Below are 144179 nucleotides of genomic sequence, written 5' to 3' on the forward strand. Positions count from 1 at the left end.
TTGGTTCAGTGTTTGAAATAACCATGTACTATCCATATACTGTAAAGCACAAATTCTTCATTTCTATCATAAATAATATCTATTTATTAAAATTTTAGCAGACGTCTTTTAAATAGAAAATAGTGTCTTGCGATCATGAAGAATAGGTTTTGAATAGCAAGGTTTCATTTGACTTACAATTTTCTTTAGAAACACAAAAGAAAAAGGTATTTGTATATAGTTTTGTATATTCACTTCGTTGTGTGTAGAGCTTTTAAAAATACGTTGAATCCTTATTCTAATCTAATCTTCTTCTAATGTAATTACTTTTCGTACTTCTAATGTTGTAGTAATTATTCTGTAAGAGCTTCGACATTATTTCTAAATGGACATCGAAAAACATCATAGTTTTTTGAGAGCAGGCCGCCATGTTATTTTTCTGAGTCATTAACAAATTGGTACTCTGGAATTACGAGCAATTATTTTTCATTGTACGGACTAGTATGAATTTCAAATCAAATCTCTATAAACGACTATTATATTTTGTGCACTAAGAATAACATATCGCACTTATTTTCTAGAATCAAATTGTAATCAGTTTTACTTATATGTATGTATGTTCAATGTGAACTTGCACATTGAATAAAATATCACAGTTACTTTTCATGGTAATATATTATTACTAAATTTAGATAATATACACTTTACGTATGTTCACTTTGAACTGGCATCTTGAATAACATATCAGTTACTTTTCGTGATAATTTATTATTAGATCGTTTAAATTTTGAAAGGTTTAAATTTTTGAGTACCTTCTTTTGAACATGGCCTGACCTTTTCACTTTTATGATTTTTTTAGGATATCAGTTACTTTTTAAAGTACAGATATATAGAGCAGTTTTCTAGTAATTCAAGTATCACAAATATATGTATTTTCGATTCTTATCACATAACTTTGTATAAGTAACAATTTATGCAATACAGTTCAAAATAATTGAAATATATGGTATATATGTACATATATAAAATATATAATTATATTATAGTATACATATATATTTTATTTAATCATATATGTAAATGTTGGCATTTATTTGTTGGGCTCGACTTATTTAGTTATCCGTCGTCCGTCTTGTTATTGCGGGCATGTATTATTATAAGGCATTGTCTCGGTATTTATATTCTTTTGTATTGTATGTCTTCCGTACATGTTTATCCGTTCGTCGTCTGAGATTTTTGTCGAATTCGTGTCCTCGCGTGATTGGCGCGATTCGAAGCGTCGGTTATTTTGACGACGGTATATAAGACGACCGCTCGGTCGAGAGACGGGCTCATTATTGATTCTTCTCCGCGTAATAAACAGTTTTCAACGCATCAAGAGTATTTTATTTCAAATATATATCACTCGCCCAACAGTTTATCAGAAGTGGGATTCGAAGTTCGCGTGTCAATTACTTGAAAAAAAAGGAGAAGAGTGCATAATGAGTATGCCGGATAATAATTTCACGGTGGTGGAATTGAGATCGGCTTTACGGGCGAAAGGGCTGCCGTCGGGAGGAGCGAGAGCGGAGTTGATCCGGAGGCTTGAGAAGATCGGCGATCCGGGCGTGTGGGCCGAATTGAACAAGCAGCCAGAGGGGCGGCGTTCAGCGGGTGCCTCGCGTCCGGAAATGGAGAGTGAGATGGGAGAGACCCTGGCGGAGGACGACCTTCTGGAGGAGTTTGCTGCGGAGGAGACCGCGTTGGAGAGGACTGCGGCGAGACGGGATGCGGCGGTGCGAGGGCACGAGGGCGCCTCGTCCGCTCTCCTCGGAAATTTAGAACGCGCCGAGTTGAATCTTTTGCGGAGGGAGAGAGATTTGTGGGAGAGAGAAAAATCATTTTTTCAAAGGGAGAGAGAGCTGTTTCGCGGCTCTTCGGTGGCATCAGCGGGATCGTCCGGTGGTGAAAGTTTTAGGGGTGTCAAGGAGTTGTTGCCGGAATTCGACGGAAGTGAGAATACGTTTTGGAGGTGGAGGAGTCAGCTCGGACTTCTCAGGGACACCTATCGTCTTGACGAAGGCGCTACCAGGATCCTGATCGGCTCTCGTTTGAAGGGACGGGCATTGACCTGGTTCTACTCCAAAACCGAACACCTTGCATTGGGAATGGAGGAGCTGCTGGAAGAGATGGCGCGAATGTTCGACCTGCGTCCGGCGAGGATCACGCTCCGGAGAAAATTTGAGGCTCGCATGTGGAGGGGCGACGAGCCATTTAGCAATTATTATCACGAAAAGGTGATTCTTGCTAATCGTGTCCCGGTGGCTGAGGACGAGCTTCTTGATCATGTGATTGAGGGCATTACAAACGTGCAATTGCGGAACCAGGCGCGTCTGATGAGGTTCCGGTCGGGAGCGGAATTGCTGGAGACCTTCGAGAGCATCGTGTTCGAGCGCAGAGACAGGATGATGGGGCCGCCCGGAGGAGCGAGACCCGCTGTCGGCGAGGGATTAGGAGCGGCGTTGGGCCCGGGACGGGCGGAGAGCCGGGGAGGCAGGGTGAGGCCAGATGCGGATGGTGGAGCCGGACGGCCGGGGTTGGAGCGGACGCGGTGTTTCCGCTGCGGTGAGGTAGGCCATATCGCGGCACGTTGCGGGCGGTCGCCGACGGGTCGCGCGTGTTATGTTTGCGGGGCGTCGGGGCACTTGGCGGCGGGGTGCCCTGGGCGTGGACGGCCGGCGGTGGCGGGTCCGACGGCGGGATCGACGGAGATCGTGTTGGCGGACGCGGTTCGGCCCGCCGCGTTTCCTGGACCGTACATTGTAAGTGTGGATATTTTAGCGGCAGATGAGGGCGCAGATTTTAATTATACCGACGGCGCGGTGGTTGATTCGGGATCACCGATCAGCCTAATAAGAAGTAGTTACGTCCCAGAAAAATTGTGTTCACTGGTCGATCAGAGCGCAAGTCAATTTCGCGGTATTAACGGTTCTTTACTCCGCGTAAATAGTATTTTTTATAGTATTGTAAAAGTCTGTGGCGTCCAAATCAAAATAAAGTTTTACACAGTACCGGACGACGCAATGGCGTATAATGTTCTTCTCGGAAGAGATTTTTTGATGTGTCCGTCGATACGAGTTACGCTCGGAGAAACAGTAGAAATCGTAGCGATTGAGGAGCCGAGTATTTTTGGAGAAATTATGATAATTGAGAGTGGTGACGATTCGGTCAATATGTGTGGCAAACTCCGACTCGACGAAGATATTGGCGAAAAGAGCGTTAGAGAGATCGGCGAGGCGCACGAGGCATGTTACCTCGGTTGCTTGTGGGCGGAGAGCGGCGCGCCCGATTTTGAGATGACCATCGCGTTGAAGCACGAACAACCGATAGCGTCGCGCCCGCGGAGGTTGTCAGTCGCTGACAAGGAGGCTTTGCGCGGTATTTTAGACAGGCGCGTGAGTGATGGAACCATACGACACAGCGATTCCCCGTATGCGAGTCCCATCGTGCTCGTTAGGAAAAAAGATGGAAGTATTCGTTTGTGTACCGATTATCGCGAACTAAACAAAATCACGGTGCGAGATAATTTCCCCACGGAATTGATCGACGATAATATTGATCGCTTGAGAAGCAAAAAATATTTCTCGATTTTGGGTTTAAAGGATGGATTCCATCACGTCAGGATGCATCCCGCGTCGATAAAATATACGTCATTTGTGACGCCGCTGGGGCAGTTTGAATGGCTACGTATGCCGTTCGGACTGACGAACGCGCCGCGTGTGTTTCAGCGTTTTATACATATGGTGTTTGTGTCATTAATTAGAGCCAATAAAATATTATTATATCTAGACGACGAAGAAATTAGTAAAATTCGTGACGAACTCGAAAAAAGCGAAATAAAATATTATGAATTGCGCGACGGATTGGTCTATCGGAAGGACAAAAATGGGAAAGTTTATTGGTTCCCGCGGAGGCGGGACAAAGTCAGAGAATACGGTCGGAATAAACAAAAATTGATACCAAAATTTAAAGGACCGTGCGTGATAAAGAAAACGCTCGATTATGACCGATATATTGTATGCGATATCGACGGTTTCCGGGTGACACAACGGCCATATAGCGGTGTAGTTGCGCCCGATCAGATGCGACCATATGTAAAATTATAATTGTGTTTACGAATATGCGTTTGACCGATATGCGATATTTGATTATGTTAGGCCGGGACGGCCTAATGTCAGAATGGCCGAACTGTTGGCATTTATTTGTTGGGCTCGACTTATTTAGTTATCCGTCGTCCGTCTTGTTATTGCGGGCATGTATTATTATAAGGCATTGTCTCGGTATTTATATTCTTTTGTATTGTATGTCTTCCGTACATGTTTATCCGTTCGTCGTCTGAGATTTTTGTCGAATTCGTGTCCTCGCGTGATTGGCGCGATTCGAAGCGTCGGTTATTTTGACGACGGTATATAAGACGACCGCTCGGTCGAGAGACGGGCTCATTATTGATTCTTCTCCGCGTAATAAACAGTTTTCAACGCATCAAGAGTATTTTATTTCAAATATATATCACTTGCCCAACATAAATGTTTGTATAATTGTAATAACTTTTAACGATACATTGCACATTTATTTCAATTGCAACCGAATGAATTTATATTCTTGTATGAATATTGAAAATAAAGAATGGGCCCCTCCATCGCCCATTCTCGTGAGAACGCAACCATATATTTTTCTTCGTCTCTCCGATTTTAACACGACATACATATTTCTGTCTGATAATTTTTTTCTGGATAATACTTTTTGAAATGTCATGAAGCCTAGGTCAAATTAGAAACTTATTGCACTCGTTTTAACGCAGCGCTTACAGCAGCTTTTATAAAGCGTTCATAAACAGTTCACTCAAATCTCTCCATGGTTTGAACAGAAGAAGCAGCGAGTAAAAGTATTTTTCGGGCTCAGTTTTTATATTAAATCGATAATGGTTAATTAAATAACCCTTTTTTCGTTTTTTTTAAAATAAACCCGATGCCAGTTTGTAACACTTGACTTCGTCATTATTTGGCATCTGTTTCGTAATTTCCCAGAATCTGGCAAAATCGTACAAATTCAATGATTCTAATTCCTGAGGTCTATTTGGATAGTAATCATCGATGAGTGACGAACAGTAAATATTCGTAAAATTTTCATCGAGAACTTTAATTTCATTAAATGTTTTAACTTTTCTATTTCTCACCTCATTAACATCGATCCATTTGACCATGGTATCATTATCCATACCGTACAAGGGATTCCCTAATAGTGTATCCGCAGCTTCTAAAGCACCGCATTCTCTGTTATTTAATGAACGCATTGCAAAATTCCACAGTTTCGATGCCAAGGACTTATTCGAATCTATCACTTCAAAGTCTGTATTGCATTTTTCCGACTTTGTCGTGTATTTTGTTAAATATGAGTTTAAAAACTCTGATTTTTCTCCAATAAATTGTATATCCATATTTCCCTCCCAGGCTAATTTGATAGCCGGATTATAATCGTTTATAAACCTTTCCGACTCCTTGCGAGGAAGATCGTACAATCTGCTCTTACTGCGTAAATTTTTTCTACCGACTATCGAAGTGATAACGTCTCTTAAAACGAAATTCTCAGTAACTGGCCGAGGAAAATCGAACCGACACTTTCTGTATATATTAGTTTCCGTTTTTTTCGTACGCATGCAATACGAGTTATGTTTATGATTCTGATCACTTATTACCGTATCGTACAACGTTGGCGAAACATTTTCATCTGGAATTTCACACGTTACGTATTTTCGAATAAACGTAGCAACTTCTTCATCCGGCGATTTTCCTATTACTGGAGCATCTTTTATCCAAATCATACAATGCATGTGCTGAATACCTCTACTTTGATATTTCAGTCGCCAGAAGTAATGAATAACCTTTCTTATTGGATTATTGGACGAACAAATAAAATCAATCATGGCTTTGAATTTTATGCACATGAATCTAGAAGTACTTACAGGATCGTATGCGACTAGTTCGCTGATGCCTAACTTTTCTTTATCGGGATTCATATCTCGTAAATATTCACCCAAATCGGACCATTTCCATTCACTAGGACTCAAAGTCAAAAACCACGTCGCTGGACCGTAATGCAAAGTCATGCATTTTACATTATTGGACGGTTGTCGCCAAAATTGATCCGTATTTCTCAATTTTGCGAAAATACTCATTAAATTCGATTCTAACTCGTAACCTTTCAATTCGTTCAAGTATCTACCAGCAGTGTATCTCTCTCGTGAGTTAGTAACCATCATCGTACGAGGTGTGTTCAAAAAGTATCGCGAATTTTGAATTTCCGCGGGTTACGTATAATCGATTTTCGATTTTTTTGTGGCGTTATATTGGTACTCATGTTTCTCATTTATGCCGACAAGTACGGCCATTTTGAATGTTCAGTTAATTTTTGACAGCTGCTTTGCTTGCACGTGTTTTGGCTCGTCTTCGATTTTTGCCTATTCCAAAAAATGGATCAAAGAATCTGTATCAAATTTTGTGTGAAAAACAAAATTAAGTGCGCGGACGCATTCCGAATGTTGACTGTGGCATATGGTGAAGCTACCTTGGACCGAAGCAACGTTTATCGGTGGTACAAAATGTTTTCCGAGGGCCGAGAAGATGTGAACGACGAAGAGCGTGCCGGATGCCCGAGCACGTCAACAACAGACGAAAACATTGATGAAGTGAAGAAAATAGTATTGGTCAATCGTCGAATCACCGTTAGAGAAGTTGCTGAGGACCTAAACATATCGATTGGCTCGTGCCATTCGATTTTTACCAATGATTTGGGCATGACACGGGTCGCCGCGAAATTCGAAATGCTCACACATCGTTGCTTGTGCGCGAATTTTTGGCCAAAAACAACACACTAATAATGCCGCAGCCACCGTATTCCCCAGATCTGGCCCCCTGTGACTTTTTCTTGTTCCCGAAACTGAAGAGGCCCATGAAAGGACGACGCTACGCTACGATTGAGGAGATAAAGACGACATCGAAGGAGGAGCTGAACAAGATCACAAAAAATGATTTTTTGAAGTGCTTCGAGGATTGGAAAAAACGTTGGCACAAGTGTACGAGGTGTGTTCAAAAAGTATCGCGAATTTTGTGTTTTTTTAAAAATTATTTATTTATTCATGAATATCTATTTTGTCCCCTTCAAAGTAATCCCCACCAGATATTATACACTTCTCTTAATGCTATAAAAACTTTAATAGTTAATAGATTATAGATATAATATAAAACTATAGATTATGAATATAAATGATTATATTCAACTAACCATAAAGATATTGGAATTTTATATTTTTTATTTGCTGTGTGAGCAGGGATAATTGGAACTTCTATAAGAATAATTATTCGATTAGAATTAGGATTTCCAAACCCTTTAATTAATAATGATCAAATTTATAATTCTATAGTTACTAGACACGCTTTTATTATAATTTTTTTTATAGTTATACCATTTATAATTGGTGGATTTGGAAATTTTTTAGTACTTTTAATGTTGGGATCGCTAGATATAGCTTATCTCTGAATAAATAATATAAGATTTTGACTATTACCACCTTCAATTTCTTTACTTTTATTAAGAAATTTTATTAATGATGGAGTAGGGACAGGTTGAACTGCATACCCCCCATTAGCATCTAATATTTTTCATAATGGACCATCAGTTGATTTAGCCATTTTTTCATTATATATTGCTGGAATATCTTCAATTTTAGGTGCAATCAACTTTATTTCAACAAGTTTAAATATACATCATAAAAATTTTTCAATTGATAAAATTCCACTCCTTGTTTGATTAATTTTTATTACAGCTATCCTTCTTCTTTTATCTTTACCTGTTTTAGCTGGAGCAATTACTATATTATTAACAGATCGAAATCTTAATACTTCTTTTTTTGATCCTTCTGGAGGTGGAGATCCTATTCTTTATCAACATTTATTTTGATTTTTTGATCATCCAGAAGTTTATATTTTAATTTTACCAGGATTTGGTTTAATTTCTCATATTATTATAAACGAAAGAGAGAAAAAAGAAACTTTTGGATCTTTAGGAATAATTTATGCTTTAATAGCTATCGGATTTTTAGGATTTGTTGTCTGAGCTCATCATATATTTACCATTGGATTAGATGTTGATACACGAGCTTATTTTACTTCAGCTACTATAATTATTGCTATTCCCACTGGAATTAAAATTTTTAGTTGAATTACTACACTTCATGGAACTAAAATCAATAATAATTCTTCTCTTTGATGGGCTATAGGATTTATTTTTTTATTTACAATAGGAGGTTTAACTGGAGTAATATTATCTAATTCATCTATTGATATTATTCTTCATGACACATATTATGTTGTAGCTCATTTTCATTACGTCTTATCTATAGGAGCTGTTTTTGCAATTATTGCTAGATTTATCCATTGATTTCCCCTAATAACTGGATTTTCCTTAAACAATTATTATTTAAATATTCAATTTATCTGTATATTTATTGGTGTAAACTTAACATTCTTTCCTCAACATTTTTTAGGATTAAGAGGAACACGTCGACGATATTCAGATTATCCAGATAATTTTTTATCCTGAAATATTATATCTTCTATTGGATCATTAATTTCAATTATTAGATTAATTTTTTAAATTTATTTAATTTGAGAATCTATCATCTAAACGATTAATTTTAAATATATTTTTTTTAAATTCATTATTAGAATGATTAAGACCCTACCCACCAATTAATCACAGTTATAATGAAATCCCTACAATTTAAAATTTTAATTAACTATTAAGTTTAAATCTATAAATTATTTTAATATGGCAGATTTTTAGTGCATTGGATTTAAATCCCAAATAAAGAGATTTATTTTCTTTTATTAAAAATTAATACTTGAACTTTATCACTTTAAAATTCAAATTCTCCAATCTATGATATAATTTTTTTTCATAATTTTAACTTTCATCACTTTAATAATTTTTTTCATTATATTTTCAATAATTAATAATAAATTTATTATTCGTTTCCTCCTTCAAGGTCATTTAATTGAATTAATTTGGACAATTACTTCAATAATTATTTTAATTTTTATCGCCATTCCTTCCATTACAATTCTTTATCTTACAGATGAAATATTTAATAATAAATTAACAATTAAATCTTTAGGGCATCAATGGTATTGAAGATATGAATATTCTGATTTTTTAAATTTTTAAATATTGAATTTGATTCCTTTATAATTCCTTCAAATCAATTAAAATTAAATGAATTATGCGCCGCGTGTAACAAACAGCTGATCGCTTCGAGCGCCCACGTAATCGCCCGCGTCGGATAATGTGTTGCGCCGCTCTTGATTACCGCCCGTACTCGTGCTGTAATTCGCTAACTATTTCTTTTTATATTTCGAAAACTAAGCTTCGGATAAAATTTTGGCAAAGAAAAAATCGTCTTAGAATCGAGTCAGGAATACGACATTTTAAGGACAAACGGTTGTTTTGAATCACCCTGTATATATATATATATATATATATATATATAATATATACACATACCTATTGATTTATTTAGCAATCTGTCTATCTATTGAACTATCTATCATCTATCGATCAACCTATCTATCTATCTATCGATCTATCTGTCTCTTCTCTCTTTTCTACATTGCATTCTTTTATATATGCACACGGATATAATAATTTTTTAAAAATATTGTACATTACAAAAGTAAAAATAATTAAATTTATAATCTAAAAATATATAAAAATCTTTTATGAATATAATGATTACAAAGTTTTAGTAGATAATTTTTTGTAATAAATAAATGATTTATATGATTTATTCTTATCTAACTACTGCTCTGTTTTGATAATAATAGCATTATTATGTATTCAATCTCTAAAATACTTTTATATAAATCATTTATTACAAATAATTATTTACTTTATAATCAATTATAATTATTATAGATAGGCCTGTTTATACACATACACACACATATATATATTATGAATTGTTAAATAAACCGCAAAACATTATTGATACTATAATTATTTGGTGAATAACATTATTGATAATAATAATAGAAATAATAGAAAATGGTGTTGTGATTGTGATTGAAACAAACATTCTTTCTAAACAGAGTTCGATTATAGTATAAGTTTCTTGATTTAAAATGTGCTATATTTAAATCATTTAATTATTTTTTTCGTTCAAGTACATTTAACAGCAAAAACTGCATATACGTAGGTATGTATTTGACTCTACTGCCATTACTTGAAACAAATACATTATTCGATATTAACAAATTGGAACTCTGGAATTATTGCGATAAATATTATATTGCGATATAAAATTACGAGTAATTTTTTTTCATTGTACAGACTAGGTTTAAATTTTTGAGGACCTTCTTTTGAACATGGCTTGACCTTTTCATTTTTATGATTTTTTGGAGATAGGGTGAGAGAGGACGAATGAGGGTAAGAGAAGACGAGATAGGCGAAAGAGGGTGAGAAAGGACGTACGAGGGTGAAAGAGGTGAGAGAGAGTGAGAGAGGACGAAAGAGGGTGAGATAGGACGAAAGAGGGTGAAAGAGAAGAAAAGAGGGTGAGAGGACGAAGGAGAGTGAAAGAGGACGAAAGAGGATGAAAGAGAATGAAATAGGGTAAAAAAAATGAAAGAGAGTGAGAGAAGACAAAGGAGAGTGAAAAAGGACGAAAGAGGGTAAAAGAGGTCGAAAAAGGGTGAGAGAGGACAAAAGAGGGTGAAAGAGGACGAAAGAGGGTGAAAGAGGGCGAAAGAGGGTGTAAGAGGACGAAAGAGGGTGAGAGGGAATGAAAGAGGGTGAAAGAGGGTGAGAGGGAATGAAAGAGGGTGAGAGAGGACGAAAGAGAGTGAAAGAGGACGAAAAAGGGTGAAAGAGGGCGAAAGAGGGTGAAAGAGGACGAAAGAGGGCGAAAGAGGGTAAAAGAGGACGAAAGAGGGTGAAAAAGGGTTAGAGGGCAAAAGAGGGTGAGAGAGAGCGAAAGAGGGTGAGAGAGGACGAAAGAGGATGAAAGAGGTCGAAAGAGGGTGAAAGAGGACGAAAAAGGGTGAAAGAGGACGAAAGAGGGTGAAAGAGGACGAAAGAGGACAACAGAGGGTGAGAGAGAGTGAGAGAGAATGAAAGAGGGTGAGAGAGGATGAAAAAGGGTGAAAGAGGACAAAAGAGGGTGAAAGAGGACGACAGAGGACGAAAGAGGGTGAAAGAGGCGAAAGATGGTGAAAAAGGACGAAAGAGGGTTGAAAGAGGACGAAAGAGGGTGAAAGAGGGTGAAAGAGGACAACAGAGGGTGAGAGAGAACGAAAAAACTGAAAAAATAGAACGAAAGAGGGTGAATTAGGGCGAAAGAGGGGTGGGAGTGGGGGTGGGGGTGGGGGCGGAGGGCAGGATGTGGGAGGAAAAGGGGTGGGTGGAAGTTGAGGGAGGTGTGAGTAAAAGGTGAGAAGAGATTTATATATATATTATATATATATATATAATCCTGATGACGTCAGCGGACGCGGACAGAGAAGACGACGTTACTTCATTTTTCATGAAAAACGTCACTTTTTGACCGCTTGTATCTCCAGAACGGCTTGACCGATTTTATTCTTTCTTGGCTCAAATTACTCGTGGCAATGCCGCCTTTCAGGTTATATTAGGTGCAATTCAAAATTTTTTATATTTTAGTAGTTCTACACCCCCAAAAATGGACTTTGATGGTGCAGGATAAGGAGACTTGTAGTGTTTTTTAAGGTCTTTTAGGGTTTGAATTAAGGTCTTTTAGGGTTTGAACATGGCCGGAGACACTACCGCGTCTCCTAATTCGATTCAATACTGTCCCATTCGGGACATTTATCTAAATATGTGTTTTTTTTAATAATGTTATATTTTTTGGTGTCTTTATTTACCAAGCCCATCCACACACAATTCTCTTTATAATTAAAGGAATTATCTGAATTTTCAGATAAATCCGAAATTACATGGGGTTTTTTATCATCATTATCCGAACTTTCCGATAAATTCGACATTGCATTGGCTTTTTCATTATTATTATCAAGATTTTTCAGAAAAATTATCGGATTTTTCAGAAAAATCTGATATTACACAGGCTTTTTTATCCGAAATTTCTGTAGTAGATTCATTTTCATAAATCGATGTCGAGTGTAAAAATGATGCGTCGTTTATGGAATTAGACAATGCGGATTTCTGTGAATTTGGTTTGGCAGAAATTTTAGATTCTTGTTCTTCAGCGAAATCCAAACGCAATCTGCCGTCGAGATATTGTAAATGATTGATAACTAATTTATCTACTCTCATTGGAATACAACCCTTGAACAATCTATTTTTATATTCAGCAAAAGTTGACTCCACTGAAGAAGATGTTGCTATTTCCGTTCCCGCTTTAAAATAAGGACGCATAATGCCAGTCCATAACGGCAAAATTTTTATCAAATCTTTAATTTTTTCAGCAGCTTTCGGATTATAAAAAGCATTAACGATGTTTCCATCGCATGATTTTTGTGCTAAAGTATTGGCTTTTGAATAAATTTCATTGGTCCATGTTTGCCACGATAAAATTTCCTCGTTATCGAAGTCATCTGATATCGATGACGTTTCATGTTCTAGGTCATCAGATTCCTCGATGTATATACCTTTAATACATTCATTTATAGATTGCAAGCAGGCCTGGACTGGAACAGACGTATCATTTATGTAACCTATTTCTTCGCTTAGGGCTACAACGAGTAATGATGTTAAGAAAGAAGATAATTCTTCCATCGATTGCATTTTGTACGCTTGAGATATGCATCTTAAATAAAATTGACGTACTTTGCGTGGCTGATGTCGCAAACATTCCCATTTGGATATAATTTTAACTACATGGCTAACGTCTAGTCTTAAATAAGAAGCAGGTAAAAATGTTTCTTTATTTTTTACCGATATATCGTAGCAACATTGCAGATAATGCTTTAGGTCAGCGCAATCTGCAAATGCGCGAGCTAAAGCGACTAACATTGCTCGACTATAATCTGTGACTGTTACAGATGGTACCGTAGCACCGGCTCTCCGAATCTCAATTAAAAAGTACGTCAAAATTGCTGCTGCATCTTGTTTCGTAGATATCATCTGAAATACTGGAATACCCCGTTGATTTTTTGGAACGATCTTACATTGGTATAAGAAAAGATGGGGAGATTTTGTTCCATCAGGTAAAATTAATGCTTTTGCTAAACTACCTGTAGCATCCATAGTAAAATAAGCAGTTCTGCTTCTATTAATTAATTTATACATCATCATTTGTTCTTTAGACCAATACATGACGTAGAAAGGGTCTAAGCCTATTGAATGTATCGAACCAGGAACTTTAGTATATTTAAAAATTTGTAAATTTTGAATGGCGTCATGATTATTGTCGATGCCTAAACGATTATCTATTTCGTTCTGTTTAGCTTTACGCAAAACTCGCGGCGAATATAAAATTGGCGGATTTTTATCGCCAAATTCCATAATTCGATTTGCTTTCTCAATGCGCCAAATAGTTGCTTGTTTTTTCGCGTCCACTAAATGACTGGCAATCTTTCGACGAAGAGATCCTTTTAAATGTCTTTCTTTAATATGAATAATTTCATTGTTAAAACCAAATAAATTGCAGTCGAATATAGCATCCTGCCCATCATTTGGCTTTCTGTACATTTTTCCGCGTAATATTGCCTTGCACTCTTTACACACAGCATTAAATCGAACGAAAGATTTAGCATTGAGGCTTGAAAAAACAGTAGCATTTTTGAAAGTAAAGGCGCAAGGAATTTTTGTCTGTTCCCATATTTTCACGGCAAATATATTTGACCATTCTCCGGGTTTGAGTTTTAAATAACGACGATTATTATATTGTTTTGCAACAGGCTTTATATCGTTCCAATTTTTTTCTGAGATAATTAATCGAAAATTTTTATTATCTTGTTTCGAATGTTCAAACGAACTTACATTCGCAGATTCATCAATAATTTTTTCAGAAGATTTCTCGATTACTTTGTTCAAATTAAATGCTTCCAATACAATAGAATATATACCGCGTCTATTTGTGTTTAAAATAGTATATACGTGCTTAGGACTTATATAAGAGTTCAAACTTTCCATCTTCTCGCTTATTTTTAAATATATAGGGTTTGAAGGTGGAAAACATTTTCCATTTAGATCTATACATCTAAATTCCGAGGTTTTTAATATATCTATTAGTATATTCTGATCGTACATTATTGAAAATATTCGATGGAATCTCTCAATAAAGAAAATCTGAAACACTGCTGCTTCTCCGGGTTTCGATATGCTCTTTTTATATCGCTTTTTAATATGCTGCTGTATCGCGACAAGTGAATCTCTCGTCTGGAGCTCGTACAGAGGAGTGGAGTAGCTGACCATCCTCACCACAGTAATATAAGTAAGCTCCAGACGAGAGATTTTGAAAGGTTTAAATTTTTGAGTACCTTTTTTTGAACATGGCCTGACCTTTTCATTTTTATGATTTTTTTAGGATAATATTATTAGCATACCTATAATGAAAAATGGAAGTTTATGCCAACCGGTAAAATTGGATGGAGAAACTATAATGCTTCGAAATACATGTGCTTTCGATGCTCTTCTTCATATTACAATACACGTGATAGGTATGCATGTGCAATATAAGGAAACATTGCAAAAATTAGACGATCGCTTTTTACAATTAGCATTAAAAATTGCATCTACAGGTAAAATCTGTAAAAACGAATATGCAGAAAGAGCATCTTTTCTCATTGAAACGACATTATTTCCATCATCGAAATATACCAGACGTTTCAATTCTTTAGACGCAATGTGTAATGCTGCTCACTTAGCTGAATACACTTTTGTCTCTCTACCAAGTTTGACAAGAAATAAAATTTGCAAAATATGCAATTATTCCAACGAGAGAAAATTTACAGCTATGAGCATAAATGTTGACATAATATTACAAAAAGGTCTTCAAGATATTCAAGATGCTCTTAAATGACACATTAATGTTGAAACAAACATGTATCAAATGCAACAATGTATGTGATATTAATGAAAATTATGGATCACAAATTCTGATCGATACAAGTATTTTAACAGATAGCAATTATTCCAAAAATGTTAAAATTAATTTAAATATATACAATTTACACAATATTGCCAAAACTATTAATATAGCGAATAATAAATACACACTTAGAGGCGTTATCAATTATTTGGGCAATCACTATGTTGCTTTGTTATTTACAGGAGCGTCTTGGTACGAATACGACGACTTGAAATCTAAGTGTATTGAAGTATCACCCACCAAATATACAGTTACGCCGCATGTATTACTATATGCACAATAAAATAAAAATATTAAAACCTATATTATATTAAATATTATAACCTATTATATAAAACGTAATACAATATTATAAATATACAAATATATAACCGATTTAATATTTTAAAAATTTGTTATAATACAAGAAAACATGTAAAAAAAATTTAACACAAAAAAATTCAAAAAAAAAAAAAAATACAAAAAGACAAAAACAAAAAAAAAGAGGAACCACAATCTCGTCACGTCCACGCCGTGGTTCTGGGTTACGCTAAGAACGAGATAAAAACTCCTTAACAATACGCGTTCATTATGATAAATAATTTTGAAAATCCATAAATATTAATGATAAAAAGTCTTATACAATATTTACATTTATACGTTTGACGTCTTAGGCAATTTAAATTGTGGTGTGTGTGTGTGTGTGTGGTGTGTTAGTTTCTCATAAATATTTTGATAACTTTTTCACATAGAACATTCTAAAAATTAAAAATATGCAGATTGTCGTAAAATATTAATTCAAATCGATAAAACTATCGAAATATGATCAGTTAGTTAATATACCCGAAAATGCATTTCTCGGCCGAAAATAATTAATTAAAATAATTTTTATGTGTCTGAATTATCAGACCTCCTCGGAATTGCATTATACATGCCCATGACTATACCAGAACTGCTATAGAAAAAACAGAACTCTCGAAAACCGACTGGCGTCTCACCATCAGAGTCGAAAATAGGCGTTTTTCGGGTAAAATAATTAATTAAAATAATTTGTAAGAGTTTCAATTATCAGAACTCTTTGGAAACTCATTGTACATGACAAATACTATAGGAGAACTGTTTTAGAAAAAACAGAACTCTCGAAAATCGACTGGCGTCTCACCTTTAGAGTCGAAAATAGGCGTTTTTCGGGTAAAATAATTAATTAAAATAATTTGTAAGAGTTTCAATTATCAGAACTCTTTGGAAACTCATTGTACATGACAAATACTATAGGAGAACTGTTTTAGAGAAAACAGAACTCTCGAAAATCGACTGGCGTCTCACCTTTAGAGTGGAAAATAGGCGTTTTTTGGGTAAAATAATTAATTAAAATAATTTGTAAGAGTTTTAATTATCAGAACTCTTTGGAAATTCATCGTAAATACCCAGAACTATACGAGAACTACTTTATAATAAGCAGAACTGTTAAAAATTGACTGGCGTCTCCCTTCGACATCTATAGATACAGGTATCCGATTATTTTAATTTTGGTTTAATTAATATTTTCTGCTTTTAGAAGGTAGAACTCTTCTTAGAACTCATGTAGAACTATAGATCTTTTCATTTCTGATCATTTCTGATACGGAAAATGTCGTAGGACAAAGTGAGACGCTGCGTGAAGTTGGCGTCTCACTTTGCACTAAGCAATTTTTTGGCTTTAACGAGCAGAACTATGTGTTTTACCTATCAGGAACTCTAAAACTATTAAAAAGGAAGTCAAAACTCTCAAAATATAATGAGTTTCCGCAAAATGATACGCCAACTTTACACACACGAAGAGATAACAGTTAGATTGCACGTACGACGGCGATAACATCTCGTGCGACGGGATGCTCGTGTTGAATAAAGACACGAAGAACACAATCAGGCTAGCAGCAACATCATTCGCTAATATCAAATCAACTACGAAAAAGAGACTCACCTCGTCAAACGTTGCGTTTTTACAATCTTTGGGATTTGCGGTGCGCGCCATCTGAACAATGACTGAGATTCTCAACATCGAGGAAGAGCCAGTCTTTGACGATCGCATCGTCAAGATTGAGACTCACACATACAACCCGTTTGCCAACACAACATTTGGACACAGCGACGAGATAAGAATACCCATACAACAACAGGATTTATATACGTTGCCGTATGAGTTTCCTCTACATCGAGGGAGAACTGTGGATAAATCATCCAGTTGAGGGATCCAATGTGGCGCTGAGAAATAATTGCGTCGCATTCATGTTTGACGAAATTCCCTATGAGATCGATGGTGTGGAGATTGATCGCAACAGAAATGTGGGAATAACAAGTCTGCTGAAAAACTATGTAACAATATAATCCGATAGAAGCGTGATTATGCGAAATGCAGGCTGGGATAGCCCGACTACTGTGAATGAATACTTTAATTTTTGTGTGCCGCTGCACATGTTGCTGGGATTTTGCGAGGATTACAGACGCGTGGTTATTAATGCGAATCATGAGTTGATCTTAATACGAGCGCGCAACGACAATAATTGTCTGTATGGAGATTCTGCACTGGAGCCTGTGATCAACATATTCAAAATACAATGGCGAATGCCACACGTGTTGTTGAGCGAGATTAAGAAGCTGTCGATACTGTGCGCTCTGGAAAGCGGACGTTACATCAGCATGGGTTTCCGCTCGTTGGATCTATACGAATTTCCACTATTGCAGCGTACGACCAAGCATTCGTGGGCCATTAAGACCGCGACTCAACTGGAGAAGCCGCGATATGTAATTTTTGCTCTGCAGACAGGGCGGAAAAATATCATGTCTGAGGATACGAATCGATTCGACAACTGTAAATTAACCAACGTGAAACTCTATCTGAACTCGGAATGTTATCCGTACGACGATATAAATCTGGATTTCGATAGAAACAGATGGTCGATTCTGTATGACACGTATGCACGTTTCTGCAAAAATTATTACGGATACGAGTATCTCGAGCCGAGTCTCACCGTCTCGTTATTTTTACGTCACGGTCCGTTTGTGATTATCGATTGTTCTTGACAAAACAAATCGGTCAAGAGCGCAACGGTGGATGTAAGATTAGAGTTTGAGTGTAAGGAGAATATACTTAATAATACTACAGCATATAATCTCATCATGCACGATTGCGTGATCCAGTACAACCCGTTAACCAACGTTGTGCGCAAAATCACCTTAAAATGTTTACACAAATACGTGTGTGAGAAAGAGAGGGAGGAGTCTGAAGAGTATCGTAATACCTCTCGACTGACTCACATCGAAGAGATCATGTCTGCACCAACGTTTGTCGACCTGCAAGGATTTATCCTAAATAAACGATTTATTGTGAAGGAAGCGGCAATCCTGAGAAGAGAATATATCCTGTCACACTATTTCTTCGCATGCCGTGTGCCATGGAGCGTGCTTATAAAGTCGAAAAGGCGTCAGCATCATCATGGCTTACAATGGGAGGATGAAAATGTTCCATACAGCATGGCTCAGCGCTTGATTACGGCAGCTATTGTTGGCATAAATGAACAAGAAGACGATGAAGAAGAGTCCTCTCTCGTGTATGTAAAAGGACTCGAAAAGCGAAAATGGCTGGCCGAAATAATGGACGAGGAACGTGTGAGCAGCGGTTTCACCATTGAGACCTTGGATGCCATATATGAAGATGTACCTGCATTAAATAAGTTAGATCCTACATATACTCTACGGTATAATAAACATGTAAAAAATTGCGCGTTACAAAATGTATTTAAATTATTTAATTGGTGGTCGGCCAATCGCGACGATCATCCGTTTTTTGAATAAACATATTGTTTACATACTATTCTCTTTGTTATTTCTCTCCCTCCCTCACCAGATATATATACAGGGTGGACCATTTAAGTTGATAATGTGAACTATCTCAAAAACGAAGCGTTGGAGAAAGAAATGTTTTAAATAAAAGTAAATTGACTTTAAGGGGGAAAGCGAATTGCATGATTTATGTTTTATTTGGAGGATATTTTCAAGGTCATTTAAAGGTCAATCTAATTTTTTAAAATGGAAATTTATATTTTTTATTTTTTATTCTTATTCCTCGTAAAAATATAAGCAACTTTTGTAGGAACCATTTTTCAATGTAGCATTGTAAGTTTCACAAATATTTGAAAAGTGAAAATTGATAAAAAAAAGTAATACCGTACTGTACTGTACAATTTTATAAGCATCCGCTGTACATTTTATTATTATTAGTCGAAACAAAAAGACATTAACATAATTCAATTAAATTATAAATGTTCAAAGTAATGCCCTTCTACCTCAATGCACTTTACAATTATTTGTAGAAAAGATTGATGTGTGCGTAAAAGTGCGTTTCTTTCAATATTTGCACAAGCATTTCGTATGCGCTCTTGCATGTTTTCTAGAGTTGTTAGTTCATCGATGTAAACTTTATCTTTGAGATAACCTCATAAGAAATAGTCTAGGGGTGTAAGATCAGAAGATCGAGCTGGCCAATGTACTGAACCTCCGCGTCTTATCCAACGACCAATGTTATTCTGATTTAAAGCATTTCTAGCAATACGTGCATAATGAGCAGGGTATCCGTCGTGCTGGTACCACATGGTCTGCCTTTCTTCTAATGGTACATCTTCCAACAGTAACGGCAACTCCTCAGTTACAAAGATTGTGTACATTTCTCCTGTTAATGTGCCATCGATAAAAAAAGGCCCAATTACTTTTTCTCCCAAAATTTTACACCACACATTAACAGACCAAGATCTCCGATGCTCCACTTCTCTTAACCAATGTAGATTTTCAACAGCCCAATAGTGCATGTTATGCCGATTTACTTCACCATGATTGGTAAAAGTACATTTGTCACTAAATAATACGGATAAAAAAAAGTTATTATTATTCCGCATTATATCTTGTGCCCATTTACAAAATGTTATTCTATTCACAAAATCGTCACCATGTAGTTCTTGATGCAACGACACATGGTATGGATGGAATTTGTGCCGTTTTAATATTCTAAGAATACTGCTTTTAGAAATTCCTGAATTGGTAACTAATTTTCGGGAACTTATATGGGGATCGTAATTTACTGCAGCTAACACTGCAGTTTCCTTATTTTCGCCGATAGCGGCTCCTTTTTTTTGGCTAAACACTTCCTTCTTCTGAAAACTGCTTTATAACACGATAAAATGATATTTGTGATAGAGTTCTTCTATCAGGAAACAAGATTCGGCATACAGGAGAATAGACTGTTGCACATTTCTCCTAGATTCTCCATAAATAAGAACCATTTTAACTTTTTCCTCCACAGATAAACACTCCATTGCTGAGTCTAAATAATGACAATAATTACTAACAATCGAATTATTGAAATTACCAAGAATTATAAATAATAAATAAAACAATACTCTTCTATTCGACACTCTGGCATATAATTTTTATTAAATTGCTATATTTCGACCTCAATTTTACGTCCTTTTCAAGCAGATCTAAAATAACAATAAAGAAATATAACAGCATAAGTTCATCTAAAATACAATCAAGTACGCAGAAAAAAGAAATAATACTCACATTATGTAGTAAGTAATAACACGATTGGTCAACAGTGGAATAAATTATTAATAAATAAACACATAGACGCAAACAAATTTTGTTCAAAAGTTAATAATAAATAAATTAAAAATGAGCTATTGCCGATGTCAGGAAATGTGTTAGATCGTACGTCCGAACGGAATGGCAACACTAATAACTAATAACAATGATAAGCCCGATGTACACAAAATAAGTCATACCTTAGAAGAAACTTATACGCTGTGTTTAAATATTGTATAAAAGACGTGGAGAATAAAACTCTTTATAATAATTACTAACACTACCAGCAATCTAATTAAATTATGTTAATGTTTTTTGTTTTGACTAATAATAATAAAATGTACAGCGGATGCTTATAAAATTGTACTGTACAGTACGGTATTACTTTCTTTTATCAATTTCCACTTTTCAAATATCTGTGAAACTTACAGTATGTGCTAAATTAAAAAATAGTTCCTACAAAAGTTGCTTATATTTTTACGAAGAATAAGAATAAAAAATAAAAAATATAAATTTCTATTTTAAAAAATTAGATTGACCTTTAAATGACTTTGAAAATATCCTCCAAATAAAACATAAATCATGTAATTTGCTTTCCCCCTTAAAGTCAATTTACTTTTATTTAAAACATTTCTTTCTCCAACGCTTCGTTTTTGAGATATTTCACATTATCAACTTAAATGGTCCACCCTGTATATATATATATATATTTCTAAAAATTCCTTTTATCCCTTCTCCTAATTTTTATTTATCCCCATTACTTTTAAATATTTCTCTTTGTTCCTCCCTCCAGATATATATTTCTAGGAATTCGATTTACCCCTTCTCCTAATATTTAATTTATCCCCACTACTTTAAAAAAAATTTTTCTTTGTTCCCCTCTCACGAGATCGTATATTTCTAAGAATTATTTTACCCCTTCTCCTAATATTTTAAAAATGAGCGTTACTTGATTATTAGTACTTTTATACGATGTCTTTCGTCGACTGTTCTGACTGGTGGTTCACTTTTTAATACCCTCGAGAAAAATGTTCTGCATCAAAAGAAGCAGCAGCATGAATTACTACATGCCGAGACGTAATGAAACGTGCGAGAAAAAATGCGACGAGTAAGTATAACTTTTTTTTTATTTTGTATTTATACTTTTATCTTTTTATATTTTTTATATTTTATATTTTTATATATTTTTTTTTACGAGTTATAATTTTTATCTAATTTTTACAGCGTTTCGCTGAAGTCTCACGCAGTTTGTATATCGGCACGACGATACGCATTGACAGCCACAGAATTTAAATTCCACGAAATCGGCATCAGAGTGGATCCGCCGAGTTACGTGGAAATCGCCATAGGAGATCATCGGGGAAACAGCTAATACTATCTCTCGAAACGTGGAAAGGACTCTACAAGCAATGTCACGCTATTCAAAATTACCTGAACAATGACCCCCCCCCCCCGCCCTCCCAACAACGATGTGTATAATTTCATAAGTGTCGGGCCGCTAACAGTGCGATTTCACAAGATAAACGACACCAAACTCATAAGTCTCGAATCAGCGGACGTGCGCATGATGATGATCGAATCGACGTTACGTCGTATGTTCGAGCTCGATTCATGCATCGAAATAATGTTAGTAGGTATACTAGGGGAGTTCTAGACCAGGGGCAATGAGGGGGGGTGAGGGGCGGGGGGGAATCGGCGGCGAGGGGGGTGACGTCACGCGGGGGGGGAGGGGGTCTTATCAGTAGATAAGCTTATCTTTTGTTTATAAACATATCAGATAACCTGATAAGGGGATCATGTTACCTGATAAGGGGATCATGTTACCTGATATATTTATAAACAAGATAAGATAAGGGGATCATGTTACCTGATATGTTCATAAACAAGATAAGATAAGATAAGCGGCGTCTTTGTAAGGTATCAAAGATAAGATAAGCGGCGTCTTTGTAAGGTATCAAAATTTTCATAAACAAGATAAGATAAGCTTGAGTGGTATCTAAGTTTTCATAAATTTTCTCCGAAAATCCAAGATAAGATAAAAATTCTGCGAATGGCTGCCGCATTTTGGATCCCGAGCGCCGACAATCGGATATCTATTACTAAGGGGGTTGCGTTTCTTCATCTAAATTTGATAAGATAAAAATTCTGCGAATGGCTGCCGCCGTTTCAGGCTTGGATCGAGCGCCGACAATTGGATATCTAAGTTTTCTCCGAAGATAAGATAATTCTGCGAATTACTAAGAACAAAAGGTTTGCCGACAATCAAGCGGGTTGATCCGTACAGGTTGCGACATGTTTGCGCGACGTGTCGATCCGACGGGGTGAAATGAAACGGCGGCCTTATCTATGTATTTCTAAGAATTATCAGCGATATCTAAATTTTCTCCGAAGATAAGATATCGCACAAATATTTCTCGCAAATTAACAATTGCATCATCATCCCCACGAACAAAGGGATGATCGGGATATATAATGAGGACCGATGCAGCTGCCGGGCCATAGTACCACTGGCGAGCGCACGCTCTCTTCATTCGAGGTGCAAGAAAAAAAAGTTTAGTGTGCAAAGAAGTTTTTTTTTGTAGTAAGTGTGAAAAAGTGAATTTTTTACAAAAATGGAGAACGTTGAGCGCGACCTGTTGGAGCGTTCCCGCCAAGTTGCTAACTTGGGCGAATATTTCGGATGGCTGCAAGAGTGCGAAGAATTTATCGAAGAGCTGGAAGAACGCAGCCGTGCCAAGCGTCCGCGTCTCTCGATTGGACATAGACAATCTCTGGTGGCGAGAATAGCGCGACTCGAGGGTGCAAAGGTGCGCTTGCAGAGACGGTATGTCGGTGAATCCATGCCTAGTGGCGGCGGATTCAGTGGCGGCGGCAATAACGCGCAAAGACTCGTTTGGCGCGAAATCGATACGGCGTTCGATAGCCGTATACTTACCGGTGCGATAATTAACGCAGACTACATCGAACCGCGTCAGTTTTTGGAAAATGCCGCAGACATTGTAGTCGAGAACGTGGAGAATGTGCTGCAGAGACACATCAGTGTAAAAGTGAACACTGTTTTCAACGGTGAATTTGTGTCCGGTGACAAGCGCGCCAATAAAAGTATTAACACGAGAAACTTTGAACTCTTTCGCACGTCCGATGTACGCGAGTGGTACGAGCGCCGCGTAATCGAGCCCACGCTAGCATCGCTAGAAGAGTTCCAGGAACGCGATAGCGGCTGGGCATTGTCGCGGATAATAGATTTGACAGTGAATGTAAATAAGTATAATCCTATGCGCGCGGGATGTCGTATCAAATTACCGCAAAAAATTGTAACAAAGAGAGCGGTTGTTAATGTGCGATCAGCGGACAATGCGTGTTTCGCATGGTCGGTGGTGGCCGCTCTGTACCCCGCTGATATACATGTGGATCGAGAATCCTCCTATCCGCATTACACCACAGTGCTGAATCTCCAAAACATTGAGTTTCCAGTGACTGTGAATCAAATTAAAAAATTCGAACTTGCAAACGACATCTCCGTAAACGTGTACATCATCGAGAATGAGAACATCGTCCCGTTGCGTCTTTCGGAAAAAAAGAAGGACAGGCACGTCAATCTGCTGTACGTGGAGGACGAACACGGAGTGGGGCATTTCACATGCATTAAAAATCTGTCTCGCCTCGTCAGCTCACAACTGAGCAAAAAACATGGTCAAAAATTTATATGCGATCGGTAAGTATATACTTATTAAACTTAAATTATATTTTAATTAAATTTTCATTAAGTTTTTTATTTTTTACAGATGCCTACATTATTTCGGAGCGGTGGATAAATTGCAGGCGCATATGGAAGATTGCGGGAAACTGAACGACTGCGCTATTCGGTTGCCGAGCGAGAATGACAAGTGGCTCAGCTTCGACAACTACACGAGGAAGGAGCGGCTGCCGTTTGTAGTGTACGCCGACCTCGAGTGTGTTTTGGCAAAGACCGAAGATGCCAAAAATTATCAACACCATCAAGTGTTCAGCATCGCGTACTATGTACAATGTTCGTACGACAGTTCGTTGTCCGCGTACAATTCCCGCCGTAGTGTCGATTGCGTCGCATGGTTCGCCGAACAGCTTAAAAATTTAGCAATCCGCGTAAAAAATATTTTAACGACCAATGTCCCCATGGTAAATTTAACGCCTGACGAGTGGTTAAAATTTCGCACCGCGACGCATTGTCACATTTGTGAAAAACCGTTTGACGAAGACGATACACGCGTCCGCGATCATTGCCACCTCACCGGGCGGTACAGGGGTCCTGCGCATTCAAATTGTAACTTAAATTACAAAGAATCATGTTGTATCCCTCTAGTCGTTCACAATATGTCCGGCTACGACGCACATTTTATTATCGAGGACATAGCCACAGCGTTCGAAGGGGAAATCGAATTACTGCCGATAACAAAGGAAAAATACATTTCATTCTCGAAGACTGTTAGATTGACACAAGATAATAATTCGAAAAATTATATTAAATTACGCTTTATCGATTCGTACAAGTTTCTCAGCGCTAGTCTCGACAAATTAGCGTCATTTTTGGATAAAGAAAAACTAAAAATTTTACATTCGGAATATCAAAATTTAACTAGTGAAAAATTCAATTTATTGACCCGGAAGGGCGTCTTTCCATACGAATACATAGACTGCGTGCACAGATTACAAGACACACGTTTACCGCCGCGCGACTCATTTTACAGTTCCTTAACCGGCGACACAGTATCCGAGAGTGATTACGCGCACGCCGAGACCATCTGGAGCCGATTCTCCCTTCGAACGCTAGGCGAATATAGCGATTTATATTTAAAAATTGATGTCTTGTTATTGGCCGATATATTTGAGAATTTTTGCGATAGTTGTATAAAAAGTTACGGACTCGATCCCGCGTATTATTATACTCTGCCCGGATATACATGGGACGCCATGTTAAAACATACGAATATAAAATTTGAATTATTAACAGACATTGACATGGTAATGTTTGTCGAACGGGGTATACGCGGCGGCCTTAGTCAATGTTCAGGCCGATACGCACAGGCTAATAACAAGTACATGCAATCGTACGACCCATCAAAACCCTCATCGTACCTCATGTATTTCGATGTAAATAATTTGTACGGATGGGCAATGTGTCAACCATTGCCGTATGCCGATTTTCGGTGGGTCGACGATATATCGAATTTTGACGTATCATCTATCGCGTTCGATTCGCCTATAGGCTATGTTCTCGAAGTAGATTTAGAGTATCCGCGGCATCTTCATGACGCGCACATTGACCTACCGTTTTGCCCGACGCGCGATAAGCCGCCCGGCAAGCGGGAGTATAAACTCCTCGCAACGCTTTGCGATAAGAAGCGCTACGTGATACACTATCGTAATCTACAGCAGTGCACGCGCCACGGGCTACGCATAACAAAAATATACCGCATACTACAATTCACGCAGTCAGCGTGGCTGCAAAAATACATCAAACTCAACACGCAGTTTAGAACACATGCGAAAAACGATTTTGAAAAAAATTTATATAAACTGATGAATAATGCGGTATTCGGCAAGACGATGGAAAATGTTGATGTAAAATTATTAACAAAATGGGACGGACGGTACGGTGCGGAGGCAATGATCGCGAAACCAAATTTTCATAGTACGAGCATATTTTCGGAAAAATTAGTTGCCATAGAATTACGCAAACTCGAAGTTAAAATCTACAAACCAATCTACGTCGGCATGTGCATACTCGACATATCAAAAGTATGCCTTTATGAATTTCATCACGAATACATGTCACCACTCTATCGTGACAATTGTAGAGTAATGTACACCGACACGGACAGTTTAATTTATCAAATCAAATGTCAGGATGTCTAAGAAAATTTGAAACGCGATATCGCTCGATTCGATACCAGCGACTACGCCGCGAATAATGCGTACGGTATACCGCTCGCGAATAAAAAGGTGCCGGGTCTGATGAAAGATGAGAATAACGGCGCGATAATGACCGAATTCGTCGGGCTTAGAGCAAAAATGTATGCTTTGCGGGTGGATGGTAAAAAGGACACTAAAAAGGCAAAAGGTGTCAAAAGTAACGTCGTAGCGCGTAGTATAACATTCGACGATTATACGCGTTGTCTTAATGACGAAATTGAAATGACGCGTCAGTAGTCATGCATAAGATCGAAATTACATAAAGTGTATACCATCAGCGAGACAAAAATTGCTCTAAGTCCCTACGACGACAAACGGTATGTCGTACCTGAGTCGACCGACACCTTGCCGTGGGAACATTATAGAATACCGTTGTAAATTATATTTATTATATTTATTATATTTATTATATTTATTATATTTATTATATTTATTATATTTATATTGTAAGGATGTATTAATGAGAAGTATATATATTTTATATATTTTTTGTTATATATTTTATATATATATGGTATACAATATATAGTATGTTATACAATGATTGAATAAAATACATTAAATAACATTGTTTTTATGTATCCAAGAGTTGTGCGAACTGTCGAATCCCAGCCATTTCACGTAAACCTCGTCACCCCTCCTGCGCAGTATTTTCTCCACGAGGTACACATCCGGACAATTTGCGCGATGCAGCTCGTGCTCGTAAAACGCTCTAGCGATAGATGTCTTGCGATAATCCTCGAGTAGATATGTTACGGGATTAGTATGCTGCACTTTAACGATCTTAAACACCTCGGTTGTCCAAGTTGGCGTGTAACCCTTCTCGAAAAGTTGTTTGTACTTGCTGACGCGTACCTGATCACCTACTTTGAACTTTGCCGGGCCCGCGATTTTTACACGATTGTACACGGTAGCCAAGAGTCTTTCGGCAATCGCGGGGGTAACGTCGGCGGGTCGCATACCAATCGTTCGATGCTTGCGTCCGTTGTAATCTGATACGAAGCGTGGCAGTATGTCGAACCACTTGTAAGTGCCATTCAGCGTAAACATCTTCCATATGTCGTTCTTTAGCGTGCGATTGAATCGCTCGACGACCGACGCCTTTAATACCGAATATGTCGAATAGTGATTAATGTCATGTTTTCGCATAAGTCGTTGCACATCGGCGTTGTAAAATTCCTTCCCGTTATCGGTTTGCATGTTTTTCGGACATCTCTTGCTGTCTCGAATTATCTCAGCGATTGCGTCAGCTGTCTCGCTTCCTCCTTTACTCTTGAGTGGTACAGCCCACGCATACTTGCTCAACACATCGATGACGGTGAGTATGTAGTGGTAACCTCTGTTGAAACGGGAGTACGGACGCATCTCGACAATGTCGGCTTGCCACAGATCATCGTATCCTCGCACTATGACATGCCTTCGAGGGAAATTTTTTTTCGCTGACGCGTGCAACTCGTTTACCAACTGCCTTCTCTCCAAACTATGTTGCTCGTTGTTATTTTCACTATTTATTCTCGTTCGTTCACGTTCGTTCACGTTGTTTCAGGGTTCTTTCACGTTGTTTCAAGGTTCTTTCGGGGTTCGTTCACGTTCGTGCCACGTTGTTTCGGGGTTCGTGCCACGTTGTTTCGGGGTTCGTTCACGTTGTTTTGAGGTTCGTTCACGTTGTTTCGGGGTTCTTTCACGTTGTTTCGGGGTTCTTTCACGTTGTTTCGGGGTTCGTTTACGTTGTTTCGGGGTTCGTTCACGTTGTTTCGAGGTTGTTTCGGGGTTTGTTCACGTTGTTTCGGGGTTCTTTCGGGGTTCGTTCACGTTCGTGCCACGTTGTTTCGGGGTTCTTTCGGGTTAGGTAGTCGTTATAGCGTAGTTCACTCCCGTCCTTGACCCATTCGAAAATCGTCTTTGACTCGTTTGCAGCCTTTTTCACAGTCGTTTCTGATCCGTTCGCAGCCGCTTTTGAATCGATCGTAACCGTCCCTGACCTGTTCGCAACCCTTACTGAGTTGGTAATAGCCTTGTATGTAACCTTTAAGGACTTGTTCGTAGCCTCGTTCGCAACCCTGTTTGACATGATCGTAACCTCGATCGTAGCGGTCGCGTTCACCACCGTTTCCAGGTCGTTCACTGCTGCTTCCGGGTCGTTCACAGCTGCTGCTTCCGGGTCGGTCACTGATACCACTCATTGTTGTTTGGTAGCACGTCGATCGTAACCACTCGAGAATCCCTTCTTCTAGACGTTTGTTTGATAGACGTTTCTGAGCCAACCGCTCATTAGATGTCTGAGGTAGTGTTTGGCGCACGCAAAAGTTCTTTTATCGCAGTCTCCAACGCTCATCCTTCTCTAACGCAGCCAGCTTCTCATCTAACTCTTTCTGTTGGACCATCAATGTTTTAAAGCACTCTTCCAGGTACAATTTGTTGACGGCATCGGTATCCGCCTTAGGTTGCGCTACACGGAGAATCTTGCGCGATCTTGCGTCATAATCTGTAGCGACGCGACATAGAGCGTTTTTACGCACACATCTTCTCATCAATGTGTGCCAATGATCGCCGGTTGTATCAATTCTCCTCTCGAATAATCCAAATTTATTGATAGACATTTTTTTGCAATGCTTTGTAGAGTGTCACGCGATGGACTGAATAGATTGTCGGAACCCTTGTTTAATTTATAATAATGCCCGCTTCCCGCAGTTCCTCGATGATCGACAGGATCTCGTTGTCATGCGCGTTGTTGCCAGCTTGGCGCAAAGCGTCGAGCAATCGTAGGCGATCCACTAGCTCGTTAGGGTCGTCCCAGTGCACGTAATCAATCTTATTGTCGGTTAGCGTCATAGCGCGAGGCATTCCCATGCCAGATTTTGGGCTCTCCACCCGCGTCAACGGTGCGATTATATATTTGTACTTGTCCCCCTTGCTACCCTTCACACGACCTTGCGCATCAAAATTGCGTTTATGCACGTTTGTCGCCAATAATATGGGCTTGTATTTTTGCAAATCGTCCTCCTGGTAATCGGGTCTTTTCTTGAAGATCAACTCGTACAATCCGGGCGTTCCAATGTACCGCGTGTCGCCTATGATTATATTGTCATTTTTGTCAATCGCGAATCGCTTGCTGCCGAGCCGCATTTCATTCTCGCCGAAGTAGACTCCGTATACATTATCAATTTCTTTCTTCTGATCAGCACCGAGGAGAGCGTCCATGTACTTTTGTCCTAATGGCCCCCAATCTTTTCGCATCATTTGTCGACCTTCCGACGATCTTAACCAGTGTTGAAGGGATATTTCGGGCGGGTTATGCGTGGTTTCGAAAACATTTTCGTCTACGAGTGCTTTGGGTATCACAGGTAGTACGCTTATCGGTGTAGATGTTGTCGCCAGTGAAGCGTCCAATGGCTTCGAAATATCATATTTTCTCTTTTTCAATTCCTCCTCTTTATATCGCTTGATAGTTTTATGTTTTCTCTTTTTCGGTGTCTCCCCCTCATACCGTGTCTCGATCTTCACACCGTCATCGTCGTCGTCGTCGGTGTTAGGCTCGTTTTTTACCAAAATTGTCGACAATCTTTTGTAGCGGCTCGATAATAAGTTTAAAGTGAGTCTTGACGGCGATATCATCATCGATCTTTCCGGTCTTCAGAGCGCGGTGTTTCTTGCGGATCGATTCGGCTGTCTTCGCAATCTCCATGGCAACCTTTTTACGCTCGCGAATATTATCAGCCATCCTAAACTCTAGAGAGTGCTGTCGACGACTAATGGCTCCGCGGTATCGCGAACTCGTTAAATCCTTTTCTGTATCGCCCGTTCGTAAGCGAGCTGTCCTTGTCTATCACTAGAAATCCATACTTTTGTTGCCAACATGTACGACATAACTCCCCGAACTCCTCATACGACATGTCGGTATTCACGTGATCGTTGTACACGTGCTTCAAATTGGTGGCGTCCTGTTTAAATAGGATTAGCAGGTTTGCGTTGTCGCGTATAAGATGTTTCGGTATTCTCGCGTATGTCTGACAGAGATAGAAGCAGTCGATGTTCGAGTGGCGCCCTATTGAGAAGTACTCTCTTATCGTATCTTGCTTGTCGCATGCCACGTCATCAAAGACAAAAATTGAATTTGGACATGCCTCGCTCGGTAGAATGACGTCACTGTTATTGGAGAATGTAAAGTAGCCGATTTCGTCAATCGGCGTCAATAAATCTTCCAAATAGCGATATTTCGGCTGTTGCAGCGATTTAGAGTACACGTACACGTTCTCGAAACGCACACCGTGCGGACTTTCCAGCAGGCTTATCAACACGTTGGTTTTACCGCAATTCGAGGGGCCGCAAACGATCGCGCGTATAGTTGTCGGTAGCATCGTACCGTGTTTGCGCACACCTTCGTTCACGCTGCAGCGTACTCTGTCGTCGTAATTCATCACTCGTATCGTCAGAGGTTGTCGCACGAATTGCATTTTCTCACTCCCGATTTGACCTCCAACGTCCGCCTATTTATAGCTGCGCGAACTCGCGCTTTGCTCAGTAATGTCTAGAGATTGCAACGGATGTCAACGAAAATAGGCACAGGTGTATTAAATCGTGCGATAAACGCACTTCCGGTCGAGCTTCATATTCCCGGCTATCAATTTTGCGGCCCGGGAACTCGTTTGGAAAAGCGATTGGCTAGAGGTGATCAAGGTGTCAACCCATTGGACGCGGCGTGCCGTGAACACGATATAGCGTACTCTCGGAGCAGCGAACTCACCGAGAGACACGCGGCGGGTAAGGTACTCGCCGAGAAAGCGAAAACTCGCATCGTCGCGAAAAACTCGAGTCTCGGTGAGAGAGCCGCGGCCGCAGTTGTCTGGGCAGCGATGAAAGCCAAGACGAAGCTCGGCATGGGCTTGAAGAAGAGGACGAAGAAGAGGAGGAGGGTACTTTCGGCAGCGAAACGAGGCGGATTTTTGCCGATTTTACCAATGCTGGGCGCGCTCGGATCCCTGGTCGGCGGAGCGGCTGGCGTAGCAAAAGCGGTAAACGACAATAAAGCCGCGCAACGTCAGTTGCAAGAGATACTACGCCACAATCGCGCCATGGAAGGCCGCGGACTGTATCTCGCCCCTTACAAATATGGACGAGGAGCGAGGAAAAAAAAAACGTCAAAAAAACGTTAAAAATGCCGCAAGGTGTAACTACAAATGTGCAATTGCTACAACTTGCAAAACGTATGCACATTCCATATTTTAAAGGTGTATTTATGCGCAATAATTTACCGATAAATGGCGCACGAGAAAATGAGAGCGGTATCGTCAATCTGGACAGCACAGACGGTCCTGGCACTCATTGGGTGGCGTATGCAAAAAGGGGAAATCGCGCAATCTATTTCGACAGTTTTGGCAATCTTCGACCACCCGAGGAATTGGTGCGATATTTAAACGTGCCGAAATTGAAATACAATTACACCTCTTATCAAACGTATGATCAGAGTATCTGTGGACAATTGTGCTTGCAGTTTCTCCGAGAAATTGAATTTTAGTTCAACTTGCAGCGAATTTAAAGACTGACATTGCGTTATTTAACTCAGTTTTGTCAACATGTCGCTAACACTAACATTCACTGGGAAGAGTAGCGTCCTCGCGGCGACCTACTTTCCGCCCATAGATTTGAGCGACGCGGACTACGAGCTCGGTCTGACTGATTTTGAAACTTATCACACTATATCGAATGTGAATTCCTCGAATAATAAATTTTACTACGGCACAGACGATGCGGAAATTACGATTCCCGAGGGATCGTACGAGCTGCAAGCGATACATGAATTTTTGAAACGCGCACTTTCCCGAAAACATAATGCTGTTAGTGATAAAGGTGTCGACGATGAAGATTACCCAATCGTGCTCCGCGCTAATTACAATACGATGAGAAGCGAGATCAAGTGTGCCTACAGAATAAACTTTAGCATGCCCAACAACATTGGATCACTGCTGGGATTCTCGAATCGTTTACTGCAACCGCGAAAATGGCACAAATCATGGCGATTAATATTATCAACGTGAACATTATCCGCATAGAGTGTAACGTGACCGCGGGTGCATACAGCAACGATAAACTCGTTCACACGATACACGAATTTTCACCGAGGGTACCACCAGGATATAAGATATCGGAAACGCCGGCGCAGATCATTTACCTGCCGGTCTTCGTACGAAGCATTACTGATTTAGTGTTACGCGTTACTGATCAGGAGGGACGATTGCTCGATTTTCGAGGTGAAGAGATAACAATTAGATTGCACGTACGACGGCGGGCCACCCTCGTGCGACGGGATGCTCGTGTTGAATAAAGACACGAAGAACACAATCAGACCAGCAGCAACATCATTCGCTAATATCAAATCAACCGCGAAGAAGAGACTCACCTCGTCAAACGTTGCGTTTTTACAATTTTTGGGATTTGCGGTGCGCGCCATCTGATCAATGACTGAGATTCTCAACATCGAGGAAGAGCCAGTCTTTGACGATCGCATCGTCAAGATTGAGACTCACACATACAACCCGTTTGCCAACACAACATTTGGATACAGCGACGAGATAAGAATACCCATACAACAACAGGATTTATATACGTTGCCGTATGAGAGTTTCCTCTACATCGAGGTTGAACTGCGGATAACTCATCCAATTGAGGGATCCAATGTGATGCTGGGAAATAATTGCGTCGCATTCATGTTTGAAGAAATTCGCTACGAGCTCGATGGTGTGGAGATTGATCGCAACAGAAATGTGGGAATAACAAGTCTGCTGAAAAACTATGCAACAATGTCATCCGATAGAAGCGTGATTATGCGAAATGCAGGCTGGGATAGCCCGACTACTGTGAATGGATACTTTAATTTTTGCGTACCGCTGCACATGTTGCTGGGATTTTGCGAGGATTACAAACGCGTGGTTATTAATGCGCGTCATGAGTTGATTCTAATACGAGCGCGCAACGACAATAATTGTCTGTATGGAAATTCTGCACTGGAGCCTGTGATCAACATATTCAAGATACAATGGCGAATGCCACACGTGTTGTTGAGCGAGATTAAGAAGCTGTCGATGCTGCGCGCTCTGGAAAGCGGACGTTACCTCAGCATGGGTTTCCGCTCGTGGGATCTATACGAATTTCCGCTATTGCAGCGTACGACCAAGCATTCGTGGGCCATTAAGACCGCGACTCAACTGGAGAAGCCGCGATATGTAATTTTTGCTCTGCAGACAGGGCGTAAAAATGTCATGTCCGAGGATACGAGTCGATTCGACAACTGTAAATTAACCAACGTGAAACTCTATCTGAACTCGGAATGTTATCCGTACGACGACATGAATCTGGATTTCGATAGAAACAGATGGTCGATTCTGTATGACACGTATGCGCGTTTCTGCAAAAATTATTACGGATACGAGTATCTCGAGCCGAGCCTCACCATCACACGGTTTTTACAAAACGGGCCGTTTGTGATTATCGATTGTTCTCGACAAAACGAATCGGTCAAGAGCGCAACGGTGGATGTGAGATTGAAATTTGAGTGTAAGGAGAATATACCTAATAATACCACTGCGTACTGCCTCATCATGCACGATCGCGTGATCCAGTACAACCCGTTGACCAACGTTGTGCGCAAAATCACCTAAAAATGTTTACACAACTACGCGCGTGAGAGAGGGGAGGAGGAGGAGGATACATAATCATGATGATGCGAGATGTCTGATGTTAGTGAAGTAATACCTCTCGACTGACTCACATCGAAGAGATCATGTCCGCACCAACGTTTGTTGACCTGCAAGGATTTATCCTAAACAAGCGATTTATCGTGAAGGAAGCGGCAATCCTGAGAAGAGGATATATCATGTCGCACTATTTTTTCGCATGCCCTGTGCCGTGGAGCGTGCTTATAAAGTCGGAAAGGCGCCAGGCCTCATGGATAACTCAGCATCATCACAGCTTGCAATGGGAGGATGGAAATGTTCCATACTGCATGGCTCAGCGCTTGATCACGGCAGCTATCAATGGCATAAATGAACAAGACGAGGAGGAAGAGTCCTCTCTCGTGTATGTAAAAGGACTCGAAAAGCGAGAGTGGCTTGCCGAAATAGTGGACGATGTGTGCAGCGGTTTCATGATTGAGACCTTGGATGCCATATATGAAGATGTGCCTGCATTAAATAAATTAGATCCCACATATACTTTACGATGTAATAAACATGTAAAAAATTGCGCGTTACAAAATGTATTTAAATTATTCAATTGGTGGTCGGCTAATCGCGACAATCATCCGTTTTTTGAATAAACATATTATTTACATACTATTCTCTTTGTTATTTTTCCTAACCAGATATTTCCAAGAATTCCTTTTACCCCCACTACTTTTAAAAATTTCTCACGCAATCGTATTTCTAAGAATTTCTTTTACCTCCACTACTTTTAATAATTTGTCTTTCCCTCCAGATATATTTCTAAGAATCCCCCTCTCCTAATATTTTAAATATTTCTACTTTGTTCTTTCCCTCCAGATATATTTCTAAGAATCCCCCTCTCCTAATATTTTAAAAATGACCGTTACTCGATTATTAGTACCTTATTATACAATCAGTCTTTCGTCGACCGTTCTAACTGACGGTTCACTTTTTAATACCCTCGGTTCAAAGAAGCAGCAGCAGCATGAATTACTACATGCCGAGACATGAAGAAACGTGCGAGAAGAAATGCGATGAGTAAGTATAACTTTTTTGTATCTTTTATATATTTTATATTTTTTTAATTTTCTTTTATCTATAAATTAATACAATTGTCGCTCGTATATTGAAAACAAAGTGATAAATATAAGGCCAACTTATCGAGCTGAATATTCGAGATGTTCAGTCAACTACCATTTATTACATGTATAAATTATAAAACTACAGTCATTATATTAAAACTAACGCAAATTACAATCATTCTATAAACGTTTCGACCGCACGCGGTCTTCTTCAGTATAATTATTGAAATATAAATTCTTACAATTCACATAATATCGAAATTTAATTATAGTTATTCAGAATCAAGAGTTTTTGAGTAATTAACGCGTGTTTCAATCCGTCCTGTCCAACAATGTTCGCCTCGATATGATCCCTGATTTTGTTCAGATCTCGGATAGTTTCATCGTTAATATGCGAGAAATTAACCCGTTCCGTAGGCGCTGCGATTTATAAAAAAATTACCGATCAACGCATGTCCAAATTATAATATGTATCCCCTACAATTGGTAGTATGCTTACCTATCATCGTTCTTCTTGATAATTTTGCTACTTATTAACAGTTATTAAGGCGTCAATTTAACACAAAACGGACTGATTACTATTTTAATTTTAATTTTATTCATAGAGTTTTTGGAAGAATAACCGCAGATTATTTTAAACAATGGATTAATGCGAATTACTTGTTAATAAGAGCGAGAGCAAAATTTGGACTTTTAAGGAAATGTAAAAATGGGAATTTTCCTACACATTTAGAAGGTTTGGCAGCCATTAAATTAACGTTTTTCATCACCAGATCGATCAGAAGACTAGACGGTGGATGTGAGATGGGAATTTGGTTGTAAGGGAAAAAACATGCCTAAAACACACCCACTGCGGACTCTCATTATACACGATCGTGTGACCCGTACAACCCGTTGAACAACGCTTGTGCGCCAAAATCACCTAAAATGTTTACACAAATAAGGGGCCGTTTTTTGAAAGAGGGGGAGGAGGAGATACTATCAAGATGATGTGAGGATGTTTGATGTTGGAAGTAAACCTCTCGACTGACTCGCCCATAGAGAGATCAGGTCCGCACAACGTGTCGGGACCTGCAAGGATTTATACTAAACAAACGATTTATCGTAAAGGAGCGGAATCCTGAGAGAGGATATATCCTGTCGCACTATTTCTTCGCATGCCCTGTGCCATGGAGCGTGCTTATAAAAAGTCGGAAAGGCGTCAGGCCTCGTGGCTAACTCAACATCATCACAGCTTACAATGGGAGGATGGAAATGTTCCATACGGCATGGCTCAGCGCTTGATTACGGCAGCTATCGTTGGCATAAATGAGCAAGAAGACGATGAAGAGTACTCTCTTGTGTATGTAAAAGGACTCGAAAAGCGAGAATGGCTGGCCGAAATAATGGACGATGCGAGCAGCGGTTTCACCATTGAGACCTTGGATGCCATATATGAAGATGTACCTGCATTAAATAAGTTAAATCCCACATATACTCTACGATGTAATAAACATGTAAAAAATTGTGCGTTACAAAATGTATTTAAATTATTCAATTGGTGGTCGGCCGCAAAATCCAGGCTTGGATCCGACGATCATCCGTTTTTTTGAATAAACATATCGTTTACATACTATTTTCTTTGTTATTTCTCTCCCTCACCAGATATATATTTCTAAGAAATCCTTTCTCCTAATATTTTTAAATTAAATATTTCTCTTTGTTCCCCTCCAGATATATAATTCTAAGAATTCCTTTCTCCTAATATTTAATTTTTTATCCCCACTACTTTTAAATATTTCTCTTTATTCCCCCTCCAGATATATATTTCTAGGAATCCCCTTCTCCTAATATTTTAAAAATGAGTGTTACTCGATTATTAGTACTTTTGTACGATCAGTCTCTCGTCGACTGTTCTGACTGGTGGTTCACTTTTTAATACCCTCGAGAAAAATATTCTGCACCAAAAAAGCAGCAGCATGAATTACTACATGCCGAGACGCGATGAAACGTGCGAGAAGAAATGCGACGAGTAAGTATAACTTTTTCTATTTTATATATTTTATATTTTTTCTATTTTTATATTTTTTTATGAGTTATAATTTCTTTTTTTCCTAATTTAGTTTTAATTTTTTTTTTCCTAATTTTTTTACAGCGTTTCGCTGGAGTCTCGTGCGGTTCGTATACTTGGAAGACGATACGCATTCGACCACGGAATTCAAATTCCTCGAAATCGGCATCAGAGTGGATCCGCCGAGTTACGTGGAGATCGCCATAGGAGATCATCGGGGAAAACAGCTAATACTATCTCTCGAAACGTGGAAAGGACTCTACGAGCAACGTCACACTATTCAAAATTATTTGAACAATGACTCTCTCAACAACGATGTGTATAACTTCATAAGTGTCGGGCCGCTAACAGTACGTTTTCACAAGATAAACGACACCAAGCTCATAAGTCTCGAATCGGCGGACGTGCGCATGATGATGGTCGAATCGACGTTACGTCGTATGTTCGATCTCGATTCATGCATCGAAATAATGTTCGATCGATTGACGAGGCTCATCGCAACGGTTGATATCAAACATACGCAATTCTCCAATATTGCATCCACTGTAACGAATGCGAGAGAATTGCCGAATGCGATACGCGCTAGCAACGCCTTCGACATGCACCAACTTGTCGATTGCGAGCTGGTGGCTTTATTTAGTTTTTAATATGTAATAAAACTTTATATATAATTATGTATTAAATATAAGACAAATAAATACTTATATGTATATCATGGTGTACTTTATTTGCGCGCCACCCGTTACATACTTTGCGAGAGAGCAACCACTAGAAAAGAAAGAGACAGCGCGCGAGAGAGAAATCGGATGTGGCGGCGAGAGAGAGAGATTCGGCGGCTCGCGGCGAGAGAGAGACGGCGAATTAAGACGCGAGAGAGAGAAAGAAGACGGGCTGCAGCGAGAGACGTACGCGAGAGAGAGAAAGAAGACGGGCTGCAGCGAGAGACGTACGCGAGAGAGAGAGAAAGAAGACGGGCTGCAGCGAGAGACGTACGCGAGAGAGAGAGAAAGAAGACGGGCTGCAGCGAGAGACGTACGCGAGAGAGAGAAAAAGAGACATACGAGTTTTGAGAGAGAGACGTCGAAATAAGATGCGAAGAAATGTGAAGGAGAGAGAGAGAGAAAAAGAGAGAGTTTTTAAAATAATTTTTAATAATTTCTTTATATATTTACTTATAATTTCAAAGGGAACAAGAGGTAAGGAAGACATTTTAATCTAAAATAAATACACTCATTTGATAATAATATTTTTTTTAATCTATAAAATATGTGTACATTTACATTTGTGTGTGTGTGTGTGTAAAATTAAAAATGAAAAAATATAAAAATAAAAAATTAAAAAATAGAAAAATAGAAAATAGAAAAATATAAAATATAAAATATATAAAAATAAGGATATAAATGAAAAATAAAAAAATAAAATAGTTTACATTATGGACGATTGGGGTGGCGACGGTGACGGCGGCGGTGATTGCGGCGGTGATTGCGGCGGTGACGGCGGCGGTGACGGCGACGGCGTGGCGGCGGTGTAGGCTGAGGCCTAACATCATACGGGTCTGGTAGAGTGAAAAGCTGCACCAGACCCCAATCAGCTTCGATATGCGTCCCAATCCAACATCTCTGGAACCATTATTGGAACGTATGGTTCATCTGTAAACATAACAATTATTAATTTAAAAATATAACAATTATTAATTTAAATATATAATACAATATTATAAATTTTATTCTTACCGTCCCAATTTTCATACACAGGTACAGGTTCCGGCTCGAACAGCCACACCAGACCCCAATCATAGAAATCGCCGTCATCGTCTCTTATATATGGGTCCCAATCCCAATCACACATATCTGGAACCATTATTGAAATGTAAACATAACATTATTCATTTAAAAAATATAATACAATATTATAAATTTTATTCTTACCGTCCCATTCGTCATCCCCTATCCATTCTTCAAAGTCGTCATCTGAATGATTTTCCCATTCTGCATCCCTTAATATATCATAAACGAGGTCCTTAATCACCCAACAACAAATAATACAGAGGGCAAACTACAAAAAAATATTATTATTAATATATTTTTTTCTCCACTATTAATTAATATTTTTGCACTTAAAAAGCACTACCATTTTCGTTGTAATGTCCCGACACTTCGTTGAGGACCGTTCGAAACTTTATGATTGCAGAGACAGCCCTGCTCTCCACAGGCTGTACCCCACTTAAAAAATCTTCACAAAGAACTATATCTATTTCAAAAAACATTCCAAGTGTCGAATGTTTACATCTCACGTTCGAGAGAGCCGGCGGGTCGCATCCATGCGAGGGACACGTGGAGAGGCGCGCGCTCTTCCGTGCATATGCGAGAGAGAAAACGAGCCGCAGCGGCGACAGCGCGAGAGAGAGACAGTGAGAGAAGATGCAAAAGAGAGAGAGATATCGCGTGAGAGAAAAAGAGACATACGAGTTTTGAGAGAGAGACGTCGAAATAAGACGCGAGAGAAATGTGAAGGAGAGAGAGAGAAAAAGAGAGAGCTTTTAAAATAAATTTTAATAATTTCTTTATATTTACTTATAATTTAAAAGGGAACAAGAGGTAAGGAGGACATTTTAATCTAAAATAAATACACTCATTTGATAATAATATTTTTTTTAATCTATAAAATATGTGTAAATTTACAAAATTTGTGTGTGTGTGTGTGTGTGTGTGTGTGTGTAATTATTTATAATATAAAATTTATAAAATTATAAAAAGATACAAATATAAAAAAGATATATGAAATCAAAATTATGTAAAATAAACATATAAATAATATATAAAATTATATAAAATTATATAAAATATATATATAAAAAAAAGCCGTCGGAGGCGAGAGAAATTCGGCTCGGGCCTGCGGCAAGAGAGAGCCGGCGGCTCGAGGTAGCGGCGAGAGAGAGCCAGCGGGCCTGCTGCGACTGCGAGAGAGGGGGTCGCGTTAACCATCGCTGTCAGACTGTGTCTCGGCATCTGCACATAGAAATATAATAAATTATTATACTATTTTATAGATTTTTTGGTATTTTAATATATATATATACTTACAGCCTTGACAGATTGGGCACAAGTTGGCCAGGAAGAGTACGAACACTCTTTCTAAACAATCGATGCAATAAAGATGCGGTACATCCCTGTACCGCATTGTCACGTGCCTGTGCGTTAATGTAGTTGCTGCGAATCTTTCCCTGTTTCTCATGAAACAGGGAATGCAGATTTTCACTGACCCTCCTGGTGAGACGTATGCTGTTATAACGCATACCCATGTTTCTTCGTCGAGGGATGCAACTGCTCGTACATCTAACGTACGCGAGTGGCACGACTCCCGAACAGCGTTTTCGCTTTCGTACCCATCGTCATGCAAATCTTCTTCCTCCTCTTCTTCTTCTGCTTCTTCTTGCTCAACAATGGGTATGACATCACCCTCCATTTCTTCTATATCATCTAAGATGATATTCACCTCCCTGTCGTACACAGGGTCGTACATCTCGGCGTCGCTCTCGCTGTCGCTGTCGGAGATCGTGATGACCTCCATCTCGTCATCAGAAACGTTGATCGCAATGTCTTTCCATTTTTTTTTCAACACGCGTTTGCACAATTATGATACAAGTCAATGAATTTTTTCCGCACTTCCGTAAATAAGTATAGCCACTAGACTTTTTTCACGGACTGGTCAGGGTGCTGTCAAATCCTAGACTGGATGATTTTTGAGAGCGCATAGGTCCTCAATATATATATTTCGTTCAGCCCTTTGTGCTTCACATGCGATCGAACTTATCTCAGAAAGAAAGATGATTGGTCGTAAAAGAGCAGCCGCTGCAGCAGTTGATTATTGTTTTGTTTATACCTCGTGAAAATATGTCTTGACACATTTACTACAATCCTCTCTTTCACGCGTGATAAAACTTATCTCATAAACACTGCTATACTCTTCGCATATATTGTACACCTATTTTATCACAGAAAAGATAAATAGGCTGCCGACAAGAAATCTGGCGATGATGACGATGACGACGATGGCGGTGGTGACGGTTCTCTCCTATCTGACTCCTCTATTTCTTGGTCCGAATCATAATCAGATGATTGTGTTTTGCATGATACCGATGGTGAAGGCATATCCATGTCGGCAAAATAAAGGTTGTCCACAGTAAAATATTCTGCGCAATTTTTGTAGCGACGCTGATAACATGCGACTCGCTTGTGTCGTTTAGACGATCTGGTGCATTTGGATAACCCACCAATCACTCTTAAAATGTCTTCGTGAATTTCCAGGAAATAGGCAACATCACTTGTATGCGGTTTTTGCACACCAAGTTCGCGATTTCTTACGAATTGCACAACTGAAGTCACCGCTTCACGTTTAAAATCAAACGGGTCATCTTTTTTTTCATCATAATAGCATTCATCGAGATGTCTATACCATCTCTCGGCAGTCTTATAACACCCCTTCTCATGACACTCTGCATGATTTTGCGGTGCGCTCTCCATTTTGTAAAAATTTACTTGTACTGCACAGAAATAACTACTTTAATTGCACACTAAACTTTTTTCTCACAGCTATTTTTCCTTGAGGAAAGCGTGCGCTCGCCAGTGGTACTATGGCCCGGCAGCGGCATCGTTATATATCCCAATCAACCCTTTGTTCGTCAACGTACGAACGAGAAAAATTTAGATGACGTAAATTTTCGGCGCTTGTTTTGTTTATAAATTCCTGCAGCCGCTGGTTATCGGCGCTGGTATTTCTTAGAAATATACGTATAGATCATGTATCAACCCCCTTGATTGTCGGCGTATGCCAAGCGGTGGCCCTTCTTAAAATTTGATTATCTTAGATTTTCAGAGAACTGATTGTCGGCGCTCGGATCCAAGCGGCCCTTCTTAGAATTTAATTATATTTCTTAGAAATATACAGATAACGTATGGGGGAAGAAACGCAACCCCCTTGATTGTCGGCGCATGCCAAGCGGTGGCCCTTCTTAGAATTTGATTATATTTCTTAGAAATATACAGATAACGTATGAGGAGAAGAAACGCAACCCCCCCCCCTTCCCCCAATTGTCGGCAGCCCTTTTGTAATAGATATTGTTTATCTTTTGTTTATAAACATAAACGTATGAAGAGAAGAAACGCAACCCCCCCCCCATTGTCGGCAGCCCTTTGTAATAGATATTGTATAAGATTTAACGTTGTAGGATGCCGGGTTAACGTGATCAAATAATTGTACGCGTTTTGAAACGGTTTAATTTAGTTTATTCACTTTCTACAAGTTCGTCGCGTACCTAGACTTATGTTTCTCGGCGCTCGCTCTCTCGAGGACTGACTCGAGGGCCGCGCGAATTTCGGAGCTCGCGTAGGGCGGCAGCCGATCGGGGTCCTCGATTGGACCATCGGAAAATCAGGCGATGTACACACGCCAATTAGCGGCGAGTGTACACGTTGGTTTCACGTGTTTCCTTGGCGTAAACACTAAGGAATTTAACAAAAAACATTCTAGAAAATTCGATCGTCCTCGAAGATTCGATCCGAAGAACGAATCTTCAACATACCGCCCGCCTCGTATGCGAACGAATGCGAAATAAAGTTAAACGAAGCGGGAACGAATCGTCGAGGAAGATGATTACAAAACATACAGGTGAAGACGACTCGCGCTGAGAAAGTCGTCTCGAAGATTACATAACTCTTACAAGTTAGCGGCTTTATCCGTTGCGGACGCGTTAGAGTTATCACGTATTGGCAGTCGGCATAATTGCGCAATAGGTCGTTTCAATGTGGACCGTGCGGTGCGTATGGTCACAACTCGAACGAGTCCATCAGATCCAGGATGGATCTGCTGTACTCGGGCAAGCTCCCATTTGCTCGGAGGGAGCACGGGACTTTTAACTAATACTAACTCGCCTATTGCGAAGTTAGGAGACTGCTTGCACCACTTGTTTCGCTGTTGAAGCGAATGTAAATAATCCTGTGACCAGGCACGCCACACGGTTTCCTGCATGGCACGGACTAGTTGCCATCGCGAGAGCCTACGCGGGTCGATCGCGAGTACCGATTCCTCCGGAACGGCTACGAGGGGCCGTCCAATCAGAAAGTGACCCGGGGTGAGCGCCGACAAGTCACCCGGGTCGTCACTAAGCGGAGCGATTGGTCGCGAGTTAAGGCACGCTTCTATTTTACATAGAAGCGTCGCGAGTTCAGCCCTCGAAAGTGTGTGGGAACCAACAGCGCGCCTCAGATGCGTTTTAAGGCTCTTGACTCCGGCCTCCTAAAGGCCGCCGAAATGTGGAGCGGCGGAGGGAATGAAATGCCAGTTCACTCCGTCGCCTGCGAGCGCGTTTCGCAATTCAGCATCCTTCGATAAGGATTGAAAGTGTCGATGGAGTTCGTGGTTGGCTCCATGAAAATTTGTGCCGTTGTCGCTATACATGTGACGCGGCAGACCTCTTCGGCTAGCGAACCTCTGATAGGCTGCAAGAAAGCCGGGCGTGGAGTAATCTTCCACTAATTCGAGGTGAATCGCCCTTGTAGCAAGACAAACAAACAGAGCGATATATACCTTTCTGGCCTTTTGCCCTCTGCCGACGTATGAAATTACGTGGAGTGGGCCGGCGTAATCAATCCCACAATGAGTAAAAGGCGCCGAAGGGGTGACACGAGCGGCTGGAAGGTCGCCCATGAACTGAGAAGACAATTTAGCCGCTTGACGAGTGCAGACTACACATTTTCGAATGTGCGCCTTTACTGAGCTGCGGCCTCCAATGATCCAGTATCGCTGACGCAGCACACGGAGTACTAGCTGTGTTCCCCCGTGGAGCGTGGATTTATGAGCGCGATCAATTAAGAGATCGGATAAGTGATGTTTCGGAATTATTATGGGATGTTGCTCGTCATAGCTGAGCGCGGAATTCGTCAACCGCCCGCCAAGACGGAGTAAAGAGTCCTCTCCTAGAAAAGGACTCAATCTGCTCAACGAGCTCGAATGCGGTATGGTGCCGTTATTCTTTAGTGAGCGCGTTTCCCGTTCGAAGAATCTCTGTTGCAGATAGCGCAACCAGAAGAGTTCCGCCCTCCTAAACTCGTCGGCGTTCAGAAAGGGGGATTGTTGGGAGCGAGACGCGCTCTTTTCTTTTACACGATGAATAAAGCGATTCATATAGGCAGTCACGCGGACAAGCTTGGTCCAAGTGGAGAACCTATATGGGAGTTCCCAACCCTCGGCCTCTTGAACATGGAGCGTCACAGGCCGTCTTCTTTCCACCGACACCTGCTGATCGGTGACAGAGTCGAGCGGAGCTGAGACATTCAGAATCGGCCACGCATTGATGGTTTCTGAAGCCATCGTGGACCGTTCCACCATAGCGGGTGAGTCACGAGCTCTGAGGCGGTCAAGCCGCGCGAGGCACAGTCCGCCGGATTATCGCGAGACGGAACGTGATTCCAACAAACGGAATCCAGACCGGTATGCACCTCGGATACGCGGTTAGCCACGTAGGTGCTCCATTTTGATGGATGTTGACGGAGCCACGCGAGAGCGATGGTCGAATCCGTCCATCCGTATATTGGAATCGGAGGTAATTTCAACGATGTCAAGGTCCACTTGATTAGCCGGCTGAGGAGGACGATAGCGTTCAGTTCCAAGCGCGGGATGCTTACGGTTTTGATCGGCGCGACCTTTGTTTTAGCAGCGAGCAGAGTGATTTGAAACTTCGTTGGCGAAGGAAGCACTCGAATATAAACGACCGCCGCGTAAGCGCGGTTTGAAGCGTCGGCAAACCCGTGGATTTCGAACGCGAGGTTATTGGAATGTCGACCGGTCCAACGCGGTATTCGGACGCGGTTCAATGATTCCAAATCGTTGGTGTAGCTCTCCCAACGATCGCGCAACTCCTCTGGAAGAGGGGAGTCCCAATCACATTTGAGAAGCCATAATTCTTGTAGCAAGATTTTCGCGGTTACAACGACCGGAGCAGCCCATCCTAGTGGGTCGTATAATTTTGCCGTGAACGAGAGAACGGAACGTTTCGTGTGCGTAACCGATCTCAACGGAGTTATCACGAATTTGAACGCGTCCTCTTTAGCAAGCCATGAAAGCCCGAGAACCTTGAGATTATCTTCTTTTACGAGTAAATGATCGGTGACTTCCGGCTGATGAGCCGAAAGTCCTTGAAGAAGAGAGGAGGCATTAGAAGCCCACTTTCGTAGTTGAAAACCTCCCTTTCGCAGGATCTCAACTAGTTGGACACGAGTTTCTATCAATGAAGTCGTATCGTCCGCTCCAAAGAGTGCATCGTCCACGTAGAGGGACTCGCTGAGAATTGGAACGGCCGCGGGATAGTTGTCGCCTTCATCTAGAGAAAGCTGTTTCAGTACCCTCATTGCGAGGTACGGAGCGGGGGCGAGCCCGTACGTTACAGTGAGAAGGCGATAGTGTTCAATCGGCCCATCGGCCGACGATCGCCATAAGATTCTTTGAAAATCCGCGTCAGACGGATGCACGAGAATTTGGCGGAACATTTGAGCAATGTCCGCCGTGTAAACAAATTGCCATTGACGCCAGCGCAATAATATAGCGGAGAGGTCTTGCTGCAGTCTCTGACCGATCAGTAAGTGATCGTTAAGCGAAGTCTTATTGCTCGTTTTGCACGAAGCGTTGAAGACAACGCGCAATTTCGTAGTGCAACTCGAGTCGCGCAAAACGGGATGATGAGGAATATATACCGGCTCGAACTCGGAGCGGTCAGATAATTCCACCTTCCTCATGTGACCGAGCGAATTGTACTCTCGTAAGAACTCGTTGTACTGCGCGTGAAGTTCAGGACGAAGCCGTAGCTTTCCTTCCATTTTATTATAAAGCGAGGTTGCAATGTGCAAAGAATCACCGATTTTTGTCGGGAAATCATGCCTGAAGGGCAATCGAACCGCATAGCGTCCCTGAGGGGTACGATAGTGGTTGGCGATGAAATGAGCCTCGCACCTCTCCTCCTCCTCCGTGAGGGGGACAGGCTGCGAGATCTCCTCATCTTCCCAGAACTTCTGGAGAAGAGAGTGCGTGCTTTGTTCCAACACGCAGTTTAATACAGATGCTTGAGCAGTAGTAGTCGGCCTACTATTTGTGGGGCCGGAAAGGATCTAACCGAGAGCGGTCAATTGCGCTGTCGGAGTTCCAATAGGACCTTGACGGACATCGCGCTTCAGAAGCGAGCCGTAAAGGTCAGCACCGATCAACAAATGAATTTGATGTTGACTGGAAGGATCAGGGTCAGCAAAAGATAGACCCTGTAAATGAGGCCACGCATCGAAGGGCTGAATCCGCGAGGCAGCGTAAGAAGTAATGCGTTGAAAAATGTAAGCCGTCAGAGGAAAGCTCGGATCGGCTTGAGCACACGGGGTTAACTGTAGTTTTACGCACGATTTCGCAGTACCCGTGTATTTTTCGCCGAAGCATTTAATTTGTAAATCGGCTCGTTGCCGTTTAGTGCGCAACGCCTGTGAGAGCGATTCTGATATAAAGCTAAAAGTGGATCCTTGATCCAACAACGCGCGAACCTTTAAGCAGCGACCCTCCCCGGTGTGGAGGTCGACCCATGCGGTCACCAAAAGGACATTTGGATGTTCCTGAAGCGAGGGGGGTACTATCTGGACGGCCGCAATCGTATTGACCGTTTGATTAGTAGTCGCATTAGATGCGGCTTGTGACGCTGATTCGGAGATAGTAGCCTCGGAACTGGCCAAGTTATCGGAGGCATTTTGATTTGCCGCTGAATGCAGCAATGTGTGATGCGAGCGACGACATTGTCTGCACCGATATTTGCTCGGGCATTTCGACGGGAAATGTCCGGACTTTAAGCAGTTAAAGCAGAGTTTATGCTGGCGCGCGAGAGCAAAGCGCTGTGAAGCTGATTTCTTCGCGTAGTCTTCGCATTTCGAAACGTGATGCTCACCGGAGCAACAAATACATTTAAAGGCAGTCACGTTGTTTACTGTTAAACGCGGTTTATCATTTTTCGAAAAACCGGAGTCCTTGCTTGAATCGGCAAAGTCCGACAATCCGCGTATACGGAGAGTTAAAAACTCATTAAGCTCCTGATAAGAAGAAGGCTCATTTCGTTTGATTCGCCTTAAATTCCATTCGGTACGTGTTCTCGCGCTAAACTTTTGCGTTATTGTATAAACAAGAATGTCGTCCCATTGTTCTACGGGACGATCGAGATTTTTTAACGCGGCTAACGATGCAGACACTGTGTCGCGCAATTTTCGCAAATCGCTGACAATCTCGCTTTTCATTACCGGAAGGCTAATAAACGCGTGTAAATGAGCATAGATTAACGCTTGCTTATCGTCGTATTCATTGGTTAACAATTGCCAGGCAGATTCGTAATTCGCATCGGAAATTTTTAAATTATTGATCAGCAAGGAAGCGTCTCCCGTTACGCTCGTTTTTAAGTAATGAAATTTTTGTGAATTTGAAAGAGCGTCGTTACTTACTACAAGAGATTCGAAAATGTTTCGGAAATTTTCCCAATCGGTTAATTTCCCAGAAAACTTTGGCAGCGCGATGCGTGGCAATTGGAAGCAATAATTATTTGTTTCGCGAACGGAGGAATCGGAACTACGATCGGTAAACGGAATTGTATTAGGAGATAATCGACTTATCGTATCTTGCAGCAGATCGGCCGTGTCGATGTAGACATCCTCAGCTCTCAGGAACTCTTCCAGAGTGAAATACGGCAAGGTCGTTTGCTGCTCCGTGGTCGTCTTTTGAAGCAGTTTGACATGAAGGCCGCGGCAGGCGGCCCAGTGCTCCTCCAACTTGGCAAGCCTACTTCGCGTCTTGGCGAGTGTCACGTTGGATTTGGCCAGCTTCTTGAAGTTGACGAGATCTCGTTTGATCTCGTCAATACAAGCTCCCTGCTCGATGAGCAGGTCACTCACGACAGTCGACATGATTATCGATGCCGGATTGTTGAATCGTTTATCGATTATTCGCTACTGAAGCGAAATCTTCAAGCGCGCGCGCGGACTTGAAGCGCCCGCTGATTGACGCGCGAGAGAGAGAGAGAGAGAGAGAGTCCGAGCGCGAGCTAGCGCACCGTCTCGTTAAGCCGTTATCGGCTGTCTTTCTCAGACGAAGCGATTGCGTGGCGCGTGATAGCGGCGTCGAAATTGCAAATCGCGTGGTTTTTTAAATCTTAGAAACGTCGAAAATCACCGGGATGATCGAGAGAGTCAAGAGATATGCACGACGCGGACGCGTGATAGCGGCGTCGAAATAGCGAGTCGCGCACTTTTTTAAATGTTTAGAAACGTCGAAAATCAACAAGATAATCGAGAGAGGCACAGAGTGATGCACGACGGCGGACGCGTGATAGCGGCGTCGAAATAGCGAGTCGCGCACCTTTTAAAATGTTTAGAAACGTCGAAAATCACCAAGATGATCGAGAGAGTCACAGAGAGATGCACGACGCGTACGCGTGATAGCGGCGTTCGCGGTCGTTTACACTTCGGTCTGCGAGAGTCAAAAGTCAGTGAGAAAAATGCACTGGTTAAGATTCACCGGTGCGGTGCGCGTGATAGCGGCGCACGTTCACTGAGAGTCACTGTTAATCAGTAGAGCGCTGCGAATACCGTAACGCAAAGCGCGTGCTTGCGGCGTTTGCGGATAACTCGCGTATGTTCACCGCACTCAATTAAAAATCACTGGCGCGTGATAGCGGCGCCGGAGTTGAGAGTCACTGAGCGCGAGTAGCGGAGTACACGTGCAGTCACTAATCTCGAACGGCGTTTAACTGCCGTCCGAATGCAAGATTGCAAAGCGCGTGATAGCGGCGCTTGCACTGCAAGTGACACTTCAACGTCGAAATTCTGTCTACTCAAATGCAGAATTCGATGTACACCGGGTACGTGAGGGCGCGTGACCGTCACGTGGCCGGAGCGCCGCGGCTTAGGCCGGAGCGACGGCAGGCGCGCGGCCGAGAGAGCCGCAGCTAGAGAGAGAGAGAGCGAGCGAGAGAGCCTCGGAGCGCGCGGCGTGATACCGTCTCTCTCGCTCTTCACGTCTTGGAGAGAGCGCGGGAGAGAGAGAGAGATAGACTGTTTCGGAGCGCGCGCGACGGCTTGTTGTCTTGTAGCGCGGTCTCACTCCCGCACACGGAGTTTTTCTACTCTAAACGAGAACGCGTAATTAGCATATTTCTCTTGCCGCGGATCACTGCGTTTTTAAATTTACTGCCCCGATATAGGCACACGAGGCAGAAATTGTCAATTGTTCGAATAAGGTACGAAACGAAGGAGCCCGTTCTTTTCGCGATTTCACTATCACTCGATCGGTTTTTAATATCCGGCTCGAAGGACCATTTTTATATGTATAAGATTTAACGTTGTAGGATGCCGGGTTAACGTGATCAAATAATTGTACGCGTTTTGAAACGGTTTAATTTAGTTTATTCACTTTCTACAAGTTCGTCGCGTACCTAGACTTATGTTTCTCGGCGCTCGCTCTCTCGAGGACTGACTCGAGGGCCGCGCGAATTTCGGAGCTCGCGTAGGGCGGCAGCCGATCGGGGTCCTCGATTGGACCATCGGAAAATCAGGCGATGTACACACGCCAATTAGCGGCGAGTGTACACGTTGGTTTCACGTGTTTCCTTGGCGTAAACACTAAGGAATTTAACAAAAAACATTCTAGAAAATTCGATCGTCCTCGAGGATTCGATCCGAAGAACGAATCTTCAACAGATATTGTTTATCTTTTGTTTATAAACATAGATAAGCTTATGAAGAGAAGAAACGCAACCTCCCCTTCCCCCCCCCCCCCCCCCGATTGTCAGCAGCCCTTTGTAATAGATATTGTTTATCTTTTGTTTATAAACATAGATAAGCTTATCTGCTGATAAGACCCCCCCCGCCCGCGTGACGTCATACCCCCCCGCCCCGCACCCCCCTCAGAGGACCCGGGTTAGAACCCCCCTAGTATTCCTACTAAAATCACTCGCCAAAACGCAAAAATCGCTACACAACAAAAAAAAATACAAATAAAAGTAATACGCGGGACGGATGCGCGGGGTGCATTCTCCTACGCGGAAGAAAACGCAAAAATTATTTTTGGGTGCTCTCTCTCTCTCTCTCAAGGGTTGGCGAGAGAGCAAAGATTCCCGAATTTTCCGCCTTCCCGGTCGGGCCTTCGGCCCTTGTGACGGACAAAAAAAAAGAGTCACGTCACAATATATATCATATAGAGATTTGTACAAACATACTTAAAAAATATATTATATCTAATTGTATATACGGTGCTGGCAAAAAGTTAGGAAACGGTGTAAAATCTTGAAAAATCTTGATTTATTAGAAAAATGTTTCAAACAAAAGTTGTAAATGTGAATAACTCTGCAAAAAATTATCGTATCAAGATGAATAAAAAAGCATTTTAAAGAGGAAACTCTGTACTACCATACATATATGCATTTTATGCAAGTGAGTTGCGACATTTGACTTACGCCATGTATGTACATTAGCAAACTCGAACCATTATTTTTCAATTTTGTATGCTCTCGTTTTGTCATTCGCCATTTTTAATAAATTTATCTCGCTGCATTGAAATGAATAGATTATTAAAATAAAGATTCATAGCTTTTATTTTCATTTTATAGAAATCTTTTTATCTTTATTATTTACGAAGTTATCGTCATTTGAAATTTGGTAATTTTTTTCCAAATTTTAAGTGTACCACTTTTTTTGAAGTAAGTGTATGTACTTAATTTCGATTTGCCGAATTTCTATTTTCCTTATATGTATAATTATTATTCCTGAATTTCTAGTATATGTACTATATGTAATTTTAATTCTCGAATTTTTATTATATACATAATTTTAATTCGCCGAAATTTTATTATGTTCATAATTTTAATTCTATATTTTTACTATGTACATAATTTTAATTCGCCGAATTTCCATAATGTACCTACATAATTTTAATTCGTCGAATTTCTATCATGTAAATAATTTTAATTTGACGAATTTATATTATGTACATAATTTTAATTCGTTGAACTTTTATTATTTACATAATTTTAATTCCCGCATTTCTATTATGTACACAATTTTTATTCGTAAATTTTTATTATGTTTATAATTTTAAATCCCAAATTTTTATTATGTACATAATTTTAATTCCCGAATTTCTATCATGTATATAATTTGGATTCCTAAATTTCTATACTGTACATAATTTTAATTCATTGAATTTTTAATTTCTATTATGTACATAATTTCAATTACCGAATTTCTATTATATAAATAATTCTAATTTGTCAAATTTCAATTATGTACATAATTTAAATTTGCCATATTTCTTTTATGTAAATAATTTTAATTCACCAAATTTCTATTATTTAAATAATTTTAATTTGCTCAATTTTTATCGCGTAGGAATACTGTTATAGCCCGAAAGGCTATAATTACAAGTTAACGGATATAAAATCCGCATGGAGATCGCTGATGCAGCAGCGGGCCGGAAACCGCGAAGACGCAAGCTAAGAGCTTCATCTTTCGAACAGCTCTTAGCTCAAAATCTAGCCGCGTATGCAAAAGCTATGCACCAATCGGGTGCCTGTCGCCAGGCACCCCTTCCAAATAAAATAACGAAAAACCGAGTTCACGTAAGAACTCGGGAGTGAACAGAGAGCGAGTTGAATTAGACCAACCTACCGAGACACATCAAGGATAACTCCCGACTCGTAATCAGACGAGTCGTTATTTAGCTAAAGTCAGAATAAATCTAGAGTCGCGTCAAACGAACGAAAAAGAGAAACGAAGTTACCAGAGGTTTTTTAAATAACCATACGCCGAGTCTTGTTAAGATTATATATACCAATATACATATATATATATAAATATATTGAATAAAGAAGTAATTCTACATTAAACAAGACTAAAATCTACGGAGAAACCCCGACGATTCAGAAGTCCACTTCCTAATCCGGCAACATCCCTTCTGTGTCTCACGCGAGGCACAACAATACTTTTTTAAAGTTGTCTCCGATATAATTAAATTAATTATTTCGCGTCGGAATACTTTCTTGAAATTGTCTCCGGGACAAATTATATACATAATGAAAGTAAAGAATTAATTTTATATACAAAATAAAAATTCGACGAATTAAAATTATGCATATAGATATAAATTTGGCAAATTTCTAGACGGAGAAAATTTTCTCCTATTAAAAGAAATAAATATTGTAGGCCAACTAAACAAGCAAAATTACATAAGATCTAAAGATTATTAATAATTAAATTCTCATTCCATTAGAGAAACAATATATGTACAACGTAAACGTTTCGACTGCACTACAGTCTTCTTCAATACATAAAACTTAAATATTAAAATACAAAGTTAACGATTCTTCGCTGATAAACAATTTAATTCGCGTAAAATATCCACAGCATGATTAAATGTCGCAAAACTTGGAATCTCAGACCAATCGTCTTACTCATCCATTGTTCATCAGCGAAGAATCGTTAACTTTGTATTTTAATATTTGAGTTTTATGTATTGAAGAAGACTGTAGTGCAGTCGAAACGTTTACGTTGTATATTGTTTCTTTAATGGAATGAGAATTTAATTATTAATAAATCTTTAGATCTTATGTAATTTTGCTCGTTTAGTTGGCCTACAATATTTATTTTTTTTAATTTCGTTAATTTATACGAGCCTTTCATTAATTAATTTTCTCCTATTATTTTCTCCATAATAAAAAACATGTTAGAAAGAGAGAAATCGCAGAGATGTTTTTTATCAAAAAAGTTAATAATACAGTTAACCTACATAAAGACACAGAATTTAAACATCTATGACAAAATTATAAAGATCGTATAAATTCTATATACTCAGTTTTTGATGATCTATCATAACGATAAGATGCGGTTACTTTCTTTCAAAAGTTCTTCCAAAAGTTTTTTCAAATGTTTTTAAAAAATTCCGATAATTATCATGTTTAATAATGACAACAGTGTCAACTAACTGCGCTTTTATTAAAAAAGTATGTAAATTTTAATTCTTGCGTTTAACATCAAAATGTTTATCTTTATTAATTTTAATTAATTGTATCATTCTAGTTTTTACTTGAAAAGGACCAAAAACAGATGGTCGAAACGTTGTGGAAATAAAATAAAAATTTTCTTGGCTAGTTTGGGTCGAATTTAATATATCGTTCCCATTTTAAATATCACTAGCGACGTTCTAAGTATTCAATTTGATTTTCTCCTATTGTTAGAATTTACCTTGAAAATTATGTAATTGTGGAATAATATGGTGTTGGAAGAATTTTATAAGTTTCTTTTAGATTAATATTTACCACAATAAAAAATATTAATATTTACATAGTAAAATTAATCGAGTATATTTTATATCTTATTATGGTAGATATTAATATTTTTATTGTGGTAAATATTAATCAAAAAAATTCTTATAAAATTCTTTCAATACTATATTGTCCCACGTTTACCATGATTTTCAGGGTAAATTTTAAAAGAAAATTCTCTCTGTGTATTATATACATAATTTTCATTCGCTGAATTTCTATTATGTACATAATTTTATTTTTGAATTTTCATTGTATACATAATATTAATTTTTGAATTTTTATTATGTTTTAAATTTTGATTAGTCAAGTTTTTATTATGTACAATACATAAGTATTCTTGAATTTCTATTATGTTATAATTTCAATTCGCCGAATTTCTATTATGTACATAAATTCAATTGGCCAAATTTCTATTAGGTACAATTTCAGTTATTTACATAATAGAAATACGGCAAATTAAAATTATATGCAAATAGAAATTCAAAAATTAAAATTATGTACATAGTAAAAAATAAAAAATTAAAATTATTTACATAAAAGAAATACGGCAAATAAAAATTATGTTCGTAATAGAAATTAGGCGAATTAAAATTATGTACACTCGCGGAGAAAAAATTTGTCTAGCGCACGCAAAGCGCGCGCTTGTGTTATCTAGTATATATTTTATGTAATGAAAAATTAAATAATAATAAAATATATAAACATTTCATACTTGCATTTTGCATTGCGCTAATTATTTTAATTTTCTTACAATCGTTATTTTGTTCATCAAAATTGATGTATACTTCCAGTTTATAGTACCAGAGAGAAAGATCTTTCTCTCTGATAGTACCTGTGGCGACAAAAGTAAGCCACGAGAGCGCACAGTCGTGAGGGCACTGCTCGGACAAGTACTACCGAGCGTCGCCGCTAGTAGCCGCAGCGCGGGAGCGTTACCAGCAGTCAAAATACTCTCGCGCGGGAATATAAAGAGGTCCTCCTGCCAGTGTTACAAGACGTAGGGGAATTTCTGTATTGGTAAGGAAACTATATACATTTTGTATTAAATATGTAGAGTTTTGAAGTTGTATAAAAAATACTCTTTCTTGTGAATTTTATTCAAAATCTTTTCTAGCGAAGTTAGAAAACAAGATTTTACATCTTCTTAGAGGAGGATAATCTTTTAGGTTTTTGTTAAGGTTTATTTTGCATTTTTATTACTTATTGGCAATGAAAACATTTGTATATGCGCTTCTAGCAGATAGAAAACGTTTCTAATTGTCACTTCAGTAACTTGATTAAATAAAACTCTAAGTGCATTGAAAGATATGTCCAATTTTTAGCTTTGTAGTCACTAACATGCTTTATCGAGTATATTTAATAAACATTTCTTCTTGCGGGGAAATACTTCATCCATTAATTGTATTAAGCTAGAAGCACAGACTTTTGCATAAAGCATAAGGGAATAAACCAATCAGAATTCTCTATTTTTAACCTTTCTCCTTATTCTTGGCATAGCGCACAGCGCATGAAACATAAGGGGTCAAAAAATTCGTAAAGATGAATGAATTTCTTATGCCATATGCCATGGCTTATGCAAATGGACACAACCTTTTTCTCGTTTCACTTCAACAGTTCGACATGCACATAACCTTTTTAGCTGTTTCTTGCTTGAATAATTTTATTTAAAATATTATTGTAGGATATTGTTTTTATTAATTTTTAAATGTGACACTTTTAAATGTGTAATAATTTAGATTGTTACTTGATAAATAATTTTTATTAGGTCACGGTTATATAGAAGTTTTTATTAATAAAGTCTTGGTGCGTTCCCGAAAAAGTTCAAAGTAAATTTGATTTGAAGACGCAACAGCTTTGTGTTGATACCGAAAAGATATATTCAATGTGCCATATACTGATTCTCTGCCACAATCATTGGATAAAATAGATAGTCAAAAGCAAAAATTAGGAGTCATTGGAATAAGTGTGTCGTTAATTACTTTGGAACAAGTCTTTTTAAAGTATGTTTTCTTAAACGTATTGTTGATCATTATTTTATTGCTACAGTTTTACATTTTGCTATTTTACTATTTAGTTTAGAATTGTGAAGAAAGAAGATGTGTAGCGGGAGGCATACTAATGAATTTTATTTGCGATGCCATTAGGCAAATGCTGGAAGCGTTCTATGCACATAATCAATACTGGCATTACTTAGTAAGAAGTTTACATATATACAAGAAAGAATATAACTACTTTACTGATTGTATGTATATTTTTTAAATAGGTTTCTTTGAATCGAGTTTTGTTTTACAAATATATTGCACACATTATATTTTTTTACATACATTTACAATTCTCTCCGCATTATGTTCAAATGTGAATTTCTCATTACTTTTTAGCATTAATATTTTATTGACCATAGGTTTTCAGATAATTTTTTCTATCTTTTTAGTGCTTTTAATGGCCTTAAGTTACAACTTACCAAGCGACTCTACAGACATTATTCCATTGAATCTGGACACTAACCAGTTTCTTTCGTTTTACTTCAATATATGCATAATTTTTTTAGCTGGCTTGCTTGAATATTTATTTCTCGCGTCGTAATTTTTGAAAACTATAAGTAACATAAAATTTTATTTTTAAAATTATTTTGTATATATTTATGCAAATAACGTGCAATTTTTAAAATTAATGCTTGTTCGTATATTGTAAAAAGTACAATATGACAAATATGTGAAGTTATTTTTAAACTTATAGTTTTGTGTTTTTAGATATTTGAATGTTACATCAGTTTTCGTCAATATGGATGATGAGGATTTTCTCATCTCATGCATTCTGCAATTGTGTTTTCTGGCTTTGTTACAAAAAAAGGAACAAAGCAAGAGATGGTTGAATCGAAGATGGTGGGTGAGACCCATAAACGTAGCACGTCCAATATATGGGGACTTTGAACATCTCTTCCAGCAAATAAAATGATCCAGATATTTTTTTCCGATATGTGAGGATGAGAAAGGAAACTTTCATGTTACTGTTAGAGATGACAAAACCATTTCTAACAAAAATGAGCAAACGCGCATTCAGTCCCGAACAAAGATTAAGCTATAACTTTAAGGTATTTATTCCTCTTATTTTGTATTATTTAATTCAGACCACGTATTATTTTAATGTACTATCAGTATGAAAATTTATACACGTTATATATATGTTATATATATGTTAACGATAGATTTTTAGTACTAAGTGTATGTCGAAAGACGTCTTAACTCCAAGTCAGACTGCACGCAGCAAGCAGTAAGCATCGAAACAACAGCTAATACTGCTCGCCTAAAATCCAACAGTGTTGAATTTGGAGCAGCAAGCATCGAGCAGTATTGGCTGCTTCCGTTACTTGCTGTTTGCTGCGTGTAGTCTGTATTAGACTTAAAACCTATTTCATACTGAAAATCTATAGGTAACATTACATATATAACATATATAAATTTTTATACTGATAGTATATTGAAATAATACTGCTAAAATGAAAAAGTGAAATAAACTTTGTAAAGCAATATTATTTTTATTAGCATTTCATTCATTTATCAAACCTATTTTTTGCAGATATTTAGCTACTGGAAATCAGATTTTGTCCGTTGCATTGGCTTTTAGATGTGGAGAATCCACTGTCAGAAAAGTTTTCCATGAAACCTGCTCTGTCATATCAATGGTATTACAACCCATTTATCTTCGTTTACCAACGGAAGAAGAGTGGAAAAATATTTGTGCAGGTTATATGGATAATTGGAATTTTCCCAATTGTGTTGGGTCATTTGATGGAAAGCACGTGCAGATACAAGCTCCGCCCAATTCGAGGACTTTCAATTATATTTTTCAATTATAAGAAAACCTTTAGTGTAGTGCTAATGGCAGCATGTGACTACAAATATATGTTTACGCTAGTTGATATTGGATCATACGGTGGTAATAGTGATGGAGGGATTTTTACTTCTGAAATTCATATGGCTTTAGAAGAAGGAAGATTAAATCTTCCTACAGGGACTGCAAATCTTCCCGGAAGCAATATTAAAGGTTTGTTCTTTATTGCTACACTGAGTTCATACTGCACTGCACTGAACGGAACTAGTGCAAGCAGGACATGTTATTTGTGAGCAAGTATAAAGAACGCGTCAGTGTAATAATCAACATGGCGATGATCTTAAATGATTTATTTGATTCTTCTGATGATGAAAAAAATAATATGTTGTTTCCATTTCAACCTATTATGCGTAACGATGACGATGGTATGTATTTTATATGCAATATATTATTATATTATAAAAAAATTAATTTTTTTTTTAAATTAATTTAATTTAATGTAAACTAACCTAGTAAGTATAATTTTTTATTTGTAGATTTTTATGAGTTACACATGTTACATCCAATTTTCGGATTAGTGCAAAGAATTGAACATGTGAAAATAAACAATTATATCGAACATATTGTTCATAATTATAATAACGTTGATTTTATCATGCATTTTCGTTTGTCAAGAAGAGCAGCATATCAATTAATAGACCAATTTACAGTGTCGGAAATATTTACTTCTATACAAGATGTGTATTTAACGAAATCTATTTAACTTTAGATATATGGTACACAGCAACAAAATAGTAAAAATAATACTTAAAAAATGAAAATAAAAATATTTTATTATTTTGTGTATTTTTTTAGAACGTGTACAAAATAATAAAATTAGCGCTGAAAAACATATTTTATGTTATTTATGGTTTGTGGGTCATCAAACAGGATCTTATCGAGATATAGCAGATAGATTCGGAATAACAATAAGTGCATTACATACAGTAATATCAAGAGTAACCGATTTTATTTTAGCTTTAGCGCCTAATATTATTAAATACCCAACTGATCTCGAAAAAGAACAAACTTCAAACTTTTATCTACAACAAAAACGATTTCCTAATATAATTGGTAAATATATAAGAGTATATTCTCACATTTTTAATAAAAATATTTTGCTTATTGAAATCTTCTCATTATTGAAATTTTTTTTAAGTGCTATCGATGGTTCTCAAATAAGAATAGACAAACCTCTTGAAGATCCTGATTCCTATATAAATCGGAAACAATATTTTTCTATTCAAGTGCAAGGGACAGTTAATCATGACATGAAATTTATTGACGTATTTATTGGGTATCCAGGTTCCGTTCACGATGCAAGAGTTTTAAAAAATTTAACACTATATAATGATCTACATAATATTTGTGGAGGTAAATTGGAAAAAAATTGGTTTTATAATATAAATTAAATATATCAATATATATAAATATATCATACATTATATATATATATATATATATATATATATATATATATATATATATATATATAACAGTTTGAATCGGGTCGGATTATAGTGAGCACTCTTACAGTGGAAACACCAATAATAATTTTATAGGGTAGAGTTATTGGTGTTTTCACCGTAAAATGCTCAACTATAACCCGACTGTGACTCTGACCCAATTCGAACTCTCGGTGGAAACATAGTCATATACATATATATATTACATACACAATACTATATATATTTATATATATATATATATATATATACATATATAATAATAATTTTCAGATAATTATTACCTGTTGGGAGATAGTGCTTATCCCTGTTTGAAACAATTGATTGTTCCATATAAGGATAACGGACACTTGACACGTGCACAAAGATCATTCAACCAGAAACTAAGCTCATGCAGAGTTGTTATCGAAAATGCATTTGGCTGCCTCAAGCAAAGATTTCGTCAGTTATACCATTTTAAATTGCGAGATATACCACGAATGGTACGAGTTATACATGCATGTTGTGTATTACATAACATTGCGAATGTGCAAGACTTACACTATTTTGAACCACAGTTAAATGACGAATATCCAGATATTGAATTACAAAATAGACCTATTGTAATGATCGATAATGCAAGGGAATATAAGGATGATGTGAGAGGAACGCGTGTTCGTGACGAAATCTGTAATTTACTATCTCGATAAAAAAAAAATGTCAAATATTTTGTATTATAAATTTTTTATTTTGTAAAATAAAGATGTATTATATATTATGTATTAATAAGAATATGTATTATATATATTATAAATATATGTTATTATAATATATCATTATAATTTTTTATTTTATTATAAATTTTTTTTATTTTGTTACAACATAAAAAAGTTATTTATTAAGCTAATATTTGAAACAAAACAAAAGAAACAGTATTGCATTAAATTGTGTAATAATGCCAAAAACAAAACAAAAATAAACTATAAAATTTTAAGTCTTTAACTTTTAGTTAGTTATTTAGTTTCTTTATCAAGAAAAGCTTTTAATAAATTATTTCTTTCTTCTCTCATTTTGTTTGCAATTATTAATTGCTCCTCTACTTTATCTAAATACTTTTCATATGATTGTCTCATTTGTCTATATTCCGCTAATATCTCTGCTTCTTTTTCAATTTTAGCGTGCTTTTCTTCTTGAATACGATTTATCAATTCTTTCATACTTTCTTGACACGTTTTCAAAATTTTTGCTGTTGTGCCCATTTGCCTCTTGTTTCTGCATTTCTTCAATAGAAAGTGTGTTTTGCAGATTAGACTGATTATACATAGTTGGTGTTGTTGCTGTTGATTCTTGGTTGGTTGTTCCCGATTCAAATACTGAAAAATCTTGACTGGTTGATGCGTTACTTTCTGTCGGTATATTTTCTGTTTCAAATACACCAGTAGTGAACCTATAATGACATTATATAATTAGTATTAAATACATTAAACAATTTGTGTAAACGATATTATTTATGTATAAACAAATATCTTCCATATATGTGTTCTTTAACCATTAACTAAACTTTAGTAATTATTATGTGAAAGATTATATACCTAATATTATCTAATATAAGAAATAATAATACACAAATTATTAAAACAACTTAATAAAACTTACGTAGGTATAGTTCTGTCAGTTCTCAGTATTGTGCTTTTATTTCCAGATACAATTAGAGGTTCAATATTATGTTTACTCCCAATTAAATCTGTCAATTCTCTATAATAATGCATTTTATATTATAAAAAACATTTTCCTACTACAAGTTTTTTAAGATAGATATTTGAAAAAATTTAAAGCAAGAAATCTTAGTGCATGAGTATATATAAATGTATTATATTATTATGTATATACATTATATTAATTCTTCAATTAAAATATAATAACTTACGTTTCATATGCACATGTTGCTCGACCTCTGCCAGTTTTTTTATTATTTGTGATCATATTTTTATAAGCTTTTTCTAATGATTTAAATTTATTTTCAGTTTGTATATTTGATACATTATAGCCTTGAATATTCATTTCTTCTGCGATTTTTTCCATAATGCTGTTTTGTTTCTAATTTTTCTTGTCGTAAGTAAATGTATTTTTTCTTTATACAAACATAAAAATAATTTTGTGCTTGCATCTGACCATGAAAATGTTTCTTCTATATTATCTGAGTTTACTGGTATTCTATTTTCCATGTAGTTGTCTTGTTGATTTTCTTTATTGATTTCATTATTATTATTATTATCATTTAACGGAATAAATATTGACTTGTTGTTTAATGTTAAATTTATGGAGTCACAGTTAAAATTGATCTCTGAATAACCAATTTGAAATTTCAGCCCTCCTAAAAAAATTATATATAAATTTTAATTTTTGTTGATTTCTTAATTACTTTCATATTTTATATGATAGATAATTTGACTTACCTTCAGAAATGCAAGTAAAGAATCCATATTCATCAATTAAAATATTTCCTGCTGCATCTCTTTGTATAATTGCTGTTTCACTTTCCATGACTTTGCTTTTGGCTGATCTATTAGTTATAAAAATTCTTTTATATTCTGTATAATGTAAATAATTCATAATGTTTTGATTATAAATACAATTTTATGTAATAAATACACTAGTTTAATATTTAATAGGTTATTTTATATATATATTTTATAAATTAAACTTCGGCTCGTATACAATTAAAATATGTGATATAATAAAAGGTCAACTTAACGAGCTTATAAGATATTAATTCAAAAATTTTTATTATTAACTTACGTCGTAATATACAAAAGATAAGATAAACGTTTCGACTGTACGACAGTTTTTTTCAATATCATGCTAATATGTCTAAAAATTAATTTAGTTATATCGACCTTATTATAAATACAACATTTATGAGATTATCATATGATGAACGCAGTACAAAATTCATGTTTGTTGGCTTGAGTTAGAGCGTCAGATTTCTGTATGTCATGCTGTTATATTATGTGACGACACTGTGAACCAATTAATATATCTGCTCAAATATTACATTTTAGATTTTTAATAAATAGTATTAACTTACTTTTTTGTCACGAACATAACACTTTTTTAAAAAATTATTTCTTTTTGAATAACATAATCACAATGTGTACTTTTTAAAAACAATTCGATATCTGTATCTCGCAATGTCGGCGCGCTGTATATATACCCAATTTTTAAGATAACGTAGACAATTTTTTTAAAATATCAAAATAAGAACCGTCAAGACGCTCGGTGTCCTTTTTTAGGTTGATACTGTTGTTTTCTTCTTTAATATGTATCATTTCTGATATCAACCTTTTATAATAATTCTTTTCATAATCTAGAATTTTTGTGTCGTTCCAATTGAAATTGTGTGTAAATTTTACAATATGATCAGAAACCACCGAGTGCCTTGCAGAATCTAATCTAATATTATTTTTATGTTCATTTACTCTTGTACCTAATTGTCTTTTCGTTTGTCCTACATATGTAGCATCACAATTATTACACGATATCTTATATATGACCCCCCGAATTATTTTGGAGCTTATCTCTGTCTTTTTGCGTTTTTATGACTCTGTTTAATTTCTTTAGACATCTGTATCCTACTGTTATATTTGATTTCTTTAATTCTGATGCTACTAGTTCCGAGATTCTTTCAATATATGGTATCGCTATGAATTTTTTATTTCTGTTGTTATTTATGATTTCGTTATTTATATCTTGAGTACTTTCTTTGTTTAATCTATTAACAATAAGGAACTTCAGTCTATTATTGATTTCTGAGAAAATGAGATCAAGAGGATAACTATTGTTCAATAAAATCTCTATGATTAATGTTAAATTTTTACTATGAAAACGGGGATGTGATAATAATATTGACCGGCCTACTAAATTATATATTAGTAGTATAGTGGGCACTATGGCCCGTCAAAACAAACCCCCACCACCGACCCGTCTGGCGCCGAGTCTTATCTTATCTTTCCCCCACCACCGGCGTCTGGTTTTTCCGAGTGTGGGTGTAGGGGGAGAGGGTGTTGGGGGAAAAAAAATGGCGACTGGCCCCGAAAGATGGGGATGAGAATTTTTTTTATTTTTTTTTTATTTTTTCTGATTTCCTCTGGATTTGAACCTGGGGCCTTCGTGTTTCCGAGCAGGGTCCTAGTATGTTGAGCTAAACGAGATCTTACTAGTCTAAGGATTAGATGAGGTATTTAAGCTAAAGTTGCGTAGGGTACGGTATGGGGGTACGGGTATACGTATGGCAAGGATAGCTCGTCGAATCAAATGGTCGATATTGGACGGGGTGGGGTAAAAACAGTTAGGGTATACGTATGGCAAGGATAGCTCGTCGAATCAAATGGTCGATATTAGACGGGGTGGGGTAAAAACATGTTGACCAAGAAAAGCGTCATGCGGTCGACCGGGGATCGGTGGCAGGTAGTAACTGACAATGCCGTAGGGTAATAAAAAAAGAACACGCAAATATTTGTACTGGCGAGCATTCCGACTCGTGTCACGATAAAAAAAATAATGCATCATCGTAGATTAGAAAGAATGCTTATTGTTGAAAAGATGTCGGATAAAATTTTATTTTAAAATAACTCGTTGCTTAATGAAGGTAAACAGAAACATGGATGTTGAAGAAATTTCTGGAAAGAGGAAGTGAAAGAAAATTGAACAATGGTTTTAAAAGTACAAATATGATTTATATTTAAAATATTTTTACAGAATAAAATTATTCACAAACATTTCAAGAAAATATTCGTCGAATAATTATTAAAATTTACGTTTTGATATAATTGTATGTACAATTTGTTCGAAATAAAGTGAAATTATTTCTAAAAATGTTATCTCAAAGTATACATCGAGAAATGTTAAATTTTTCAGTTGGGTACGTACATTACGTTCTATTTCCTTACTGTTACCTCTGATCGTGAGTTTCACGATACTGTTATTAATGCTACCGTTGACAGGAAGATTTAACTGTATTTCGTTAATTAAATATCGAGCACATTCGTTGACATTAGTTGAAATAAAATTTAGACGATTTAAATTAGCGTTCACACAATCAACTATATTTTCTACACCTTGAAAAGTCGTTCTCTGCATGACTATTGCAATGTTGTAAGTTTTACGTTTCTTCGCCTTCGGTCCGTTTTCGTTCGTATCCTCCACAGTCTCGGAAGAAAGATCTTCTTGCTCGTTTTCACGATATGTTATTAGTATGGCTCTAGCACCATATGCGGTAGTGAAATTTACAATTATCTTGTTAAAGATGATCGAGCTCAAATTAATTTTATCACCGTTTAAGTAGCTCGACATCGTTTTCATGTTTTCTTGAAATTTTTGCCACGATTCCATGTCGAAGCAAATCCCTACAGCTCCGTGAGATGTTAATTTAACAACAGGCAGAAAATCCAGTTCGACGTTGTCATCCGTCATAAGACCCACTTGAATTTTCTTCGTGTAGGATGAATTCAATCCGTATGTTGTTGACAGCAACATACGTGGTTGTTGCTCGATTTTCTTAAGATTGTTCATGGTAGTTGCTACCGCGTAGAAAATCAAAGATATAATAATCAAAGACACGGAAAAATCGAAAAATCGAGAACTTTTTACTAACAAACTTTTTACTAACGAACTTGAAAGTCCGGACGATGAAAGACGAGTGAGCGAAGATTTTCAAGAAAATTTATAAGAAGGAAGATAAAATAGAAAAGTGGTAGGGAGAAAATGTATGCGTAGATAAATAAAAATTATGAGGAAGGGATTTTTTTAAACAATATAAATAATATAATTTTTAATGTGGAAGGGGAATTTTTTAAACAATAAAGCGATAGGGAGAAAATGCATGCGTAGTATAATAAAAATTATGTGGGAGGGGAATTTTTTAAACAATATAAACGATATAATTATTAATGTGGAAGGGAAATTTTTTAAACAATATAAATGATATAATTTTAAATCTGACTTCAGAGAAAATATAAAATTCCTATTGCTATCGAGAAAAAATACTTGAAAATTCCTCATCTTGATTTCTATAAACTTTTTGTAACTAAGTAAATAACGTCCTAGATTAAATATTTTCTGTATCTAAGTAAATATTACCATATATATATAAAACATGGGTAAAAATACACGGCTATGAGAAAAAAAGATAAAAAAAAGATAAAAAAAGATAAAATAAAATCGAGAAAAGATACCTGAAAATTCCTCATCTTGATTTCTATAAACTTTTCGTAATTAAGTAAATATCGCCCTAGATTAAATATTTTCTGTATCTAAGTAAAGATTACCATATATATATATATATAAAACATGGGTAAGAATACACGTCTATGAGAAAAAAGATAAAAAAGATAAAATAAATCGAAAAAGTTACCTGAAAATCCCCATTTTGATTTCCATAAACGTATAAATACGGCTCTCGGAGTTAAGTTAGCTAGCTACATTTTTGAATTTCGTCTCTCACGTACTCACGTATTCGACGCAAGTGTACTATTAAATTTCAAATAATGAGTTTGAAAAAAGTAATTGAAATTTGTCTATCACTAGCGCAGAGTTTATGCGGAAAAAATTTTTCCAAGCATATATATGAATTAACATGCGCGAGTGAAGACAAATGCTTCAATATTTTTGGAAAATTCGCGGGGGAATGTCCCAACGCTGTGCTAGCGGTATTATTCCGACTAGGACATTTTAGTGTTTTTCGCGAATTAGTGATTATCGCGGGTGAGGTGATCGAGTCGCGATACTATTTTGGTGGTGAGAAAGAAAACGACGCAGCAGGTCACATAGAATATCTCCTCCTACATTTTCATCGAGTTCTCCGGGGAGAAGATAATAATGGTAAGTTTTTATTTTTTTTTTACACTTAATTATAAATAAAAATTAATTAAAACTACCCCAATTATTTATTTAAATCGCTAAAACTTTAGCTTTCGTACGCCCTGTCGCACGCGTTACAGGAAACCGGTTGCGCGTACTAGAGAATCGCCCCGTATCACTTAGATTAAGGTTAAATAGAAGACGACGAGCGGATTCTTCGCCGGAGCCCGGACTTTCGCGTAAGTTTTTAACATCATAAATTATATCGCGCTGCTAGAAAACATTATATTAAACAGGAAATTTTTTAATAAAAATAATATACGTTCCAGGCCGTGCACGCATCGTGTTAACGCCGGAGCTGGAACATCCGGTTATTGATTTAGCCGAAAGTGATAACGACGCGGAAGAGGTGCGGGTTCGCGAAGTAAGTCCGTTCGATGAGGCGGCCATATTTACTCCGCTTGAAAGTAAGTAAGAAAAATACTACAGTGCTATATATCAACACAAAAGATTTTTTAATTATGTGAAATACTAATAATATATGACTGATGAATATTAGATGACGCGGCGAATGAAAACGTGGTCGTAGAGGAGCGAGAACTGGGGGAGGAAATCGACGAGGAAATAAACACGATTTCGGAAGATGAAGAGGAGCTGGAGGAGGAAGTGGAGGAGGAGGAGGAGGAGGAGGAGGAAGAGGAAGATGAAGAGTTGGAAGAAGAAGAAATAGAGCAAACGGAAGATGAAGAAGAAGAGCCGGAAGATCGAGAAGAACAAACGGGAGATGAAGACGAAGTGGAAGATGAAAATAACAACGCCACGTTTTCTGTAGAAGAAGAAGAAGAAGAAGAAGAAGAAAATAGCGGGGCGATGGGTGAGGAAGGTAATAATTTCATATTTTATACTTAATCTTCTCCTACGTTTAAATTTTTTGTTTATTTTAATTAAAATAAAATTTTATTAGGAATTTCTTTCTCTCCTAACATCGCGCCCGAAATTTCATATTCACCGGAGTATTAACCCTCGCAGCGTGATACAAATACCCCGGTAAAAGAATATTAAAACGTAAGTGAACTTAACATAATTATTATTAATAACAACATTTTCACATTATTAATAAAAATTCAAACGTAAGAGAGTAATATTTTATTAAATATTTTATTTTGTTAATATAATTTTTATTTCTCACAGTGCAGAGTGGTGGGGGAAGGAACGTCAGAATACAACAAAATTCCCAAACCCGCTCCGCTGAGGAAACTTCCGACGAAGAGCGACATTTAGAGGCTGCTAGTGGACAAGAGGAAGAAGAAGAAGAAGCGGAGGAAGAAATAGCGAATCAAGAGCCTGATGGTAATTTTAGATATTTAATAATGTTGGCGGAAAACGTGCGTCGCTTTAGAACTTTTGGTGTAGAAGGACGGGAAATTAGTTTCCGTATTCGTCCGATACCCGAAGGAGCAAACGTGTATGAGTGGTTAGAAAATGCGTTTCGCGAACTTCACGAGTACGCGTTGCATTCGTGCGAACCGAGGGATTACGTCGGTATATCTTTCGTCGATTCCGCAAGTTTAACCCGCGGCCCCGCAGGTATATCGTTCCGACCTTTGAGAGATTTGACTTACGAAAATATTTGGGAACTCGTAAGCTCGTTAGCGCAAAGTTGCGGAGGACACGATATAGCGCAAGAATTTAACATTCGGATTTTTAAAGTCACCCCTCCCATTGGTCGCGGCCGTAACAGGATTACGCACGATGTTATTGCTAAACGCTCGATTTTAACAATTTCCAATACCGATAATTTATGTCTTCCTCGCGCACTTGTATCGGCTCTAATTTTTAACGAGCGTGGAAATTTACGCACGGGAGAGTTACACGCGAAATGGAATGCGGTGAGAAGACAAAACTCGGTGTTACAGCGCGAGTTTGCGTTGCAACTTACGAGGAATGCCGGTGTCACGATTCCGGAGGAAGGGTGTGGAATTGATGAAATCGAGCGTTTTCAGCAATATCTCGCGAGCGAAAATGTCGCGATAAAAATATATAACGACAATACTTTTGGTCGAGGGGGTAATCCGCTATTCGATGGAAACGCATTTCTAACCACTTTGCAGCGGGAAATAAAAACTCGTCTAAATCTATTATACAGTTTAAATAATAAACATTTCGATGTAATTTTAAATTTAAATGCAGCAGCAGGCGGGCGGGGATATTGTATCCCGTGTAATTTAAGTTACCGCTCCGATGTGAGAGAGCATCGATGCTCTAATAAATGTCCGCGATGTAACGGAGAGCCGCCGTGCGAGCAATCATTCGCGGATCGTATTAGGTGCGATAATTGTAGACGTGAATTTTTCAATCATGCCTGCTTGGAGCGTCATCGCGCGGTAAAATCATACGATGGTAAATCACGTCGGAGTGTTTGTGAAACTATACGATTTTGCGAAGATTGCGGACGTTTGATTCAAAGAAATAATCAACACGAATGCGACACGGCTTATTGCGCTACGTGTCGTTCTCTTCAACCTTTGAATCATCTTTGTTACATGCTTCCCCTTCGTCGGCATGGCGATAATCGTCCCGATCCGAGCACTTCCGAACACGCGTATGGAAATAGCAAACAACAACAGCGGAGAAACGACGACGACGACGATGACGCCGAAGGTTCGATTAATCAGACTCGCGAACGCGTAGAAAGCCGGGTCGCATTCGTGTTTTATGACTTTGAGACGAGGCAAGACGAAACGCTCCAAGGTAGCACAAATGTAAAAATTCACGTACCTACGCTCTGCGTCGCTCAACAAATTTGCGAGGAGTGTGCAGAAATAGATGAAATGTCGGTGCAATGTCGCTGGTGTGGTATTCGCGAATTTATATTTTGTCGCAACCCTGTGCAGGAATTTGTAGATTTCGTAACGCGGCCGACAAAATATTTTAAACAAATAATTTGCATCGCGCATAACGCGAAATCATTCGACGCGCAATTTATTTTGAAATATATCGTGGAAAACCATGTCTTAGAGCCTCGAGTCATTTTAAACGGTACGAAAATAGTTGTATTAACGCTAGGTCATACGAAATTTATCGATAGTATCAATTACATGCCGATGCGTTTATCCGAATTACCTAAAGCTTTTGGACTGACAGAAGGTACGAATAAAGGCATTTTTCCACATTTATTCAATACTATCGATAATCAGTCTTATGTCGGAGCGTTACCCGGTGTTCAATATTATTCACCCGATTCTATGCAGATGAAAGAACGCGAAAAATTTCTCGCGTGGCACTCCGAGATGACGCGCGCGAACTATGTGTTTGATTTTCAACGTGAAATATTGCTTTATTGTCGTAACGATGTAGATATCCTTAGACGAGCGTGTATGGCTTTTAGAAAAATATTCTTAGAGCGTGGAAACGTGTGTCCATTCGAGGAATGCACAACCATCGCTTCAACGTGTATGCGAGTATTTAGAAAAAACTTTTTACGCGAAAGAGAGATCGATATCATTCCAATGGGGGGATACAGACATGCGAATATTTACTCGCGTAAAGCCCTGCAATGGTTGATATGGAAAGAGCGGGAGCTCGCTCATCATATTATCCATGGCGGTCGCGCTCGAGAATATCGATTACGCGATGGTACGCTAGTCGATGGATACTACGAGTCGGTAGAAAATAACGTAACGCAATATTACGTATTACAATTTCACGGTTGTTTTTGGCATGGTTGTCCAAGATGTTTTCGGGTAAATCGCAATAGACTGCTTTCGACAGATCGTACAGATACATGTGATTCACGCTACGAACACACCGTTGCAACGACATTTCGTCTTCGTAAGCGCGGATATAGGGTGATTGAGAAATGGAAATGCGACTTTGATCGCGAGATGAATGAAAATGTCGAGATGCGCGAATATCTACATCGACATCAAATGATAGACGTCAAACCGCTCGATCCCCGAGACTCATTTTACGGCGGACGCACAGGAAATATCGTAACGCGATACGAGATCACGAGTACAGAAAAGATACGTTACGTGGATGTATGTTCTCTGTATCCGTTTGTGTTGAAGACCGGTGATTTTCCGATTGGTCACCCGACAATATACGTAGGTGAGGAATGCGAGGAATTAATCGGATTATCACTGGGATATAATTTCGATTCAGTCGAGGGGGTCGTGCGATGTAAAGTACTTCCTCCCAGCGATCTCTTTCATCCTGTATTACCTTATCGCGTGCAGGGTAAATTATTATTTGCGTTATGTCGTAGTTGCTGCGAAACATTTTCTCAGATTACGTGTACTCACGAAGCTCACGAACGCGAATTCGAAGGTACATGGATATCGTGCGAATTACGAAAAGCAATCGAGAAAGGATATTTCGTGACAGGGGTTAGTGAGATTTGGCAATATAACATCACTCGTTACGAAACCGGTACGCGACAAGGGGGTCTATTTACGGAATACATCAATACATTTCTACAATTAAAGCAAGAAGCTAGCGGATGGCCGAGCAACTGTGTCGATAACGTTGCTAAAGAGCGTTACATCCGTGAGTATGAGGAAGTAGAAGGAATCGTTCTTGAAAAAGATAACATTGCACACAATTCCGGTTTACGCTCGGTGGTTAAATTATGCTTGAATTCTTTTTGGGGTAAATTTGGTCAACGTGCAAATTTACCGAATACCGTGATTGTCAAAACACAAGAACGATTAATGAGTTTGCTCACTAGCCCTCAACATGAAATAACCGATATATTGCCTGTAAACGATGAGGTGATATATGTTTCGTTTCGACTACGAGAAGAGGCGATCGTACCTTCGCCTCTTACTAATGTTATAATAGCGGCTTACACGACGGCTCAAGCGTGATTAAAATTGTATGATTATTTAGAAAAATTAGACAAGCGCGTTTTATATTACGACACGGATTCCTGTATTTATGTAAGTCGCGGAGATCCGCAGGAATACGAACCGCATACGGGTAATTTTTTAGGCGACATGACGGATGAACTCGCTAGCTACGGACAAGGTAGTTACATCGAGTCGTTCGTATCCGGTGGTCCGAAATTTTACGCATATGTGGTCCGTACACCCGAAGGACTCACACGCGAAGTTTGCAAAGTAAAGAGTATAACCTTGAATTTTGAAAACTCGCGTTTAGTTAATTTTAATAGTATTAAAGATTTATTGTTGCGTAAAGAAAGAGAAGAAGAAGAAGAAGAAGAGGAACGGGAAGAGAAAGCGCTCGGAGAACAGGTTGAAGAGGCGATTCCTGGGACATCGATAAATCTTCGTTTTAAAGCCATTCGGCGAACCGCATTTCACGATATAATAACGCGTGACGAAACAAAAATATGCAAGCCTGTGTTATTAAAACGAAGATTTATCAAAAATCGATATTCTCTTCCTTACGGTTATTTACCGAAACAATGACATTGCTCTCCTCTTCACACTCTTCTATCTTTGCGGAGATACGCGTGCGTTTTCCGCCACTTGCATAGAAATGCAAATATTATATAAAAGTGTAAATATTGTAAAAGTAAAATGTAATTCATCAAATATTATAAAATATTATACTTTATACTATATTTTATAAATCGGAGTTTTAAAATACCCGTAGTTTTAATTTTATTTTTATATTAGAAAGGATAAGGAATAGTTTAACTAAAGTTAGAAGATGTAGATATTAGTAATAAGAAAAAAATACTTTGTAAATATAAATACAAAAATTTATATTTTTAATAAAAAATATTGTTCAGTAATAAAATTTATATATTTTAATAAAAAATATTGTTTCCCCATCCTAGTTTTAATAATAATAATTAACCTTTTAAGCGAAATCATTTTTATTTAGTGAAATATTAAATTTTTAACAAAATTTTTAATATAATTTTTTTTTTGTCTGAAAAACTTTAACATAAAAATATTTAATTTTATAAAAATATTTAATTTTTAAAAAATTCTTGTTACGTACAATTTTTATATATTCAAATATATTCATGCCGAACTCACATACGTCCGCTATCGCAAGACATACACACCAACGAGAACATTTGATTAAAAGCTGATTGTGGGCAGCGCAACGTAGCGCTCGTCAGCTGATCGGTAGCGGTGCGCTAACCAGGCGCTCATCAGCTGATCGGTAGTTGCGAGCTAACCAGGCGCTCATCAGCTGATCGGCGCTCGTCAGCTGATCGGCGCTATTCGCTAGCACGAGCATGCGACCGCCGCGGGTTGGCCCCCGAATAAGCTTTTTCCGCCGTAACTCATTTCATACTATGAGTAATATTAAAATTTAAATACACGGACGCTCTTTACGCTAATTTTTTGTTTTTAAGAACGCGCCGGATTAGACTTTCTTTCATTTACGAGATTGTACGTAAACGGTGAATATCGCGTTCATTTTGGGGAAATGGATGTACGCTGGAAACATCCTTGGACGTCGATCGTCTGCGGACCTACGGGATGTGGAAAAACGATTTTCGTGAAAACATTTCTTCGTTATTTGTCCGACGTGTCCGATACTCGATTCGAGAGAATTTTATTTTATTACGCCGAGTGGCAAGATGCCTATCAACGCCTGCAATGCGATGAAAATGAAAGAGAAGAGAAGAGTAGCGTAAGAAAAAAGAACGTATATGCAAATAGCGTTCCGATAAACTCGAAGAAAAATATAATCGAATTTCACGAGGGTTTACCGCGCCCGGAAGATTATTCTTACGATCCACTCACCCCGAAATTAGTGATAATCGACGATCTTATGAGAGAGTCGTCATCGTGCGATGTTATCGTAGATCTGTTTACTAAAGGAAGCCATCATAAGAATCTCAGTGTTATTCTCATTTCGCAAAATCTCTTCCATCAGGGACGCGGACAACGCGACATATCTCTCAATGCGAATTACATAGTAGTTTTCAAAAATCCACGCGATCGCGCGCAAATTCGGCATTTAGCGCGTCAAGTATATCCGGACGATCCTAAGTTTATGGAAGAAGCGTACTACGACGCTACCTCGAAGCCTCACTGGGTATTTATTGCTCGATTTAAAACAATCGACTCCAGATGAATATCGATTTCGGACGTGTATCTTTCCCAACGATAAGCTGCATTACGCGTACATTCCACGTAGATCGATCAAAAGAGGCGGAGGCGTATAAAAGACTCGTATTCACACACGACTTGTCACTCGTGCAATTACACTGCGATGGTAAAAAAAGAAAAAAAATCGCAACCGGCATCATCGTCGTCGTCGAAGAATTCATCCGACGGCGCGGTAAAAATCGCTAGACGATCTATCGGCGAAAGAAACACGAATCTTTTGAAAACTTTATGTTATCTGAAAAAAAATCAAAGAACAGCGTTTTTACGTTCCGTCGATAATAATCTCATTAAGTGTATTCAAGAGTGCGTTTTCAATACTCTTAAAGGTAACGTACCGCTTGCGAGTAGTGAAAAGAAACGCCTTGCTAGACATAAATCGATCCTACGTCGTATTGCTGCGAAAAAAGATAATTTGAAAGTTAAGAGAAAACTATTGGTGCAACGCGGCGGATTCTTACCCTATCTTATTGCTCCTATACTCGGAGCTATATTATCCCGGATCATTGGAGATTAAAAAAGGGACGCTATTCTGTGTATATTTGTTGCGTCAAATGTGAAAAAGATAAAATATTTACAATTCAATAATGAAAAGAGCAAAAAAAATGGTTTTAATTTCGTCGGAAAATCTCGAAAGACTGCAGCGACAACCGGAAATTTCCTCTAACGCGTCGGCCGATAATTCATCGAATAAAATTACCGAGATATCGAATGTGGAAAATGATACTAATAATTCCGTACGGACCCCGGGAACTCCTTTGTCACGGCTCGATGCAGAGATGTGGCGTATTCTGAATCTCACACCTCAGGTCAGCGAGGACGAAAGATGGAAAATGTATAAGGAGGTACTTCAGCGTTATCTTCAATTTATTCGTGCTGCGAGAAAACGTTTACGCAAAAACGTGCACGCCAGCGATGAACGCGATGGAGAACAGGACGAAGACACGAAAGAGCAAGAGGATGATAACTTCGATGATGACGATGAACTTATGGAAACGCAAACTTTAATTACCAGCGACGGTAACATTAGCGCCGCTAGTAGTAGTAGTTTCGAGAAAAAACGCGCTCAATCAGCGGAAATGATACAAAAAATACTTAATAGTGTTCCGAAAAGTTATCGTAGTAAAGCACGCTTGATAATAAAGCAACTGCTCCTTGCTCCGTCATCTAAGATTAACTGGAATAGACAAGGGCTCGTAACTATAGACGGCGACATTGTGGAGGGTTCGAATATCGCGGAACTTATAAACGATGCGGTACGCGAGAGAAAAACGGTAGAAGCAACCGGAAGAAATCAGTTTGCTCGATTACTACGTGACATAGGTACGTCACCGCGTCTCATAGGAAATCAAAAGTTATTAAAAGTAGGCGCGCGATCTCGCTCTATTACGACCGCGTTACCTCGCGGATCCTCCACTCCGAGCACACGTTCAAAATCGTACAGTCACAGGTTAGACGAAGCGAGTGAAACCGAAGGAGATACGCAATTTATATCCGCCGACGAGAAAGGTGACGACGACGACGGTGACGACGATAGAACATTACCACATAACGTAGTTTCTCCGTCAAAGAGAAGAAGAGGTTTACTCGATTGGATAAATCTCAATTGATGGAATTCGAAAAAATGTATTACGACCCCTCGCATTATGCAGGCTACTCTGCGGTGGACAATTTATCGCGAGCCGTTAAACCGAATTTTACGCGTAACAAAGTCGTCGAGTGGCTTAAATCACAGGATGTATACACGCTGCATCGACCGGTACGACGAAAATTTCCTCGTTTACATTATAACGTAACAAATATCGATGATTTATGGGAAGCCGATTTAATCGATCTTCGTAATCTCAAGAGCTATAATGACGGTTATTCTTATCTATTAACGGTTATCGATGTGCTTAGTAAATTTGTTTGGGTAGAACCTTTACGTGACAAAACAGCTACCTGCGTAATAAAGGCCTTTCAACAAATATTTTCAAGAAACGAGGGTCGACTACCTGTATACTTACAGACCGTCAAAGGCAAAGAATTTATCGCCCGCCCTGTACAAAATTTCTTAAAAGAAAAAGACATCCGTTTTCGTGTAACGCGCAATCCCGATATTAAAGCGTCTATAGTGGAACGATTTAATAGAACACTCAAGGAGCGGATGTGGCGTTATTTTACGCATAAAAATACACGTCGTTACTTTGATGTTTTACAAGATATTGTTCACGCTTACAATCATACTCGTCATTCCACCATCAAAATGCAACCCGCTGTCGTTACGCGAGAAAATGCTCGTACCGCGTGTGAAAATATGAAACGACGATGGGATAACGATAAAGAAAAGAAAAAGAAGCGTGGGCGTAAACAAAAGGCTAAATACCGCGTGAACGATCTCGTACGCGTCAGTAGAGCAAAAGTAACCTTCGAGAAAGGATACGAGGCGAAGTGGAGCGAGGAGATATTTCGAATTCATCGAGTTCTCGAATGGAGAAAACCCCGCGTATATGAATTAAGTGATTTATCGGGTGAAATTATAGACGGAATTTTTTACGAACAAGAATTAGCACCGGTTATTAAAGACTTACGCGACGAGGAATTTATCGTCGATCGTGTGATAAAAAGCAGAAGACGCGGTAACAATAAACAATTATTAGTTAGCTGGCAAGGGTATCCTTCTAAATTTAACTCCTGGATACCCGCTTCGAATTTAACTATTCTTCGAAATGAGGGTGGATCAATTTCTTCTGGTTCTTCCAAGCAATAGCAGTATACGCTATTCCCCCGACAATAAAACCTCATCGTTCATTACGGAATTACCTCAATCGCTGCACTTACACGGTGACTGGGAAGTCGCGTTGAGCGAAATCCAATTCCCTAATACCTTTTTTCATGTAAGGCGCGGAGAAAATATACTCAGTTTCGTCGATATCGACCCTCAAGTTAAAGAGAAAAATAAAGAAGATGAGGTGTTAACTTCGAAGGAAGCCGTAATATCAAATGGCGTTTATAATAATATGGAAGAGCTCGTCTCCACGATTAATTCGTCGTGCAAAGAAGCCTGGTTCCCATATTCGTTTGGAGCAAGAAAAATTTACAGGCGGTAGTATTTTTTTCTTCCTCGCGTGTCCCGCTGGTTGCAATCTGATTCATTATATGCATTTTTCCGATAGACTTTTGCAAATGATCGGTTTAGCTGATTTTATTTATAACGCTCCTAAGGGGAGAAGTCACTATTGTTCTATGCTCACGACATCTAAGCTTAATTCCAAAGAAAAATCTACTTCAATTTTTCTTCAACTCGGTTCTTTTGACGAAAATGGAGTACGTCGCGAAGGATTCTATAGTTACGAAGCGTGTAGTTTGGCGCGGGGTATTCCCGATAAACTGTTCGTTTATTGCGATATTTGCGAACCTTACATAACAGGCGATGTGCAAACTCCTCTTCTCCGAATAGTGCCTGTCACAGGGGTGGGGCGCGATTACGAATATGGAACGAATCAAGTGAAATATTTCTCACCTCCGCATTATATCCCGGTGCGCCTAACAAATTTCCGACGGATTGAAATCGATATAAAAGACGATACTGGAAAAAATATACCATTTGAATCCGGCACGTTAACGGTGACTTTACATTTTAAACGTATCGATTAGATTTTTAAAAATACTCTGTAAAGATTTTTTTGATAAGAAAGAAGGATTTTGTTCATTAATATGGATTATTATTCGGAGTATTATAACGGATTACAAAACGGTGGAACTCGCGGCGGTGGAATTCCACGAGTTTTTGTCGGTTCACCCTATCAACGAGGTCATGGAATAGGTAGTTTTCTTGGAGGAATGTTCAGACGCGTATTGCCTTATTTAACTAGAGGACTAGGGGCAGTGGGTAAAGAAGCTTTGCGCGCCGGGGTTAATATAATCGAGGATGTTGAAAATAAAATGCCGTTAAAGGTAGCTGTCAAGCATCGTTTTGAACAATCGCGTGACAATCTTAAGAGAAAAGCTAGGGAAAAAATAAGTAGTCTAATGAAAGGTAGGGGATATAAATCGGATGAAAAAATTCATGTAGCGCAGTTTCCTTTCGGCAGGCTTAAGACTCACGTCGCTAAATCCTCGGTAACCGCATCGCGTAAACGTCGTAAGACAAATAAGAAAAAAAGTTTATCGAAAATCAAGTCGCGTGGGAAAAAAAGAACAAATACAAAAAAAACTAAAAATAATACGAGAAAAAATCGCTCGACTGTAAAAAGACTCAAGTTGTCCGCGAAACGGCGTAAAGCTAATAGCGGTAAAAAGCGTACAGTATACGATATATTTTCATAATCGCCATTATTCTAAATACGCTTGTTCGTGACAATAACGTTGGTAGAGCAGGCGGTGAAAGAAAAAAATGTCATTTCTTCACACACACTCGAGCGAATGTTTAAAGAGCGAGCTCGATCTCTTCTCTTTACCGCCCACGCAAACTAGCATCGAAAGTTCGCAATGGATTTATTACAAACCCGTGACCTCGCTTTCGGACGACTCCCCGCTAGAATTCGTCATCCCGGGTCACGGAGAAGAATATTTAGATCTCACACACACGTTACTAAGTCTTCGGGTACGTGTAGAAACCGAGCCGCTACCCGGTCTCGCCACCGGATCCGCCGTCAACGTGGGCCCCGTAAATCATTTTCTTCATTCCATCTTCAATCAAATCGACGTGTATTTCAATCAAAAGCTCGTGTCGCCTCCAAACAACGCTTATGCGTACCGCGCGTACATCGAAGCGTTGTTAAATTATTCATCACCCGCAAAAACTTCCCATCTAACCTCGTGCTTATGGGATGCGGATACACCCGGTCACATGGACGATACAGTAGGAGCGGAAGGCAATACCGCTATAGCGAGACGAGCTCGTTACATACGCGGAGGGCGCGCGCTAGATCTTATAGGTCACCTCCATTGCGACGTTTTCAATCAGGACAAATTCTTAATTAATGGCGTCGAGGTGCGGTTGAGACTCGTGCGCTCGAAAGATACGTTTTGTTTCATAGAAACTAATTGCACGTCGAAAATTCGTATACTCGATGCAAGCCTAATGGTGAGAAGAGCGAAAATAAGTTCCGGAGTATTACTAGCGCATGCTAGAATGCTGAGCAAAGTTACCGCCAAGTATCCGCTTACGAGAGTTGAAATTAAAACATTCACGATTCACAGTGGGGTTGTGGGTGAATCGTTAGATAATGTAATACTGGGACAATTACCGAAACGAATAATAGTAGGTTTCGTCGATAATAAAGCGTTTAACGGTGACAGAAAATTGAATCCGTTTAATTTCCAAAATTACGGAATAAATTTCTTCTCGCTATACGTCGACGGTACACAAATACCCAGTAGACCGTTACAACCGGTTTTCTCGTCTCGCGAACCGCTTTACATCGAAGCTTATCATACGCTCTTCTCAGGGACGGGTATCCATTTTTTGAACGAGGGAAATTCTATAAGTAGAGATGATTATTCTCGGGGATATACGTTATTCGCTTTTGATCCTTACACCCGATCTATCCGCTAATTGCGCCGGTCATTGGAATCTCGTGAGACACGGAAGTCTTCGGTTAGAAGTGAGATTCGAGAAGGCACTCACCGAAACAATTAATTGTATCGTTTACGCCGAATTCGATAATGTCGTAGAAATCGACGCATCGCGTCAAGTTATCGTCGATTTTTCCGGTTAGCTTTTAACACTCGTTCACCAACATGTATTCATACACAGTAATGTAATACGCGATTAGAAAATTTTTCCCCCTCCTCTTCCTTTGGAAATTTCGATGACGCTATTCACGAAGTGGAAACTATGTAACGCGCTAGAATGAATTCAGTTTTGTACGAGACACGAACAAACGCGCACGTTTCGCTAAGAACTTGTACCTCACCAACGAAAATCTCACAATATGGACATAGTCGTCGACATACAAGGTTTCCGCGATGAAGCCAATAAATTTATCGCGAAGGAAGTCGCCGTTGTCGCAATCGATGCTCCGATTGTCGAGCATTGGATTATGATGCCACCATACGCGTTTGGAAAATTACCCGCAAAAGCAAGACGAGAAAACAATTGGCTCTCACGAAATTATCACGGTATCGAGTGGTTCGACGGCTCAGTTAATCCTAAATATTTTACCTCGCATCTCCGCGAAATCGCAAGACACGCGCGCTGCGTTTACGTCAGAGGTAACGAAAAAGCAAACTACTTGAGGAATTTACTTTCCAGAGATATAAATAATTTGGAGGGTACCTCACGAGCATTTAAAAATCTACCGGATGAGGAGAATATCGTACAATATTGCGGTCATCACGGGATTCGAAAATTTGGAACCTTTCATTGCGCGTTATACAATGCTTATAAATTAAAATGCTGGCTAAGTGCGCAAAATAATTGCGAGAACGTTTCGACCTCTACCGAAGCTACTTGTAGTTCTGACGAAAGTTGGGAAATTACCTTCGACGATAGCGACGATAAATACGACGCCGCCGTTTCTCGCGATGTAAATGAGAATATAACTAAAATACAAATAGAGGAGAAAAATCAGCAAAACAACGAACAGCAGATTGAAAAAGAAGAAGAGAGATTTGTGATTTCTGAACCGTCATCGACGTTGACGGATAGAAACAAGAACGAAACAATTTCCATCTCGACGCAAACTGACATTGAAAACCTCTCAAAACAACTCAAGATAGAAGAAAACGCATTGTCGAAAGAGGTAAAAACTGGTATTGTTCAAATAATACCGTACACTCGTTCGTATTCGGGACAAAAAAATGAACTCTCGCGAAATTCTACAAGCATTGCGTCATCTAGATGCCAGACATGTTGGAGTCTATGCAGCCGACAGAGTTCCGAGGGTGTGGACGAGGTCGACGGCTATCGTCGCTAACACCGACAATCACGATCGACCTGGAGAACATTGGATCGCCTTCTACCTCGATGAACGGCACAGCCACTTACTTCGACAGCTACGGATTACCCCCCTTGTATCCAGGATTTCTCATCCGACTTCGACGAAACTCCATCATCCATCATTGGAATATTCAACAATTACAAGGAATTTTTTCTAAGACTTGCGGACAATACTGCTGTGTATTTTTATATTATATGTGTAGCGGCTATAATCTTAATCAGTTTCTCGCTCTTTTTTCCGAAGATTGTGAATATAACGATCGTTTAATCATACACTTATTTCGTAAAATTTTTACTCACAAAAAACAAGCGAATCATAACAATATATAATATGAATTTTAGTATTAATAAATAAATTTTGTTCTGTAAAAATATTTTAAATATAAATCATATTTGTACTTTTAAAACCATTGTTCAATTTTCTTTCACTTCCTCTTTCCAGAAATTTCCTCAACATCCATGTTTCTGTTTACCTTCATTAAGCAGCGAGTTATTTTAAAATAAAATTTTATCCGACATCTTTTCAACAATAAGCATTTTTTCTAATCTACGATGATGCATTATTTTTTTTATCGTGACACGAGTCGGAATGCTCGCCAGTACAAATATTTGCGTGTTCTTTTTTTATTACCCTACGGCATTGTCAGTTACTACCTGCCACCGATCCCCGGTCGACCGCATGACGCTTTTCTTGGTCAAAATGTTTTTACCCCACCCCGTCTAATATCGACCATTTGATTCGACGAGCTATCCTTGCCATACGTATACCCTAACTGTTTTTACCCCACCCCGTCCAATATCGACCATTTGATTCGACGAGCTATCCTTGCCATACGTATACCCGTACCCCCATACCGTACCCTACGCAACTTTAGCTTAAATACCTCATCTAATCCTTAGACTAGTAAGATCTCGTTTAGCTCAACATACTAGGACTCTGCTCGGAAACACGAAGGCCCCAGGTTCAAATCCAGAGGAAATCAGAAAAAATAAAAAAAAAATAAAAAAAATTCTCATCCCCACCTTTCGGGGCCTGTCGCCATTTTTTTTTTCCCAACACCCTCTCTCCCTACACCCACACTCGGAAAAACCAGACGCCGGTGGTGGGGGAAAGATAAGATAAGACTCGGCGCCAGACGGGTCGGTGGTGGGGGTTTGTTTTGACGGGCCATAGTGCCCACTATACTACTTATATTACACTTTTTTTGTGGCATATAGGATGATTTGAATGATATGAGAGTGTTCTACCCGAAAATGTTTTTTTCTGAAACCAATCTATATATATTATGTTATTTATAATTTTGAGTGAGATATCTAAAAAACTTATGCTACGGTTATTCTCTCTTTCTATTGTGAATTTTAATCTATCGTGACAATCATTAAATTTTTCTACTAAATATGTGACTTGATCTTCCGGCAAGCAAACCAAGATATCATCGACGTAGCGATAGTAAAACATATTACACATAGTACACATTGTGATTATGTTATTCAAAAAGAAATAATTTTTTAAAAAAGTGTTATGTTCGTGACAAAAAAGTAAGTTAATACTATTTATTAAAAATCTAAAATGTAATATTTGAGCGGATATATTAATTGGTTCACAGTGTCGTCACGTAATATAACAGCATGACATACAGAAATCTGACGCTCTAACTCAAGCCAACAAACATGAATTTTGTACTGCGTTCATCATATGATAATCTCATAAATGTTGTATTTATAATAAGGTCGATATGACTAAATTAATTTTTTGACATATTAGCATGATATTAAAAAAGACTGTCGTACAGTCGAAACGTTTATCTTATCTTTTGTATATTATGACGTAAATTAATAATAAAAATTTTTGAATTAATATCTTATAAGCTCGTTAAATTGGCCTTTTATTATATCACATAGGTTATTTTATATTTACAAACAATAAATAAACCTAGCTGTTTAGCTACCTAACTACTTAAATAGATTATTATTCCCATTTTTTAAATATTTAATAAGTTAATTTAATATTTATAATTTGTTGTGATTATACTTTATTTATATTTATGTTTTCGGCCATTTTTACTTACCCGGTCCTTGCACTGCACTGCCTGACCCTGCTTCAGACCTAGGGCAGCGAGTACACTGAATTATTGCACTGAACTTAGTTACACTGCGATAAAGAACGGGTTTGTTCTACGTTGCACTGCAATACAGAACGCTTTGGTGTCACTAGTGTACACTAGTGCAGAAAGTTCGGCAATAAAGAACAAACCTTAAGTTACCTTGTTTTTTTCTTGGCGATAGTGGTTTTGCCATTAGCACAAAAATGATGCGACCTTACTCTGGAAAATTTGTAGATGAAAAAAAGAAAATATTTAATTACAGGTTTGTAGTGTATGTATTGTTACAACATTTTATATGGTTATAAATTTATTTATTATCATAATTTTATTCATGCATTTCACTGATTTTTAGATTGTCTAGAGTCTAGAGCAAGACGTACTATAGAAAATACTTTCGGAATTTTATCGGCACGATGGAGGATTTATAGGAAACCTATTCATATGCATCTCAAGTATGTAGACACGACAATCATGGCAACTATTTGTCTTCACAACTTTATAAAAGCACAAGAAGATTGTGTATAATCACAGGCCAGAGTATATTGTCCTCCTTGCTTCATAGACTCAGAAGATGCCGAAGGGAATATAATCCCTGGACAGTGGCGGCAATATGAAAGTGTACTTACAGATATAGCTCCTACTTCCATGCATCGTGCTACTGCAAATGCTTATAAGCAACGCGATAAACTTGCAGATTATTTTATGACATCACTTGGTGAGATTTGTTGGCAGTATGATTATGTTAGAAGAGGACAACATCGGGATAAACTTTAGTAAGAAGATTTAATAAGACGTTTAATATAAATTATAATAATATAAGTTATAACTTAAGTATTATAATTTATATTAAAAATCTTGCTCATCTTACTAAAGTTTACTTTATATATAAAATAAGCTTGTAAATCCTCTAAACTTATGAACCGTGATCTATTTATTAAATAAGAAATACATATGATTCAGCTTAACCTTAGTGGGTGAAAAAAGGAGAGGAGTAAATTGATTAATTTACAAAAAGTCATTTAATATATGTTGTACTTCGTATAATTATTATAAAATAAACTGCATATTTTTTTGTACTAATACAGAAACATTGTAAGAAACAAATTTAAGAACTTTTTGTAATAATACAGAAACATTCTAAGAACTTTTTTGTAATAATATAGAAACATATTGTAAGAAACATTGTAAGAATCTTTTTGTAATAACACAGAAACATATTGTAAGTACATGTGTACATTGTGTAATAAAATAAAAATGTGTACATTGTGTAATAAAATAAAAATCTTATGTATGTACTACTACATATAATTGTAATAAAATAAACTATATATTCTTTCCAAAATAACAAAGTATTTGTATGTACTATATAATATATATTTTTGTCTTAAAATATATCTCACTTGAATATCACATTAGATATCATATATAATGCGCAATAATTCTTTCTTTTTATCTGTTTTTGTGTTTGGTGGCATATTTATTAGTGTTGAGAGTATTAACTGGCAAAAAGCTACATCTTCTACTTCGGGCTTTAGCGTAGATTGCGAAGTAGATTGCACAGTAGATTGCGAAGAAGTTGAATATTTGTTTTTCAATAAAGATGTTACCTTACAAATTGCATTATGCAAAACATCCGGTTGTTTTCCTTTTACTTTTCTTTTTGACAATAAATCTCTCTTCTGTACAGCGGCAGAGGTACTTAATTCTGATACGGAATTTGTTTCTGATATATCGGATGAGTGTACACTTGACTTTGAGTCTTTACTGAAATAGACAAAAGATTTGAAATATTAATTTAAATTTTTATGTATTCTATTTTTTCTATTTATATATTTATGTAGATGTATATAAAATATGTAATTCCTAGTAAATATTATACTACAAATTTGAAGCAATCTGAATAAAAAATATAATAAAAATAAAATCTCGACGGCAATCGGAACCTGTGCGGATGACATGCACAAAATTAATAAATTAAAATGAGATCTCAAATCAAACTCATTTATTAAATTCTAAACGTTTCGACCCACTTCGGGTCTTCTTCAGTAGCTGCAAAATACAAAGAAACAAAAATAAAAGATAATCGGTACAATCAGAAAATTATAAAACTCGTATACATACAATCCGCAAATAAATTAAATATCATTCTCCTCCCTATTCAAACCGTCCGGCCGTCGGTTTAGGTAAACGTTTGATATCCGAAATGATCCACATAAAACGTCAGAGGAATAGTTTAAATTTACATAGCGACACCGATAAATTAAACGAGAATTTTGATCTGTTAATAGAAAAATTTACCAAAATCTAGCTTTGTGATTATACATAACCGGATTTTATGTTAGACCTTTGACATGAGTGCCGATAAGTTTTAGTTGTTTTTATTTTTATTTTCATATTTTATTTTTATATTTGTTTTTTGCGTATATATGTATCGACTGTGTCGAGGTAGAATACCGCACAGTCGTTAGAGTGATGTGTCACGTGTAACATCGTCTTCTCTCTGTTTTTGCTGTCGGGGTGAGTGTTCTTCCCGGTTTTTAATTTATAATTCTTGTGGATTTTTCTACGTTTAATTTATACTATGTTGATTAGTGTTGGTAAGGGAGTCACTGCTCTGCTTCCTTCCTGACGATGGTCACCGTTAGGGAGACACTCCGACGGCCGGACGGTTTGAATAGGGAGGAGAATGATATTTAATTTATTTGCGGATTGTATGTATACGAGTTTTATAATTTTCTGATTGTACCGATTATCTTTTATTTTTGTTTCTTTGTATTTTGCAGCTACTGAAGAAGACCCGAAGTGGGTCGAAACGTTTAGAATTTAATAAATGAGTTTGATTTGAGATCTCATTTTAATTTATTAATTTTGTGCATGTCATCCGCACAGGCTCCGATTGCCGTCGAGATTTTATTTTTATTGTAACACAATAATTTGAGCCGAGATTATCAGTTTTTTTTTATATAAAAAATATAATTGCTATTTTTCTCATTCCTAATAATTATTTTTAATTTTTTATTAAACAAAAAATTATTTTTAATAATAATTTATATATATATATATATATATTCCAAAGTTTCCTTTTTACATTAAATTTATCACAAATTTTATTTTTATAAGTAAAAGCAACTATACCTCAGATTCTCTGTGTATGTACTTAATAAATCTGCATTTATGTTTACGTTTGTGTTATTTTTATCATTTTCTTTTTATTAAAGGTATTGAAGTTTCTGAAATAAAAAATTTTATTAACAATTTGCAAATATACACGAATATATAAAAAATTTTCTTCCAAAAATAAAAAAAATATAAAATATTATTAAAAAAACTAAAGCTTGTGAAAATATTTACCTTATGTTTTGTGCACTACAAGATTTTGCAACCGGAAACTGTTTAATGGTTGCCATTTTCGCAGTAAAGATTTGCTGTCCCTCGGTTGCCATTTTTACAGGAGAGATTTGCTGTCCCTCGGTTGCCATTTTCACAGAAGAGATTTGCTGTCCCTCGGTTGCCATTTTTGCAGAAAAAATTTGCTGTCCCATATGTGAGCCGAAATTTCTGAAAAACATATTCTAAAGTTTTCACTGATACATTAATGGTTTGACTGATTTACAAACACCACTTTAGTTTTATAAAGATTAATTAAAATATTACATACTTTTGAAGACTGGAATATTTTCCCGCTGGAGGTGCTTGGAAAGTTTTCATGTTTGTTATTGTTCTGAAAAAGAAAAAATGAAAACTAATCGTTTTATATCATAAAAAGATTTGTAACCGATCTTCTTATCATACAATACGTTGTATATTCATATATTTAAACTCGAAGTTGCAATATTCTTGAACTAAATAGCTCGCGTGCATTACTATCTAGATGTTTATTTTGTACGACGTAGTTATTCACACAAACATGTTTTAATTTCCTCTTATAAAGTATAAATCTTCTTATATATTTATACTTTGTAAGAGAAGTCTTCTCTTATAAAATATAAATATTGTTACGTGCGCGACCACCCTTCGGGTTATCCCACAGAAATGTCGCGCGCACTCAAACTCTTACACGCCGGAAATGAATACACTCGCGTAGCAAAGCAATGAACTTTAATATAACAAGCCAATATACCGTAGCGATACAATATAATATAACGTGCATTAATTCTAATATATGTCCGCCGAACAGCTGTCGGAGGATACGTCCTCACCGCACGACAGACAGTTCAGAACAACACGCGACGATTAACATAAACAACTTCTTAGCGACGATAGAAGATCCTGATAGAAGACCCTGACGATCGTAAAATACAGGGACGTATCGTTAAACGGACGTAACACGGACATAACAATATATAAATTTTTTTCATTTTTAAAATATATAAATCATTTCACAGGTACAATATATTAATAATACAATTTCAAAAATACAAGCATCAGGGACTTGTACATACCTTCTTCTTTTAATGAACCGTTCTAAAAACTGCATATTTTTATAAAATTCAAAGGGCTTTCTTTTGACTGCTCCACTTCCCGTAGTATTTTCTGCTTCTCTCTGCTTTTTTTCCCTGGTGTATCGTTCTCTTAATCTCGTCCATCAAGATTGACATTCTTCTGCTACAATGAAAGTTATAATAAAAATTATTTTTACATGTAAATTATAAAAATATAATAAATTTCAATCAATGAAAAATAACTGATAAAAACAAAAAATATTTCATATTACTTTAATTGCATTTAAGTAATTTTAGTGAACATTAATAACTTTTCACTAAAATTAGTTAAATAAATATAATAAAAAGTTAAATAAAATAATAATAAATTAAAAGATTTTGCTTACCTGTCATATTTACAGCAGTTGCGATTTCTGCCCACGCATTTTATTTTTTTATGTTATCCTTGAAGTCTGTCAACTCTTTATTGTATAAGAAAGGATAGTCCTGCACTAACGATATTAATATTGCATCTTCATCTTCATACTACAAACTTACATCTTCATTTATTACAGAATAATAGTTTTCATTTTCCAAGGCATCGTCTTGCTGATATTGCGATTGGAACGTATACATATTATGATCCATGTTTCTATGTTTCTATAATAACATGCAAATAAATAATTTACATTTTATAAAATAATAAATTATATATTTCCAAACATTATATTATTTTACTTCAAAATATTTATATATATATATATGTAATATAAATAAATAAAAATTTTAAATGCTGCTTATATATATATATATAAATCATTGCCAGAATTTGTTGTTTTGGGCTTGAAATTGTTAAAACTTATTATATATACAATTATATAATTTATTGAGAGGTTAGATTATCTGTCATCCCCCAGAAAGAAAACGACAAGCATCAAATACTATAAAAAACCGTAATAATTAATAATTATCAATACTAAAGTAACCGTAATACTAATAATTATTAATTATAATAATAAAATTATTCTTACACTTGCTTACTATAGTTGCGTCGTTTGGTATAGGATATTATAAAGTTTATGCATACGGTCTTAAGCGGGGAGCACACACTCTTGCATAAGCGCATAAGCATGTGCATAAGAAATTCGATTGGTTGAATTTCTTGTGCATACGTTTATAGACCAATCAAGATTCTTATGCTTACGCTTATGCGCTTATGCAAAAGTGTGTGCTCCCCGCTGTATGTATTGCATTGTGCGTTGCTGCGCGTTCCGTTATGCGCTATGGTTTATGTTTATGCATTATGTAAAAGCCTGTGCTCCCAGCTTTGATTTATCTAAAATACTGAATGACTGAATATTACATACAGCAATTTAAATCTCTCAGTTTTTATGGATGAAGCAAAGAAAAATAATAACATCACCGCTAGTTACTTGTACACTTTTTTCACAGTAAGTCTTAATTTCTGCAATTTTCTTGTTTTTCATATTAATTTTTACTTTTTTATCTTCTTCTAAGTTGTCAATACTTGGTACATGAATATCGCATCGCAGCAAACATGTTCTTCATAGTATACGTCATAGTTTACTGATTCCATTCCACGTAAAGTACAGGCTGATCCATATCTTTTTTCTGACTTTCCTTGTGTATAAATATTTACATTTGAAGGTGAAGGTTTATGCGTATTATTTGTAAAATTTGCTTCACAAATGACATTCTCTTGACAAAAATCTTTCTGTGTCGTGTCAACCTTTGATACTGATTTAAGTGATCTTCTTTCCTAAATTAAAATACAAATTAAAATATTTTACATACTAAAAACATACACTAGTGCAAAATAAATATACTTACAGCTCTCTTTTTTTTCTAAAATTTTGCTCTTTTTTGAAAAGCTTACTGATTTTGGAACTGCATTTGCTTTTAATACTCTTCTCTTAGTATGTACATCTATCACATAATAGTTAATAAGTAATTTATTCTATTGTATTAGTAAATAAAAATAATATATACACATACCGGGAAAGAAATAATTCTTTGCTGCAAAATGTAATGAGCACACCAATAAACAATAAACTTCATTATAATCCTTAACCTTCAAATGGTCTTAACCAGTCAGATCTTTTATCCATCATTTTAATTTTTTGAAATAAATTTTTTCTTGCAATTTTAGCACTTTCAGCTTTTGGAAAACTTTACTCCAGATTTTTACATTTTTTACTATTACAAGTTTTAACACAACACTTTCCTTTACCAGTACTTTTTTGCGATGCTGAAGTGAAAATTCCATTTTTACTAAGACAATTTTCTTTATAGGCACAAATACGTTGCACCTTGTACTTTAGTGCATAAATACAGTTTATTTTAGTATTTGTATTGAATAATAAATCACATCACGTATATGTAAACAATACTACGGCGGACTCTAAAACGGCCATGTTGATTGGTTCGTACTTACAGTGCCAAAATTAGCTTCTATTCTCAAATCAGTTGTTTTAAGAGTTTTAAAAGAAGAAATTATGCGAAACATGCCAAAGAGCTTTAATAAATTTCATTCAACTACATCAGTGATAGATTGCACTGAAATAAAAATACAACAGCCAAAATGTTTAAAATGTGTAAAATTTTACTCCCATTATAAAGGAGCAATGACTGTTAAAGGAGGATGTTAAAAAAGGTCGATTTCTCGATTATCGATGGAACCTAAAATTCGAGTTCCATGGGTATCTATGAACCACATAAGATGTAAAAATGATGGTCTTTTTTCCTAGAGACCTGAGGAAAGTATTGAAAATTTATCAAAACTATTGAAAATAGCGTCATTCAATCGATTTGAAGACAATTAAAATCGATGACATGGATGAATTTTTAATTAAACCAAGTTCTGGTTAAACATTTATCAAATAGTTTTTGAGATCAATAATGTTTTAATATCGGGATTGCAAAATTCAAAATTGCGGATCCAATATGATGGATCAGTATTGAGAGAAAGTAGATTCGAGAATATAGTTACTTCCGAATAAAAGATCTGATTCCACATTCAAATATATAATTATATAAAAAAATAATTACTACAATGTATCATAAACTACTAAATAATTTATTTAATTTAAAAGTGCAAATATTTATAACGTAAATGTACGGAATTCATTAGCATACTGTTTAATTAGTTATTGCAATAGGTATATCTTAAAGTTAAAACAAATAAGATTAATTCTATATAAACATCTTTAAAAAATATAAATGTTTTTTTTAAATCGGCCAACAGAGCCAAAGCATGAAAAATTAATTATTCGGAACTGTATCTTTTGGTTTGAGATCACTAAGTTCCATATATAAATTAATCTCGAAACTTACATATGAAGAAATAGGCACGAAAAATATAGGTCCAAAAAGTCGCTGAAGCGGGAATCGAACCCGCGTCTTTCACTTTCCGGACGACTGCTCTTACCAACTTAGCTATTCAGACCCTTTCGATCCTATATTTTTTATTTGCCTTTTAGTAGATGTTAGTAAATAACGCCGTAATTAGGCCAAGGCGTGAATAAAATCAGAAAGAAATATTTTTATTGGCTCTCAATATTAAGAATATAAATATGATGTTTTTTTTAAATCGGCCAACAGGGCCAAAGCACAAAAAATTAATTATTCGGAACTGTATCTCTTGATTTGAGATCACTAAGTTCCATATATAAATTAATCTCGAAACTTACATATGAAGAAATAGGCGCGAAAAATATAGGTCCGAAAAGTCGCTGAAGCGGGAATTGTACCCGCGTCTTTCACTTTCCGAGCGACTGCTCTTACCAACAGAAAAAAGTTTAACCTTTTCTACGTAATCAGTAGATGTATCTTGTACAATTGAAATTACTTTAGCAATTGTACTGTTTACAAGACCGAAACTAGCATCGATATTACGTCGACTCATAACTTTTGCTCCAATTTTAATTTTAATTTGTTTTGAAAGTCCAGCTGTTTTTGAATTATCATCATCGTTATTTGACAATACTTTTAATGCGTTTTTTTTTAAATATGGAACACAGTTAATCGTGTCTTCAGCAATTAATAATATTTCTTTGGAAACAATACGACTTAACATTGCATTATTAAGAACATCACACATATTACAAGTAGGCAATAAACAGTGTCTGATGACAAATTATTAATAAAATCACATAACTCATTTAATCTAGATTCGAAAGATTCACCTTTGAAAGATATTTTTTTAAATTTATACCTGTGCACAACGGATAGCGGGTCGGAAGCGAGACGATAGAGAAGTACTGCACTCGACACACGCGTATCGTTAACAAAAATATATTTCAACTATTAACAAAAAATACAATTGTTTAACCGCACAGAATTTACCAAAAAAATAGCCGAGTCGAACGTATTAGAATGAATGCAATAAGCGAGGGAAAAGCCGGGTCGAAGATAAATTACTGAGTGTCCGCAAGCAACGGTAATTAAGCGTGAAAAACGAAAAAGACAAGCGATCTTTTTCGTAAAGTATAAACACACTCTTGACGCGACAAGCAATCGGAAAAGAGCGCCGCGATCACGAGAGAGGAGGTTTATATAGGCCCGTATTTCTAGAATAGTCGAGAAAGATTCTCTTAATTTTATCGTTCGGCTGAGGGCGAAAGAGCGTTTAGTGTAATTATTTACTTTCAGGAAAATAGTCGTTTTGTTATTATCAATAACTAAATTGTATCTCCTCTCGCGCGACCGCGATGTTTACCATTATATGAGATTTGACGTAAGCGCTTCCTTTTCGCAGGCGCGGGGTATACGTATACCTGTGCGGCCGAGCGCTATTTGAAAATAATATTAATATAAAATTAAGCATGATGCATGTTGCATGTGAATGAAAAGACTGCATGAATTTTAATGCAATAATGTTTTAAGACTTTTCAGCTTTTTTGACGTTCGATTTTCGAACATTCCGCCCGCCTTGCAGTATACTGCAATCAAATTAGAAGTTCGAGCGTGGAGGCGCGAGCTTATTCACGCGTTCGCGCGTGAAGCACACGTGGAGCGCACGTGCTCCGCCGGATTTAGGCAAAGGAATGCTGAATCGATCAGCTGTTTATTCTCGAGTGTAATGGTTAGAAGCGTGTAGGCTAAAGCGTTGCGCAGACCGTGATAATTTCGATCTTCAGGAAAATGTGGCGTATAGTGATAGTGTATGTGTCGTGATTGTGATAAGAACGGTGGAGCGATGAGCGGGGTGTAGGGATAAGAAGAGAGGAGCAATGAGTAGAATGAGGTGATGATTGATGTGCAAGTGAATGTGAAGATGGATCAACGAAGAGTTTCAAGACAAAAATTATGCGACGCGTGCCCTTTAATTACGGTGAGGCTTCGGAGCCGTCGGTCAGAAATACTAGTTTATTCACGGGTCGCGTTAAATTGGTGCCCGCGGTGCGGACGTCGACTACGCAAACGTTACCGTCGGAACCGGAGTGCAGTCGCGTTATGCGCGCAAGCAGCCACCGTGTTGGTGGAGTGATCTCGTTCCGTACTAGGCAGAGTCGACCGACGCGAGCCTCCTGATTAATTCGGGACCATTTCGGTCGATGGGCCAGCGTGTTTAAATATTCGTTGACCCACCGAGACCAGAAATGGTCCTTTATTTGTTGCAGGAGCTGCCACCGGGAGAGACGCGCCGACGGCTCTCGTTCGAGCGACGGCTCGGGGATCGTCGCGAGAGCGGAGCCGACCAGGAAGTGACCGGGTGTCAGAGCTGCTAAATCCTCCGGGTCGTCAGATAATGGCTGCAGCGGTCGGGAATTGAGGCAGGCCTCAATCTGGGCGAGTAGGGTCGCCATCTCTTCATAGGTGAGGGTTGCTTCACCTATGACTCGCCAAAGATGATGCTTCATGGCCTTCACGGCGGCTTCTCACAAGCCGCCAAAGTTAGGTGCCGCCGGCGGGTTAAAACGCCACCGGATTTTTTCTTGGGCGGCACAGGATGCTATGCGGCGTTCGTCCGCACTGGCAGTGGAGAACAGTTGCTTTAGCTGCTTGTCGGCACCCACGAAGGTGGTGCCGCAGTCGCTATACAACGAGTGGCACACTCCTCTCCTGGCGATGAACCGGCGCAAGGCGGCAAGGAAGGCGTCGGCGGTGTAGTCCGAGGCGGCGTCGATGTGAACTGCCCTGGAGGCTAAACAAACAAACACAACGATAAACCCTTTGGTCGTCTTGTGTCCACGGTCCCTTGTTGTTCGCATCCAAACCGGTCCGGCGTAGTCTACGCCGGTATGAAGGAACGACCGGCCTGGCGTGACCCTTGGAGCGGGAAGATTTTCCATCAGTGGCTGAGGAGTGGCGGCCCGCCACCTTGTGCACCTTACGCAGCGGCTGATGCGGCTCTTCACCAGCGAGCGACCTCGAGGAATCCAATACTCTTGGCGAAGAGAACACAAAGACAGCTGGGTACCGCCGTGCAGCGTTCGCTTGTGGTGGTCGTCGATGATGAGGCAAGTGTAGTTCGATTTGCTTGGTAGTATTGGTAGATGCGTGGCATCGAATGGCAGCTGAGCATGTTCCAGGCGCCCGCCGACGCGTAGGAGCCCCTCGCTGTCCAAAAATGGACTGAGCTTTAGCAGGGAGCTTCGCGACGGCAGGGGTTGCTCCCTTTGTAGATGACTAATTTCATCTTTGTATGCTGCTGCCTGGACTGTCTTTAACCAAGAGATCCGGGCTTCCTCGATTTCGTCGGCGCTGATCAAGCCGAGCTGGCCGTGCTCGTGGTGGGGCTGACGGTGGATCCGCAACCAGCGACGGCACCACGCTGTGATCCGGAGCAATCGTTGTAGCGAGGAGTATCGGAGCAGCATCTCAGGTTCGGTCCTCAGTTCGGCGATGGCGGCGACGTGGGTGCGGACTCGCCTCTCTGAAAGGTCATCCTCTGGAAGCTCCTCGCTGTTGGTCGTCCAAGGGTGGCTCCCGGCTGATAGCCACGACGGACCTTGCCACCAGAGTGAGTTGTCCTCCAACTCGCTGGGGTAGAGTCCTCTGGAAGCGCAGTCCGCGGGATTATCTCGGCCGGGGACGTGATGCCAGTAGGCGTCCGGAGTTAGCGTCTGGATCTCGCTCACTCGGTTAGCCACGTAGGTGACCCAGGACGAGGGGTGACCCCGAATCCAACCGAGAGTCACAGTGGAATCCGACCACAGGTGTAGAGGTGCCTTCTCTGCGCCAATAAGAGGGACAACGTGGGCGACCAGTCGAGCGAGAAGACTGGCGGCCGATAACTCTAAACGAGGTGAGGATACCTGCTTCAACGGAGCCACCTTGGTCTTCGCAGCCAACAGTGTCACTCTGCTACTTCCGTTTGTTTTGGTTCGCAGGTAGAGGACGGCGGCAGTAGGCACGTTCGGAGGCATCGGCAAACCCGTGAATTTCCTGATGGGAGTCCGCTACGCTGCCTAACCAACGAGGCACACCCAGGTTTTCCAATGCATCCAGCTCTTCCTGGAACCGCAGCCATTTCCTCGCTTCCTCGGTTGGCAGAGACGCGTCCCAGTCAAGGCCCAGCAGCCAGATAGTTTGAATGTTGATCTTGGCCAGCACGGTAGTGGGAGACAGCCAGTCGAGTGGATCAAACAATTTCGCCGTCAAGGAGAGGACCGATCTTTTGGTGACAGCCGAGAGGGTGATCTTATGAGTGGCGAAGGCGAAAGCGATCGTTGCACGGTTGCCATCGAAGTCCGAGAGTGGAGTGACTCTCTCCGGGCAGCCACCATCTGGCCTCTTGTTGCAGGCGCGCGTCCGGTTCCACGAGGCTCAGCAGGTAGGAGGCGTTGGTGGACCATTTTTTGAGCGTGAACCCGCCCGCCGTGCATATACTCGTCAGCTGTCTTATCATGGTTTCTGCATCCTCTAGATTTTTGGCACCGGACAGGATGTCGTCCATGTAGACATCGCCCCGCAGGATATCGGCGCCTTTTGGAAAGCGATGCTCCTCATCCTCGGCGAGTTGGCGTAAGGTGCGAATGGCCAGATACGGAGCACATGATAGCCCGTATGTAACGGTGCACAACCAATACTCTTGAACGTCGGTTTTATAATTATCTCTCCATAGGATTCGTTGCAGACTTCGGTCGTCTGGATGTACCAGGATCTGCCGATACATTTTTTCGATATCGGTCGCGAAGACGAAGCGATGGCGTCGCCAACGCAGCAGAATGTCGGCCAGTGATGGAAGCAGATTCGGTCCTGTGGCGAGATTTTTGTTGAGGGAGTCTCCGTTAGGCAAGGAGCTCGAACCGTTGAAAACTACCCTCAATTTTGTGGAGGTGCTGTCTGGACGTAACACACCATGATGCGGCAGGTAGCAGGCACCTCGATGCGATTCAGCTGGTTCTGGCGCAGGCATCATATGGTTAAGGTCCTTGTAATTTTGCATAAACTCGACATACATGCTTTGGAAGTCGCTCTCTTTCTCGAATCTTTTTTCCTATATGATGCAGAGCACGACTTGCGGCGCGTCGAGTCCCCGACAGGTCAGGGATAGGCTCGATCGTTGGCAGCCGCACGATGTACCGGTCGTCTGGAGAGCGAGTATGATGTCGGCGGTAGTGTTCTTCGCACTCCAGTTCGGCCTTGGTGAGGATCGGAGATGGCCGACGAACTTCCTCCTGCTCCCAGAACCGCCGCACCAAGCAGGTGATGTCCTCCTCGATTTGGCAATGGTGAGTGGAAACACGTTGGCCGGGCGCCGTCGAGTTAACGGTACCCGAAAAGATCCAGCCCAACGAGGTTTGTTGCGCTACAGGCTCCTGAGGACCTCCCTTGTGTAGGCCCTGGCGAATGATGGTCCCATATACGTCGGCTCCCAACAGGATGTCGACGGGGTCCGAGAAGCTGAATTCCGGGTCGGCGAGCTCCAGGTCCTTCAGATGGGTCCAAGAGCTCATACGGCTGCGACAGCCTCCGGAGAACAATGTCAGTTTCGGCAGCACCAACGCGTCGACGAAGGTGGACGATTCACCGCTGCGCGACTGCAGGGTAAGTCTCACCTTCCCTTTTGCTACTCCGGTCCTTCTTTCTCCGACTGCATAGACACTCACGGCGGCTGCTATTCGAGGGAGTCGTAGTCGCTGCGCTAATCGTTCCGAGATGAGGGATGATTCGGATCCCTGGTCGATTAGGGCGCGAGCGGACTGCCAAGATCCGTGGCAGTCGAGGACGCGGACCCTGGCCGTGGCGAGCAGCACCGTAGCGGAGGAAGAATGTGTACCTTGAGCCACATGTGAAGTTGTGGAGGGCTCGGCTTCCCGGAAGGCGTCGTGAAGCGAGGAGTGATGTTGACTGCCACACGCTGTACACGTCTTCTTCGACGCGCACTCCGAAAATTGATGGCGTCCAAGGCAGTTCGAGCAGAGTTTGTGTTCACTGACGAGCTGTTTGCGAGCCATCGCCGTCTTGCCCTTGTAGTCGCCGCAGAACATCACAAAGTGGTCCCCCTGACAGATGGAGCACCGGCCCCTGGGCTTCTCTTTCGGGTCTTGCTTTTTTACGTGGTGGCTCCGCGTTGACTTTGAAGTGCTGTGGCTGCCGCTTTCGTTCCTGGCCGGAAACAGCACCTCCAATGTATAAAGTCGGCGTTCTATGAAGGCCTCCAGCTCGGAGTAGGAGGGCGGATTCGTCGTGTGACTTATGTCACTCTCCCATTCTCGCCTGGAGCGATTGTCGAGGAGCTCGACGACTAGGTGGACGAAGAGGTCTTCCGTGCGGTCTATTGGTTGATCGATGCTCTTTAGTGAGCTGACCGTAGTTTTGACTCCGTGGAAAAGCCTCCTCAATTCAGCGGCGGATTCGCTCTTCATCTTGGTCAACATCAAAAAATTGTTGAGATAATTACGCGTCAGTAATCTTTTGTTTTCGTAATAGTCACTCAGCGTCTTCCAGGCAATGTCGTAGTTATCGTCCGTGATGCTGAGGTTCCGAATAAGCAAGTCAGCGTCACCTTTTACGCAAAGCTTTAAATAATGCAGCTTCTCCACAGGTTTTGCTGCCTGGTTCCGGCCGATGATCGATTGGAAAAGATCTCTGAACGAAGGCCAGTCCTCGTATTTTCCGGCGAAGGTCGGCGGCTGGATTTTCGGCAGCGCTGTCCGAGGAGCGGAAGTCGTTGTTGCGATCGAGGTAGAGCTGACTGCCTGCAGTTGAATCTGGAGAGCACTCTTTAAGTCGAGCATGAGGCCCTTGTTCTGCAGGTAAGCCTCTTCGCCCAACGAAGGGATGTCTTGTTTTGCGTAGACATCGTGGCGTATTTCGTCAACGCGATCGGCTAACGTATCGTTAATCCCGTCGAATTTCTCCCACAGCTTCTCGAGGTTTAGAAGCCGGGACTCCACCGCCCCAAGGATGATATTGGCCTCGCCGAGCTTCCTAAGGTTCTCGTACGCGCGAGAGATCTTGCCGTATAACACTGTGGCGGTGGCAATAATTGCCTTAGTGTCGGCCATCTCTTACTCTGTCTCTTTTTTCCAGAAGCACTGGTCACCGACACTGATGCACTATCGCTTCCGTGGCACCGGATTCAAAGGAGGTTCCGGAGGATCCGGCTCGAAGGACCAAAAAATGTGCACAACGGATAGCGGGAAGGGAAGGTCGGAAGCGAGATGATAGAGAAGTACTGCACTCGACATACGCGTATCATTAACAAAAATATATTTCAACTATTAACAAAAAATACAATTGTTTAACCGCACAGAATTTACCAAAAAAATAGCTGAGTCGAACGTATTAGAATGAATGCAATAAGCGAGAGAAAAGCCGGGTCGAAGATAAATTACTGAGTGTCCGCAAGCAACGGTAATTAAGCGTGAAAAACGAAAAAGACAAGCGATCTTTTTCGTAAAGTATAAACACACTCTTGACGCGACAAGCAATTGGAAAAGAACGCCGCGATCACGAGAGAGGAGGTTTATATAGGCCCGTATTTCTAGAATAGTCGAGAAAGATTCTCTTAATTTTATCGTTCGGCTGAGGGCGAAAGAGCGTTTAGTGTAATTATTTACTTTCAGGAAAATAGTCGTTTTGTTATTATCGGTAACTAAATTGTATCTCCTCTCGCGCGACCGCGGTGTTTACCATTATATGAGATTTGACGTAAGCGCTTCCTTTTCGCAGGCGCGGGGTATACGTATACCTGTGCGGCCGAGCGCTATTTGAAAATAATATTAATATAAAATTAAGCATGATGCATGTTGCATGTGAATGAAAAGACTGCATAAATTTTAATGCAATAATGTTTTAAGACTTTTCAACTTTTTTGACGTTCGATTTTCGAACAATACCTTTAAAAGATATTTTTTAAGATACCTTTTAAAGATACCTTTAAAAGATATTTTTTTTAATTTATACCTTTAAAACATACTTTCTAAAATTTTACAATTAGATTTTGTGACTAAACTAATACGAATTCGCGACAATAACTCACGGTAAGAAATATATATCTCTTTGTTGACGCATATTAATTGTCAATTCTTCGTAGTTCAAATAATGTCGTCCATAAATTAATAGCATTTAAGGAACCAAGATGTTTGACAATTTTTTCATTTGATAAATGCATAAAGATAGGCACTTTGTGCACGGGAGGTAATTGAAGTAAGTCTCCGAATAAAAAAATATGCTTTTGACCAAACCAACTATCATCACAATCACTAGTGTCAAATATGCCAGACACTCGAAGATGTATATACATTAAAGTCAAATTGGATATCATTGACACTTCATTGATTATAAAAAGAATAACATCTTTAAGATTTGCTCGTAAAAGTTTCAATACATGGGGCCCTATTCTCGAATCACTCGTAAACTTGCGCATACGCACGATTCGAGCGGTCGAAGATGCGAATACGTTCAACAACTGCTATTCTTGAATGAAAGATTCGAGTGCTCGAAACTAGGTGAGAATCGTGCGCATACGAACACGAATTACATCTGGCAACAGTGCAAATATTAACTTAACTGACATTGGTATTTGTAAATATAATCTCTTTGCTCTGCCCACTGCTCTGCACGTGTCGATACAAAAGACGTATTTTAGACATCAAGGTAGTAATTCGATAGGCAATTATATTCTATAAACGAGCTAAATATAACTTATATTAAGACTTGGTGGTTTAGACGTGCAATTTTATTGGAAAACTAATACAAAAAGTGGCCTTTTTGCAGACTGGCGAATTGATAAAGAAGTCGGCGCAAATTCCGATTCAGTGTATGGATTAAGCATCGAGAATAATCTTTATTAAATCTGGACATTGCAACGTCTTTTCCTGCTCCGAAACGCCAAGTTTGGACAGGGGAGCGTTCAATTTAAATATTCTACTAGTTCAAACCATAAAACGTTAAAAATCGGTAACAAAAGAGTTAATTACTCGTACTTCAGTACTTTCGGTAACTCATGATAAAATTGGGCGCCAGTCGTGTGTGAATGCGCCACGATATTAATGAAAACGGTACTTAAGGTAACTCGTCAAAATTCGGCAGTGAGTCGCGGGTCTATAGGATTTTTGGTCTATGGTTGAGAGAGAGGTAGTTAGAAAGACATACACATGTTGACATGAATAAACATATATATATTTCGAACACTTAAGACTAACAATTTTACATGTAATAAGTATAAATGGACAATATAATTATATAATAAACATTAATATTGAGGCTAGCGGTATGAAAGAATATAATATAATGATATATGCGAATATGTCGGTATGACGGAATCGATCTGTTAAATTGTCATTAATTATAACAATATTGAATACTTTAAACAATTTCGCGACAATATTATACGAACGGAATTCACAAAGAAAAATTGGTAAACGGTGTGCTGTTCAAACTTATTATCGCGGACACGCGGTATATACAGAGGTCACAATAACATAATTCAAGACACGGCGCGGTATACAAAAAAAAGGTGACAATGAGATAACGGTAATTTCGTGACTCTCTCGCCGAGTCGAAAATAAAAATATTTAACACACTCGCGGAGAACGGCTGCACGCAAATTCCGAAAATCTACTGATCGAATATACAATACACGTTACTTTGAATCACAGGGTGCGTTCCATTATGCACTGCAAGTACTGGCACTATGACGTCATGCAAGTGTACTGTTGACAGCGTTCCTTTTTAATTTTGTGCACTTTGAAGCTACTGCAAAATAGTAAAACGGAACGCACTACAGTACGCTTTCAGCAGACTTTTAACTAACCTTTTTCGCTAATAATCATCGAGTGAAAAATTGGTGAAATGGATAATACCGTTATTGCATTAATTACATATAATTTAATCGAGAATATATATGATTCGAGTGAGTCATCAAGTGAAAGCGATTTGGAAATGGAATTAATAAATGAAATGAGACGACAAATTAAAATACCTAGAACAAAATGTAAAAATTACGTTGAAAATATTGTATCATTATATTCAGATATGGAATTTAAAACCCATTTTCGGTAAGGTATTAAACAAAAATACAAAAATATAAAATATTACATATCAGAAAGTATAAAAAGTCATGTACTTTGTACAGGATGAAACGGCAACATTTATATTTGTGTTGGAATTATTAACTCCTCATCTTCAGAAACACTCAGAAAAATTCGGGCGTCATCCAATAACACCTGAGAAGCAATTATTAATAGCTATTTGGATGATGGCCACACCCAATTCATACAGGTAAATATTTCATAATTTTATATATAAAATTCTTCTATCTAGTTTATTTTTTTCTTTAAGTATATAATTACAATGTTAAAAAAATCTGACCTAGAATATTTTTGTAATAGATGTGTAAGTGATCGATTTGGTATTGGAAGAGCAACAGCTTGGAGAAGTGTTATGAAAGTAGTCAATGCTTTATACTACCATTTGCATACATTTATAAAATGGCCATCCCTGGAAGAAGCCACAGCTACATGGACAACAATAAAAAATAGATATGGGTTCCCAAAAGTATTAGGTGCAATTGATGGTACTCATATAAAAATAGCAGCACCAAAAAAGAACCCCGAATGTTATATAAATAGAAAAGGATATCATTCAATACAATTACAGGTACATAAAAGTGTGTGTGTGTGTGTGTGAATTGGATAAACTTAATATTATTATAAATAAATATTTTTTAGGTTATATGTGATTCAAGTCTAAAATTTATTCACTGTTATGCTGGACAAGTTGGGTCCGTACATGATATGAGAGTCTTCAGACTATCAGGATTTCAGAATATGTGCACAGAAGAAAATTTTCCTGAAAATAGTCACTTATTGGGGGATTCTGCATATGGAATACAAAAATACATTATGATACCTTTTCGAGATAATGGGCATTTGACAGAAACTCAAACAAATTATAATAAAATATATTCTTCTTCACGAATGATTGTAGAAAGGTCATTGGGATTATTAAAAGGAAGATTTAGAAGTATTCTCGATACTTTACCAATGACTAGGACTGACTTAATACCAAAATATATAGTAACTTGTTGCATTTTACATAATATATGTTTATTACATAATGATATAATAGATATACCTATAATTGTTAATGATGGACAAAATGAAAATCATGAAATTATCGATAGTGCAACTAAAGAAGAAGGCATACAAAAAAGAGATTTTATCGCCCAAGCACTTCTAAATCGTCAACTATTTTTATAATATACATATACATATAAAATACATTATATATATTTTTAAGAATGTATACTTTATTTATAATCTTTATACCATTTGTATACCATTAATAAATAAAAACTATTTTATTTGTCTTATTTTTTTATTAATTTATACCTAAAAATACTTAAACTATGAAAAAGTCTTTTAGGTCTTATTCTATCACATAATGTTTCATAAAGTTACATAAAGTTTCATTTTTAGTTTCATTTTCATTTTCTGTTTCATCTTTTATTCTTTTTAACATTAATTTTTAATAATGTTTTAAATAAAAATTAAGTACAAATAAACTAAAAAACAAAATAAAATTAAAACAAAATTTAAACAAAATTTGTTAACATAGGGATCATTCCACAGTAGGAATGGCCCTAACATCTATGAACATAAAAAGCAACATTCATTAAACATATTCATTAATAAACAAAAATATAAGAGCTTAAATACAATGAAAGGAATAATGCAGGATTCACACAGCGTCCGATATTCGACGTACGACGTCCGATGTCCAATCAGAAAATTTAATTTTTATGCTGTGTGAATCCTGCATAAAGAACAAGAAATTCCTTTTATTGTGTCGGAGCCCTAAAAATAAAAAATTAAACATATATAAAACTATTTGTCAATTAGCTTTTTTAATAAGCTTTTTATATCATCAAGTTGTTCCATCTTTTCTGTGTGTTTTTTATTATCTGCTTCACATTTCAATCTTTTCTCTTCTAACATTTCTTCTAAATATTTGTCTATATTTAATTTTCTTTTTCTTGCTGCCGCTTTGGAAAGATAAAATATATTTTTATAAGTTAGATTAATATTACAAATGTATTTATGTTGCGTACGCGCGGCATGAACCGTGGTCCGACACGAAGCTGCGACGAACGAGCATGCTCGGCCTTTTTAGGGCCGCGTCTCGCGCGCCGCCTCTCAGATCCTTCACCCCTTTTTTTCTTATTGGAAAGAAATCATAGGAATCTCATGAGAGATGTGATGAATGGACAATAGGATAATTGTTGAGTGGATTGTATCTTAATAGGGTGATCGCGCACCCATGTGTGCGCTGAGATTGATGATTTACGCAGGAGGCCGAATTGAAAAGGAGTCTTGAGTTTGATGAACAAAAACAGATCAATTTATTATATCACACGTCTGAAAGTCACCTGGACTTGACACAAACAAACCAAAGAAAAAACTCGATATGAGAATCGAAAGCGTTTGCTGTACGCGCAGCAAATTTACATTTGACAATTGATCACTTATCGAACGCCTGATTGTGTATCAAGCGTCGTACAAAACAATTATTCGTTTCTAAGCTCGCGATCACAAAAAGAACACTGTTTGTTCGATATCGACACCAATGTCTTTTGTCGCAAAAAAAAAAACAATGTCCTATTTGAAAGTCACGATCGCGAATCGTACAATAACAAATTTGTCCTCTTGTAGACGACCGTTATAATTTATCGAAAACGCGCACATATGATTTAACGCGATTCAATAATTGTCTTACATTATCTTGTTCACGATCACTTCTCACAACGAAAATTAACTCACAAGATTAACGCAGGATTACAATCGCTCGACGACAATAATGCAAGCGATTCTGGCCAAATCTTTGAGTCGCTAGCCGCTTGCACGTGCACACCGCGTGAAAGATTTTGGAAATCGAAAACACTGTGACGACACTCCTGAGAGAGGGAGAGAGGGAGAGAGAGAGAATGCACGACATGCATTCATCTGCAGGTGACTATCACACAGAATCCTCCAGAAGGATTCGAATATTCGCAGGAGTCGATCACGTGTACGCAGCGTGCACAATACAACGGCGAACTCGTCGCGACGGCGTGCTACGACAATTGCGAGAGAGAGCGCGGGAGAGAGAGAGAAGAGAGAGAGAGAGAGAGAGAGAATGCACGACATGCATTCACCTGTACGCGAATATCGCAATAAATCCTCCAGCAGGATCCGAATATTCGTAATATTCGATCACGTGCACGTAGCGTGCACGAGAGAATGGCGAATTCGTCGCGAGAACCTCTATGTTGCGTCGCGAACGAGATCCGATTACTTGTTAACTTTTCACTCTCGATATGTCACAAAATACCGCGCAAATCTGTTCGTATTTGTCGCGATAGTACATTCACGCATTTATTACACCGTAACGCGAATTGTTTTAGTCTGACTTGCGACCAAAGCCGGCTCTCTCTCCACTACGACTGTCTCCGACGGAATGCTGCCCTCATCGATCACGCTATCGACCGCGTAATCGCGAGGGGTACGCGCGGAACGCGCTAATTGGCCGAAAATTTGCTTCCGCGGCGCTTCCCGCGGTGCGTGGCGCGAGGTGCTGCCGTGTTAGGCCCGCGGCACTTGCCTTTACCTAAATTCTCGACTGATCCGTGAATTTTCGTTTGATCGAGCGCGGCGAATTTTTCTCAATCCTAAACAATTTATAATGAACAAACTATACTATTTTATTACTTAATTGTTCACGAATTTCTTCTGTAGAGGAATTTTCACTGTCAGTATTACAACTTGTACCAGCAACTGCTAATGGTTCAACCCATGTGTTCACGAACGCGCTGCGAGAGAAAGGATCGCGCGGCACCCAAAGGATGAGTCACCTTTTGTATTAAAACCGACTTTTAATATTATAAACAATTAAGAACGAACACTTCAACAAACTTTTACAATCTTACTTAATTTACAGAGAAAATCAGAATCATAATCAAAGTGCGGAAAAAGCGGCGGTTGACAACGAGTTTTTTAGCGGTTTTACAAGTATGCGGTTTGCGATATGCGGTTCACGGCGGAAGACGATAAGGCTGACAAGCCGGGTGTGGGCTCCTTTTTTATAATTTTTTGAAGAGAGCCCACCTTCGCGTGATGCGCCAATGATTTTGCGCGTTTTGAAAATTGCGCGAGGTGACCTGAGCGCAATACGCGTAATTGGCCGCTGTCAAAATTGACAGGATGTCGGCTGTGAACGAGCATGCGCGAGCGGGCGATCGCGATGATCATTGGTAAAACAAGGCGCCCGTGAGACGCCGCGCATGCTCGTAGAAATATAACTATTAGGCGGAACGGTTGCGATACCGTTAGTTGTTAGTATTTTGGTAGGTTTTTTTACATGACAGAATGATTTATGTCGCGGTATGGTTTCTTAAAACAAACATGCAAAAAACGATATGAGTGTTGTTATTCCCGCTTGGTATAGAATATTCTAAAATATTCTATATGAATATGATATTTCCTTACGCGTATGATATCACATAATTCTAGTATGCATTTCGAACATTCCCGCCCGCCTTGTCGCGCAGCGACAACATATGTGGAATTTCGGTCTCGAGTCGATAGTGATCGATGGTGGGGTAGACGCGCCGACGTGCTGAAAGACATGTGATGATCGCGTGGTATGTGAATCGATCAGCTGATACAATGAACCGCGTGTTTGGTGAGAAATGATGAGGTGTGTAGTGCAGTGCGACGACGGAACAATTATCAGTGCGGTGATGGATCAAAAAAAAAGAAAAAAAGAGATGTGACAAGTGATACAATGCATGAGGTGAAAAGTGTCGCGAGATGAATTACGTGCCGGCAGACGACGTGTCTGCGTTAGTCATGCCAGAAATACAATCCGCGCCCGGAAGCATGACTAATTTAACGAGCGGGCGCACGAATTCGGATGTGGCGGTGCGGACCGACACCACGCGGACGACACCGTCGTCCCCGGGATGCAGTCTCGTGATCCGTGCGAGAGGCCATCGGGTCGGAGGGGTGAGCTCCGAGCGAATGAGACAGAGGTCCCCCACGTGAGGTGCGGCCTCGGCCTTGACCCATTTGGTACGGGGGTTGAGGCCGTGCACGTACTCTGCTGACTAACGCTGCCAAAAATGGTCTCGCATCAATTGGAGGTGACGCCAGCGTGACAGAGTGGATGCTGGTTGACCAGTTAACGATGGCTCAGGTACGGCTAATAGCGGCGCCCCGATAATGAAGTGGCCTGGTGTGAGCGCTGAAGTGTCGTCCGGATCGTCTGATAAAGCCTGCAACGGACGAGAATTAAGACACGCCTCGATTTGCGTGAGAAGTGTGCTAAGCTCCTCATATGTGAGGGTGGTTTCGCCGATTACTCGACGGAGGTGGAATTTTGTTGATTTCACGGCAGCCTCCCACAGACCACCGAAGTGAGGGGCCGCTGGCGGATTAAAGTGCCAGCGGATCCCTTGATTGTTGGCGGCGCGGGCGATGTGATGGCCCTCGGAGGTTGACGCCTTGAAGAGCTCGCGCAGGGCGCGATCGGCGCCGACGAACGTCGTGCCGCAGTTGCTGTACATGTCCGTACACAGGCCTCTGCGGGAGACGAAGGCGTAAGGCGGCGATGAAGGCCTCGGAACTGTAGTCCGAGACGACCTCGAGGTGGATAGCCTTCGACCAGAAGCATACGAAGACAGCTATGTATCCTCTCTGTGAGCGGTGTCCGCGCCCCTTGCTGGTCCGGATGAAGATGGGTCCCGCGTAGTCCAGGCCAGTGCTCAGGAATGGCCGAGTCGGCGTCACTCGGTCACGCGGAAGGTTGCCCATTGGAGGCTGTGGAATGGCCGCTCGCCAGCGAGTGCAAGTGACGCACCGATGAAGTTGCTGCTTGACGACGGTCCTTCCTCGTGGCACCCAGAATCGAAGACGAAGCAAGCCGAGAGTCATCTGGACGCCGCCGTGTAGAGACCGACGATGGCAGGACTCGATGAGCAGTCGCGTCATCCAGGAGGCCGGCGGGACGATCACCGGGTGCTTCTCGTCGTAGGGCAGCAGAGCGTGTTTGAGGCGCCCTCCTACGCGCAGTACACCTTGGTCGTCGAGGAATGGACTGAGTTTGATCAGTGGACTGCGTGGTGGACCGGGGCGTCCCGCGATGGCAGCGGCTACCTCGTCCGGAAAGTGGAGCGCCTGCACAATTCGAAGCCACTGGAGTAGGGCGGCGTCCAGCTCATCAGGAGGCAGCGGGCGACTAAGTGTGACCTCTCGGCTCGCCACGTTGAGCCATCGACGACACCAGGCCGTAACGCGCAGCAGCCGATGGAGTGTGGAGAACCGAAGGAGAAGATCCGGTTCAATGATGGTGGCACGTTTGGTCATCAGGCTGGTGGTGCGTTGTTCCGGAAGGTCGTCCTCTGAGATGTCGACCTCTGAGCTGGGCCACGCCGTCTCATCCAATGCCAACCAGGTAGGTCCAGTCCACCATAGCGCGTGATTGATTAACTCTGCCGGATTAATTCCTCGTGATGCGCAATCTGCAGGATTGTCCTTCCCGGCCACGTGTCTCCACTGAGCGTCCGGGAGCTTAGTCTGGATGTGAGCTACCCGGTTGGCGACGAACGTTTTCCAGCGAGCGGCGTGTCCCTGGATCCAATGGAGAGTGACCTTGGAATCGGACCACAGGTGCACTGGAGTTGATGTCAAGCCGAGCGTGTTTCGGATATGCAACGTCAACGTGGTGAGTAGCACAGCAGCGCACAGTTCAAGGCGAGGCAATGAAACTTGCTTGACGGGTGCGACCTTGGATTTCGCCATGAGTAAATTGATTGAGATTTGTTCCCTTTCAGAGTTGCGGATGTAAACGGCTGCAGCATATCCGCGCTCTGATGCATCTGCGAAGCCGTAGATCTGCACCGTGGAGTAATCGCTGTCGGTTCTGAGCCAGCGATTCACTCGTATGTTGCTGAGCAGAGGTAGCTGGTTCAACAGCTGGTGCCAACGTTTGACGTCCTTGGCCGGCAGTGGAGTGTCCCAGTCGAGTTGCTGAAGCCAGGTGGTCTGGATCAGAATCTTCGCCCGAATCACGACAGGTGCGAGCCAGCCCATCGGGTCAAACAGCCGTGCAGTCTCTGCGAGGACTCGTCGCTTCGTGAACTCGCTGACTACACGAGGATGTATGGTGAAGGCAAACCGGTCTTCTTGAGGATGCCATCGCAGGCCCAAGGTCGAATGGCTCTCGTCGTCCCAGGAATGTGGTCCTTGCTGCAGCCGATGCTCCTGTGGGACTCCGGTGAGGACGTCCGGATTGTTTGAAGCCCACTTCCTCAGCGGAAACCCGCCCGCCATGCAGAGGTTGCGCAGCTCTGTTTGGAGGTTGATGGCATCGTCGAGGTTGTCCGCTCCGGTGACTACGTCGTCGACGTAGCAATCTCGCCGAAGTGCTGTGGCCCCTTGAGGAAACTGCGCCCCCTCGTCCGCACAGAGCTGCCGCAACGTTCGGATGGCCAGGAACGGTGCACAAGCCATGCCGTAGGTCACCGTCAGCAGCTCGTACTCCTGGATCTCGTTTGTTTTGTTATGACGCCACAGTATTGTTTGAAGACTGCAGTCCTCAGGATGTACGAGAATTTGGCGGTACATCTTCTCGATGTCTGTGACGAAGACATACCGGTGCCAACGCCACCGCAGCAGTACGTCGGTGAGCGCTGGCAGTAAATTCGCCCCAGTCAGCAGATGTGAATTCAGCGAGGTACCAGGTTCGTGTCCGTTGAGAGCCGTTGAACACGACTCGAAGCTTCGTCGTCGTGCTCGACTCCTTCAGGACCCCGTGATGCGGTAAGTAGCATCTGATCTTCTCCGCCGTTGTTGCGATGTTTACCCTCTTCATGTGTTGCAGGTCCTCGTATTCCTGCATGAAACCGCGATAGAGGTCACCAAATCGAGGGTCTCGGCTGCCCTTGGACTCCATGGCTTTCAGGAGGTGCTCCGCTGGGCGGCGAGTGTCTTGAAGAGTCGTCGGTGGTGATGCGAGAGGCAGTCTCACCATGTATCTTCCGATGGGCGTGCGTGTGACGGTGCGCGCATAGAGCTCCTCGCACTTGGTTTCGTCAGGAGTGAGTGGAGCCCGAGATATTTGCTCGCTCTCCTGCTCCCAAAAGCGGCGAACGAGATCGGCGAGGTCATGATCGGCGGTGCATCGGAATGTGCGGCGATGTCCGTTGACTGTTGCTGCGTCGTATCCGCCAGAGAGGATCCACTCCAGGTTTGTTTGCTGGGCGAATCGGCATCCTTGAATCTCCCTTGCGGAGGCCTTCCTCGAGAATCAAGGAATAGACCTCGGCTCCTAGGAGTAACTCAGCTGGGTCGTCGTCCAAAAAGCGAGGATCGGCCAGCTGGAGTCCTTTGAGATGAGGCCAGCTGCGTTCTCCTCGTGAGACTGATCCTTGCTGCAGTGATATGCGAGGCAGCGCAAAGGCTACCACGCTGAGCTCGGCATTGGTCACGTCTGATGTTACGTGCAGCGTTACTTTGCCTCGAGCGGATCCTGAGCGGGTCCCTCCGATGCAGAAGATCGAGAGATCCGTCGAGACTCGAGGAAGGCGAAGGCGTTGTGCCAAGGTCTCTGAAATGATCGACACCTCAGAGCATTGGTCGATCAGAGCGCGTACGGCGTGTGGTGAACCGTACCGATCGGCGATGTTCACTCGAGCTGTTGCCAGCAGAACGGCCTTGTGATCCTGATGTTGCAGAGTCGTGGTCAGTGTGGTGGCGCGTGTGGTGGCCTCAGCTGACAGTGAAGACGTCGGTGCTTCGTGCAACATCGTGTGGTGTCGTGCGTCGCATGTGAGACAGTTCTTCTTTGACTGGCAGCGAGATAAAAAGTGGTTGCCTAAGCAATTGTAGCAGAGCTTGCTTGTCTCTATGAATGCTTTACGCTCATTGACTGTCTTGGCCTTGAAGTCTCGGCAGGTCATCAAGGTGTGCTTCTCGCGACACAGGGCACAGTGCGGCGGTTCAGGTCCGTGGTGTTTCGTGACGTGTGCCTTGGCGATCCGTGGAGCATCTCCGGACGGTTTGCTGACGCCCTTCGGTCGTGCGGCATGGAGCGTTAAGATCCGCCGACTAATAAAGTCACCGAGTGCCTCGTTCTGTGCTGGCTCTGATGTGTCTGAAATGAACGACTCCCACTCTAGACGTGTGCGTGCATCAAACAGCTCAGTCACCAGGAAGTTGAAGATGTCCATCCCGTGGGAGTTTATTGGACGCCCGATGACCTCCTGACCGTTGACGGCAGCAGTAACGGCGTTGTGGATGCGTCTCAACTCCTCTGCGGTATCTCCCTTCATCTTTGGCACGGCGATGAACGTGGCAAAGTTGGAGCGGATCAGTTCCCTTTTATTGTTGTAGTGCTTGTCCAGTATCGCCCAGGCACGCTCATAATTGTCGCTAATGACAGGTAACGACTTTATTAATTTTTCAGCCGGTCCCGTCAGACATGAGCGGAGGTGATGGAAGCGCTCGATGTTGGAGATCGCGTTGTCACTCACGACGGAGAGAAAGAGATCCCGAAACGACGACCAATCAGCGTAAGCACCCGAGAATGGCGGTACCTTGATGCGCGGCAGTGACGACCGTGGCGTGACGTCGGCAGAAGGAGCTACGTTTGGTGCACGAAAGTGTTCGGCGTAGCCATCAAGTATGCTTCTCTGACTTACGTACAGATTTTCTGTATCTGCATGGAAATCTGATTTGAAATAATTGCTCTCACTGAATTTGTCTTTCAAGGCCGCTCGGATAAGGTCATGCTGCGTCTCGAACTTTGTCCACAGCTGATCCAGGATTCTGGTGCGTGTGGCGATAGCACTGGTGGTGATATTGGCGCTGCCCAGCTTCTTCAAGTACTCTACAGAGCGTGAGATTCGAATTTGAATCTCACGCTGACAATCGACCAGCGTGGGCACATCCATGACGGCTGCGCACACAGATGTTCACACCTTCACTCACACGAGGAGTCACGCTCGCGAACTTGCGGTTGCCGGTGCGACGAATCCGGCTCGAAGGACCAGAAATATGTTCACGAACGCGCTGCGAGAGAAAGGATCGCGCGGCACCCAAAGGATGAGTCACCTTTTGTATTAAAACCGACTTTTAATATTATAAACAATTAAGAACGAACACTTCAACAAACTTTTATAATCTTACTTAATTTACAGAGAAAATCAGAATCATAATCAAAGTGCGGAAAAAGCGGCGGTTGACAACGAGTTTTTTAGTGGTTTTACAAGTATGCGGTTTGCGATATGCGGTTCACGGCGGAAGACGATAAGGCTGACAAGCCGGGTGTGGGCTCCTCTTTTATAATTTTTTGAAGAGAGCCCTACCTTCGCGTGATGCGCCAATGATTTTGCGCGTTTTGAAAATTGCGCGAGGTGACCCGAGCGCAGTACGCGTAATTGGCCGCTGTCAAAATTGACAAGATGTCGGCTGTGAACGAGCATGCGCAAGCGGGCAATCGCGATGATCATTGGTAAAACAAGGCGCCCGTGAGACGCCGCGCATGCTCGTAGAAATATAACTATTAGGCGGAACGGTTGCGATAACGTTAGTTGTTAGTATTTTGGTAGGTTTTTTTATATGACAGAATGATTTATGTCGCGGTATGGTTTCTTAAAACAAACATGCAAAAAACGATATGAGTGTTGTTATTCCCGCTTGGTATAGAATATTCTAAAATATTCTATATGAATATTGTTGAGAAACAGACAAATAATTTGAATGGTAATTTCGTGTCAAATTAATTGTAAGTACAAATAAACGTTAGAGGTAAGAACCCGCTTTTTCAAAACAAACTTGTTATTCCCCGCCAGCGAGGCAAGGACAGCAGTTATCAATATTGATCGATATGAGAAATCAGCCGTTGACCGCGTGATTTCGGTCCCTTCACTCGGTCGGAAATCAATACCTGCCAATCGTGATTCTTCGCAAAAAACGAGCGTCCCCTCCAAGAGGTCGTGTCGAAATCTCGCGCCTCGGCGAAGAACGCCCCGACTCTGAGCGTTTACTCCTCGAAAAATTGTCAAGTCAGCGACACCGAAAATCAGAACGACTACAGATCGGTTGAGTAATTCGGACATAACTTCTAAGACTGAACGTGTACTCGAAAAATAAACTAATTTGTGATACTGCATTCGGAGTTATCTCTCGAGAGTTCTCTTGTCAGCTGCTCTTTCCTTCGCGCTCTCTCTGAGCGATACCGGCGTCCGCGGTCAACGCGAAAATGAAAAAGGGGAAACCCACCTCGCGTACGCGACATTGTTGGTCCTTCGAGCCGGATCGAAGGAATTGTGGAAGCTCAACGACCTTGGAAGTGACCACTGTGACGGAGATCTGACAACATCATGAGTGAGCAGTTGCTTACCAAGCAGCAGTCACAACTGCACTCGGTAGCGCGAGCTCTTCCGAATTTCAAAAAACTCGGAAAGAACAATTATACGCCAGCGCTAATTCGATCGCGACTGACGGGCCTGAAAGAAGCTTGGGCGCTGTGCACGGCCTCTCACGCTGCGCTGATCCATGTCTTTCCAGGGGCCAAACGGAAGGAACGTCGGCTACTTCGACAATGCGGAGTTCGAGGAACACGAGGAGATCTTCCAGAGGACGGCGGACTACATGACGGAATGCCTCGAAGAATTAGGAGCCTCCTCTCAACTCAACTCCATTGGCAAGTCCACCGGCGTTCGGTAATCCCTCCGCGTTACTCTCCTTGTCGCACCTACCGTCTATCAATATACCCCCGTTCTCGGGAACCCATGAGGACTGGGAGAGTTTTCGCGATCGATTCACGTCGCTCATAATTAAAAATACAGAGTTAACTGCATTTTCCCGCATGCATTACTTAGCGTCTAGTCTCTCCGGGCGTGCTCTGGAATTGATACGAACTGTCCCAGTCACCGCCGACAATTTTGAAGTCGCTTGGCGATTGCTAGTCTCGCGCTACGATAACAAACGGCAACTGGTCGGCGTGCATGTCTCCGCGCTATGCAACCTGCCGGCCGTCACACGCGAATCGGCCGTCGAGCTTAGCGAACTACAGGATAAAGCCAATCGAGCTATTCGCGTCGCTCAGAAATCTCCACCGGTCGTCAGACGAAATTTTGAGTGATGTCCTAGTTCATCTTGTCACTCAGCAACTTGATCACGCCACGCACAAGGCGTGGCGACTGAAAGGAGGCGATGATGCCGCAATTCCAACATTCGAGGACTTAGATAGATTTATCTCCGCGCGCGTGCGAGCCTTGGAAGAACTCACGCCTCATAACGCGGCTAAGCCCACGCGTCCGTCAAGATCCGCCTCCGTGAACGCCGCCACCACGTCTCCAGTCTCGTGTCCGATTTGTAAGGCGAGTCATTACTTGAGTAAGTGTCCGCAATTTGTTAAGAAAGGTCCGAGTCAACGCATGGAGTTCATCAAACAGCACCAAAGGTGCATTAATTGTCTCAGTGCGAAACACGCCTTGTATTCATACCCTAGCCAATACACTTGTCGCCGATGCCAGAAAAGGCATCATTCGATGCTCCATGTTGATTCAGGCTCATGCGCTACCGCCTCGGTGATCACTGCTGAATCGACTTCGCCGGTCGAAGCGAGAGGTAATCGCGGCGCGGTAGCGTTGTTTGCTTCGCAAGAATTATCGCATCGAACTCCGGTACTCCTTGCGACGGCGCGAGTCACGGTTCGTTCACCGGCGGGTCGCGACGCGAACGTGCGAGCGTTGCTCGATCCGGGATCGGAGATAACCTTCATGTCCGCTCGGCTTGCACAAACCTTAAGACTGCGTCGTTTCCAAGATCAGTTTTCACTCTCTGCCATCTGCGGTCTTAAAGCGGGTAACTGCAAGTTTGCAGCTCAAATTACGATCTCGCCGCAAAATAAATCAGAGCCGAGTCTCACAATCACTGCGTCGATTTTGCCTTCACTCGCTGATTACAATTCGGGGCTCGATCGAGCCAGGTGCAACTGGGATCATCTCGCGGATCTCGCCCTAGCAGATCCTCACTTCAATGGTTCTGATCCCATTGAGCTCCTCATCGGCGCCGATATCTATGGCGAGATATTCCTTGGCGAAATGCGGAAGGGACCTCGCGGGCAGCCCTATGCATTAAATACTATTTTCAGAGGGGCAGTATCCGGTCCTACGAGTGTTTCACTTCAATCCCGCCGAACAATTACTGTTCAACATTGTTCGGCCTCAACGTCGCTTGCGCTCGATCGCGAACTGAGAAGATTTTGGGAGATCGAGGAAGTTCCGCGACAGACTGTACTCGGCCCGGAGGAACAACGATGCGAGGATTACTTCATGACCACTCATTCGCGTTTTTCCCACGGCCGATACATTGTGCGCCTTCCATTCAAACGTGATCCTCCCATTAATATTGGTCGTTCTCGCGATACCGCTGAGCGATGTCTAAAAAGCTTACTTCGACGCTTTGAAATTAACGCCGAGCTAAAACAACAATATTTCAATTTCATGCGGGAATACGAAGCTCTGGGACACATGCGCAGAGCCTCACCTCTCTCAGAATCCTCTCAGTGCGTGTATATTCCTCACCATCCCGTCTTTCGCGACGGTAGTGCGACCACACACTTGCGCGTGGTGTTCAATGCGTCGAGTCTAACGTCTAGCGGGAAATCGCTTAATGATAATTTGCTTCCAGGACCGAAACTACAAACGGACTTGGCGGCGGTCGTGATGCGATGGCGACAGTTTCGCTACGTATACTCGGCCGATGTCGAGAAAATGTATAGGCAGATCGTCGTTGATCTGCGTGACACAAATTATTAACGCATATTATGGGTGGATACCGAGACGGAGCGCGTGCAAGAATATAAGCTCTTGACCGTGACGTACGGCATGGCGTCGGCGCCGTTTTTGGCGTTACGAGTCCTGCGCCAACTGGTCCGCGATGAAGGGCATTCCTATCCGTTAGCCGTGTCCGTCCTTGACGGATAACATTTATGTTGACGACGTCTTGTTCGGCGCCGACGATATCCCTCTGCTTCAGCAGGCGCGCGAGCAAGTATGCTCACTGCTGTGCTGCGGCCAATTCAATTTGCGTAAGTGGTCCAGTAACTCGTCGGCTCTTTTGAGCGACATTGATGACAGCGATCACGGTTTGGCATGCAGCAAGGACCTTCAACCAGGCGAAAAGGTTAAAGTCCTCGGGATATGCTGGCACCCCGCTAAGGACGTGTTTCGGTTCCGCATTTCCTGCCCTCCCTCTGTCTCGATAACGAAAAGATCGATTCTCTCGAATATCGCGCGAATATTTGATCCGTTGGGGTGGAGTGCTCCGGTTACCATAACGGCAAAAATCTTTCTTCAGCGACTGTGGCAATCACAGCTCGACTGGGATGACCAATTTCCCCCCGATCTCGCTGATGAGTGGGAAGCTCTTCGGGCGTCACTCCTGTCACTTGATGGCCTTCAACTCGATCGATGGGTTCGACGCGGATCGGATACGACGGCCTGCGAGCTGCACGGGTTCGCGGACGCGTCCTCTCATGCGTATGCAGCCGTGGTTTATCTGAGGCTTCTCTCGATCTCCGGAGAGGTCTCCTCGATGCTCCTCGTCGGAAAGTCTAGGCGCCCGTTAAATCATTGAGCATTCCGCGATTGGAGCTCGCAGCAGCGGTGCTGCTCTCCAGATTAATGGAGTTCGTGATCACGTCCCTCCACCTTTCCGAGGTTCCGTGCTACTGCTGGACGGACTCCACGGTCGTCCTTGCGTGGGTTACGCAGCATCCGTTACGGTGGCGAACGTTCGTGGCAAATCGCGTCGCGGAAATCCAGACCCTACTTCCCTCCGCTTCGTGGCGACACGTGCCCACCATCGACAACCCCGCCGACTGCGCGTCTCGCGGAATTCCGGGCATCAGCTCGCATCCCATCCGTTGTGGTGGCATGGTCCATTGTGGCTTAAGCATCCGATCTCCGACTGGCCGGTACCTGTCGACCCTCACCCTGAGACCTCAATGGAACAAAATGTAAAGACGCAGGTTCTCGTCGCGATGTCGAGAGACCCTGTCGTGTGGGATCTCGCCGCGCGCCACTCGTCGTGGCCGAAGTTAATGCGCATCACCGCCTACGTTATGCGATTTATCTCGCGTACTCGCGGACGTATTACGTTGCCGGCTGAGCGCGTCGAGAGTCCCTCATCCTTGACGGGTCACGAAATTCAACGCGCGACGAACTTTTGGGTAAAAACCATTCAAGCGGAGCTATTCGCGCGCGAGCTGACCGCGCTTCGAAGGGGAGACGCGCTCTCATCGAAAAGCGTACTGTTGCCTCTCGCGCCGTATTTGGACGAAGATCAAATAATTCGTGTTGGTGGGCGGTTGTCGCGGGCGCCCATCCCGGCTCACGTCAAACATCCGATCGTTCTCGCGCCCCATCCTCTCGTCCAGCTCCTCATACAGGATATTCACAGGCGATATCTCCATGCTGGCATCCAGCTTACTCTGGCAACGCTGCGGCGAAGGTACTGGGTTATCCGAGCTCGCGGTGCGGTCAGATCGGTCATCCATCGGTGTGTCGCGTGCACTCGCGAGCGAGCTGCCGTCCCGACACAGCTTATGGGGAACTTCCCGCAATTCAGAGTCTCTCCTCCCGCGCGCGCATTCATTCACTGCGGAGTAGATTATGCTGGCCCGATACTAGTTCGAGCGATGTCTGGGCGCGGAGTGGCCTCCCGAAAGGCCTACATCGCCATATTCGTGTGTATGGCAACGCGCGCGGTACACTTGGAGTTGGTCGAGGGGTACGCCACTCCGGCATTTTTGGGGGCCTATTCGCGATTCGTGGCTCGACGGGGTCTTCCGACGGCGGTGTACTCCGATAACGGGACCACCTTCGTCGGAGCGGACCGCGAACTCACAGTCGCGTTTAGAGCGGCTCTTCGCGATCCCGTTTTTTTGAATAGGACTGCTTCGGACAATGTCGAGTGGCATTTTCTGCCTCCTTCCGCCCCTCATTTTGGCGGCCTATGGGAGGCCGGTGTTCGAAGCGTGAAGCACCACATTCGCCGGGTGGTTGGAGCGCACACGCTGACGTTCGAAGAGTTCTCCACGCTTCTTTGTAACTTTGAGGCATGCCTCAACTCTAGGCCCATAGCACCGCTCTCCGACTCCATAGATACATACGATCCGCTGACCCCCGGGCATTTTCTCATTGGTGCTGCTCTTAACTCGAGTCCGGAGCCTTCCCTGTTACAGGTAAAAGAAAATCGCCTATCTCGATGGCAGTTGGTTCGGCAGCTCACCGAGCGTTTTTGGAAGTTGTGGCAGAGCGATTATATTAACATGCTGCAACAGCGGGGAAAATGGCGACATATTGAGAAGCCAAATATTTGGGTGGGACAGTTGGTTTTGCTTCGCAATCCACTGCTTCCACCGTGCAAGTGGGAGCTCGGCCGCGTTGTTTTGTGTCACCCGGGTTTCGACGAATTGGTTCGCGTTGTTACGGTAAAAACGGCGTCGTCCGAGTACAAGCGTCCGATCGGTAGACTGTGCCTTCTGCCGATCGATATTGAGAAGTCGGAAAGCGCCGACAAGTGATGTCAAGTCTCGCCTCGACATGCCGAACGCCTCGCTCAATTCTACTCGAAACCTTTTCTGAGTCACTCGCATCTTTTGTTTTCTTTCGAAACTATTGTTTCGAGGTGGGCGGTATGTTGAGAAACAGACAAATAATTTGAATGGTAATTTCGTGTCAAATTAATTGTAAGTACAAATAAACGTTAGAGGTAAGAACCCGCTTTTTCAAAACAAACTTGTTATTCCCCGCCAGCGAGGCAAGGACAACAGTTATCAATATTGATCGATATGAGAAATCAGCCGTTGACCGCGTGATTTCGGTCCCTTCACTCGGTCGGAAATCAATACCGGCCAATCGTGATTCTTCGCAAAAAACGAGCGTCCCCTCCAAGAGGTCGTGTCGAAATCTCGCGCCTCGGCGAAGAACGCCCCGACTCTGAGCGTTTACTCTTCGAAAAATTGTCAAGTCAGCGACACCGAAAATCAGAACGACTATAGATCGGTTGAATAATTCGGACATAACTTCTAAGACTGAACGTGTACTCGAAAAATAAACTAATTTGTGATACTGCATTCGGAGTTATCTCTCGAGAGTTCTCTTGTCAGCTGCTCTTTCCTTCGCGCTCTCTCTGAGCGATACCGGCGTCCGCGGTCAACGCGAAAAAGAAAAAGGGGAAACCCACCTCGCGTACGCGACAAATATGATATTTCCTTACGCGTATGATATCACATAATTTTAGTATGCATTTCGAACACCATGGTTTTTCACTAAATATTTTATCCATAAGCTGAAATATATATACAAATCATTTATACAAAAATCTATATATATATATATATATATATATATGTATATATATATAAATATAGATAAGATCTTTGTTTGATATAAAATTATGCAAGATAAGAGTTAAAAAAGTTACCTTAAAATATTCCCATTTTTTTGTATTATTTCCTGATTTCTTGTTATGATCTTTTATGGATTTGTAAGTCCTTTTCATTGCTTGAAATTTTATACAACATTTCTGTCCACTAATATCATGTCCCATTTTCTGCATTTCATTAGCAACTGACTCCCAACAATGCTTTACTGTATTCTTACCACTGTGAAAGTCTTTCTCTTTAGATGTATATATATCTAACAATAGCATTGTCTCTTGCTTCGTCCAATTATGCTGTTCTGAATATTACAGAAAACATTACTGATATTTTACACTAGATCCTAGTATATAATTATCTCAAATAAATGCTATTTGGAACATACCTTGACTAGATTTCTTATTTTCCTTATTATTATCATCAGGTACGTTATAAATTTGTTGGCATTGTTTTGCATTCTCCAACAACGTAGTTGCAAACATTGTATCTATGACATAAATATTAAGATAAAGCATAAAAGATTTTATAAATTTATGAATTATATTACAATATCTAATTTAAGAAAAAAAACTATGTTAAAAATATATAAATTTAATTTAGTAAATTAAAATTTCAAGGAAATTAAAGTACAATGCAAAGTGAAATTCACGAATTTAATGATTATCTTGTAATAATTATACGTACTTACTATAAGGACATACAGTACAAACAATTATTATACATAAAAAATTTAAATATAGAAATGCAAAATTACCATTTTTGGCGAGTTCTGCGTCTGCTTCATTCACTACAACGTTATAAGTTTCGTTAGTTTCAGCATCTATTACGGTTAGTTCCACCGTACACATGGAGGTAGCCATCTTGATTACTGCGAGTGCTTTACCTCGCCGGTTGCAGTAACCGCAACAGGAAATAACGTCAAAATTAATGACGTCATATACTCATGATAGTACTTTCGCAGTGCACTGCTATCTATATCGGAACGCTATTGGTAGTACTGTCAGTACTTGCAGTGCATAACGGAACGCACCCACAGTCGTATACACAGGTCTGGAAACTCTCATGGTGGGGGTAAGGCTCTTAATGTCATGATTTGTGGTTCATAAATCGGTCGCTAACCGCAGAGCGCTGTGATCGCTGAGTAAAGAGCTTATATCTGTACAAATTAACAGATGCATATAAGTATATGCATAAGAAATTTTATTGATATTTTTATTGATATTCTTAAAGTATTTTTAAAGTTTTGTGGTTTTATTTGTTGTACAATTCGGCACAACACATTCCGACGGCATTTTAATGAAATTTTAATTAAACAGATATGACATATGATATATATGACATATGAGTTATGATATAGTCATTTAAAAAAAAAAGAACTCTTACTATGCAATCACAGTGCCATACGGCTAGCGGTTAACTCAAGAAACTTTTGACATTTATTAAGAGCCTTACCCTCACCATGAGAGTTTCCAGACCTGTGTATACGACCGTGCTTTAAATATATCGGCACACAAGAATTTACGATTCTCGCTCTCGGAACGATTGACTGTCGGCGGCACTTTTTTGGAGAGGGCTCGGCTCGCGAAACTCGAAGTCGGCTGGCCCCGCGGTACGATACTTAGAGAAAGAGACCGCTCTCTCTCTAACACAAAACGATACGATAACGAGAGGACACGGTACTCACGGTAATTACTCTACGTTCTCGCCACCCACGGCACCAACCAACAATTACGTACGGCTACCCGAGAGGCAGCTCACAGTATTTGACGGTGAAGAATTGGTCCTCTGGTCGCACAACTGCAGACCTGGAGGCACCCTCTCTGGCTTGTGGCACACCGAACAGTGAAGAGCCGGGCCTCGCGCGCCTTGGTACCTAAAGTGCCGCGCCGATCTTTCGCACATTCCATCGATGATAGGGTCGATGGCGGGGGTCCTAGGGTCTTCCTGACTCTCCCCCTAGCTGGGGTAATTTCTCGCCGATATTTTCAAAGCTGCACGAGAGGATTTTTCTCCGATTTTTGCCCGTCTGGCATCTCTCCTGGGGGAATAGGTGGTAGGCTGGCCGGGCTCTCCGTCGTCTCTCTCCAGGATCGACCCCGGGGTTGATATGACTCGGAGTCTCTTCGATATTCTAGAATATGTTAACCGCATGAATATTGCGCGAGATATATTTAATTGAATTTCGGCCACTCGATACTTATCTGCGCGAGGTCCCGTGCTCTCTCTCACTCTCGCTCCATCTTTCTCTCTCTGCTGCGGCATTCCGGCATTTCCCGTCTCTCTTCCTCTTGCTTCACAAAATGTTCTCCGGCCGCTCTCTCGGACCGTCGCCGTCGCTCTCCCTATGAATCGCGCTGCACGCGCATCGACAGGCCGATGCTGCGTGCAATTGCGATTCTTGCAAAAATAAAATAAAAATGAAAGAAACGGATCGCACCCTCCCCGAAATGAGGGGCGCTTCAGAAAGCCCGCGTCCTACCCGATCGGGCTTTCCGCTCTTGTGACGGCGCTTCAAAAGCGTCACATTACAACATATCTCGCGTTTTCAAATCAAGATAATTAATATTTTTTATTTAAGCTATATTGATGTACATACATGGTTTAGGGAAAATGTTATTGAGTACAGAGGTTGTAAATAATGAGATACATATTCAGTATGCAAATTTTTATTTTCTTAACCATTTTTTAACAGCACCATTTTTTTATTTTTTACAGCACCATGGATAAAAAGGAAAGAACTGGTAATATAACAGAAGAACAAAGATGTTTGCTCATCGAATTTATGAAAGTTCATCCAGAATTAGTATCGGGAAAGTTTTCTAAAACTTTTACGTACGATCATGCAGCAAAGTTATGGCAAGAAGTGACCGACATTTTGAATGCTTGCAACGATGCCGAGAAATATTGGAAATCATGGCGTAAGGTAATTACAATAATTATGTACTAATTTTTATAATTATATTTTTTTCATAATTATATTTATAACTGACCGCTTTCTTGGCGCGGCCGGATCGCTCAATCGGGATCACAAGATTCGAGAAAGGGTTAAATTCAAGAAGCGTGCGACGAGATGTAGGTTTAACAAAATGTTTATTGTGTGTACTATTTACAAGTGTGTGTGTGAATGCGTGTGTGTAAGCATGGGTGTGTGTATGTGTTCGCGTAATATATGTATATCGCTGTGTGTGTGACGGCGTGGATGATTTTACAACGGTATGACGTGTGTATTTGTGTACGAAAATGAATGCGTGTGTGGTTGATCGGCGCGGGTCCGGTTGGCGGTATGTGTCGGCGTCGGAGTTGTGTATCGGTGCTGCAACAGATGCGCCGATTATAATTTTTGTGGCATGCAATGCACGGCAGAAATAATATCTTTATTATTTCGCGTCGCGATCGTAATTCGGGACTTTAAAGGCACGGCCCTTTAAAGTCTCACGATCGTGTTTATATTTGATTGTCGGCGCGGCGCGGTCCGGGGCGGCGGTGTGGTCCCGCGTTGTTATTGTCGCGTATCCGCTCTCTCTCTCTCTCTCTCTCTCTCTCTCTCTCTCGCGCGCGGCCGGATGAGAGAGTTGACGCTCGGGTTTTCCTTCGTCGAAATTGATGTTTATTTCGGAGTATCCGCGTCGTGGGGATTCTGTTATGATTTGCTGTTCGGACTAGGCGATCGGCCGCGGGAGCTCCCGACAGAGAGGAAACGCTCGGAGCGGCTAGTAAGTGGGAACGCACCCCCACGAGACAGGGCACCCCCGATCTCTTCTTTCTAACTTGTCTTGGCGTTTTCCGGTGCGGTAGCCGTCCTAAGACGGTACGGAGCAGAATGTCTTGTTTCGATTTCTCCCGGCCTTTTTATACGGCCGTTCGTGTACGTTCGAGATTTTCCGTTTGTCGCCGTGATCGTTCGGTATCTTTTTAATTAGTATGGATCGTGGGGGAAGGTATTATTCGAACGTCCTTCCTCGCGCTATTTATCGGGTGTTTTTGTATTGTCGGCGCGGGCTGTATCGTTATATATTTACATGATATTTATTAATTTACTAATTTATCAAATATTTAATTCCAAAGCAACGATCATGTTACGTTTCCCGTAAAGCGGAAACGTGAAAAGTGAAAAGTTTCACGTGGTTATCTCCTTCTATTGGTGTTAAATAGAAAAAGATAACTTTTCACGTATCCGTCCTATGACAAAAGATACATGATCGATCTCCAAAAATTAATAACAAAACAATTTATTTCTAGTGTTGGCAAGATTATCGTTCTCGCAGTAAAACGAAGCAAGCAGGGATAAACATGGAACAACGTAAAACGGGAGGTGGGGCACAGTGCAGTGCAGTTCTTACATTAGATGAACAAGAAGTAGTGGATTTAATTCCAGCATCATTAACTAAGGGTCATGCAGATATTTCGGAATCATGTATGGATATGACTTTGGGCGAAGAGGTTTGTAATTAAAATCCCTTTACAATGCTATTTGTTTTTTTTAATAAATAATTAGAATTATTAATTGCTACTTATATCTGTAGAATGACTTGGCAGTAGAAGCAGAAAATATAGAATTTCTTGATGATGACTATAATATCATTCAAGCTTCAATAGCTACTTCTGCTATACAGGCAACTGAGGCAAGTGAGGCAACCATCAAAACATCAAATATTAATAACAACGAAAATACTGAAAATTACGATCCATCTACGTTGACAAAGTCGAAACGGACATCCTCAAGGCAAAAAGTAAATGAAGTAAGAGATTCTACGCGTATTTTAGCCGATGTTGCCGAAAAGACATATACTATGAAGAAGAAATTCTGCGACGACCTTATACTATGTAAGAAAAGAACGGCCAAAGCTCAGGAGCGCATGGCAAGAGCTGCGAAGAAAAGTGTAAAAAATAATTGCAACACGATGTGATCATACTCGTATGTTAATTGTTTGTGTACTCGTATGTTAAGTATTATAATCTTTAGTTTTACATTTCAACTACGGTTTTTGTTTTAAGAGTATTATATTACTTCTAATTGTAAGAAAATGTTTTTTTTACATTTTATTTTATGGTCATTCGTAATTTTATATATAATGTGTGTGACGGTAATTCGTAATTTTACATATAATGTATGTGACATATTAATTTCATTTTTATTTACGTAATTAATTTTAATTTACAAAATTATGTCACTAGCAATTATGGCACTAGTCGGTATTTTTATTTGTCAAAGTACACATTCTTATTGTGATATTTGCATACTAGAAATGTATTACGAAAATTTACCAAAAATTAGAAATACTTAGGTTAAATAAATACCAAAACAAAAAAATGTATGTTGTAATGTAAGAGAGAGAGAGAGTTACTTAGATTATACTTAACACATACATACACGTGATACAAACGAATTTTAAATAATATATATATACCATATATATATATATATATTAAAGTTGATTAATAATAAATAAACGATTGTTATAAGAAATGAATTTTCTGTCTTTTATTTTATATATTTATCTAATAATTACAAAGAGTATATATTATGTGTAATTCAAGTAAAATAGTTTCTAATTATTTAATTTTGGACTAATCGGCCTGCTGCTAAATCCGGATTGACCCTACGTGCATTTCTTATTTCTGGAATAATATCGCAGTCATCAACATACATTCCAAAATCTAATAGATCATCCCCTTCTTCCGGTAACGGATCTGGTACATTATGTGCTATGCACATATTATGGAGAACAACACAGGTGTTGATTATTTTAGAAGCTATAACTGGAGAATAGTGTAATACTCGATGCTTTAAGCAACAACGAAATCTCATTTTTAAAAGGCCATTACACCTTTCAATCAACGAACGGCACGACATTTGTCGTTCATTATATCGAGCTTCTGGGGTCATCGGCTGTGCGTTAGCAATAGGTGTTAGCATCCATGGTCGTAAAGGGTATCCTGAATCACCTGCAAATTGAAGCAATTATTATATGAGAGTTTGAAGCATACATATGAAAACACGTATGAACAAAATAAAAAGTATTGTAATAAATATATTGTACATACTGAGCAAACAGAAAGTATTTCTCCCATATCTTATATATATTTAATAGCAGGTATCTTGTATCGCCAGTGATGAATAAAATTAAAAATAACTGTTAGACGACCCAACTGGCTTAAATTGATTCTTATTATTAATTTGATGTCATATACAAGAAAAGACAAGACGTTTCGACCTTAGGTTTAGGTCCTTATCAAGTCTAAAATTAAAAATTAAAAAATACCAATAATTGTACATACAAGAATTTCAATTTTTAAGAAAGCAAAGCGTAAACCAAGATTGTAATAACAAATTAAAACGTACCTTACAAAATCTTTAATACAATATATAATTAAGTTTTTTCATTTTACATATTTCAATATAAATATTGTGTCAAGTAAAACGTTCAGTATGGATGGTAAAGGCGAACTAAGTTAAACAGCTTTGATTATTCTATCATAAATCGGATTTAAATTCTCTGTGTCTTTCTGTAGGTTGATCGTGTTGTTACATTTTTTTATAAAAAACATTTCAGCAATCTCTCTTTTCCTAGTGTTTGTTTCTCGATGTAAAATATTTAAGTTTGTCCATTTAAAGTTATGCGAAAAATCATTTCTATGTTTGCTTATAACATTCTGGTTGCTGACATGCATTTTTATATTATTCATATGCTCTTTTATCCGAGTATTAAGGTGTCTTTTAGTTTGTCCAATGTATGTGGCGTCACAGTTGTTGCAGTCAACTTTATAAACTATCTCGGTCATATCGGCTTTAGGTAATTTGTCTTTTCGGGGTTTAATAACAATATCTAGTTTTTTTGGAATCGTATAAATAACACTTAAGCCTGTTTTCTTAATAGATCTCTCAATAGACTCACTTAGGTTCTTAACAAACGGCATTAAAATACAAGAAATATCAAACACATTATTTTTGTCAACTACGTTATGAGAATTTCCTAAAAAACATGTTCTTTTATACACATATCGCTCAATGACCGTCCTAGGGAAACAATTATTCGACAAGATATTTTTAACCATCTGTAAGTTCTCATTATGAAACCGTTTATCCGATAACAAAATAGCGTGATCGACTAAGTTGTTAATGGTGTTAACTTTGTATTTAAACGGATGGTTAGAATGGTAGTTTAAATATCTACCAGAGAAGGTGGGTTTCTGGTACCAACTAGTCAATAGTTTACCATTGTTTCTAAAAGCCAATGTATCCAGAAAGTTAATCTTGTTATTTATCTCTGTTTCATACGTAAATTGTAAACGGTGATGGTAATTATTAAACGTAGTCAAAATAGTATCGATTTTATTGCGTGGCACTACTGCAAAAATATCATCAACATACCTATAATAAGCTTAAACGACTTGACTACGACGTAACTAGCAATTTTATTTGATTATTTCACGACGTTTCGACCATTTGGTTGTGGTCCTTTTCAAGTGAAATTTCATCAATTAAACCGAGGTTAACATAACATCACACCGGTGTTATTTGAAATCGAAAGTTAAACGTTAAAAGAGGAACACGTCCCATCGTTATGATGTTAAAAGTTAAAAATTAAAAGAGGAACACGTCCCATCGTTATGATGTTAAAAATTAAAAGAGGAACACGTCCCATCGTTATGATGTTTCGTCAACGGCAGTCGTTGACGAAACATCATAACGATGGGACGTGTTCCTCTTTTAATTTTTAACTTTTAACATCATAACGATGGGACGTGTTCCTCTTTTAACGTTTAACTTTCGATTTCAAATAACACCGGTGTGATGTTATGTTAACCTCGGTTTAATTGATGAAATTTCACTTGAAAAAGACCACAACCAAATGGTCGAAACGTCGTGAAATAATCAAATAAAATTGCTAGTTACGTCGTAGTCAAGTCGTTTAAGCTTATTTTCACCACTAGCGACAAATATTAATTTTGATTGATATTAATTTTAATTAAAAAACCACTCCTCAATGTTTAAAGTCGACCAGACTGGCAATAATTTATTATAAATAATTATTTGAAATACAACAACAACGTTTCGGCTGTCATTGCAGCCCTTTTCAAGTACATCAAATTTAAAACAGTAAATCAACTTCTATGCAAACTACCGACAATGTTAACGCTTAAATTAACGCTCAAAACAAGCGTTAACATTGTCGGTAGTTTGCATAGAAGTTGATTTACTGTTTTAAATTTGATGTACTTGAAAAGGGCTGCAATGACAGCCGAAACGTTGTTGTTGTATTTCAAATAATTATTTATAATAAATTATTGCCAGTCTGGTCGACTTTAAACATTGAGGAGTGGTTTTTTATTAATTATTACTGGCAACCTTAAGGATTATTATTTATTAATTTTAATTGATCATACCTATAATAAACTGAAATGTCAAATTGTAAAGAGCTTAAACACTCTGTCTCAAGATCAACCATAACTAAGTCTGCTAAAATAAGTGAAAGGGGGGATCCCATTGGAGTACCATGTATCTGTTCATAAAATTGATCGTTGAAACGAAAACTAGTAGATTCTAATATAGCATCGATTCCATATAAAAATTGTGCCAAACTAAAATTTGTGTTACATGAAATATCCCTCCAATAGATTTTTCAATAGATTTTCAATAGATTTTTCAATAGATTTTAAAACTAATTCCTTAGGAATGTTTGTGAATAAAGATGTGACATCAAGAGAAATTAACATTTCACTATCCTCAATACTCAAATTCTTGATTTTATTCGCGAACGTCCAACCGTCTTTAATATGTGAGGTAGGTTTCGTAACTAATCGTTCCAATATATCATGTAAAAAACGCGCTATACTGTAAACCGGGCTCTCAAGTGACGAAACAATTATACGTAAAGGCGCGTTAATTTTGTGAATTTTCGGTAGACCGTAACACCGTGGGAGATTCCCATTCGTGGTATTAAGACGTTTATATGTCATTTCATCAATCAATTTATTATCCCTCCATGATTTGATTAAAGAATTGATTCTACCAGATACTTTTTTGAAAGGATCTTTTTTCAGTTTAGTATAAGTAAATTGATCACTCAGTGAAACATTCATTTTGTCAATATCTTGGTTTACGCTTTGCTTTCTTAAAAATTGAAATTCTTGTATGTACATTTATTGGTATTTTTTAATTTTTAATTTTAGACTTGATAAGGACCTAAACCTAAGGTCGAAACGTTGTCTTTTCTTGTATATGACATCAAATTAATAATAAGAATCAATTTAAGCCAGTTGGGTCGTCTCACAGTTATTTTTAATTATATATATTTGTTCCGCTAGTTGTCTAGCATTTGAATTATTCCAAATGTATACATCATGTGAGCTTCCCGGAAATCGTGCATTTACATTTATGATTCTTAATTGAAAATCACATATCTAAAAAGGAAAATGGAGTATTATACACACACATATATATGTTACTGTTGTAAAAAGTATACCTACTAATTGAACATTTATTGAGTGGTATCCTTTACGATTAACATATGCATGCTCCGGATAAACCTCATCATTAATTTTGGGAGGGAATATTGCAACATGTGTGCAATCAATACACCCATAAACACCTGCGAATCTGTGGTTCCGGTAAAATCTGTATATGTATAATACAAAAATATTTATGTCTCTCTCTCACTTGTATGTATATAACATATTTATATATATGATATTTCACACATTACATTCATAAGAAATGAAAACAAAAATGAAAACATGTAATTCATGCGTGAATTACCCATTACGTAAATAATTAAGTTCTGCTCTAGTGCGAGGAAATCGTATCCACTTATTCATTACGTTAGGTTGATTAGCGGCATTAATTACTTCGTGAATACTTCTTGATATCGAAGACTGACTAACGGCAATGTCCACATTGTTACCTATATCCATTTAATAACTACCGCTTGCAAAAAAACGTAATGCAGAGAATATCTATTAGGTAAACAATATAAATAAATTATTAAAATAAGTTAAATTATGTGTAATATGCAGTTATAAAAATAAATTTATTATACCTTTCTTTGTATGCTTAAAGAAGATTTCGTCGATGGTTCCCGCATGAAAGGTTAAACATCATCAATGAATTCGTTAACTAAATTTTTGGATAGCCTAAATATCTTGATAAACCTATTATCATTTAATTCAAACGGATCACGTTTATCAAAAATTTGACGAGGATTCCGTTCTGCAGCAATTTCGGCAGCTTCTAATTCATTTAATGCAATAGCTTGATTTATCAACTCCATTATTTTAATAAATATGTGTCTCTTTTTTAACGGAACGTATGCGCAATTAGAGATGCGAGGGCTTGTTACCCACTCGTTGCATTGCGAGTGAAAATTTGCGAATGCGCTACCGTCCGCGCACGCATTTTTGGTTCGAGAATACACTTTTGAATTCGAGCGCTCGCAAATCAGTACTTGCGCATACGCATTATTTCGAGAATAGCCCCCTTGATCAGATAGTTGTTTATGCTTAGGATTATGATCATGTTCAACGGATAATTGAAGTAATCTATGAACTGTCAGACCATCTATATTAAATGCTATAATACCAGTGGGTGCTGCTACAGCAGTATCTTTGTTGAAATTTTGTTTTATTCAACATTTAATAGTCTTGATTAAAAAACTTACCAGTATCACTTTCTCCGGTAACATAATCGTAATACCAATTTACCAGATTCTATAGTATTAATAACTTTGTTGAATACTCGTTTTTGATCCATATTTAATTTTTCTATCATTTCACATATATCAATTTTTCGAATTTCTTTAAATTTTGCCAAGCTCTTTAAAACCTTGCATTGCCAGCTTCTATATTTTGAACATCAATTGGATTTTCAGGATTATCCTGAGAGTGTTGTTTTTCTAAATTGTCATCTAGATATTGTTGAACTATTTTGCAGTTTCAAATGCTTTTTGCAATTCTTCTAATCTTTCATGATATTACAATGCTTCTACAAGATGCAGTTTTACTTTATGAAATGATTCAGCATAAGTATCGCATTCATTTCTAACATTCGCTACAGTTTAAACATAAGCAATAATGCAAAAAAATAATTTTCCGGCTGTATATTAACATCATATTTATAATAATTTATAAGATATTCACGTTGTCGCCATTTAAGATAATAACCATTATTTATTTTATAATATTCAATATCTTTATTTTTCGGTTCGATTTTCGAAATATCGTATCACTGTGCAAATTCATAAAGAGATATTTTCTAATTTGTTTAGTCTATGCGGATAATAATTATCTATCATAGATGGATAAAATATATCTGTAGATTCAGCATCAAGAGATTCAATTTCTTTGGAGTTTTTTAATTTTTTATATCTTATTTGATTAATGTCTAACCATTTAATAGTTGTATTTCAATCAGTTCCATATAAAGAAATACCTAACAATGTATCAGCAGCTTCAAGAGCTCCATATTCTCTATTATTTGTAAATCGCAAAGCAATATTCCAAAGATAACTCGCTAATGATTTATTTTCATTCTTATTAAGGATAGTATCGGACAATTCATTTTTTCTCAATTTATTAATATATTTAGTAATGTATCAGGTAAGCAGCGATGATTTTTCACCAATAAATTGTATATCCATAATACCTTTCCATGCAGTAAGAAGAATAGGATTATAATCATTTATATTAATTTTATTATCCGTTCAAGGAAGATCATAAAGTCTACTTTTATGTTTCAATTGTTTTCTACCGGCTATCAAAGTTGCCACATCTCTCACATTCAAAGTTTCAATAACGGCTCGAGGAAATCCAAAACAATACCGACGAATAACTTTACGTCCTACTTTTTTAGAGCGAAGACAATAATTGTTATGTATATGTTGCTGATGCGTTACACGTCTGTACAATAATGGCGAAATATTTTCATCTGGCATTTTGCAACTTATATGTTGTAAGATAAATTTGGAAACTTCTTCAATAGTAGATTCACCGAAAATAGGTGCATTTTTAATCCAAATTAGTAAGTGTAAATGTTGTATATCTCTATCTTGATATTCTCGTCGCCAGAAATAGTGCGTTACTTCTCCAATTAGATAATCTTTAGAGTTAATAAAATCAAACATTGCTCGAAAATTATCAAGAAACCTAGATGTTAATACAGGATCTCTAGCAACAAATACGCTAACGCATAAGGAAGTGTCATGCCATCTATTTACTTCACGAATATATTCACCTAAATCTTCCCATAACCATTTACTAGGACTTAGTGTTAAAAACAATGTCGCAGGCCCATACTATACTGCGTCATACAATTTAAATCATTCTCGGTTTACGCCAATATTGCTCCGTATTTCGAAATGTCAAAAATATTGTACTCAGATTAGATTCCAACAATTCTTTCGACATTGTCTAAATATTCTGCAGCTGTATAACGAACTCGTGGATTAGTTACATTCATTTTATGAAAAATTCCACGACTTAATTAACGCATATTTGCATCGTTTAATACATAAAATAAATATTGTTGATTTAATCTACATTGTGGATGTTTAGAACAACATTTAATAAATTCATGATTATGTAGTTTGACTGGCCTAGTCTCATGTTGTCCATTAATACCAAAAGGGTATATATTTGGAAAACATAGTAAATCTAAACATTTTTCACGATTATCTAAAGGCAAATCCTGAATTTTTAAAATATGATATAAACTTGTCGAAGTTTTATTTGCTTTTTTTCATATAAGGGATAGATAATATATTGTTCGTAATATCAATCATTTTCATCAGTAACTTGAGTTAACATTGCTTTTTGTTGATTTTCTAATTCTAATAAATTTGTTATATCATTTTTTGTCTCCTTTATCAAATTATTTGATAATTCATAGTTGTCATTCAATATTGCTTCTGTATTATTTTCTGTCTCTTCCACTTAAAATACTAAATTTTCTAACTTTTCCAAATGTAACTTATTGTGATTATTTGGCAATATAATATGAGAATATAAAGAATTGTTGCGCTTTAATCACGTTAAATACTTCTTTAACATTAACCATCTCTTCCCAAATAATCTTCGATTTTGTCGGAATACTTCTAACTGATATACAAGATGTCCTATTTCAACTTGGACAGTAAAATATCTCGAAAACTGATTGTGAGCCCAGCAGACAAAAATGTTTCAGACAAAAGTTGTATGGTTTCGAGAGACGTAAAATGATACCATTGGTTTGACCTCGAAGAGTAATTTGAAGATCACATAAAGGTAACTTCAATTTCTTAAATGGAACCTACTATTTCTCGTTACATATTCTTGTAGGTTATCTTGAGAGCTTTCCAAAACACTATAATAAAATAACTTTTTATTGAGTAATTTTCGAGTTATGAGGCTCTAGAGCAGTACTTCGCGATACTTTGACATGAAGTACAAAATATTTTGTATGTTGTCATGATATGGGGTCAAGTTGATCCTTAGATATTATTCCAAAGTCAAATCAAATTTTCACTCAAATCTCTGTAGTTTTAAATGTTTAAAAAAATTCGAATTATTCTACTTTCAGCGCTATACAGGAACAACGACGTGTACGTAGTAGAATTCTGTTCCCTTTGGGGTGCTTGATTAACGTGAATCCCTTTGTCTCTCACAATCGTGGCTAATCCGGCTAGCAAAAGCAAAATCGAGGTTAATCCGTCTAACCGAAGCAGGATCGAGGTTGATCCGGCTAGCAAGATCAAGGTTGATCCGACTAGCAAAAGCAAGATTGAGGTTGATCCGACTAGCAAAAACAAAATTGAGGTTGATCCGGCTAGCAAAAGCAAGATCGAGGTTGATCCGGCTAGCAAAAGCAAGATCGAGATTGATCCGGCTAGCAAAAGCAAGATGCAGGTTGATTCGGCTAGCAAAAACAAGATCGAGGTTGATCCGGCTAGCAAAAGCAAGATGGAGACTGATCCGGCTAGTTCATTTCTTAGCCTTTATGTTCAAAGTGCCCTCCTTCATTATCTAAACAACAAAATCAATCTCTGCCTGAAATTTTGTATAACTCCTACAAGTGTTTCTTGCGTAACTGCACGACAAGCTCTTCTTATTCTATTCATCATGCCAGCTTTTGTTGTTAGAGCTACTTGATACACAAAATCTTCTGCATATCCCCAAAAGTAAAAATCAAGAGGGTTCAAGTCAGGAGATCTTGAAAGCCACAATATTGGACCATTGCGCATGATCAGACAATCCTGATATCGCCATTAAAGAAATCTGCTAACACGTTGATAGTAATGAGCAGGAGCACCATCCTACTGGAACCACAGGGATTTCCGTCGAGTAACCAGGTAAGTAATTTCGGAGGAAATCCAAATATATTTCACCATTGATCGTTCGCTCAAAGAAATGTGGTTCAATAATATAGCCATTTAATATCCCTACCCATACGTGAATACTCCATCGGTGCTGATTCATTTGCTCTCTCATCCACTGAGGATTAACGGGCGACCAATAATGACTATTATGCCTATTCAAACTGCCAGTACTATGAAATGTAGCTTCATAACAGAAATAAACAAACAAAAAGAAATCTGGATTTTCATTTAATGTATTCAGGGTCCACCTACAAAAATTGATTCTCAACAGTCGATCATTCTCACTTAGTTCTTGAACAAGTATAATATGGTAGGGATGATAATTAAAGGAATGTAACAAACGATGAGCAGTTGATCGAGGAATTCTTAATTTACGTTCGATGTGCCGAGTACTAATATGAAGATTCAGATGAATCCAAAATGGCGAGAAGCCTTGGGTCATTATTATTATTCATAGTTATTTCGTTTTCATACTATCATGTACTGTTATTATATCATGTCATATTCTAAGATCGAATTTTTGTTTTTTAAAAAAGTTTTGATTTACTTTGTTTTAAAAACATAGCACTTGATAAGGGCCGAAACCCACGGCCGAAACGTGAAATTCAATAAAATTACTTATTTGCCAGAGTTGGTCGAATAAATCATTACTATTTTTTAATTATTGTTTGGTGACTTTATAGTTTTATATCGTTCATTATTATTATTGTTTCTGTTTCGGTGTCTCTGGCGACGATTTACTATTTCACGAGATCTTCATTCATTCATTCATTCATGGTTTATTCCGGACTCTCCTTAAGGCTTGCCGGAGCGTTTTTAAGGGACCGCCAAACCCCTTACAAACCACCTTTTCTCCCTTCCTATTTACAATATCATACATCTCATGATATCTACATTATACATATTATTACATTACAATGTATATATAACATGATATAATAAATCCATCTCTCCTTTTCTCTCTCCTCCTCTCCCTCCTTCCTCCCTCCTTTCCTTGCTTTCCTTTCATCTGCTGCTTGCCATCTTCCCTCTCTCTCCTGTCCTCATCCCTCTTTTCTCTCTTCCTCTCTCCATTCCTCCCCTGCTCCTCCATCTCCCTCCTTGTTCCAGGTTTTTCTTCTCCGTCCTGCACCTCTCTCTTTATTTTTAACAAAAAACATAACTCCTCTTCTCTCTTCTCCTCTTTCCCCCTTCACTTTTCTCCTAAATATAATTTTGCTCCTCTTCTTCCTCACCTGGCCATTTGCGACCTTACAATGCAACTTGGTCCCTTCCCCCCTATCCCTTTTACCCCTATCCCCTCTTTCTCCTACTCAACCTTTTTTCTCCTCGGTTCCCTTTTCTTTACCCCCTTTCCTAGCCTCTTCCTATTCCTATTCTCCCAGCCCTTTTCTATCCTCTTCCTATTCCTATTTTCTCTTTTACTTTTCTAGCCTTTCCTTCTCTTCATCTCGTATCCATCTCTCCCCCTTTATCCCTCTCCTTTACCCATACCCCTTTGCGTCCCTTCCTCTGTCCCTCTCTCCTCTCTCTAGAGATCCATCTTCACCCATCTAATCCTCCTTTCCTCCCTCTTCTAATTCTTATCTCTAGCCTTTGCTCCTCATCTCCTCTTTTCCCTGCTCAGCCTTTTCCTCTTCCGTCCCCCCTTTCCTCTTTCTTCTCTTTTCCCCATATCCCCATATCCCCTTACACTCCCTCTTTCTCTTTAATTTTTGTTCCTCATTATTCCATATCCACTCCTCCCCATTTATCCACATTCTCTTTCCATGTACCATCGCATCCCTTCCTCTGACCCTCTCTCTTCTCGCTCTCTTTATCATCACCCATCTAATCCTCCTTTCCTCCCTCGTTAAGTCTTCATCTACTCCCACCTCCCATTTCTTCCACATCATCCTTCCGTTCTCCAGCAGTTCCCTTTTGTCCTCCTCCTTTTCCATCTCCATCATCACAATTATTTTACCATTGTCACCTCTTACCTCCCATGACCTCACTATTCCCTCCTTCCTGTCCAATACCACCTCCACCATCTTTTCCATCACCAGTCTCCTCTCCTCCTGATCCTCTCCGTCAAGCCCTCTCCATGCCACATTTCTTCTTCTTTTCCATTTTCTCTCCAACTCCTCCGCTTTCCTTTCCACTCTCTCTCTCTTTTCTCTCTCCTCCCTCTCCTTACTCTTTTTTCCTTCTCTCTCCATCACCTTCCTTCCACATTTCCTCTCCTTTTCTCCCCTTTGCCTCTTCCTCGCTTTCCCTGTCTTCTTTGTCCTCCGTCCTCTTCTTCCTTACCACCCTGTTATTTCTCTTTTTCTCCTTCTCTTCTCTCTTCCTCTCCGCTGATTCTCCCTTCACCCTCCTTTTCTCCTGTCTCTTTTCCTTCACCCCTTTCTATCTTTCTCTCCGTCTCCCTTTCCTCTTCTTTTTTCTTCCTAGCCCCCTTTTCCTGGTCACCTCTTCCCTCCTGTTTCTCGACCTCTTCCCTTCTCACTAGTTCCCACCATTCTCCTCCACTCTCCTTAGCTTTATTTTGTTCTCTTCTTCTCTCCTCTCCCCTGCAGCTCCTCTTTTTCCTTTTCTTCCTTAACCTCCTCCGTCTCCTTCTGTGTATCCTCTTCTCTCATCTCCATTGTCTCCTTTCTTCCAATCTCCCTGTCTCCTTCCTTTTCACTCCCCTTCTCCTTTCCCCCTTTCACCCACTTCAGCAGCTCCTCCATCTTCTCTTTCATCCTGTCCATCCTGCACCTTATTTCCTCCCATTCTTCCTTAAACCGACACTCACTGCTTCCCTTTCCTCCTCTCCCCTTCTCACTTTCCCCCTTACCTTTCTCCATCTTTACCTCTTCTTTTTTTTCCCACCGTCCTCGTCTCTTTCTTTTAGACCTCTCTTCTCTCCGCTTCTAACCTTTTTCTCTCCTTCCTGTCCTCTTCACGTCCCTTTTCTTCCTCTCCTGCCTCTTCCTCTTCTTTTATCTTCTCCACCTTCTCCTTCTCACTCTCTCTTTCTCCTTCCTCCACTTTCCTCGCCTTTTCCTCTTAACCCTTCACGCGTTCTTGCCTTCACTTGACCTCGTACCCTCTTGTGCTATGTGCTCACTTATGCGCCTCTCTTGTGTGATCCTGCGCGCGCCGCTTCCTCCTCTTACGTGATCCTTCTGCACCTTCTTGCCCCCTCTTCTACACCTGCTTCCGTTCTTCCGATTCTTCTGCTTTCTCCCTAGGCCCTATCCCGCGTATCCTGCGCGGTAGTGCGCGCGCCTCTTCTCCACTGCGCCCTCTCCATCCTTCCTCTCACCTGTCCCAATTTCTGTTCCTTCCTTACCATCCTGCCTTATCAACATGATGATCCCTGCCACGTGTACAGATAGGAGGCGCATAAGTGAGCACATGGCACAAGAGGTTACGAGGTCAAGTGAAGGCAAGAACGCGTGAAGGGTTAAGAGGAAAAGGCGAGGAAAGTGGAAGAAGGAGAAAGAGAGAGTGAGAAGGAGAAGGTGGACACTTTTCACAGTCAAAATTCCGAAAGTATTTTTCTTTCTCCAAAATCTACCTTATTCCTCTCATCCTTCTTTCTCCCTATTCCCTCCTTTTTTCCTTCCTGTCTCCTTTCTCCACCCATCTCCTGCTCCCCTCGTGCGAGTCTTTCTTCTTGTGTCCCTCCATCCTCCACTTGTTTCCTTTTCCTTCTATTTTCTATTACTTATCCATCACTTTCCTTCCTTTCTTCTTCTCTCCTCTTCCCAACCTCAGTTCTTCATTATTCCTCCTTTCACCACAGATTCCTCTTCCTTTTTCCTTCTTATTGTTACACAATTTCCAGGAGCACTCTCGCACCACACCTTTCCACTTGCCGCCATCTTTTCTTATCCTCACGAGATCTTCTTTTAATATTTATAATTTGTTGCGGGCCTGGATGACGACGATCGGGATAATATTCAGCATAAAACGTGAAGCATTCCTGTAATTTTTATGGCTTTTGCCAAGAACCAACACAATATCAACTACTTCATTTGGCGCACAGTTTGCCATGGTACAAATTCCTATTCAAATACAGGAGAGTTGAGAGTTATCGATCATGAATAAAAATCTGCAAAATGATAAGGAATGTCGTTTTCCGCACGTAAACCTTGCTCACACTACCCTCTCCCGGGAATATCGAAAATCGAAATAAGCAATTCAATGAAGCAAATATTATCCGCAAGTTTTGGAATCTTTTTGAAATGCAGTGATAGGTTGACAATATCGGATTAGCAGATTGTGAGAGGCAAAAGGACTCACGTTAATCAAGCACTTTTAAGGAAACAAAATTTTACTACGTACACGTCATTGTTCCTGTATAGCGCTAAAAGTAGAATAATCCGAATTTTTTTAAACATTTATAACTACAGAAATTTGGGTGAAAATTTGATTTGACCTTGATAGCTAAGGATTAACATGCTAGCTGCTGGCGTGAGGATGGAATTGCCGTCGATGGGATCGGCGAAGGCGCGTAGGGAGTGCTATCGGTGAGGTGAGTTGACGCATGCATCAACATGTTGCATTACAATGCGGGCGGTCGCCGGTGGGGTGCACGTGTTATCGGTGCGGAGCGACGGGACATTTGACGGCGGGATGTCCCGAGTGTGGGCGTTCGACGGACCCGCGATTGGTGAGGAGGTCGGACGGAGATCGCTCTGGCGGGCGCGTTGCGGTCCGCTGCGCTCCCGGGACCTTATATTCTCGACGTAGGGATTTCGGCGGTGGATGGTCGCGCCGAATATGATCGCGTCTATAGCGCGGTGGTTGATTCGCGATCCCCAATTAGTTTAATAAAGAGCAGCGGTGTTCCGAGCAAGTTGTGTTCGTCGATCGAGGAGGGTGCGGAGCAATTTCACGGAATTAATAGCTCGTTGCTTCATATTGAATTTTTTGCGGTACAGTGGAGATTCAGAACGTTTGTATAAAGATAAAATTTTATATCGTGTCAGATGATGCTATGTCTTTTGATGTCCTCCTCGGTAGGGATTTCCTGGTCTGTCCGTTGAATCACGCTTGGAAGAAAGATCGAGATTGAAGTGGTAGAGATGGTGGGCGCCGTCGGTGAGATTCTGGTCATCGAGAGCGACAGCGGTCCGGTCGATGTGCGCGACAAATTACAAATTAACGTGGCTGTCGGTGAAGAGAACGTTAAAAAAGTTTGCGAAGCCTACGAGACAGGCTACCTCGGGAACTTGCAAGCGGAAGGTCATGAACCTGATTTCGAATTGAATTTTATTCTAAAGCTTGAGCAGCCGATCTATTCGCGCCCGCGTAGGTTGTCGTTTGTGGACAAGGAGGCCTTACGTGAAATTTTACGGGTGTGCGTCGATTACCGCGAACTCAATAAAGTAACGGTGCGAGATTACTTCCCGACGGAGCTGATTGACGATAATATTGAATACTTAAGAGGAAAAAAATATTTTCAACTCTAGATTTAAGACGAGTTTCACCACGTTAAAATGCATGCATCGTCGGTGAAGTACACGTCATTCGTAACGCCGTTGGGGCAGTACGAATACGTGCAAATGCCGTTTGGGCTGACAAACGCGCCGTGCGTGTTTCAGCAATTTATTCATGCGATATACGCGTCATTGGTGCGGGAGAATAAAATAATATTATACCTTGACGATATCTTAGTTGCGACAGAGAGCGTGAGCGAGTATATTGAAATGCGAAGGGTTTTCAGGTTGTCCGGTTGGTGTCGGTTGCAGTTCCGGCTTCATAAATGCCATTTCATGCAAACAGAAATAAAGTATTTGGGTTATTGTATCAATCAACACGGCATCCGTTCGAGTCGCGAGAATGTTAAGTCGGTTTTGAATTATCCAATCTTGCGTAATATAAAAGAGGTCCAGCGGTTTATCGGCTTAGCGAGTTATTTCCGTCGGTTCATTCCCAGATTCTCGATGGTAGCTAAACCGTTGTACAATGAGATTAAGAAAAACGCGACCTTCGTATTCGGAGCCTCGGAAGGCAGTCGAGGCACTTAAAAATCATTTGTCGAGCGGACCCGTGTTGGCGATTTATTCGCCGCACGTGGAGACCGAGCTGCACTGTGACGCGAGCGTCAGCGGTTTCGACAGAATCGTGCTCCAGAAGCAGAGCGACGGGATGTGGCGCCCAGTCTCGTTTTCGAATCAGAGGACAACTCCCGCTGAATCGAAATACCACAGCTTTGAACTGGAGTGCTTAGCAGTCATTTACGCTATAAAGCGATTCCACGTTTACCTCGCGGGGCAAAAGTTCAAAGTAATGACCGATTGCGATAGTTTTCGATTAACGTTGAATAAAAAAGATGCGAACTCTAGAATATCACGATGGACACTTTTTCTTTAAAATTATGATTGCGAGGTTATTCATCGCCCGGGCGGACGTATGAGTCACGTGGACGCGCTCAGCAGTTGTCACAGTGCTTGAAGGCAGTATATTCGAATGCATATTAGTTATTTGTCAGAATCGTGACAAGGCGATAATAAAGATTCGCGACGAACTTGAAAAGGGCGAAAAAAGCACTACAAATTGCGCAACGGTCTAGTGTACTGGAAATACAAAAATAAAAAATTGTTATTTTATATGCCCCAGTCAATGAAAAATGTTTGTGCAACAGGTGCGCGGAAAGTCGCCCTTTCCGCACATGATGGGATTTTAGAAAGGGTTCCCTTTCCACGCACCGGTTGCACAAAATATCGTGACCAACATGTGCGGGTCGCAAATCGGCCGAGAGTGCGGATTATCGCACTCGGCTTCGCCTCGTGCGCCAAACTTCCGCACTCTCGGCCGATTTACGATTTCCCGCACTTGTTAGCCAATATACTATTGTATTACACGTACATGGAAAGTGGCACTTTTTGTAAGCGATTTCTGTACGCAAAATAACGATTTGCCAATTAGTGATGCCTGATTCTTAATCGATTTATCGAGAATCGATTCTTTGATATAATAAAAAATCGATTTTTTTACCAATTCTTACAATATCAATACATCGTTGAATCGATTAATTTTTTATTTAAATGGAGATGATCCAACTTGCTCTAGAGCTGCTGCAGAGTGCAGACCACAGCCACAGTGATATATATATAGAGTCACCCTAAGTGGGACCAATGACGAGCGTTTCATATTTTTTGTTCCGTTAAAATCCGCTCGTGATTGGCCGCGTTCAGCAGAACGGCTGTGCTGAGTTGTCGTCTTGTCAACAGTCGACGTTGATTGGTTGGTTCTAAAATAAAGAACCAATCTCGTTCGTTTGCTGCTAAGCGGTTTGTTCTGCTGAACGCGACCATTCGCTATCGCGACGCATTTTGCCGCGCGGCAAGCGTTGCCGTGGCCTCGTGTCCTGTGTACAAGTACCATTTCAAATTTACTTCGCAGTTAGCAAGAGGTGCAACCGCAGGTACGAGAATATTTCTGTTTTGAAATTTTATTTCACTGTTTTAGGATTGCTTTAATTTATTATTATGCATTAATGCAGATACTGCCGATTATGAGTCGGGAATAATTATTCTGGACCAGGACCGAATTATCTCAATCAACAAAACTTTTCTTTAGGACGGTTTAGTGATCGACCGGCACGGCAACGGCATCCTATAAAAAATCAACGTCCTTAATTTTACAAGGTAAGCGGTTTTATGCAATACATGACACTTTTATAAACGAACATAATCTTACGACATCTCTTTTAACACTTGCTTACAATCTTCTGTATCGTAAACAGGAGTTGTAAATTGACAATCTTTAGTCCACGCTTTCTTGTGTGAACACAAATTGTCTTAATTATTCTGCATATTACAAATTCTTCTTCTTGTGCCAATCGATTAAATAGGTTATATCATTCACTCGATTAGACGTGGTCGACGAATGACTAATTCTAGTTGATTAGTCTTGTCTGAACAACTTCTAGATATCGTCTACAAAAATATTTCATTAAAGGGATGCCGGAGGTCTACTTTTATCGACTGAACCGATTATATTTTGCCACAATCAAAAAGTTTTTATTGCGTTAATAGAATAACAAATGCTTTTCCACGATTAAAGTTAATACAATAATAAAGGAGGAAGCGGTCTAAATTTGTGATAAAAAGACAAAAAATTTTTAAATACGAGTTTTTGTTTTGGCTTCTCGCGTCACGTCATAACAATTATAACAATATTTGCTTGTATAAAAGTTTCACAATTTATACGTACAAAATAAAACCGCTTCCTCATTATAATCTAAACTTTGTTTTTTTTAAAAATTGTTATAAATTTTGGTCGTCGTCTTCGACCTTCTCAATGCGCATGTATTTGAAAATGTCCATTTCGAGCATTCATTGCAAAATAGCGTTGATGTCGCTCCATGAATGATGTTTTGACACATTGTGATTGACATAGGTTCAGTTTAACCTACATACATAAATTGAATCTTTTGATTTAGTTATTACCAAATTTATTATAAAACTAATTCTTATTCTTTTCAGGGAAATATTGTATTCATAAATACACATATGAATTTTTGTGCTGGTATCTTGATATCTTACACAAAACTATGCAAATTTAAATATAAACTCTTATCTCAAGTTGAATATATGAGTGAAAAATCTAATAATACGTGGATACTAAATCCAAAATTAGGTACAATTTATAATCTGTTTTATGGTGGTATGTGGCAAAAACCTATCGATGACATATATATTAGGAACACAATGGTATTTTACTGGCAAATGCAACAAGGTACAGATATACACACATTTCTCTGACATTATTTTATAACTTTTAAAATTAAAAAAATTTAATAACATTACATTAAACATTTATAACTTAATCGATTAATATATATACATATATAATATTGTAGAGGAGATTTTGAGAAATGTGTTGAGTTAGCTACAGAAAGATTTAGAATCTGGACAGAAAAGTCTATTGATTCTAAAATATGTATATTATCCAAGCTTACGTCAATATTACAAACTAAGTACGTGTACACAAGTAATTTACACAAATTATTGAAGTTTTTATATTTCTTAATTTTTATTTAATACTATTCATATTTGATAATTTTATAAATATTTCCTTCTTTTCTTTCTCTTATAGTGAACCTTTATTAGCGAATGAAATATCTCATTGGATAAAATTGGCATATTACTATAAGAATCACGTGAATTGTCATCAGAATGACAAATTTGAAGTAACAAAAATTCGTATACCAAAAGGTGTTATTTTTCTTGAACAGAAAGATGCAGTTACTCTATTTCGCGAGTTAACACAATGTTTAATTACTGGCAATGCTGTCATTGTGATATGTAATCCAGATGTGTGCACTCTAGTAAAATATTGTGACATATTTTCAACAGCAACAATACCATCGGGTGTTATAAATCTCATTTCAAGTAAAATTATAGCCTACATGAACTATGAGAAAATTCTCGAAAAATCAAAGCCAAATTCAATATATGAACAACTTACTACAACCAAGCATATTGTACTTTGCCTTAAGTAAAATTGATAACGTAGCATATATATGAATTACAATAATTCAAGAGTTACCGAGTTAAAAATATATATATACTGTATAAACAAATTGTATAAACATGTTTACATATCAATGATTATAATTTTCGATTTCTTTTGTTAGCAAATTAATTTTTTTTCAATAAAATTTTTTGTATAGAAAATCAAATAAATTTTTTCGCAAATCCTTGTATATTTTCTTATAACGCAATTAATTATAAAAAATTAAATAATTATTATTTGTTAATATGTCAAGATTATACATCTCTCTCTCTCTCTCTCCCTCTCCCTCCCTCTCCCTCCCTCTCTCCCGCTTTCTCGCTCCCTCGCTCCCTCGCTCTCTCTCTCTCTCTCTCTCTCTCTCTCTCTCTCTCTCTCTCTCTCTCCCTCTCTCTCTCTCTCTCTCTCTCTCTCTTTCTCCCTCCCTCCCTCTCTCACTTTCTCCCCCTCTCCCTCTCCCTCTTTCTCCATCCCTTCTTCTCTTTCTCTCTCCTTCTCTCTTTCTCCCTCTTCTCTCGCTCTCTCTCTCTCCCCTCCCTTTCTATCATACATATTATACATTTATATCATGCAGTAACACAAGTTATAGATAGATAGATATAGATAGACAGATAAAGAGAGAGAGAGAAAAAGAGGGGGAGAGAGAGAGAGAGCTAATGTGTATATTGATATATACTGTATATATTGATATATAATTACATTTATTACATTAATAAAAATACATTAATAATAATTACAATATAGTTTCTTTTATAATATAATTATTTATTATAATAACATTACATTTATTTATATAGCTGCTATATAACATGTGTAATTAACGTAAATGTTAAATATTAAGTACATATTAGTTGTAATTCCCCATCGTAAAAGTAATATTTTGTAATATAACATATGTTACATTATAGTTATATTACAATAATTAAATTCCAGATAACATAATGACTTATCGAAAGATTATTTTCAGCATCCTACTATATCTATCGATGAGTTACAATGATATCTAAGATGTAATTACAATACAACTACAATGTAACATATGTTATAATACAAAAGTTATATATATAAATGAGAAATTACTATTAATGTGTACTTTACATGTAACATTCACGTTAACTACACGTTATATAGCAGCTATATATATTTTACATATTAATATATATAGTATTTCCTCGTTCGTGTCCGCGGCCGCGTGCGCGGCCACGTCCGCGTCCTCGACCACGTCCTCGTCGGTTTCCCCGTGACTATCGGGCAGTTTTATATATTACTGTAACAAAATTTATATAAAAATATCTATGTATATATTTCAATCTTTCTATATAATATAATTGTTTAATTAATTTTTATACTTACGTAAAGCATTCTTTTTGGGGGGATTAAGGATATTAGCCACTACTGCAGGCTGTTGAGGTTGCGGAGCAGTTGGTGGAATTTCTGCATCAGCAGCTGGTGGAGCTTCTGCCTGAGTAGCTTGTGGAACCTCTGCCTGTGCCGCTGGTGGAATCTGTGCCTGTGCAGCTTGTTTTGCAGCAGCCAACTGACGCTGCAATTCCTGCATTTTAATTTTTAATTTTTGGTTTTCAGTCACGATGAGATTGTAGTCATCGTCACACTAAAAAAATAAAAATGAAATTAATAATTTTGTGAATCTCTATAAATCTGTTCATGAACTGGCTGCACTAGTTAAGAGGTTGTCTTTTTTACTCAACATTGGAATAAAAAATATAACCTCTGAACTAGTGCAACCAGTTTAGTCAAAACAAATGTCCGATGTTTGTATGTACATACAACAGGAATGTTTTAATAAATTTATACACACATTGGAGCATATAGAAAATGTAAATATATTCCGATATGTGCGTAAAATTTTGTTAAACCATTCATGTTGCCGTATAATGAGAACATATTATAAATTAATAAATTGGAAATCTACTTACTTCTTGAATTTTTGTGCTCTTTTCTTTAGTATTCGGCGTTTTCTTTTCTTTATCTTTACTCATTTTAAATAAATATAATATCACTGCGAGCTTGCAAGACGGGCAGTATACTATATCGAAATTGACAAAAGTGCCGACGTTTTCTTGTCTCATTAACCGCAGACCGGCATCTATTGTATACTCGTCTTGCAAGCTCGCACGCAGTGATATTATATTTATTTAAAATGAGTCAAGATAAAGAAAAGAAAACGCCGAATGCTAAAGAAAAGAACAAAGTGATTCAAGAAGTAAGTAGATTTCTATTTTATTAATTATAATTCGTTCCTTTATATTATATGTTCTTATCACATGACAACATGAATGGTTTAACACAATTTTACGCACATATCGAAATATATTTGTATTTTCTATATGCTCCAATGTGTGCATAAATTTATTAAAACATTCCTGTTGTTGTGTGTACATATAAACATATCAGATCTATTTGTTTTGATTGAACTGGTTGCAGTAGTTTACAGGTTACATTTTTCTTTCCAATGTTAAAAAAGACAACATTTGAACTAATGCAGCCAATTCATGAACAGATTTGTATAGAGATTCATAGAATTATTTATTTCATTATTATTTTTACTTTTTTAGGGTGACGATGACTACAATCTTATTATGATTGAAAACGAAATATTAAAAATTGAAGTGCAGCAATTGGAGCGTCAGTTGGCTGCTAAAAGACAAATTGCTCAAGCAGAGGTTCCATTAGCTGCACAGGCAGAAGTTCTACCAGCTACTCAGGCAGAGGTTCCACCAGCTGCTCCGCAATCTCAATGTACACCAACGCCTGCAGTGGTGGCTAATATTGTTAACCCC

The 144179-nt window shown here is 39.4% G+C and overlaps 16 protein-coding genes, 1 long non-coding RNA gene and 3 pseudogenes across 18 annotated transcripts; 11 read left to right on the top strand and 9 right to left on the bottom strand.

Moving 5' to 3' along the window:
• The first annotated feature begins 17503 nt into the window (after window positions 1-17503).
• LOC146724553 (uncharacterized) lies at window positions 17504-18181 on the top strand. The gene has a single exon (XM_085479635.1). The coding sequence runs from the start codon at window positions 17504-17506 to the stop codon at window positions 18179-18181; it is 678 nt and encodes a 225-aa protein (XP_085335761.1).
• Window positions 18182-23333: 5152 nt separating this feature from the next.
• On the top strand, window positions 23334-24453 carry LOC146724554 (uncharacterized). Its single transcript, XM_085479626.1, has one exon. The coding sequence runs from the start codon at window positions 23347-23349 to the stop codon at window positions 24451-24453; it is 1107 nt and encodes a 368-aa protein (XP_085335752.1). The 5' UTR covers window positions 23334-23346.
• Window positions 24454-29347: 4894 nt separating this feature from the next.
• LOC146724555 (uncharacterized) lies at window positions 29348-30407 on the bottom strand. The gene is made up of 2 exons (XM_085479636.1): window positions 30233-30407; window positions 29348-30006 (listed from the first exon to the last, which is right to left on the bottom strand). Exons 1-2 carry the CDS (start codon window positions 30405-30407, stop codon window positions 29348-29350), a joined length of 834 nt encoding a protein of 277 aa, XP_085335762.1.
• A 13402-nt stretch (window positions 30408-43809) lies between these two features.
• Window positions 43810-44883, bottom strand: LOC146724556 (uncharacterized). Its single transcript, XM_085479637.1, has one exon. It carries the CDS (start codon window positions 44881-44883, stop codon window positions 43810-43812), a length of 1074 nt encoding a protein of 357 aa, XP_085335763.1.
• Window positions 44884-44911: 28 nt separating this feature from the next.
• LOC146724557 (uncharacterized) lies at window positions 44912-48488 on the bottom strand. The gene is made up of 3 exons (XM_085479638.1): window positions 46728-48488; window positions 44991-46673; window positions 44912-44920 (listed from the first exon to the last, which is right to left on the bottom strand). Exons 1-3 carry the CDS (start codon window positions 48486-48488, stop codon window positions 44912-44914), a joined length of 3453 nt encoding a protein of 1150 aa, XP_085335764.1.
• A 6487-nt stretch (window positions 48489-54975) lies between these two features.
• On the top strand, window positions 54976-58991 carry LOC114930332 (uncharacterized; annotated as a pseudogene). The gene is made up of 6 exons (XR_003819432.2): window positions 54976-55899; window positions 55974-56990; window positions 57476-58155; window positions 58267-58506; window positions 58586-58843; window positions 58929-58991. The product of XR_003819432.2 is annotated as an uncharacterized LOC114930332 (transcript).
• A 5023-nt stretch (window positions 58992-64014) lies between these two features.
• On the bottom strand, window positions 64015-64870 carry LOC146724558 (uncharacterized). Its single transcript, XM_085479629.1, has one exon. The coding sequence runs from the start codon at window positions 64783-64785 to the stop codon at window positions 64021-64023; it is 765 nt and encodes a 254-aa protein (XP_085335755.1). The 5' UTR covers window positions 64786-64870; the 3' UTR covers window positions 64015-64020.
• A 2072-nt stretch (window positions 64871-66942) lies between these two features.
• On the top strand, window positions 66943-70455 carry LOC146724559 (uncharacterized). The gene is made up of 3 exons (XM_085479639.1): window positions 66943-66955; window positions 67264-70254; window positions 70340-70455. Exons 1-3 carry the CDS (start codon window positions 66943-66945, stop codon window positions 70453-70455), a joined length of 3120 nt encoding a protein of 1039 aa, XP_085335765.1.
• Window positions 70456-72376: 1921 nt separating this feature from the next.
• On the top strand, window positions 72377-73733 carry LOC146724560 (uncharacterized; annotated as a pseudogene).
• A 2103-nt stretch (window positions 73734-75836) lies between these two features.
• On the top strand, window positions 75837-76956 carry LOC146724561 (uncharacterized; annotated as a pseudogene).
• A 588-nt stretch (window positions 76957-77544) lies between these two features.
• On the top strand, window positions 77545-78708 carry LOC146724562 (uncharacterized). The gene has a single exon (XM_085479640.1). The coding sequence runs from the start codon at window positions 77545-77547 to the stop codon at window positions 78706-78708; it is 1164 nt and encodes a 387-aa protein (XP_085335766.1).
• A 4855-nt stretch (window positions 78709-83563) lies between these two features.
• LOC114935827 (uncharacterized) lies at window positions 83564-87716 on the bottom strand. The gene is made up of 7 exons (XM_085479627.1): window positions 87652-87716; window positions 87028-87280; window positions 86642-86804; window positions 85858-85920; window positions 85551-85757; window positions 85335-85429; window positions 83564-83963 (listed from the first exon to the last, which is right to left on the bottom strand). Exons 3-6 carry the CDS (start codon window positions 86674-86676, stop codon window positions 85378-85380), a joined length of 357 nt encoding a protein of 118 aa, XP_085335753.1. The 5' UTR covers window positions 86677-86804; window positions 87028-87280; window positions 87652-87716; the 3' UTR covers window positions 83564-83963; window positions 85335-85377.
• A 4252-nt stretch (window positions 87717-91968) lies between these two features.
• On the bottom strand, window positions 91969-92502 carry LOC146724563 (uncharacterized). The gene has a single exon (XM_085479641.1). The coding sequence runs from the start codon at window positions 92500-92502 to the stop codon at window positions 91969-91971; it is 534 nt and encodes a 177-aa protein (XP_085335767.1).
• Window positions 92503-92520: 18 nt separating this feature from the next.
• Window positions 92521-93462, bottom strand: LOC114935826 (uncharacterized). The gene has a single exon (XM_029308723.2). The coding sequence runs from the start codon at window positions 93460-93462 to the stop codon at window positions 92521-92523; it is 942 nt and encodes a 313-aa protein (XP_029164556.2).
• A 1266-nt stretch (window positions 93463-94728) lies between these two features.
• Window positions 94729-100050, top strand: LOC114935831 (uncharacterized). The gene is made up of 4 exons (XR_014924020.1): window positions 94729-95319; window positions 95403-95635; window positions 96636-96846; window positions 96958-100050. It is a non-coding gene; the product is annotated as an uncharacterized LOC114935831 (long non-coding RNA).
• A 5132-nt stretch (window positions 100051-105182) lies between these two features.
• On the bottom strand, window positions 105183-108106 carry LOC114935824 (uncharacterized). Its single transcript, XM_085479642.1, has 3 exons — window positions 107729-108106; window positions 105935-107616; window positions 105183-105732 (listed from the first exon to the last, which is right to left on the bottom strand). Exons 1-3 carry the CDS (start codon window positions 108104-108106, stop codon window positions 105183-105185), a joined length of 2610 nt encoding a protein of 869 aa, XP_085335768.1.
• Window positions 108107-108239: 133 nt separating this feature from the next.
• Window positions 108240-110027, bottom strand: LOC114935822 (uncharacterized). Its single transcript, XM_085479643.1, has one exon. It carries the CDS (start codon window positions 110025-110027, stop codon window positions 108240-108242), a length of 1788 nt encoding a protein of 595 aa, XP_085335769.1.
• A 1606-nt stretch (window positions 110028-111633) lies between these two features.
• Window positions 111634-113903, top strand: LOC146724564 (uncharacterized). The gene is made up of 3 exons (XM_085479644.1): window positions 111634-111781; window positions 111960-112201; window positions 112248-113903. The coding sequence occupies exons 1-3, from the start codon at window positions 111634-111636 to the stop codon at window positions 113901-113903; spliced, it is 2046 nt and encodes a 681-aa protein (XP_085335770.1).
• Window positions 113904-115210: 1307 nt separating this feature from the next.
• LOC146724565 (uncharacterized) lies at window positions 115211-116674 on the top strand. The gene has a single exon (XM_085479645.1). It carries the CDS (start codon window positions 115211-115213, stop codon window positions 116672-116674), a length of 1464 nt encoding a protein of 487 aa, XP_085335771.1.
• Window positions 116675-121756: 5082 nt separating this feature from the next.
• On the top strand, window positions 121757-122507 carry LOC114935829 (uncharacterized). Its single transcript, XM_029308726.2, has 2 exons — window positions 121757-121972; window positions 122056-122507. Exons 1-2 carry the CDS (start codon window positions 121823-121825, stop codon window positions 122437-122439), a joined length of 534 nt encoding a protein of 177 aa, XP_029164559.2. The 5' UTR covers window positions 121757-121822; the 3' UTR covers window positions 122440-122507.
• Window positions 122508-144179: the final 21672 nt, after the last annotated feature.

The sequence above is a fragment of the Nylanderia fulva genome, unplaced genomic scaffold (assembly GCF_048542155.1).
Source record: "Nylanderia fulva isolate GAGA-0341 unplaced genomic scaffold, ASM4854215v1 Scaffold126, whole genome shotgun sequence".
NCBI classification, from domain to species: Eukaryota; Metazoa; Arthropoda; class Insecta; order Hymenoptera; family Formicidae; genus Nylanderia; species Nylanderia fulva.

Bases quoted from the DNA above. Each gene is read 5' to 3' on its own strand.
- LOC114935829 (XM_029308726.2), top strand. From the start codon at position 121,823: ATGGAACAACGTAAAACGGGAGGTGGGGCACAGTGCAGTGCAGTTCTT. The intron at 121,973-122,055 runs GTTTGTAATTAA...TTATATCTGTAG, and splicing joins ATATGACTTTGGGCGAAGAG to AATGACTTGGCAGTAGAAGC.
- LOC146724559 (XM_085479639.1), top strand. The intron at 70,255-70,339 runs GTAAAGTACTTC...GTTATGTCGTAG, and splicing joins AGTCGAGGGGGTCGTGCGAT to TTGCTGCGAAACATTTTCTC.
- LOC146724562 (XM_085479640.1), top strand. From the start codon at position 77,545: ATGTCATTTCTTCACACACACTCGAGCGAATGTTTAAAGAGCGAGCTC.
- LOC146724555 (XM_085479636.1), bottom strand. From the start codon at position 30,407: ATGGCTGATAATATTCGCGAGCGTAAAAAGGTTGCCATGGAGATTGCG. The intron at 30,007-30,232 runs GTAAAAAACGAG...AAGCACTCGTAG, and splicing joins AAAGATTGTCGACAATTTTG to ACGAAAATGTTTTCGAAACC.
- LOC114935826 (XM_029308723.2), bottom strand. From the start codon at position 93,462: ATGCTGCTCCGATACTCCTCGCTACAACGATTGCTCCGGATCACAGCG.
- LOC146724554 (XM_085479626.1), top strand. From the start codon at position 23,347: ATGGAGAACGTTGAGCGCGACCTGTTGGAGCGTTCCCGCCAAGTTGCT.
- LOC146724553 (XM_085479635.1), top strand. From the start codon at position 17,504: ATGCGAAATGCAGGCTGGGATAGCCCGACTACTGTGAATGAATACTTT.
- LOC146724558 (XM_085479629.1), bottom strand. From the start codon at position 64,785: ATGAACAATCTTAAGAAAATCGAGCAACAACCACGTATGTTGCTGTCA.
- LOC114935822 (XM_085479643.1), bottom strand. From the start codon at position 110,027: ATGGATGTGCCCACGCTGGTCGATTGTCAGCGTGAGATTCAAATTCGA.
- LOC146724564 (XM_085479644.1), top strand. From the start codon at position 111,634: ATGTCTTTCCAGGGGCCAAACGGAAGGAACGTCGGCTACTTCGACAAT. The intron at 111,782-111,959 runs GCAAGTCCACCG...TGCATTACTTAG, and splicing joins CTCTCAACTCAACTCCATTG to CGTCTAGTCTCTCCGGGCGT. The intron at 112,202-112,247 runs GTCAGACGAAAT...CTTGTCACTCAG, and splicing joins CTCAGAAATCTCCACCGGTC to CAACTTGATCACGCCACGCA.
- LOC146724557 (XM_085479638.1), bottom strand. From the start codon at position 48,488: ATGTCGACTGTCGTGAGTGACCTGCTCATCGAGCAGGGAGCTTGTATT. The intron at 46,674-46,727 runs GTCCGTCAAGGT...GCTCTCGGTTAG, and splicing joins GCTCGCTTCTGAAGCGCGAT to ATCCTTTCCGGCCCCACAAA.
- LOC114935824 (XM_085479642.1), bottom strand. From the start codon at position 108,106: ATGGTGAGACTGCCTCTCGCATCACCACCGACGACTCTTCAAGACACT. The intron at 107,617-107,728 runs GTATGTCTTCGT...AACGAGATCCAG, and splicing joins CTGCGGTGGCGTTGGCACCG to GAGTACGAGCTGCTGACGGT. The intron at 105,733-105,934 runs GTGCGTCACTTG...TTCTGGTCGAAG, and splicing joins GTCAAGCAGCAACTTCATCG to GCTATCCACCTCGAGGTCGT.
- LOC114935827 (XM_085479627.1), bottom strand. From the start codon at position 86,676: ATGCAGTTTTTAGAACGGTTCATTAAAAGAAGAAG. The intron at 85,758-85,857 runs GTATGTAATATT...TATGTTTTTCAG, and splicing joins AAATATTCCAGTCTTCAAAA to AAATTTCGGCTCACATATGG. The intron at 85,430-85,550 runs GTAAATATTTTC...TTTTTATTTCAG, and splicing joins TGTAGTGCACAAAACATAAG to AAACTTCAATACCTTTAATA.
- LOC146724565 (XM_085479645.1), top strand. From the start codon at position 115,211: ATGCGATTTATCTCGCGTACTCGCGGACGTATTACGTTGCCGGCTGAG.
- LOC146724556 (XM_085479637.1), bottom strand. From the start codon at position 44,883: ATGGCTTCAGAAACCATCAATGCGTGGCCGATTCTGAATGTCTCAGCT.
- LOC146724563 (XM_085479641.1), bottom strand. From the start codon at position 92,502: ATGAAGCATCATCTTTGGCGAGTCATAGGTGAAGCAACCCTCACCTAT.